Here is a 144,179-nt window from a genome sequence, read left to right on the forward strand (position 1 = left end):
CCAATTATTTCTGTTATTCTTTACTAAATCTAATCCCCTAAATCCAACATGGCTGCTATGTAGGCCTATATAAAACTTTTTCTTTTAAAAAGAAACAAACTATGTTACCACACAAACAGTAAAACACAGTCGCTATTGGTGAACACCTTTATACTAATGCTTGACCCTTGTTCTGCTAACTGTGATAAGCAAGGGAGGGAGGAGTAAGTATAACAGCAAGAAAAATCGATCAGAAATTCAGCTTTGGTTAATTTAACTTTGATGCCTTTTACACAAGGAAGTTTGAACTTATAAATAACTGATCTTGGCCACCCAAGATATTCCCCTGGTGGCTTTTCCACTACATTTTCACAACCAAAGCTCTGCAGTGAATCACAGCGATCAATGCAATCCATTGCCATTTGCATCAAACACTGAATGTTGCCGTGTATTTTTTAAAATCATTTTCTGAATCTTTAAAACAAATTTGAAGTTACCATGTCTGTGTCAGAACTTAAAAGACAGCTTGTTGTTCAGAATGTTGGTTTGTGAATAATAATGGGTCCCACTTTAAAAAGCTCTTGGAATCCAACAGACTACAACAGTTCTTGATCTGTTGTTTGGTTGCAATCACTAAACATCCATGAAGCCAACGTTTGGGCAGAATGCAATACCCAGCATTTACTTAGAAGTAAAGAAGAAAAAAAAATTGTCTTTCATTCTGTTAACCTGTAGATCTGTTTGTACCACTTTTGCTTTTCATCATAGATTCTTAAGCACTGCCTTAAAAAATCTTTATAAAGATAAAGATTACCCTTTGACAAATGATTGATGTTTCTCACATCAGTGCTACTCTGAAACGTGGATAACGTGGATAAAACGTGGATGTAAATGTACTAAAATCACACTTAAGATAAGCCCCCCCCCCCAAAAAAAAAAAAAACACACATAAAAACATGGAGTTTTTAGTATGTTATGGATATGTAGGAGTAAATAGTTAAGTGTTGAACAGCAGGAATAATTTTGTCTTTTTAAACATCAGTTTGTACTTTTTTACAGCAAGACCTTTGTAGATCACAGGACTAAAAATCCTGTACATGCATCCATAATCATTTTTAATACAATTTCTGTTGGCTATTTATTGCTGCAATTTTTGATCTTGGTATATGTTTTAGCAAAATACTCAAGCCCACATAGATTGATTGGATATTGTTCTCTAACATATTTCCTTACAAGGGTTCATTCAAACCTGCCTGATGAATTCTCCAACATGAAATTATTGCTACTGTTCTCCTGTGTCCCACATCTCCCCTTCCCCAAAAATTCTGAATTTTATGTTTTACTGCCATGTTTTCCTAAATGTTATTTAAAAACTTTTTACTTTTAGCATTGCGTAAAAATGAACTATTTAAAAGAGGCAGGATTTCTGAAGCAGATGGCTAACTGCAGCTTTGGTTTATGCAGTTCCTTTAGTTTTGTTTGCTTCTTCAATAAGAGTCCCTCTTGCCTAGTACACTATATTGCCAAAAGTATTTGCTCACCTGCCTTGACTCACATATGAGCTTAAGTGACATCCCGTTCCTAATCCATAGGGTTCAATATGACGTCGGTCCACCCTTTGCAGCTAGAACAGCTTCAACTCTTCTGGGAAGGCTGTCCACAAGGTTTAGGAGTGTGTTTATGGGAATTTTTGACCATTCTTCCAGAAGCGCATTTGTGAGGTCGCACACTGATGTTGGACGAGAAGGCCTGGCTCTCAGTCTCCGCTCTAATTCATCCCAAAGGTGTTCTATCGGGTTGAGGTCAGGACTCTGTGCAGGCCAGTCAAGTTCATCCACACCAGACTCTGTCATCCATGTCTTTATGGACCTTGCTTTGTGCACTGGTGCACAGTCATGTTGGAAGAGGAAGGGGCCAGCTCCAAACTGTTCCCACAAAGTTGGGAGCATGGAATTGTCCAAAATGTCTTGGTATGCTGAAGCATTCAGAGTTCCTTTCACTGGAACTAAGGGGCCAAGCCCAGCTCCTGAAAAACAACCCCACACCATAATCCCCCCTCCACCAAACTTTACACTTGGCACAATGCAGTCAGACAAGTACCGTTCTCCTGGCAACCGCCAAACCCAGACCCGTCCATCAGATTGCCAGATGGAGAAGCGCGATTCGTCACTCCAGAGAACGCGTCTCCACTGCTCTAGAGTCCAGTGGCGGCGTGCTTTACACCACCGCATCCGACGCTTTGCATTGCACTTGGTGATGTATGGCTTGGATGCAGCTGCTCGACCATGGAAACCCATTCCATGAAGCTCTCTGCGCACTGTTCTTGAGCTAATCTGAAGGCCACATGAAGTTTGGAGGTCTGTAGTGATTGACTCTGCAGAAAGTTGGCGACCTCTTCGCACTATGCGCGTCAGCATCCGCTGACCCCGCTCCGTCAGTTTACGTGGCCTACCACTTCGTGGCTGAGTTGCTGTCGTTCCCAAACACTTCCATTTTCTTATAATACAGCTGACAGTTGACTGTGGAATATTTAGGAGCGAGGAAATTTCACGACTGGATTTGTTGCACAGGTGGCATCCTATCACAGTTCCACGCTGGAATTCACTGAGCTCCTGAGAGCGACCCATTCTTTCACAAATGTTTGTAAAAACAGTCTGCATGCCTAGGTGCTTGAATTTATACACCTGTGGCCATGGAAGTGATTGGAACACCTGATTCCAATAATTTGGATGGGTGAGCAAATACTTTTGGCAATATAGTGTATTTTAGTTAAGATGGAAATTATTCTATTTAACTAACCATAGGGGATCTTATTTCAGGGTTAAAATTAAAAAGGTGGAAGATAAAAACAGCATGCAATATTTTTAATTTTTATTTGTAACCATTTATAAAACCCAGTTTGCTTCTCAAATAAATTATGTCTCATCCCCTACTTTGTGTTGTTCAATCAGATAAAACCCAAATAAATAAAGTTTGAGGCTGTAACATGACAAAATAGGAAAGATTTAAAGTGGTAAGAATGTTTTTGAAAGTTACTGTAAAACTGTTCTTAAATCAATATCAACACCTGAATTCATAAATAAAACACCATAAAAAATTAGGAGATGCAATAAAGAGAGCAATAAATCAAACTTTTTATTTCTTTATATAGAAAAAAATTAAGTTAAATAGTGAAACAGACCATCAAAAAAGTGGCATCTTGTTTTCAACCGATGGTCCTTAATACATTAAGCTTTGTCCCCAAAAAAAAAAAAACAATCCAACAAAGTGTAAATACTATGTTCACAGTAATAAATATTCAAAACAAAATCTTTTATATATAGACATAATATATATTTGTGTAAATATACACTATATTGCCAAAAGTATTTGCTCACCTGCCTTGACTCACATATGAGCTTAAGTGACATCCCGTTCCTAATCCATAGGGTTCAATATGACGTCGGTCCACCCTTTGCAGCTAGAACAGCTTCAACTCTTCTGGGAAGGCTGTCCACAAGGTTTAGGAGTGTGTTTATGGGAATTTTTGACCATTCTTCCAGAAGCGCATTTGTGAGGTCGCACACTGATGTTGGACGAGAAGGCCTGGCTCTCAGTCTCCGCTCTAATTCATCCCAAAGGTGTTCTATCGGGTTGAGGTCAGGACTCTGTGCAGGCCAGTCAAGTTCATCCACACCAGACTCTGTCATCCATGTCTTTATGGACCTTGCTTTGTGCACTGGTGCACAGTCATGTTGGAAGAGGAAGGGGCCAGCTCCAAACTGTTCCCACAAAGTTGGGAGCATGGAATTGTCCAAAATGTCTTGGTATGCTGAAGCATTCAGAGTTCCTTTCACTGGAACTAAGGGGCCAAGCCCAGCTCCTGAAAAACAACCCCACACCATAATCCCCCCTCCACCAAACTTTACACTTGGCACAATGCAGTCAGACAAGTACCGTTCTCCTGGCAACCGCCAAACCCAGACCCGTCCATCAGATTGCCAGATGGAGAAGCGCGATTCGTCACTCCAGAGAACGCGTCTCCACTGCTCTAGAGTCCAGTGGCGGCGTGCTTTACACCACCGCATCCGACGCTTTGCATTGCACTTGGTGATGTATGGCTTGGATGCAGCTGCTCGCCCATGGAAACCCATTCCATGAAGCTCTCTGCGCACTGTTCTTGAGCTACATGAAGTTTGGAGGTCTGTAGTGATTGACTCTGCAGAAAGTTGGCGACCTCTTCGCACTATGCGCGTCAGCATCCGCTGACCCCGCTCCGTCAGTTTACGTGGCCTACCACTTCGTGGCTGAGTTGCTGTCGTTCCCAAACACTTCCATTTTCTTATAATACAGCTGACAGTTGACTGTGGAATATTTAGGAGCGAGGAAATTTCACGACTGGATTTGTTGCACAGGTGGCATCCTATCACAGTTCCACGCTGGAATTCACTGAGCTCCTGAGAGCGACCCATTCTTTCACAAATGTTTGTAAAAACAGTCTGCATGCCTAGGTGCTTGAATTTATACACCTGTGGCCATGGAAGTGATTGGAACACCTGATTCCAATAATTTGGATGGGTGAGCAAATACTTTTGGCAATATAGTGTATATATGTATAGATAAATTCATATACAGTAAAAAGTTATATTCAAGTTTATCAAACAGAAAAAAATTGAAATAAAAATGTCAGAAAACAGAATAATGATTGCATTTTGTCATTCCCCAAGGCATCGGTAACCATGGTCATTCAGAGTCAAATAAAAAGTGATCTAAAGATTGTAGTGCATCACTGTAAAAAAGGAACAAAACAAAGGAAAGTAGTGCAAGTTTTCTTTTCTTTAGGCAGCTTAATCTTGCAAAAAAAAAAAATAAAAAATCAAAATAATCCACAAAAAAGGAATGACAACAATCAAACTGAGTTGGTTGGGAACGGCGCTCTTTTCTCCGTTCTACATGACAACAATCTGCAGGCTTGGCAGCCAAAAAAAAAAAAAAGTACAAGAAAGCTTTCAGTTGTATAAAACCATGGCAAACAATAAACAAAAGAATTATTTGGCAAATTCTTAAAGGATTTACATAACAGAAGAAAATAAATCTCAAGCGTCTTGCAGTTTGTCGTAAATCTGAGAAAACTGGATGCAATGCATAGAAATCAATCACCAGTAGCAAATAATAACCGTCGGCGGGTTGTTGACCGTCAGGCAGCATCTCTGAGATGCAGCTCAAGGCAGATAGTGTGGATGTATGTTGAAGCAGTAAAGCATGGTAGATAAATGTAGACTCTGCCCATGCTTGCACTTTTCCCAGGCTTCCTTTTCCCCTTTAGCGCTAAGGAATGGGAGCGAGGGGGGAGGCTCCCGTTTTCCCGTTAAATGCGGCTTTTTTGCACCCTGCTGAAAGCCATGGGAGTGGGTCTGGCTGTCACTAGGACATGTGTGCAGCTGCGTGTGCTTTCCATATAGTCTCAAACCTCAGCACCCAACTCAATGACCCCAGTCTCAATAATGGGCACTAGCTTATCTTCCACCTGTACCAGCAGGATGGTTTTGTTGATATGGGAGCGACTGGCTGGGTCTCGGCTACAAGGCACCCACCGGTGAATCACCTGCGGGGACAACACAGGAGGCGGGTCAGTGAGAAAAAGCAGCCTAGTAAATTCATTTTTTTCAGTGCTTTAATCCAACTGGAGATGTAAAGTTTACTTGAAGGCTACATAAAAAAAGATAATGAATTATGCCACATATGTATTTTAAGATATAAAAAGCAAACTAAACAATTTCTCAGTCTGGGTTGAGCATAAGCAACAAACCATTGACATCAGGGTAATCCTAGCATGATTAGCCTGTTTAGAAATGATCAGACATCTACTCACAAAAATCTAGTAATATTAAAGCTATAGTGTGTAATTTTAAGCGACATCTAACGTCCAGACTGCAGACCGCAGCAACATGAACATCCCCCCCCCCACCGCTTCTCCCCCCCAACAGTACGGCAAGCGTTACGGGAAAAAATGTCTTCCACAACGTCCGCATCACCTACCTTCTCAAGTGATGAGGTTTGTTTACATAGATAATTTTACAGATAGTATTCTCAGGCATAATACTGCCATCTACTGTTCAGTACCGTCTCAGTTCATCTCTCTCAACTTGCCGTAGTTACTTTCGAGCGTAATGGCCGATCTCGCAATCGCTAGTTTGTTGCCTCTGCGCTGCCGTAGCGCAAAGATGTTTGCCTCCATGGCTGCGAGACCCGCTCCTATGTAATTATAAATAACAAATTCTAAGGCAACGCAAATATTAAGGTTAAGAGGCTGAGCTCGTAGATGATGATAAATAACATAGTTATGTATAATATATTACATTTCTGACTGTATATCCCTGTAATTATTACACACTGTAGCTTTAAATAGTAACTAATATTTGGTAACAAACTATAGTAACTAATATAAACTAATATTTGGGCAAAAAGTTTAGTATTGTTGCTTTAAAAGGGAATGTGGAAGTGGAATAGATCTTTAGGGATGGTGTTGAGTTTTTCAAAACAGCAACAACAGGCTGCAAAGTGGTAATAAATGTGGAAAAAGGGCAAAGGTGATTCTCAAACCTTCCCTCCTGGTGTGAGACACACTTACATGACCTTCCATGCCCTCTAGAGGGCTCCAGTCCCTCCAGCAGGTCCGTCCTGCTCTCAGTCTCATGCTCTCGTCTGGCCACAGCAACTCCTTCCGCTTCGGTAGGTTGATATTCTCGAGCACCTGAGTCACGTCCACTATCTAAGAAGCACCAGGCAGCAGGAGACATGACTTAATGAGCGCCAACAGGGCTGGAACAGCTACCTCCTAAATAATCCACAAACCTGCACTCTGTATGAGATGTCATCTCGCCGTACTGTGGAGACCATGGGGTGGTGCTGCTGTGGATGGTGATGATGGTTATGAAGCTGGCTGAGAGGATCTGTCACAGCGCTGCATACGCCATCGTTTCCTAGGAGCCCGACCAGTGTGTGCCGTTTGCAAGGAGGGATGCTTTGGCTGGAGAGGGAGGATGATGGGCCGGCGGGGTCGGATGTGGAGCCCAGGCGGAGCTGCAGGGATGTGGGGAGTGCGCGCAGGGACAGCTGGCTGGTGGAGGAACGGCGGCAGGGCTCCAGGCCTGTAGCAGAGGTGCGCAGGGAGGAATGTCGGCTGCTGCCATAGCGGTAGGATGAGTATTGGCTGGCCATGGAGGCACGGGCTGGGGACTGACGTACTAAACTGGACTGAACAGACTGAGAGCTCTGGCTAGTACCTGGACACAGGAGAAAATACAGTCAGAAATTCCACTCGCAGTTGGAAAAGCAGCACTGCTCATATTAAAGCACAGAAAATCACCCAGAAAGTCTATCAAGGACGTGTGGAAGCAAGGAATAACTTCTGTGTAGGAAGGGACAGAGAAGCTGGTCAGAGCTGATGGGAAGTATGGTAGAGCTAATACAGAGCAATGGTGTAACAAAATGTGTTAGAGGCTAAAGAAATGTCAAGAATTTCTCATCTTATAGCAGAACCCCAAATATACAGCTGGAGATTGTATCAGTGGGGTTGTTAAAGCTGTCTGAGCCTGGGCCGTTTTCAAGCAAAGAATAAAAAAATTATTTGGAGATGTATTATTGAAAAATAACCAGAAAGATGCCTGAATAAATATGCTCGGCTAACTTTAGTGGGCTATAAAATTAAATCCAATCTAAATAGCCCAGAACCTGAGGTTTAAACAGGACGGTGTGGATATGAACAGGAAGGACAGTTCTCACCCAGAGAGTGAGGCTGGTATGAGTGCGGTAGAGCAGGTCCAGTGGATCCGCCATGCGACACAGAGCTCTGGTGAGAGTCTCCGCCCGTCCCGTTTCCGCTTCCAGACGACAAACCGCCAGCATCTGAATCCTCTATGTTCCCTCCACTGTTGCAGCCGGCACCGCAGCCTTTCCTTAACCTGCAAAAAAAAAATAATAATAATTTTTTAGTCTCTTCTTTGCTCAAAACATTTAAGCACACCTGTGATCAGAACGTCATCAAATCATGTAAGTGTGGAAAGATTTGCAAGCTAGTTTCCATAACCGTCCAATACCTGTGCCAGGTGCTGACAACGAAGTTGCGGATGTTTGCGAGGCTGATGGGTCCCCCTAGGATGTGCCCAAGCTGGTGGTGTGTGTTGCAGTAGGAGTTGGTCAGCGGGGACACGTAGATGGGATACCCAATGGGCTGGTCGCAGGACGAGTTGATCATGTTACGTAGGGCCTGCTTGGCGTTCTGGATGCTGCCCCGCTCTGGGTTTCTGTTTCTCAGGAACACCAGCTCCTGTTGCTGCCCAGCCCAGAGGCCGCGGACACATTCTTTGTTCACCTGCGACACAATCACGATGTTCTCATTAACCGACTCACAGATAGAGGGGAGCTCCCTGAATGGGTCGAACTGGTCCCACCTTGATGACGCGGAAGCTGAGGTATCTACGATTGAGCATGATGATCTTGTAATCGTTCGTGCCTTCGTCCAGTACATGGCGAAGGGCGAGGAGGGAGGGAGCATTGGACAGCACAGCACTCCTCCAGGCAGGGTCGCCCTCATGAGCAATGACCAGGTTCTGCTGGTGGGAGGAGATGGCCTCATAGAGAATCGCCGGCTCATCGTACTCATCAGGGGACGTAAAGTGGTCCTAAAGAGGAAAAAGAAACCAAAAAAATGAAGCGTCGGAAAATGAGATGGTGTTTAATTGAGGCCCCTATTAACAAACCTCAATTAGGAAAGAGTCACAGCTTTTTCTCACCTGGTGTAATTTAAGAGACATTCGGATACCAGGCACCACGACCTTCCTGAGCAGTTCCATGTCGGCGAAGATCCACTCGTCTCGCACTGACGAGATGCGGAAGTCTCCTTTAAACAATGCATGCAGTCCGTAGAGAAAAGACTCCAGGTTGCTGGGAGGGAAATCAGAAAAAGAAGAGATGGAAGTTTTAACCCCTTAGCTTCCACCGCCCAGCCCTGGCTCATTTTGACATCACATTTTAGTTCCGCATCTAACAGCTAGCTTATTTGTAAACAAAACCCAACATGTTGTACCTCTTAGAATCAGGCAATCCTAAGGAAAATGACCATCAACTCAATTGTAAAGCCAGCAGCTGTCAATCAGTGCAGAGATGATCTGTGGTGCTTCTTTAAATAACAGCTTCTATCTGACATTTATAAAATCTTTGATCATAATGAGGAAATCACAGAAACATTTATCCCTCAGTGAGCGCTCTACTGTAGGAGCGCTGTCATTGAATCAGCGGCTCTGCACCATCGTCTCTCTTCTGTGTTCACGTTGAATTTGCATGCACTTAGATGTGCACATTGCTATCACGTGCGCTTACACCAGGAAACTGTAGCCCTTTATTTATAAATGTTAAGTAAAGAATCTGTTTAAAGCATAGTAATGACCTTTACAAACTAATTAGTTACAGTTACTGGAAAGGATGGAAAAGGTGGTTGCATACTCTTAAATAGGAAGGCGCTCTGAATGCAGCTTATTTTATAATTTCATTATGGACTATTGTAGTAAATGAGGGTCTGGATACAAATTAAACCCACATTTTTAGATTTATAATTGAGTAAACTTTGTGTAGGTCTGTCACATAAAACTCTGACACTGCTGATTGGTTTATATAAGCACAACAGGCGCAGCTTTTATAGATCATTCACTTGGCAAGGTGAAGATTTATAGATAACCTGGACATGTGATGAGCTGCAATTCCCAGGGCTCTCCTTCCCAGAACGCAAAGGCCGAAGCAGAGCAGCACGAGCGACGAGTCTTTATCGCTGTTAAGTGGCTACAGGACAGAACAGACACACAGGAAACCTCTGTTATGCTTAAATGAAGGCTTTGGTTTGGAAATATCATTTCCTTCCATCAGCATCAGATTCTACTGCACTATGGTACTGGAAACATTTTCATTTGATAAAACATTTTTTAAAGGTATACCTTAGCCCTTTGAGTGTTACAATACTGGATCCAACTCAGGTAGACGCCACAAAAACTGTCTCTGGAGATGCCTGCAAGCCGGTGGTCATAATCCTCATCGATGTTGGGATTAAAGGTGGGATCCAGGTCCACATAGTTCCTCTCTCCACATCCTCGCAGGCCCTCTTTCATGGTCTCATTAGCCAGCCACTCTTCAAGCTTAGGAGAAGCGATGACGTAGTAGATGATACCCTGAACCCAGAGAGAGCCCAGAAGCTCAGATCTTTTCAGAATGTCTCCTGTTCAGAGATGTTCCTCAACATCATGAGGGGAGAACAAACCTTGACGTAGTAAGTGGTGAGGATGCGCCTCAGGTCAAACACCTGGAGCATAGAGGCGGCGCTGTTGTCAGTGATACTGTAGCCCTCTAGAACATATTTGGTGACCAGCACCTCCCAGGCCAGCCAGCGCTGACTGAAGGCGGCGTTGAAGGACAGGATGTGAGGGAGATGGCCGGGCTCGCAGCAGCAGCAGCCCTCGTCTTCTTCAACTCCTTCGGTGATGGCCTCAACCTCCCTCTGTTGGCAGTAAGTTCCTGAAGAATGCGGACAAAAAAAGAATCCATGAGTGATGCTGCATTAGTGATTTGGAAGGACAATGATGATTTCTGCCTGCCTTTTCTACAATGACACGCTATAACAAAATTAAACCCTGGTAAAAAAAACAAAAAAAAAACAGAGCAGATATGATCTGATATTTCTGCCCAATATGTCTTTAAAAGAATTAAATGATGATTAAAAAAGTCAGACAATTTTATTTCTATTGACCAGACTAGATTCTATTTCCACAAAGGACCTGTTAAAACATCTTCCTGTGAAAAACAAAAACATGTCAGGTTTACAGATTTAAGATATATGACAAGCTGGTGACTCGGTCACATGCTGTCTGCACTGATCGTGTTTCAGCAGGTTTATAAATGCAGCAGAAACCCTGGAGGGGAATGACTCAAAGTCACGCTGCCAAACGGCCAGGTGTGTTTTCCAATGCAATAAAGCATTACTTTTTATTTATCTTGTTTTGACCTAAATCTGCAGGGGAATTCATTAGCTATACTTTATTCTTCAATATTTAGAAATGGGAAGACGAGGACAGGAACATCAAATAATTTGTAGACACTTAACACAGCTGGAAAATTAACCCCGCAGTCAGATTGTGCAATCCTCAGATAAAGGCCATTGTTAGCAAGATGAATGTTAAAAGTCATGGCAGACAATCAGCAATAGACTAAATATTTGTATGGTTCGAAAAGGATGCCAGTAAAAGGCCTTGTTCATTCTTGACTTATGGTAGCACAGCTAACGCTTTTACAACGTCAATGAATAACACTGGTTCTCCCAGAAATATCCTTTGGACAAAGTAGAGATATTTGGTCTAATTAAACCTGTAAGTGGAGCTAAAAACTGTGCACAGCATGTCAGGACAAACACCACATAAAGTACCAGCCAAGGTAGGGGTGATGATATGGGCTTGTTTTAAAGCAACATGACACAAACCTTTCCGTGTGTTGAAACAAAGTCAAATGTGAGGCAAAACAAAATTTAGGCTCAAACTGGGCAAAAAAACAGAACTCTAAACTCAGAAACAGATCATTAAAATGATCAACTGTGTCAATGGTTCTGCAACCTAATGAATCATAGGGTGAACTTAAGTTTTACCTGAATACATTCTCTCTATTTTAGCTTTGTCTTTGTTTGGGAAATAGTCCGTAATTTGAGTTAAAACCCAAATAACATCAGAAAACTGTAAAAATGGGATAATTCTGATCACATTCTGATTTATAAAGCTCTAAAACCGAAATGCAGCTGTCATTGTTTTCTTTATAAGATGTTTATGTGAAAAACTGACGTGGAGGAAAACTAAGTATACTGACCTGGACCAATTAATCCATTTGCATGTGTCCATCTGGAGGGAAGACATTTATACTAAAAGGAGTTTTTAGGGGGAAAAAGAGCGTCTCCTGGGAACTACAGCCCTGATGTGACGTAGGAAGTTAAATATCCAATACTTTTGAAATAGCAGTACAAACTAATCAATTATATATTTATTAATTATTTGCTGCTTCTTCACTAAAGTAGAGCCAACATTTTTCCCGTCAGCAGTGGATGCAGACACTATAGGACTTTCTCTGGCTGATAAGTATTTTAACAATGATAGATGTAACACAAAGTATCCTCATTTATTAACCACATATTTTGCTCTAACTGCTATTTGATCATAAAATGGACCACAACTTCTGATTATACAATGAGATAAAATGGACAAAAACTTTTGAATATATAATGAGAAGGACCGCAAATATTTTCATAGCAAACAGGTCAACAAACATCCAGTGAATTTACTCTGAATTTAAATCGAACTAATGTCTGAGGCCTATTATTTGTTTCAGCTTCATGTTTTGGCCTACGAGAATACAGGTTTGGACACTGCTGGAGAAAAAGGTAACAGTAAAAAAAATGTTCCTCCTTAAAATAAGTGAAGAAATGAGGAGCTTTAATTTTTTTTAAAACACTAGTACTTCTTTCCTTTACATGTGAAAGACTCTACATACAAACTTAACCTTTAACTTCATAAAAATACAATAAATGCCTCCTTAGTTATTAAAAATGACCCTAATATTCTTCACTACAGATTTCATACCAGATATTTATCTGCTGGCCACAACACCATAAACTAAATGTCCAGGCTGACCTCTGAACTCCAGCCCTCGGAGCTGAAAGGTGACCAGGCCGTTGCCAATCTCGATGAGATGCACCAGAGCATTTAGGTAGTCAGATGCTAGGATGAAGCAGTCCCCAGTGCTGAAGTTGCCCCAGCGGCCCAGGAGGAGGTCCCCACACAGGCTGTGCTGCAGGGAGCGGGTCAGATGCTCGTAGAAGATCGAGTTCAAGTTGTTATCATCAGAGCCTGAAAAAAGGCAAAGCTCCCATTTTAGAGGCAGCAACATCAAACATGGAGGAGCAACATTTTGCTACCTTGATTACATTTATGTAGTGAGAAATTATTCCAATAAAACAATTTCAATACACTAAAATGTGTTGGCTCATTGTTAAAGCTCATCTTTGTAAAAATGAAGTTTAAAATCTGTAAATATTTTTATTCTTCTAACAGGTTTCTTCTGACTGGAAGTAATATTATCATTTAGCTGTGATCCAAGAGACCTGACTTGATTCTCATTGAAAACATATAGAGGGAGCTAAAGATTAGGGTGATGGAGATGAGGTTCTGAACCCTTAAAGAAAATAATTGATCAAATTATTTTGAGTGGAAACTTCAGCAATTATCAGGAGGGCTTGGTTGGTCTAATAACATTTAGATTTTTTCCACGATTATTAAGAAGAAGACAAATAATAGACTTACCCCTTTTTATTAAAATGTAAATAAACAGAAAATTAGTTTTTGAAAATGTTCTAATTTCATATTAGAAACAAACTTTTCTGTTGAAAAAAAAAACTATTTTTAATCTCCATTTGCTGGGTTTAAAATTGACAGACTATTGTTATGGATCAAAACTACAACTTCCCTGTTCCAAACTACAAATCCCATACAAGAGCATCAAATTTAAAATGTTTTGTGACACAGCCAGTACCCCTGACATCACATCCTGAACCGTTTCTTTAAAAAAACGTCTTTTTTAAATCCACAGAGACATCCCATCCATTTCCTCTCTCTTCTTCTGAACCTCAGTCTGGATGCAACGGAGAGACCTGAAATTCCAGCTGGACACCAGGTTACACGTGGTGCAATCTCTGGAACCGCAGTTAATTTGTACTGGCAAATAGCACTACATCCCTCTTCAAAAGAGCCCTGAGCTGAAAATCCAGCACAGCCCTGCTGGGGTGCCTATTCTGATACAACAGAGGATGAGTTTTTTTTATAAATCTCCGCCTGTCAATAGACCAAGATAGCATCCGATTTTATGTCCTGGCCAGACATCCTTTATCCCTATGGACCGTGAGTGGTTCTGACACACAAACCGCTGAGTCACTGCCTGCCTTCCTGAGCTGTGGAGTGTAGCAACAACCCCGCTGGGCTGAGGGCGTCGTGAGTGACTCTCTTAAAAACCATGTAAGTACCCAAAAGTTAAGATCCTACAAATACCACCTTTGCTGTATATGGACTGACTCCGAGTTTCCCAGAGTGACCAAGGCAGACATGACACTGATCCGCTAGAATGGATCTGCCGCCAAAAACAGCTGCTAAAAACAGGACCGGACCAAAGCCCATCCTCTCTCCTCTCATGGGGCAGCAACAAGTTAAGGATCTATATTATTTATTGGGTACCTTGCCTGGGCGATTGGAATTGGATGCAGATTGGTTTACTAAAAGGATCTCCTGAACTATTTTTGCTCAGGTTTATGACAAACATTGAAATTGTGTGTTTAGTTGTGTTGTCATCTTCTTGGGTGTGTTTTGTGATTGACACTAGAGTTTCTAAGATCAGCTGCAAAGGACAGGTGGAGTCATACTGTGCCGCTTCCACATCCAGTTGGACAAAAGGGGCAAGAAACCTTGTTGGAGGGAAAAACCAGGGCCAATAAAATAGCAAAACAGGCGATTAATGGGTCCTTCAGCTGCATAATGACCCAAAACGCATATATTTACTTGCAATCTCAGAATTTAGACCTATAGAAATGGATAGGGTGAGCTGAACAGAATTGGGAATGAAAGAACAGCCTCAGTCTGGTTTAGAGATTGCACAAAGCTGAATGATCAAACAGTGCCACCTCTGCATGCTCCAACCTTGTACGAGGTTGAAGCTTAAAGCTAACTAATATTTTATCCCTAAAAAAGGCTGTAAAGTTTTGACAACAAGGGATTAGTAATCAGAACAAAAGTAGTCAAGTATGTTAGATTTTTTTTCCCCACTAACACAAATGTACTGAAATACTGTCGATCTAGGTGTCTGTACCAGATGAACACAACTCACCTGGATTTCTGTCCAGCTGAGACGCTAGCCGAGTATTTGAGTGATCAACTCTCTTAGTGCTGGAAACACATAAAATCAACAATTTTAGAAACACTTGGATGGATATAAGCAATCATTCACAGACAGAATGTAGTCTTCTAGTGTTGCATACTTGTAGTCTCGTTCCCAGAATTTCACGGGTCGAACATAGGAGGTGATAAAGATGGCGCTGCCAAGGAAGGGGTTGAGGGGAGTGGAGAAGACTGCAGACACTACAGCCTGGACGAACAACATGGCGGAATCTGGAAGCTCTAGTTAAAGTTATTAGGTAACAGCATGTGATGTGCATAAGAGATTAGCTTGATTAGAATAGACTTCATGTTTGAGATATGTGGCAAAAAGATACGAGGCACTGCAAAGGGCTGAGCAAAGGCATGGAAGGCTGAGCCCCATGTGATCTGCCACGGGGCAATATAGGTGTAAACAAAGTGTAGCTTGTAAAACAGCTCCCACAACTGTAAACAAAACAAAACAAAATCAGAGAGACAAAAAGGAGGAGAAAGAAATGCTGTAAACTTCAACTGCATTAAAAACCACATTTAACCATTTCTGCACAGACTTCTACAGTCAGAGCGTGTCATATGGTAGAATACTCTCACCTTGCTGAAAACAATGGACATGAGGAAGAGGTCCAGCAGCAGCGTCTCGGACAGATGGCGGTAATCGAAGGTGAAAAACAGGACAGTGAAGAGAATGGTCACATACTGGTAGGTGGGGCTGCTGTAGCAGGAGCGAAGCAGCTTCAGGCCGGCTATCGTAATCATCAGAGCGCCGACCCTGGGATGGCAGAAATTATTTAAGAGCCTTGAGTTATTTCATTTTTTCAATAGCAAAAAAACTTTTAACTAGATTAAACTTATTTATCTGGGGAGAGAAATCTGCTGCTTTAGACACATAATCGTTCTAAACTGTACCTGCCGTATATTGCCATCAGTAATGTGATGGGTATGTTACTTTAACTTGACATAAACTCCTATCATTTCGATACTAATTCAACTGACCATCTGAAATGAGGTTTTTCTCCTCTGACTGCTTTAAAGGGCTTAGTCAATTAATAGTCGATTTAATGAGACAGTAAGGGATGCTATCAATTCTTCTTTTAAGTTTTAAGCATTTACCATTCTGAGGTGAGTCAAACACTGAAATATTTGGTGAGAGATTAAGTCCTTAGAGGTTCATTGGAGTAATATTTGCATCAGTTTGGTATATACATTTAAGAACAGCACTCATTTGGGGACAGAAGGGGAATTTTGTGGCATCACTTCCGAAAAAACAAATGGTCTATTTCTATAGTGTCCAAATTGCTATGGAGGACCAGCACTTGTCAGGCTGAACCCAAGGTGAAACTTTTTAGACATCTTGAATGGGTGAGAAGATAAATATGGGTCCTAATCCAGCTGACGGGCCATTGGCTAAAATATACCAGTTTCAGTTACATGTCATATTTTGATGCCAGGAACAGGAAGTCGTGACCTTTCATCAAATGGAAAGAGAGAATAATTTGATATTTGTTTTGCTTTCTATGTACTCATGTGTCCTCTACCAACTCAATTAAACTCTTATTCTTGTGATTTGATGCTACTCCAATGAATCTTTGATCATTTCATCAATCTTTACTCATATTGCCAATTCCAGTAGAAATAGTTTGGTCATAGCGAACACAGACGAAAGTAAAGATAAAAGGACATTAATAAAATGCAGCCTGCTCACTCAGTGTCAAGTTTTTTTGGACTGGCAAGTTCCCTGGCGCTTCCACTCAGCTCATTAAGGATGACCAAAGGATAGAGAACATTTTTCTCTACAAACAGCAGCCAAACGTGGAGCTTCTCGAACCACATAACATGAGCTGCATCTAAGGAGAGAGGACAGGTTTAGAGTTTAGTCGAGCTGGACGTCAGGGAGACCTAAAATGCTGCATTCAATGAGCCAACTGACGGCGGACATCAGTACTACATGTCATATTTAAACTTCAAACCTCAATATGTTTTATTTTGATTTTATAACCACAAAGTGGCAAAAAAAATAGCAAATAGGAAGGAAAATGGTACATTTAAAATGCCTCTCCAGGATAAAAAGACCCACCATTGCATACTCTCATTAATTGACATATCATGGATTATAGTGATTAACAGACTTGGATGATAAATTATGTTAATTCAATAAAGAGGTCTGTTTTTCATATTTTAACCATTTTTAAAAATAGTAATAGCCAGTTTTTAAGAAAATTATTTGACAAACATTTTAAAATTTGAAAAAGAATGTTTAAAACTATTTACACCCATGAAAATAATCTTGGCTTTGTTGCAATAACGTTTTTCCAAGAGGTTTTCCTTTTTTATTGTTCATTTGGAGAACTAACTTGTGTGAGGAGGTCAAAGTTTATCTCCCTACATGATTCTCCATCACATTTAGGACTCTGCTTCAATTATGATTAAATGTTAACATTAACATTTGCTGAACATAGATCCCATATACCTAGTGGATTGATTACTAGAAAAAAAAAAAAACATTTCCATCTGCATCTGCCATTTGGCAGAGTAATTCTTGTTAGTTTTAGGAAGACTCCCCAGGAGGTTTGACCTCCTTACACCAAGCATAGTACCGGCATAGAGATCTTTATGCAGAGTCCTTCTATAATCAGCAGCCCAGTTGTTGCAGTCCAAGCAGTTATTTGATAAATTAATACTGTATACAGTGCATACATTGCAAGTTCTTGATTAATGATATTATCCACTAATCATTAATTGATAAGCAGCCTTTTCCTTCAAAACCACAATGTATTGTGCCAGTGGATTTAAACATTAACTGCATGTTTTCTTTCACATAAACATTTTTATAAGGTAAAACAAAACAGGAACCGATTAGGTTATTGAATACATATAGAGAAACTCTTATTATTTCCAATGCACAAAGATACACAAATATAATAAAAAAAGGATGATATTTAATGAGTTTATCTAGTGTTTATATTTACAGATGGAACACATTAAGTTAATTCTCCTGAAAACACCTGAGGCCACCTCAGAATGAACAGCGGCCCCCTCTAGTGGATGTCAGTAACACTACATTCCTTTTAACTGGACATTATTAATTGGTCAGATGGAATACATTTTTTTCTAGTAAACCACTAAATCAACATTTGATTCTAAGTCAGTTCTTTGGATTATTTTAATATTAATCTATTTGGAATGTAAACAAACTGCAACTCAAATTTAAACCATTTCATTGAAGCTTTAAGCATGTCTGTAAGTTTTTTTGTAGTAAGGAAAGGTGAAAAATCAGCCCATGTCTAAACTAACAGATATTTTTCTCATTAAAGCTTCATAGCAGCTTCCCTTCCCAGTCTCTGCTGAGGAAAAGCCTCCCCACACGATGATGCCACCCCACCTACGCTATAACAGGTGTGAGACCTCGAGAAGAGAATCCTGTATAAACAAATGATTAAGAATAATAAAAATTAGCCATTTAAAAGCAACTGGTTGTGTTGGATTTTATTTAAGGGTCATCGGAACAAAAAAGCTCTGATTAAAAAAAAGCAGCCCACTTTTCGGATTCTTATCCATAAGCAATTTTATAAAACATGTATAATCTTTTAATTCGTTTTACAATATTTGCTACTTTGTGATGGGGATTCACATCAAAGTGCTATACACCTCACTTAAATGTATAATATGATAAACAGAAAAAAAGGGTTAGGGCTGGGCAATTTGTCTTTAAAATCAAAAAAAGTATTAAAAGAAAGAAACTGAATCAAATCTTAGTCCAGCTAAGTACAGCTGTGAATGAAAATGAGATGATTCATAAAAGTAGAGTTATATTCCAGCATAACCCATCTTGACTAATCTTCTATCTCCTCTGAAGTCTTGATATTCTTAATCCTGCCCAGCCCTAGCATGAGTTAGGATGGATTGTGTGTTTACCTCTGACTTCAAACTGATAGTACTCCTTTGTTTTGAGCAACGGGTGAGAGAAGCAGTACCAGGGCAACTGCTTACGGACTTGTGGGAGCAGGTAGTGGGTCAGCAGTCCCACCGTCCCCAGCAGAGCGTACAGAACATAACTGAGAAAAGGCTATAAAAACAAAGACAACACAAGGCAATTTTTAAATCAAACAGTAACATTTCTGAAGCTAAAAACCTCTTCAGAAAAGGACGTTTGCTTTTTTTCCTCTTATAGGTTCTCCTAACACAAACAGAATCCTATTAAATCATTAACTCTGGCATAATAATTGACTTTGCAGGCATTTGTAGTTGTAAGAGCTAATATTATTACTGTACCTGTAGTGCTATGAACACTGTGCTGACATGTATGGCAAAGTAAAGGACAGCAATGACCACACAGACAATCAGGTCCGACTGCAGGCGCTCATTCTACACATTTGAAAAGAAACATCCGGCATGAGATGAGAAATCGGTATTAACAGATGTCATGCAGCTGATGTAAACCTAATAGGTTAAAAGACAGGATGCTTAACTCACCACCGAAGCCCTCAGCTTGTCAGGCAGAGGGTCCTGCACCTCAGAAAGGGGATCCTCTGGGTTCTTGTCTCTTAAATTTGGTAAAATCTTGGACTGTATCAGTGAGCTGTGAAGTTAGAAGAATAAACACCCTGTTTAAACACCATAGTGATCTGAAGCTTGATTATTAAATAAAGTTTTCTCCAAGATAATCTTTTTAACTGATCTGTAAAAAAACACAAAAATCCAACGTAAAGATTCTACTTAAGTCTAAATGGAGCAGATAAACTCCAAAGACGTTTTTTTCTCTTGCAGAAATCCATCAAATATAGCTTCCATGAAAGCCTTTTTATTGCATCAAAATCTCACAAATATCTTTGCTTCAATTCCCACATATTTTTCGCTTACAAATATCCTACTAATTGGACTTTAAAATATCCCTAGCAATATAAATAAAGTCATTTACATACAAGTTTATAGACATAAAATCTGAAGCAGTAGTTTGTTGAAATTCACAGCAATGCTTATCATGTTAACTGTTCTTTTTTTTGTTTTGATTTGTTTATTTGTCTGCAGATAAAATAAACAGAATAGGTTGTTATCCATTTGCCATTTTCTCCATTTCTTACCCTCATAATCCAGTAATTTTAGAGAAAACATTTTCAGGCGCTAAACAGGGAATTTTATGACCATTATTTTTAATCTGAAATAATAAAGTTCACATTTTTTGTGAGGTTTTTGCTTAATTACTGCTCTAAATAGATGTTCCTTCAGCAAAAAGATATATTTTAGAGTCTATACTCTATTACCAAAAATAGTTGATGATTATTTTTATAATCCATTAATAACTTTTATTCTGATTAATCTTTTCAGCTTGACAACACAATCATACTTTGGCTTTATTATAAAAAAGTCTTAGTAAAGACAAAAATACACATATTATTAAACTGCTTCCTTAGCCTGATGAAATAATGTAAGTGGTCTTGTGTTTTAGTTCTCATTTTGGTTGATGCAAAACCTAACTGCCCAGCAGGCTGACTTCTAGTATTATAGCAATGAAAGAAGCCAGATGTTTTAAAATAAAATAAAAAAAAACATAGTTGATGTGAGAATAGGGCTTACATGAGGACAGAAGGGTCGCTGCTTTGCCTGCTCAGGTGGTAAGAAACCGCCACCAAGAGCCCACAGAAGACAGAAAACAACACAGGGATATGATGCGGCTCCCAGGTCTCCTGCAGCAAAACAAGATTTGAATTTGTATCAACACAAAGCTTCAAAACAAAACATCTTCCTGGATGGTGAACTAATTTAAGAAAGAAAGGAAACCAGCCAACACGCGACTATGTTTTCACTGTCGTATTCAGCTCTTACCTTAAGAGCTCCATAGCAGAAGCCGTAAAGCAGAGCAACAGTGACAACACTGCGCAGGATGCTGTACAGCGCCGACAGGAGACTCGTACAGGCTGCAGAAAAAGAAGACGGGCCGCAGTGAGACGATCTGAACAGACAGGAACTGTGTCGGAGCGCTGAGATATTACAGTGTCATAAAGTGTGTGAGGACGTTTGCCATCATCCTGCAGAGGTCAAAGACTTATCTACTGCTGCTCACCATTGCCCCCGAACACATGGATGTCCAGCTGCTCAAAGAAGTACATGACGAATGTGTTGACTTGTGGCAGTAGCCCCACGAAGAACACGATGGGAAAACACAGAGTGAAGACTGCAGGGAGACGCATACAAGGTGACTTTGACTTTTAACACATCTTTAAGAAGAGAAAATGTTGAATAGCAAAAAAGCTGATTTCCTATCTTATGAAGGATTGCATTTTACATCAACACTGAATACAATCCCCAGAAGGAAGTGCACCTACATATAACAAGGTCTCTGGCGGACGCCAGCAGTAGTGAGCTGGTGAGAGCGACTCCATACAGGGTGAAGCGGGGTGAGGTGATCCTCAGACTGCCGTGGTGCAGCAGCCAAATGAGGCCGCAGCACAGGCAGAAGTAGACAGGCCGGCTGTACGCTATGATACGATTGTGACCCTGCAGACACGAGGAGGCAATGACATTCTTAGACCATAACAGATTTCAAACTATAGTTAAGTAAACTGGCTTCTCAGAGCCATGCATAACTGTTCCCTAATTCTGTCATGTTTTTTATTAGAAAATTTAAGATAAGTGCAGAACTGTAAAGTACAAAAAATTATTTCACACGTTTCAGTATTATATCTACTAAATGTTACCTTCCTTTTTTATTCTGCTCCCTTTAAGCTAATGCCCTTAAATAAAAAACAAACATTATTTACCAACCAGCATTGTTGGTAAATAAAGTGCAGTGTTGTAATAGTGTTGATCTGTTCCCTATAAATACAGTTAAATGTTAATGACTACCTATACAATTAATCCAAAGGAAAAAAAAGGTGACCTCTGAGGAATCGGAGCCCCTTAGACCTGTCCCAAGGGATAAAAAGCAGCAGCATTGGGTGTAATGTTTCACTGTGGATGAAGTAGGCCGGCTGTGCAAGCCTCCATCGGACGTTATGACCTGCTCTGCTTTCTACCAGTTCCAAAAGAATGTGTTCATTTTCTACAGTATCTATTCACTTTCTGTTATCATTAAAGGGGGAACATCCAAAGTCCTGAATGTGAGCCCAGGGAAAACAAACGGGGACAACACCAGCGGGTAAAGGGAGAGAAAGTAAGATACAGAAAAAAAAAGAGAGCCTAAACTCTCAGCAGCTATTTAAAGCTTGTGCCTGCAGCTGAGTAAGAGCTGCATTAATAAAAGACGGTGTTTCAGAGCAGCCTACTGACGCAAAGGGGCAGGGGGAGGGGGGGACTCGGAGGAAAAGCGGCATCATTTTCCAGAGGCCAAAACTGTACTGAAAGATAACTTCATATTGCAGAAATGATAAACGGGGTTGTTTTTAATTCTTCATGGTAACTGATTCATTTTAGAGAGCTCGGGAAATGAGCCTAATTCATGAATTCATCCCCAGAGTCTTAAGTAGTGGAAAATAAATGGGTAATAATTACGTACATGTCTGGGAGAGGAGGAGTCTGGCTGAACACTCTGCAAAAGAAAGAAGGAGGAGTGTTAAATCTAGAGGAATGTTGATGCATTGTGAGCAAACATGTATTTTTTGGTATTTCTAAACAGTTCTGACAGAGGAAGAAAAGACAACACTTCTGAGCAACGCAGACGCTCCCTAAGGGAATGCTGTGCTTTCATGTTTTTCCCCGTGCGTCAAAGCGAATGAGAGCAACGTTTGAACTGCTTACTTCAAAAAGTGGCTCTCTGTTTCACGTTTTAAGGTCAGGTCGATGTTACGCTGCCGTGTGGAGCGCTCACCTTCAGCAGGGAATACTGGCAACTTGCAATGACGAGGCAGAACTGAAAGACCCAGATGTCAGTGAAGAAACCGTGGACGAGCAGCACAGAGCCCAGGAAGGCCACAAGGACGGCCAGGACCACGGCAAGCACGTTTTCTAAGACTTCGCGATTCCTGAAGGAGCAACAGATATGTACAGTTTTCTATTTTAAAAAAAGTTAGTATGTTAGAGAAAACGGAACAAAACAAGGAAAACAGCAAACATAAAATCATGGATCAGTGAGCTGAAAGAGGTAAAAAGTCTGAGTTTAAGCTGCCAACCATGAAAATGTCATTCAACTGACATTATGAAGAAAAAGGATACTTGTTGGAACACAACTAGAAGCAATAATGGTGCTTTGAAAATATTTTATTATATGCTTAATAAAAAAAAGTCATAAACATTAAATAACAGGAAAAGCCAAGTAGATAAAAAAGCTGCATCTAATTTCAGAATTATTATGTTCTCCCTCGAATGCATCGAATGCTGCCCTCTGGGAAGAGGCTACGCAGCATTCGATGCAGAAACAGCATATTCTGAAACGGCTTCTTCCCTGCTGCCATCAGACAGCTGAACTGTTGAAAAAACTCATGTCACAGACTCTGCATCACACTGACAACACCAAACCAAAAACCCACATAATTGCACCATATATATTTAATGCTTTTTTTTTTTGCACCATTTTTTCTCCCCTACTGTTTACATTTGATGACTGCTGCGCTTTAAAAAAATGGAAATGTCATGAGTGCTGGACAAAACGAAATCTAGTTTTGTCTAAACTCTGCGTATGCAAAATGTTTTCTAAGTCTAAGACTGAGGAGGATGGGTGTAATGGAGTGTGGTTTGAATCAGAGAGCTGTTAGCTAACTCAGCTGCTGTCCAGCTTGAAACTGTTTCATCACAGCTTTCCTGTTAATGTTCTTCCTTCAGAAAACAGCATAGGTTATTTCACATTCCATCTCGCCAAGCAGTGGGCATTGAAATAAAATAAGAGATGTTAGGTTTCCACTTTTTAAATCACTCCACAGAAACCTAGCAGGCTAACAACTAGCTTTCATCCAAAAGCTAAGCTTATAGATAACCTTATATTGACCATCTGGCGGACTGTGTCTTCGAAGAGTTTTCAAGCATTGGATGCTGAGCGTTTTGACCTTTAAATCGTTAATACCCATTCAAAGCGCCGAATTATAAGATCTGAAATTTTGCAGCTTGAAGCAGTGCGAGAGCCAATCACAGAAGCTGATTTGGGAGCTGGCAAGAAGACAGACACTGCATCCAAGCTGTGATTTCTGTTCCTGCAGAGCTGTCAGCATAAAACAAGTCAAAAATATATAAAACTAGCACACACTGGATTTACAGAAAAGGCCATGAGAATGTATATTTTTATGCACAAAGTAAAGAAAGTGTACTCTGATGACTCCACTATCATATTTTGTAACTGAATTATGGTGAAACAGTTTATATATATCTACATTCATTTAAAATCTCAAAACAATTTTTTTTAACCTTTATTTAAAAGTAGGATCAAAATCCTGATGAGCTAACTGTTTTTTTCTCCCTTAAAAGCATCTTAAAACTATTCTTTTGTCAAACTTATCAGAGCAAATAAATCAAAGCTACTCTCTCCATTGCACACTCAGATGGGTCTGAGCAGGTCTCAGCATGAGACCTCGCTGAGGTCGTCAAAAAACTTTGAGGTTGTGCATCCATTTTCAATGTGCACATGGGTGCTGGACGCCTTTTTGAAGCATTCAAAATCCGCTTGATGTGAACAAATAATAACATAAAATAGATTATACTTCACAGATATCCTCTAGGTAAGGGAAACAGTTCAAATTCACATAGGGCATATATCTTACCTGCCTTTACTGATGTATTGAAAAAAGTATATCTATAATTTTTTTCCCAGCACACCCCTTTCATCAGATCCCACATTCTGAGAACCAATATGCTGGTTCCTGTTTATTAAAAATTGATGTACAGATATGGTTTTTATCCATTTTCATTTCCAGACTTTATTCAGTGACGTTCTCCTGTAATTTTGTGAGTCTAACCAAGCCAACTAATATTGGCCCAGAGATTAAAATCTGAATCAGGCAACCTACATGGCAATAAAGGCAAATGATTAACATCCAATACAGACCAGTGGGGGGTTTTATCCGAAAATAAATAAAATAAGCCTCCATCTCATTTTTAACATCATTAAACAGGACTATGTCACCCTCAGATAAAGGTTTGCAACTTTTACTTTACAGATAGGCAAAGACTTTAAAAACCCATTGTAAAGCATAAGAAGAAAAAGATGACAGTGTAATCTTTTCTGGCTTACCTGTCGAACAGCGCCAGCAGGGTAAGCCGGTCAAAATGAAGCCCTACCCACAAGTAAGGGAGAAGCCACAGGCGGTAGTACTGTTTAGCTTTGCCAGCAGGAGCAGAGGGTGCAGCGTTCTCTTGTCCCAACGGAGCATCTTGCAGCTCTGGGCTTAGGTCTCCGTCTTGCTGCTCCAATAGCTCTGGGTCCATCGTCAGCAGGCGATTTAGACGGATCTGACGGAGGAAGAACTGTCTTATATTCAGTTAAACTTCCCTATGGCAAAATCTGACCAATAAAACAAACTCAGGGAGGACTCCTTCCTTCCCTTCATGTTAGACCATCCAAAGATGAGGTAGAGAAAGCTATGAAACCAACAACTTCCACCGGTGAATTATGGTAAATTGTTTTGGTCTCACATAACCAGGAAATCTCTTAGGTTGGTAACTCACCAGGTCATGAGGGTAGAAGCGAACTGAGGTAGAACTGGAGAGGTGGGAGTCCGTTTCCCTGCACAGCATTAAGACCAAAACACCAAATGAAGAAACGCATCTGTGCACTGATTCAAATCCTAATCTTGTGAAAACATCAAACTAAGGAGGCAGTCACTGGATGCTCTTGGAAAGCACAACTAATTAAAATTAAAAAGTCTCAGTTAGATACCAACCACATATTGTTGGAGGCTCGTCTGGTTGCAGGTTCAAAATTGACCAAGGACATGTCACATCCGCCAGCCTCATATAGGGAGGGAGTGAGCTTTCCTAAGGAGACACAACAGAAGAACACAGTCAGTCCGTGGGACACTGAAGCAGAACACAATAATAAACAAATTATTTTGTTAAGCTCTTTGTTTACATGCAGAAAATTAAATGGCTTTGGAAACATTCTGCAATGTGGACATCGGAGCTAACAAGGCCACAGAGATGGAGCTTCTCCTCCCTAAGAAGCTGTCATTGCTAAGGCGTCTTGAGAGGCATTAGACTGCCCTCAATATATGCTCCTTTCTTAGTTCATCTTCAACCGGGACAAAGAGGAATTAGAACAATATCATTTTATTGCGTGCAGAAAAGGGGTCCCAATAACTGGAAGGAGATCATTGCATCATGTCCTCTTCTTGGAATCGAAATCCTCATTTTATATTCCCTTTTAACAGTTTCCAACAACTGTAACATTTACAGAAATGTGAAATACAGCAGTCCAAGAGGAACACAAAATGCTGCCATGGTAACACTATCCAGTTTGTGTTAATATTTGCTTCGACTTCAAGTGCTGAGTGTGATGTAAATGTCATGAAGTGATTTGCAAAACCAAAGCAAAAAAAAAACATGTCAATAAACAGTTGCCCTGGAGTCAGAACTCTTTAGAGGCTTGTCTGACTTTAAACAAAGCAAAAGCACATTTTCCTCTGTTCGACTCATCCTGCGTTTGTTTTTAGAAACCATCTTTGAGACATTTTTTAAGCCTAGAATGTATGTCCTGTTTATCTAGGGTAATCTGATCAGGTTATGACCTGCTGTGCAGAAGATACAAATGTTGAGATAACCTCAGGAAAAATGTTTTCTCAACCCTGTTCAAGCAGCTGGCCTTCATTTCTCCCTGAAGTAAAAAACCTAGTTTCCTTGTAATCATGTGGAAAGTCAGCCACAGGCAGAGGAGCTGAATAACACGAAGGTTTGATCCATCAAAAAGAGAACAAGAGAAAGAAAGACAAAAAGAAAGACAGAAAGAAAGAAAGAAAGACGCAATAGATGGGACATGAGGTTAAAGGTTTAAGGATACAAGTATTGGAGATAGGACCCATATAGTAAAGAAAGAAGTACCCAGTATGCAGCCTTTTTATTTAAAACATTTGGGTTCCCTGACTTCCTCTGATTATCTCCATTTGTTTCTCCACGGTGAAGAAACCACAATCAGTGTTCAGCATATCTGCAGAAAAAATATCAATGTGTTCAGCTGTGATCAAAGCTTAAAATCAACACTGGAGTGGGGACAAGTATCAGCTTCAGTCATAACCAACCACAATAAATGGAGCATGCATAATGCCAATGGGCTTTAACTGATTACGACAGCCCACCAACCGTGAATAATAGGTGCTCTCCTATGATGGACTGAGACAGCCATGACCGTGACCAGGTCCCTCTCAAACCCACTTTGAAATGCATCAGACAAAACACCTAAAAATCACAGTGACAAAGCCTAAACACAGGACACAAGGCAAAATGCTTACATTACTGCATAAAAATATTCCCACCCCTAGATCCTGTCATTTCAACAAATAGCTTCAACCTTTTTTAATTAAGATATAAAGTGATAAAACAACAATGGGCTGCTATTCCTTAGTAGCTTCTTTCTGCATTCTTAGGGTTTTTTCTTGCTGGAAGGTGAACCTCTGTCTCAAACCTTCTTCAACCTCTGACTGCTTCTTTTAAGGATCACTGAGTATTTACCTTCATCCATCTTACCGCGAACGATGACCCGCTTCGCATCACAGGATGATACTGCTGCCATGAGAGTATATTATGCTCCATGGGCGCATTGGGGTCCCCTATTTTCATTACCGCTTCATATACTGTGATTTTATTTTTTAGATCATTTCTCTCACAGTGGACATGCACCCATGATGACAATTTCAGACCCCTCCGTGATTTCTAAGTGAGAGAACTTGCAAAATAGCTCACTGTATATGTAAACCTATTCCACCCACTCATACACACTTTTTTATTCACTGCTCTTAATTTGCTTCTTACCAAAGTCATCTTGTAAGCTGGTGGCGCCCACAGTAGAGGCCTTGTCCTGAGAACCCTCCAAATGCGTGCTTCCGTTCCTGGCCAGCAGGGACACACTTGCGCTCAGCACTGTCACCTGGGACGGGGTTCTGGATGGCTGAGTTTTCACCAGGGAGGAAGAAGGCTGGGAGGCCTGGCTGAGAGCCTCCTGAAGACTGTTGGAGGACAGGGTAGAGGGGGATGAAATAAGTGGTGGGATTATTTCTACAACAGAGAAACACTGAGGGACAAAACTGTATTTTAGCGACATGATTGGAGCTGAACGGATAAATATGAAAGCAGCATTACACACAAAAAAAGGTATTGATCTGATAACATTTTAACAATTACCCAACTTCCAGGTCAAGTGTGACCCACTGACTCAAAATTGGTGTAAAATTGTTCTACTAGACTTAACAGAATAATCACATTCAATTTTATTCCATTTTAAGCTTTCTTATTGATCCATCGACCAACACAGATTTTGGTTCAGTGGGTCTCGTAAGCTGGAAGCTATTGAAAAAAATACTTCATTTTGATTAAAAACCTGTTAAAATATGAAAAAGACTTTGGATTAAATTAAAATGGGTTTGCCTCATTTATTTAATGGAGTAGCACAATTTACCACTGGTTCTGTTTCCGTTAGGTTCCTTGTCTTGTGACTATCTAGGATTCTCAAGAGTGTTTGGTTTGGAAATGTATTGACGGTCCTGCACCACTGCACGTGAGAAGAGGGAGCAACAGAGAGTGGCAGGCCATAGTCTGACTTCCTGAACTGGTGTTACAACAGAAACTATGATCAGTCATATTCTGTGACTCTTAACGCCTGCTACGATGGAGTCTCCTCACCCGTCTGCTATCTACTAGTACTAACCCCAACTTAACAGGATTATATGTTAATCTAATGTCATAAAATGAATACCTAAACCTAAAGTCACAAGACTAATACCTAAACCAAAAAAAGTCTGTTGTGAATTACATGTACTGCCCCCTTGGGTCGCAATATCTGATTCTTCATTTGTCTCAGATTAACTGCTTATTTCCTAGCCACCTAGTGGCCATTTCTTTAACCCAATTATTATTTTTGTACAGCTCACAAATACACGTAAATAGACAGCTATAGGATAATAAAAGGTAGATCTAGATGTATGCGTTATAACTAAGGGATGCTGAGCTACACCATTTTCCACAGAAAATTGTCTTTTCCAGTTCTGCACAAGTATAGATTGAAATAATCTCAGTGGTAGAAGAGAGCTAGACTCAAATGACCCACCTTTTCACCAGCATTTGAAGGCAGCAGATACACAGAAACATGGATCTCTCTGAAAGCGTGAAATGTGTCTCAAAAAACTTTGTGTACTCGTAATCTGACTTGTGTGTGACTGTCTGATGCCTGTGTTTCATATGGTTAGTGTACATGAATTCAATGATTTGTATGCTAAGGAACATTTTTGAATTTGGAAATATCAGATTAGTATTTTTATTTTGTATTCATAATTTCATTGTATTGGTTTTTTGATATACATTTACAAGTACCTGAAGTTATGCACAAAATGCTAATTACAAAAAATTAACAATCGAGCATAACAGAAACAATCTATTTTGAAACACAATTCTTTCCATAGAATTAGACCAGAATCTACTTGATGGCCAAAAAACTAATTACGGTAAATGCTTCTTTTTTTTTTTGTATATGATGTTTTTTTTAAACTTAAAAACATTTCAAAGTCCACAATTGAATAAACACCACATGCATGTTAACAGTGTATGTCTGCCAACTCTGACCAGCCTTGCACAAAGTTGAGAAATTCTGCTGATAAATTTAGAACACATAATCAAATGAGAAAACGCCTAAGAAAGTCAAAGCATAGGCAGTGAGGGACTGTGGAAGAAAGAGTCCTTTTGCAAGTTTATTGACCCCTGGCAGGCTGCTAACTTGTTTATCCTGCTTGACATTTTTGAAGTTTCGGCAAGTAGAAATAGGAGCTAAGGAGACAGCAACAAGAGAAAATAGATCGTCTGCAAAGGGGGAATCGTTGGCAGACAGACTACAGAACTGTCCATGTTCTCCATGTGGATTAAAAATGTGGATGTTTTCTGATTTAAACTGTAAAGGTGCTATTGGCTGTCAGCAGGATACAACATCCAGTTAAGACAGGGTGTCCATAATTAGGAAGCGTACATAAAAGTTGAAAGGGGAACTATAGTTACAAAAGATTTCAGGATGAGTGGAAATAAGATGCTTAAAACACCATGGCATCACTGTACTGGTGACCTTTCCAGAGATCATTAGGGCTATAATAATGCAATGCTAAACATGCATTACCATTTAAAAAATGAATTAAAGTAGACGTGTAAACACGCAGAATGCATCTTCTGATATTAATTGGGTTAGTCAGGCAGTCTGTTCAGGTAGACTGCCTGACTAAGCTCAGCTGCTTAACCCTCATGTTGATTCCAATCAGCTGTTGTATGTGTTTTGTGATTAGAATGAGACAAAGTTGCTTGTCCTGTAAGAGAGGGTAAAGTTTTTTCTTTTTCCCCCAATTTTTTAAAGCCAGCAAACCAATTTTTGCACAGCAACATATAGCTTAATCTGGCATCCTAAAACATCCTAAAAATGGTTTGGGATCTGTACCATTATAAACTATGTGTGTACCTTGGTAATGACAAATAGTTTCATGTCTAATTGACAGAAAAAAAAAAAAAATATACGTACAAATATGCAACAGGCTGGTTGATAAATAGGAAATAATTAGGGGAAAAAAATAAATGAAAAAAAGAGAGAATTTTATGTACAACTTATTTACTTGTAAAAAATGCACATTTGGTGTTCATTTAAAATCTTTGCATTTAGGGGGACCTTGTGTGTTTTATTTGAATAGTTTACTGTGAAATATGATTATTTTAAAAAGCATGTTTTACATCTTGAATTTCTTTGCCCTTTAAATTAAGGTCACCTCCTAGGAGGGGGGATTGAAATAAAAGTGATGCATTTCATTTTATCACTTTTATTATGAAATTCACGGTAGAGAAAAAAAAGAATCAGGTTTGATGGGAAAAACAACAGATTTTTAAGACATATTGCCCTAATTTCTGTTTAACTTAACTGTTCAATTGTATGCTAATTTAATCTAACAGAGATGTTTTCCTTTAAAACTATAAAGAAAGCAGCAGGAGCTTCGAGTTTGTGAAATAAACAACAATAGACACTGGCATCAGGTTGGGGAATCAAACCTTTAGTTTTGAAGGATTTCACCCTTTGATGGTTGAAATACAGACATTAAAACATAAAATGGAAAATAACAGGGAGGTAAAGAAGGGCTGTTGGGAAAATAGGGCAAGGAACACAGTGCACGCTCAGTAATGAGGTCATGTTTTGTTTGAAGTCATAGACAGTGCACGATGCACAATGTTGATGTGAGGAGAAGGAAAGAGAACGACTTAGTGAGATGCTCAGACCAACAGAGATACCCCCACAACTGCTACATGCACATCATACCTGAGAGGAGAGCCAATGAGCGAGCTGGGAGGGGTGGGGTTACTTCCTGCGTTGTGCCGCCGCCTCACAGCCTGCCGACGAAACGTGCTGCGTTCTCGACGGAAGACGATCGTCTCCTCACTTCCTGGTGCTGCCATGGTGAGAGATGCCACTGGTAGGTTAGCTTAGATGTGTTTCATTTTCCAGACACATTCATGAAGATTCTTGAAAATTCTGTTGGCCTTTGCCATTTTTTAGAGGTTTTTACAGCACTAGTGGAATGTTTTTTTGTATAGTGGGCTAACAGGGGGAGAGACATACGGCAAAGGACCCAAACCTGGGTTGGCCACGTAGAGGACTAATGCCTCGTAAATAGGTAATGCACGCTAACCAATGGGCCACCGAAACACGCTGTCATTCAGGAGATTTTGACTAGCAATGCTATATAACCAAGAAACTAAACTGATACAATTTAAATGACTTCCTCATAGGTAAAACCTTCTATATTACTTAATTCTAGCAGAACAGTCCAAACCATTAACAAATTGGGGAATCCAGTAAATTTAATGCATGTTAATGTTATAGTATGTTTCTAACATAGTGGTAACTGGGTCATGTTAAAAATAAATAAATTTATAAAATAAACCAATTCCCAGTAAATCTGGTAATGTTTAGATATCCAAACTTCTCATCCGACCTTGAATGTATCACCTCATTGGTGAATCACTCAAAGTTATAAAAAAGTTTTGTAAGTCATAACCACAGGAAAGCTGAACTGTGCGCCAAATTTGACTGACCCATCCGCTGCTTGCTGGTGATATGAGAACACGCAATGACTAGTTTGTATAAATAGGGTTCCATTACTTGACTTGTGCAGGTAATGTACCGGTAGATAAAAAAAAACATTTTCTACCCATTTTGTAATGCGTAATGTTAGAATAGGCCTTGATTAAGTGATATTACTCAACAATAGTTGATAACAGGCATGAGAACAACCTACCCTGTAATACTAAACAATGGGTTACATAAACTTTAACCAGAAGCAGATAGAAGGAGTGTTTCTATCAGCGTGTTTGCATAAGAGATTTTAATCAAGACAGATACAGATATTCTGATTAAGGATGTAAACAAATAATCAGTGTACAATTAATTGTCTATTAATGACTGAGTAGATAAAAATCTGTTCCATCCAATTATCTGATGACATCGGCTTCAAAGGAATTTCACTGTTATGTTACTACCGTCCACCAGAGCTGTTGCTTAGTTTTAAACAGAGCCTTACATATATTTACAAGTGAAGAAAAATCAGAGTGGAGACATGCAAGAGCAGAGATAGGCCCCATTTAAACTACTTTCTGAAAACAGAGTTCAGACTGAGCTTGGATCAGTGATCCGTGCCGAGCTCGGTTCCTTACTACCGTTTACACATCATGGTAGCACGGCTCCTCGCCTCCTAGTGACGATCTACAGTACTACTGCGCTCTAGAGGTAAACAAGCAAATCAATGGCGGCGCCCATAACATTCAGAAAGTTTGGTTGTAAATGTGATATTTTGTTGTTTGTGGAGAGCCAGGCGAAGAGGGCAGCCTTTGGTGATTTTGCTTCACAGTGTTCGCTTTTGGGAAGTGGATACGACAAACGATAGTCTAATTACAAAAAACGAAACAACGACAGACGTTGAGGTACATAAATCATCACTTGAAATCGTGTGGCACGGTAGGGAAGCTAGTATTTTTATGACTGTCTGAAATTTTATGATTACGGAGGCTAACTGTAAGGTGATGATGCAGTCTGTTCATATCCTCTTTGTTATCTGAGAACTGAGCCAGAACTGAACCTCGCCGAGCCCTACTGATGAACTAGTAACAGTTTGGCGCGGTTCAGTTGTGTTTGGCACGTTCCAGTTCAGTTTTGCGTGCCATTTACATTAACTGGTTATCTCGGATACCGTGTTTGGACCGATCTGGGCACGGTTTCAAAAGGGCAGTGTAAATGGGGCTATAGAATTAAGCCAGAGTCCAGTTTACAATTATTTAGTCATACTGGCGACAAAGATACCGAATACAGTTTATGGGCTTCTGTTTGTAAATATAAACACTCGATAAACTCCTTATCTTATAACCTAAATGGCGCCCATCTTGTGAGGTGAGGATATGATAGAAAAAAAAATAACTAGTAGAGGAAAACATGCTAGCAATAAGCATAGTAGATTTGAAAGGCTTTTGTGATTTAAGATTCCTCTGAAAGCAACCAGAACCAATTGTTCAAAACCCCTAGTAACAGCAGTCATTCTCACCAGATTGTTGGATTACAGTACAAAACAAAAAGCTATCTCACAGTTAGAATCCACTTCATTAAAAAAAATAAATAAATAAATAGTCTGACAGTATTTCAGAGCAACAGGAAAGATTTATATCTCTGGACATTGGAAATAATTAGTCTTTCACATCATTTATTAATCTTTTGTTTTAATCCTGTAATTTTACCTGTTCTGTTATGTCTTATCAATTTAGTAATCTGTAAAAAAACATGTTTTTCTCTAGTCAGTCCGTATTTTATACATCTGGAACAATATAAAGTTAAAATATAATGATATTTTTTTTTTACTCAGCATACTGTAAAAATAAAAGCCCTTCATATTATGGGTAAGATTCTCTTGATACATCACAAAAACACTTAGCAATTAAACTGTAGTGGATCAATAAGATCAATCAAGTTAAGATTAATAAATCAAATTAATTTACTAATTGATTTTGGCTGATATTTGACCAATTTCTAATATCAACATCAGACCTTGACATCCCTACACACTATATCATCAACAAAAAAATCTATGCTGTTAATTTTTGGTTAGAAAACAACACAGTGAAGAGTTTAAACATTTTTTAAATTGGTGAAGCAGTTTCAGGGCTACTGCTGAATATGATGTGGTGATGTTTTAAAAGCTGAAAAGTCAGCGTCCTTTCCCATTTCAAGTCTAATAAAGCCATAAAACAAGAAGAAAATATCGTTCTAAGACCAGAGGAAAACTGTAATAACAGCTCACAAGCTTGAAGACACAGGAAGGGAATAGCACTAATTCTCAACACAACCATGCTAATAAGACGGCATCTGTTTGCTTCACCTCAACAAAGCACACACTGTGCTGTCATACTAATAGTGATCTGCACAGGGAACACTTTGCTTGGGTCAGAATTGCGACTCCATGGAAACTCACCATGGTTACGCTGAATGTGGAAGACCGACAACATTTGCAACGTTTGCAATCACTAGCAGGAGCCACTCTGAAACCCTCCCAGTGTCTGGAGGGCCTCACTCAAAACAAGATCAAGTTCATGAACTCTATATTCACGCTCATGTTAATAAACTTAAATAGCAAAAGTTGACCCAAAGTTTCAACAGGAAGCGCGCTCCCAAAATAGGGACTAACAATCTTCAAGTATCAGGACATTTGAACTTTAAGAGCTTCTAAGTGAACAAGACATGGAACAATATTCAAAAGAGATTATAACCTGATAAACAAAAGTATAGTTATAGATAATATTTAAAAGTATCTAGGACGACCTGTTAATAGAGCATTTAAATAAGAATAAGATCCAAGCTGTTTGGTACAGACCTCGAAACGAAGCTGAGGTTGCATCCTGAGGCTCGGCGAAAGCTGTCTGGTTGGGCAGGCTGTTTCTGGAGCGGGTCACGGATTCCAGCTGGGAGGCCCTACCCAGCAGAGACGCGGCATCAAGGACTTCCCCTTCTTTGGCTTCCAAATCCGACTTGGAGGTGGTGAGGGGCCGAGGCCCAGACGGAGCTCCTAAGCGGTTGGGATCGTTAAGGCAAGCGGCGGTGCCACTGTCCAAACTCAATACTCTGGCGTGCGTTCTGGCACTGCCTGTGCTGGGCATACGGCGGGAAGCACGGCGTTTCCCTCTGGGTCGCACCTCCGCCTCACAACCTCCTGGATCCTTTACTGTGGATGGGGATGGGGAGGTGACACCAGCATGCTTGGATTTCACGGCCTTGAGGTGGCTCTCTGGTGAGAGGCAGGAGGTGCTGGATGAGCTATCTGTACTTAGTTGGTTGTTGGAGTGGAGACTGGAGGCACAGCTGAGTTCACTTTGATCACTATAATCGTCTTCTCCTCCTCCAGTAAACACAGCACTACAGGGTTTAGCCATTCCACGCAAGGACATGTGATCCCGACGACGGCTGGAATCAAAACTGCTTGCTCTTTTCTTTCCTCCATGCCGCCGTCCTCTGCGCCCGGCTGACAGAGAGGAAGTCCTTTGAACGCTGGTTTCGGGTTTAAGCTGACCCTCGTCTTTTGCTTTATCCTGCTGTGTCCCAGCTACACCCGATGAGCCATCAGCCCTGGTCCTGATACCAGGTTCCAATGTGCTTTGGCCAGGTTCCACTTGCTCCTGGGTTGTAGAAGTAGCAGTAGCAGTCTGCTTTGCTGTTAGCTCATTAGCATGTGGGTTTTTATTGGCCTCTCGAGAGGGAACACTGCAGAGACCTCTAGAGCCAACACTGCCGAGGCTAGAGGTCGGTCCCTCTACAGGAGAGGGTACGGCCTCCCTGTCCCGTCCATGCTCATCCCCTGAAAGTGAGAGCAGGCTCTCCACGTGCGTAGAACTGGTTTGTTCACTATGAAAGCTGCTGACCGTGCTGTTGGTGTCCCTGTCTGTCCCACTGCAATAGCTCTCAGTGGAACCACTGCTGCGGGTACTCAAACTCGTCAAGCTATCAGCACTTCGCTCTCCTGCGCGAGATTTCCCAACCCCAATTGAGCCTTTCCTTCCTGCTCCCACGTCTCCCTGGTAGAGCCCTGAGCTGCCTTCTCCCGCCTCTCTGGAGGCAGAGCGAGCCACTTTGTGCAATTCTTTGTGCCTGCAGCACTCCTGCCCCGAGGTGGAGGGCACAGCTTGATCCTGCTGGTAAAGCTGCTCTCTGTCACACAGGGCTGGTCTTTGAGGTCTTGCGGCCTCCAGCTCACAAACAGTGTCGAGGCCACCTCTCCTTGGTGGAGGGTACAGGGCAAAGTCTGGGAGACAAGGGTCGGGAAAAGCAGAGCCCGATGAGCTCGAAGTCCGAGGCAGACCCCGAGAGCGGAGCTCCTTTCTGAAGGCCTGAGACTGCATGGATGTGTGAGAGGCCACCTCTGTGTCACAAGACGAATGCGACAGGCTGAAATGATAAGCAGCAGAGTTACACGTGTCACCGGCCTCCCTCGACAGCTCTGAAGGACACAAGGAGGTGGATGGCTGCAATGAGGCAAAGGAGTCATTGGGAACATAGCAGTACATCTTTGTTTCTGACAGCAGGTCTATAAAGGAAACACAAGAACCAAAACCATCAGATGAGATTCAAAAGTGTCATTTGAAAGCTCTGCTTCTTTTAGCTTATTACCATGATCATGGCTGCAACTCTCAATGAGAGTCAAACTGATGTCATCTGAGGTCTTTCCCACATCACCTGCAGTGACAGAAATAAAGCAATGAGAATACAGATTTATGAATTTATTCCACCACCACTAGAAATGCACAAAAACAAAAAAAATCAGCTGAACAGGCTAGAAATAGATATCAACTTTTTTTTTTCACCATTAAGTGAACGCATCATGGTTCGTTCTACGCTCTTCAGTGTAGATGCTATTACTGAGAAAAAAAGACTTAATGTTACTTCTATATAATCAGCAAGGCTTTTTAAAATGAAATCTAAAGGATGCATAGAGATGAAAAAACTACAAGTTTTTTAGTCAAATGTTTAGACATTCAAAATTATTTCAAGTTTTTTTACAGAGTACTTTTAGTATACTTTTAGTCTGTCATTATACAACACAAATTGAAGGATAAAACTCAATATTTTCCAGGAAATATGCAGAAAGAGTTATATTTCTGTTGGATTACCATATTAGCTGCTAATAAAAAGTCATATATTAATTTGTATTTCATATTAAAATATTAGTAATGCTGTTTTTTTTTTACATCAATTTCTCCTTCTCTCATACGCACACACATTGTGATGCTGTCTCTGCTCTGCATATAAATAATAATAAGCCAATAACCATAGCAGGCTAATAAAATATTTACAATAGTATCCCTACATCTATTATAATTGTTTTTTAATTTCAGTAGGTCAGAGCTTTGCAAAATCCAGACAGTATATATTCAGGATCAACGTGACCCGAGCATCCTTAACAGCCACTAGTTCTTGGATTTAACATGGGCAAAAGGTTGTTATATTAGTGCTTAACTATTTTGCCAAAAGATTATATTTGGGATTTTGATTAGATTTTCTTCACTTATCAAAAGCCTCAGATGTGTCACACCAGTGATTTATTGTTTTCATGACTTTGAAAGCATGCTTGTCCACATTCCATTGCCTCAGAATTTACCTTTACTGTAACATGGAAAACTGCTTACTCCTACTGGAATGCATGGATCTACAGGCTAGCTGCAATTGTCTCTTTCCTTTTGTGGGGCAGTAAACCCAATTCTACTGTATTACTGCCACTGAAAGGACTGGAGTTTGGAAGGTAGTGCGTTAATCTTACTAAATGAGATGCAACCTTGATTTAACTCCTCTGAGATTTGAAACTGTTGTACAATTGTGATTAGTTTTCAAATACAATTCTTAGCTGTATTCTAAATAAAATATGAATCATAAATAAAACACCAAATAGTGCCACAAACTCAGAACAAGCTGCTCTAGTTTTGCTTGTGCAAGAATCAAATAAATTGAAGCAACAAGCTGCTCTGTAGTGTTTTAATCAAGATCACACCAACCGAGACCACGACAGCACCGAGACCAGGGAGTACAGGGACCAGGACAAAGCCAAGACATTTAGAGGTTGAGACTAAGACAAGACCAAGACATTTAGAGGTTGAGACCAAGACAAGACCAAGACATTTAGAGGTTGAGACCAAGACAAGACCAAGACATTTAGAGGTCGAGACCATGACAAGAGCAAGACATTTAGAGGTCGAGACCAAGACAAAACCAAGACATTTAGAGGTCAAGACCATGACAAAACCAAGACATTTAGAGGTCGAGACCAAGACAAAACCAAGACATTTAGAGGTCGAGACCAAGACAAGACCAAGACATTTAGAGGTCGAGACAAAGACAAATCAAGACATTTAGAGGTCGAGACCAAGACAAGACCAAGACATTTAGAGGTCGAGACCAAGACAAGAGCAAGACATTTAGAGGTCGAGACCAAGACAAGACCAAGACATTTAGAGGTCGAGACCAAGACAAGACCAAGACATTTAGAGGTCGAGACCAAGACAAATCAAGAAATTTAGAGGTTGAGACCAAGACAAGACCAAGACATTTAGAGGTCGAGACCATGACAAGAGCAAGACATTTAGAGGTCGAGACCAAGACAAAACCAAGACATTTAGAGGTCAAGACCAAGACAAAACCAAGACATTTAGAGGTCAAGACCAAGACAAAACCAAGACATTTAGAGGTCGAGACCAAGACAAGAGCAAGACATTTAGAGGTCGAGACAAAGACAAATCAAGACATTTAGAGGTCGAGACCAAGACAAGACCAAGACATTTAGAGGTCGAGACCAAGACAAGAGCAAGACATTTAGAGGTCGAGACCAAGACAAGACCAAGACATTTAGAGGTCGAGACCAAGACAAGACCAAGACATTTAGAGGTCGAGACCAAGACAAATCAAGAAATTTAGAGGTCACACCAGGATAAGACCAAAACATTTAGAGGTCAAGACCAAGACAAATCAAGACATTTAGAGGTCAAGACCAAGAAAAATCAAGACATTTAGAGGTCAAGACCAAGACATTTAGAGGTCAAGACTAAGATATTTAGAGGTCAAGACCAAGACAAGACTAAGACATTTGACTCACCAGTTCAATTTTATTAAAATTGAACTGGTGAGTCACAATAAACTTTCAATTCAGAGAGAGATAATGGATAAAGTAAACAGTCAGTGCCAGATAAATTAACACTACAAGTCCCTGGGACTGTGAATGTAAAGCTGATCAATGTGACCCTGTATCAAATACAATTTAGATTAAAAATAATAAAAAACTAAATCTGATCAAAGCGTTTCATGTGCCTGATCCTCCCCAGAAACAAATAACCCAGAAACAAAGCAGAGACCTGACCGTGACCAGACATGCGCATCAATTTGAAGTGACTTATGAACAGTACTTTTTGTAATAGTAAATAGGGCAGATTGCTGCACATTTAATATTTATCTGGATATTATATTTATCCATCTACCCAACTATCTGTTTAGTTCTATTACTAAAGCAATAACAGCGTAAAGATGTGGTAAAATGGTCTTGTTCAAAAATCCAGAGACTGCCCTGTTCAAGATAAAGCCAGAGTAAAAATACTGTTGAGAAGATAAGGACTAACTGAAAGATGCAGACAACCACTTCATCCAGACAATATAAAGGTGTCAGAGCAAAGCTAAAACTCCATTCACTTCCTACACTGGATTCTAATACAGACTCACCAGTTAAAGCCTCCCATACTGAGTAATACAGCTCAACCTTGTTTGACCTTTGAGGTCCAAGCAATGCTGACCCTCAGTACTTTTAAAATCAGACAACGAATTGCTCTTCACTCTTACTTCTACATAGGCCATTCTTTCCTGTTCCCATGTTTGGAGGTACAGAGGCACATTACCTGCATTTATTTTCTACTTTAGGAAAGATGTGCAAGATGTCTTTAAAGACTTAGAATCAGTTCAGTTGTTAGTATGGTGGCACAAGGAAGGAAGGAAGGAAGGAAGGAAGGAAGGAAGGAAGGAATAGATGGGAGGACATAAAAAAACAAAGGAAAGAAGGATATAGGATACAAAGGAAGCATTGAGAATAAACTCTAGAATTACATGATGTATTTTTGAAAAATTCATTCTCATAAAATCAGCAGCCCCTAACCTTTTTTAAGTTCAGACAATATTTTCAGGGACCAGTCTGTAGCTACAGTATCCTGTGGTTGCTTTTGTAACGTTAAACACCAGATAAACAAAGTGCATCAAACACCATTCAGACTCAGTCGAATATAATGGAAGTTATGCTTTTTTTTGTGCTGCCCAGTACCTAATGACACACGGACCAACACCAGGCCACTGCTTTAAATCATACTTATCAAAACCTGAAAAACACTGATCTTAATATCCAGTTTTGCAGGAAATCTAAAATCGTCTGTTGGCCTGTAAACTGAACACAATAAACTATCCCTGATTCCTTCAACGAGATAATGATCCAACACAGAAAAGCCTAAAATTAATCTTTGAATTACAAGCATGCTGCTCCCACAATAAAAGAATAAAACTGCATTTCACAGACATTATCAGGGATGCCAGTAAAGGTAGTTTGAGCCAAAGCATAATTCAGAAGGTGGAGTGTTGTTCCATTTACCTTTGACCCCTGCTGCTCTATGTGCTGATGTAATCTGAAAAAACAAAACAAAACAAACACGAGACAAGCTGATTAGATCAAAAAACTGAATGATCAGCAAAAGACGAGTCATTTGGCACTGTTAATTGTTTATACATATCCTAACTAGTAGTATGACATAGATGGGGAAGAAGAACACCACTGAACAACGCAGATTATGCAAGCGCTATGCTGCTTTGAATACAGGAGGAGATAAGTGCTGAGAGCAGGCTATGCAGGGATCTCCCCCGCTTCAAAACAACAGGAAGACTTCACATAGCAACACTGTTGAGTCCTGCTGCAATAAAAACTGCTCACTTATTCTGTATTACTAAATTATTCCCACAGCTACATGGTTGCTAACAGAAGCTAAACAATGAGAGTTTAACGGATTACATCAACATTCAGTTACAACAGCGGTTCAGTCGACGGGCAGCCATGTTGGATTTTGAGACCAGAAGAGATAAACTAAAGCCTCTTCAGCAGGTTCTTTCCGCCTGGGGAACTTCAAATCCTAATATATGGTTCTAATAAAAGGCCGGTCTCAGAAACATCAAAACTATCGCGTTCACGCCGCTACGGAAGCCGGCAGACCAAACCAGATGAAAGTGCGCATTCAGCGTCTGCTCTGCCAATAATGCAAGCGTAGAAGAAGAAATGTACTGTTTACCTGTGCAAAGAAAGAAACAACGAAAGAAAAATGTCTGAGGACTTCAGTGTTGAGGAAGAGCATGAGTTCTTTGCCGAGCTGAATGCGCTGGTTTGGTCTGCCGGCTTCCGTAGCGTCGTGAACGCGCATGTGCGCGCTTTCAGGAAGTCCTATACACTACTGTTTATGCTCTAAAAACATTCTAAATGACTTCGTTTCGAGTAAATTCTGGATGCTACCCACTCAGGACACTTGGAATACATTGGACGAGCAGTATGGAGGAATATTGACACGTTTTTTGTGGACTTTTATGGACCTTTCTGTCTCGGGCACCATAGACCTCCATTATTTGAATGTCAGCAGACAGCAAGAAGCCTCCCAGATCTCCAGATGCATTTGAGATATCAAAAAAGTACTCCAGAGTGTTGTTCAGCATGGGGGTGAGTAGAAAATGAAGGCTAATCATGTTTTGGGTGTACTATTCCTTTAACATCAAACTAATTCTTCCCAGCTTTTATTTTTACCTGGTTTGAGCTCCAGCTTATTTTGGATCTTGAAGAAGAAAAACATTTAATGCTGATGTTATAACACAGAGGAGTCCTAATTCACTCATGAAGGCAAATAATGCACACTTGGTACATTGATACCATAATTTACTGAGATCATTTTAAAAACCCATATGGAAAAGATTGCTTGCTAAGCTATGCTGGTTAAAAGCATGACTCTTCTACTAATGAAGGTGTATTCATTCAAAAATGGTGGTGCTGCAAGTTTTTAGGGCAAAAGTCTACGTTAAGACTTAAACTTAAATAAACGATTTGAGTTTGCCATCTCTACAAAGTGGAACTAGATAGTTTGAATCTTCTTTTAGTCATGTAAACAAGAGACCTGCTGTTTTCCTTACCGGATTAGTTTCCATCCCAATATAGGAGTTCCTCGAACTGCAGTCCACTGGCGGAGTCTCTTGTCGGATAAAATCTGCCATTTCTATACCCCCTCCAGGGTCCCTTTAGCAGAACATAAATAAAAAAACAAAACATGAATTGAGAACATGTGGATAAGGCACCCTTTTCTTTGAAGACCCTGAGGTTATACTTAGCATTTTTTTCCTTTATGTCCACTAGAATCACCAAGTTTAGAGGAAAACACTTTTTGCAGTGAAATGTGTTAATCAGAGCTTCATTCTGAAGGTTTTATTTAGATTCAGAAACTAAAAAATGAAAAAAAAAAAAAATACATTCATGCAGATTTTCACCAGGTTTATATTTAGCTCAGACATGCTTGTTTAACCAGCTGGTATGTTGAAAGAGAAAAAAATCCCACCAAGATTGTTAATCATTTCCATATGCCAAAAAAAGAAAAAAAAAATCTCCTTAACGGGTCAGACCAGAGGAAAAAAAAAAGTCAAGCTCAGGCAAGTTGCCAAAAAACAACCTTAATGGAAATCAGCTCTGATTGGTAGATTTAAGCTGAACTAAAACCAGCTGGACCTTTGCTGCAGATGTGCAGGGAAGGCAGTGACTGTAACCGTCTCTGCGGCTGAGAGCCCTCATTCATCTTGTTGCTTTTCTCCCAGTCTCCCACTGACCTAAAACCGCTCTATCTGGAATGGGAATATGAGTCCTTTCTGCAATTCATGGGCAGTGAAAAAAACCTTATATGCTGTTTTTTTTGTTTCATTCCACCAGAGTTACATTAATCATCTCCATTAAATAACTAAACCTGTCATGTAGATCAAGGCTTTACGGTTAAAGCCAAGCTCCTCACTGAGCAGCTCATTGTAGAAACAATGCATATAATTACTTAAATGACTTATATATGAGCTTTTTCTAAAATCCAATACATTGCCTTGGGAAAATCATCCATAAACTAAAAACTTTTCAACATTTTGTCACTAACAGATAAAGTGTGATGAATTTGTCAAGGCAGAAGCCACACCAAGTCAATGAACATATTGACTGAGTCTCTGCCTTCGTCATGTGATAAACCAGAGCAAAATAAAGCTTCATTTTAAAGCAGAAGAAATCTGATGCAGTTTCAACCTCCATTTTCAAAAAGAAATATGCAAAGTCTGGATTGATAATGTATGAATATGTAAATAAATACAACAGCTATTGACATTTGGGAAATTAAACCATTTTTAATTCTCTATACAAAAAATACAATAAACAGCTCAAGCTCAGTCCCCACAGGATGCTGTTGCCACTACCATGCAGCGTTAGCTCCCGCACCTACACAGTAACGAACTGTATTCCACTACAAACATACATGCTTCTTTAGTGCAGGTTGGTGCATTTTAAATGGTCATTTGGGAAAAAAACTAAAAATCATGTGTGGTGCTGTTTTAGAGATATTAAAGATTATTTTTAGTTCACCCAGAAGTCAACTATCCCCCCATTAAGCTCCAAATTGAATTCAGATTAACAAGCCTATTTTTTTAGTGCTACTTTATTTATGCAGATAAAACTGTCATTTGTGCTGATTTGGTTTTTAAGATACAATAATTTTTTATTTCAGCCGATGGCGTTGCTATCCCATCAGATGCTAGTGCTGCACTCGTTTTCTAATATAAAGTTATTGCATAACATCACATGTCCTTCTGTGCTGGCATTGAATAGAACAGAGGGCATGTTTACCTTATTTAGTGGCTGAAATGATTGTTTAATATTTAGTAAATAACCAGCCTCCCAGACCCTTCGCTTTTGACCTGCTGTTACCCCTAGCAACCCCGTGTCACTTCTGGTCAAGGTCTCGCTTTTGGCATTTCACAATAAAAGCGCAGGTGAAACTTAACATCATGGACTGCTGCTAAATTGTTCCTTATTTAAAAAAAGCTTTGAATCGTCTGGAGAACATCATTATTTGGAAAAGCTCCAACAGCACTGAAAAAACAAACAAAAACAAAACGAAAAGTCCATTTTGGTTCATCCAGACACTGCTTTGATTCGGATTCAGCCGTATCTCCTTGTAAATCTAACCCCTCAGAAAGCACCAATGTTGGGCTGTGTGCACTGACAGACAGGGCTCTGTGCTGGAGGTAAAAGAGGATGATCAACAGTCCTTCAAGCACTAAATTAAAGCGGCTTTTTTTAAAGCTACCTAAAGAGCTCTTGAGAGCATTCGTTATTTCAACCATTGTTAATATTGTTTATCTCTGTATTCCATTTCAGCCGTGTCGCAATTTCATAGAAAGGTTAAGCTCGTTTCAACTTCTCTGATCCCTGCTCCGCTCTCTCCATGTGGTGCTGCTGTTTGACAACACCTTTGCTCTGTCTAGTAGCACGAGGTGGGGGAGGAACAGTGAACGCTCTCACCGCATGGAATTCACTTCACTGCCTTTCCCCACAGGGTTTGGGATTCTAATTGAGTCCACCGCTGTCAGCGTTGCCACCACCTCCAGTGTGAACGCACCATTAAAAAGGACAGGAAAATGCAAATTAGACGCATTTCCATTCATTTGAGCAAGTTCACAAGGCGGTACAAAGCATAATGTCATAAGTTGAAAAACTAGCATGGATCATAGATCAGAGATGGAGCAAGGTTTTAATGAACTTGTTGCAATCAGTACTGAATTTATCTTGTCAGCTAAAATTGGTAATTTGACGTCGAGAGAGAAACGAGGTTCTAATGGAAGTCGGCAGCTGATCAGACATGCGAAGTAAATATTCTATAAATCTGTTTCCATCTCTTCTTATGGGTATTTACTTTTTCAAACCCCACCCAAAAACAGCTACCTTAGCCAGCACAAAACCTCGTTTAGCTAATTCTAGTAATTTGATTTTGAATTTTCCTGTTTCCATCAAACTCATTTTTATGCGATACTTCAAAATGCGAATAAAAAAAAAAACTATTTTTCCCCAATGTTGGTTGCATTTGCTGCATCTTTCCCACAGTTTTGCACTACTTTAATTGGTCAATTAAAAAAAAAGTATGAGAAATGGGTAAAGGGTAGGATAACTTTTGTGAGGAACTTTTTCAGCAACAAAAACATTTTACTCATGAATGCATCTCAGTCTTAAACTGATTAGAGCGCTATTAAATGCCACATTTCCTGCTTAAATGTTGCACACAGAACAACTATTATATATTTGTATTTATAAGGTCGTGTATTTTTTTATTCCATTAAAGGTTTGCCCTTTTATGTGGCAGTCATAAGATCAAAAAAAGAAAAAACGACCTGCTGCTTCCGTTCAAGCGGTCTGAGTGTCTACACCTCACCACAAGAGAAGCAGACCACTGACCTCAGTCCCATTAGTCAGCTCCAGATTACATCTCCCTTGATCGGCCGGCTCCTGACCCACCCACACTCTCCGCTGCATGTGATCCTTTGCTATCATCGATCAGAAAACATGGCTACCGCGTGCTTGATGCTCTGACACAGCCTTTGAAGAAGAGTTACTCATCCGCTTTCTCATACTGTAACTGGTGAGCTCACCCCGGGCCGTTGCTGTCCTCCCGACGAGTAGCGCCACCGTCATTAGACCCCTCTGTGCCTCCTCTGCGGCTCTGGTTCTCCTTGGCCTGGTGCTCCACGACCTCGCCCTCGTCCAGGGCATGGTGGAGACGGTAGTTCACCATCTTCAGCAGCAGGAACATGGCAGCAATCACACCACAGTAGATCCCAACTATCACCATGGTTGGTGGCAGAGCCTGAGGCACAAGAGGGGAAGGGATATTTATTCTGCATGATTTATGTTAGAAGAACTTCAGTTTCAGATCATAATCACAAATACAACAGTTTCATGCTATCAGTACAGTACAGCATACACTGGTTATTCATAAGTAGTTTGCAGGAAGAACAAAGGAGCAGAAACTGTTCAGGAAGCATCACATAAAAGCATAAAACAGGCATTTTTGAATCCAACGTTGCTTTTTCTTTCTCCCTTTTTTTGATGTCCGTGATTAAATTGGTACAATGATAATAAACGTTACACAAAACTGATTTTAAACAAAAAAAGAGAGACTAACAAAAATCTGAACTTTAACAAAACATAGCAAATGGAAAGAAGTGATGCACGGCACGGCTGGTAAATAGAATAACACAGCTTTTAGCTTATAGCTACCCTGCAACAAACCAGTCATTTCCTTCCTAATATAAAAACCAAACACTTTTTTCTGATGCAGATAAGCATAAAAACAAAAATATCCCCTCCTCTTCTTTATTACAAACATAGTTATATGATTTGATGCAAACCCTAAAAATGATCCGTTAAGCTGCTGAATCAATATTATATGAAGTTTGATTCTGAATAGAACAATTTTTGAAATACCACTGCATGCAATAAGCTTATCTGGAAGAACTGTCCGACTGTAATAAGTTTGTGCCAGTTGTTGGAGTACAAAGGAGTCATCAAAATAAATCTGAGCAGGTATCGATTTCCGATATCAATACTGCTGCAAAGCCTGATAAATATTTACTGACATTATTGAAGCACTACGTATATATCGCTACCGTTTAAATAATAAATGACCACACCGCTGACATTGCTCCAGCTGAACACCGATCCAACAGATACTGATAAATTTAATAACAAAAGGCTAGCATTGACTGAGGCTGAGGTTAAAGCAGATAAATTGTGTTTCCCTGAAATAATCAGGAAACTCCAACCATGTTTCTTTATTGCTTAAACAGCACAAACTGAACACGTTATGCTTTCCTTATTAAAATCTCATCGAGAATAACAGACAGAAAACTATCTGAGGTTTCATAGTTAGACTACTGAACTCCAGCTTAACTCAGCCTCATCCATTTCTCTTTCTTAAATATTTAGCTTATTTCTCTGGAACCAAATTTCATACAACACACAAACATGAACTGGTACGGCGGTGAAAAATTCTTGTATCCTTAAATCAGCCATGAATCTTAAACCCCTTTTATCCCCTCTAAATCGTTCAGCTTTAACAATAACACAGTGAAAATAGTAATGTTTTGCCTTATTAATTTCTCCTTCTTACAGGAAAGGTAAAACTGAAGTACCAGTCTTTCAGCAAGATGGGCAGCAGTGCACAGCTTTGCTACAGTCTGTGCTCACTGTAGTTTATTAATAGGGATAAAATGACGCATTTTGAAAGAGAAATAAAAATTAAGGAGTCAGTATTGAGCCAAAATTCAGTTATTACTCAATAACTTCACAGATGCTGGGGTGCAGAAATTGAAAGTCCACCAGAGCCAGTCTGAGCTCCAGCCGCCGTCTTCGGCTCTCTGAAGCCATCTTTGTGCCTTCTTTCTACAAGCCATCATAAACTACAGCAGAACTATATAAAACACAGCGCTGACCAACACATTTCCCATCCAAGAATAGAACTGAAACTGCAAACCGTTTGGAAAAGCAGCTTCAGAGGTCAGTAGGTCATTCCCCTGACCTGGGAGGAGCTAAGGATTGGCATCCAAAACCAACAAAAATTCAATCTACCACATAGACTTTTATTTTTGCCACAAATATGGATTAGAAAATACATTACTTTGTTTTTTTCTCTTTTTTTTGCTGGTTTTAGTCGTTTATTGGCATAAGTGGTAAATAATTTATCGATTGCTCTAAAATAACAAAACCTTTAAAATTTAGAAACAATTTTCATCACTTTTGATCAGTATGATAAAAAAAACTATTAACAAATGAGTGCGTTCGACAAAGGAGCTATAAAAGAAAACACCTCACAGCAACACAGATCCTCCATCCGACTAAACGGAGCAGGAAGGGCTTTTCCACATATTCTGTGTCTGCGAGCTGTACATGCAGACTCAGACGTCCTTGGAAGATGGTGTCTAATTTCTATGTTAATTTGGCCGCATGTTTCAGAACGGAAACCCGTCCTCAGCATGATAGATCCTCTACCGTACTCAACACTGGAAAGGAGGAGCCTTTCAAAAATGATCATCCTTTGTTTTAATTTTAAAAAGCCCAATCTCAATCTCCTCTGACCAAATAAAACGGGTTCAGTTAAAGTCAAAGCGTAGTCATCATGTGTCTGATTGTAAAAGGGGGGACAGAAATGACCATACTATTACTAAGGAATAGTAGGAAACTAAATAGCATCAATTCTAAAAAGAAAAATAGTCTAAATTTGATCAAATAAATTAAGATATTAGTTTGTATAAAACAATTGATCCCCCCCCCTGAAAGAAATTGTACATATCCCCCAAATTTCTGTTTTTATTTTTTAATAGATTTTCTTTGTAAGCATGGGAATTAAATTCAGTGATTACAGACAGTAAAGGAGCAATAAACTCTTGTTTTTGTATTTTTTTTCTTCTTAAACAACCTTTAACTCCAAATTTAAACAAAAGAGCTTCTTGACCTGATCATGGACAGTACATTTATAGGAGAGACAATAAATATATATATATTGTTAGTTTTCCTCGCTACTTGCTGATGATCATTTTGTCCGGTTGTTTCTTAAAGAGCAGCGTTTTTAAGAGCAGTGACGTAAAATCGGTATAAAAGGTTACATTGTCCCCCCGCTCCAGATAATAGACAGAGAGCCAGCTAACCTAACGGACACTTAGCTCGGTAACTTGCGACCACAATTGTACTGAAAAATAGGATCCACATAAACCTAAACACTGATAAAACTACTCACCATGTACAAAGTGAAGGGGAAACATAGCAGGAACAGCCAGATGTAGAGATGTAAAGCGTTGACGAACGTGTTCTGATTGGGGTCGTAGTACCATCCGCCTGTGACTGAAGCCCAGACCCCCTGCCTCAGGATCTGGAGAGTCTGCGACCCCATGTTGCTCGATTCTTCCCCTCCAAAATAATTCAGACGGAACCGAACTACGGGACAACCGGCCTGACACGCTGGCTACTCTTCGCTCAACATGACAAACGGTGCTCTGTTTTCAGCCAGTGGCCTGAAAAATCCCTTCTGCAGCCATCTTCTCTGATGCTAGCCCAGTTCGGCCAGCTGGGGGCACTGTTTCGATCCTCCACGCCCTGCGGGATAAGCTCTTCTTCGTGCCATCAACACGCAGTCGCCGTGGAAGCTCCTTTGGAAAGACAGGAGCGTAGACGCCGAATCTGTATTCATACGTCAGTGAAGCTGCCATATTGGAAGGGTTGCCCGAATAAAGGAAGATATTATATGGGGAGATAATTTTATTTTGATTATTCTTATACCATACATATTGATGTATTTCCACACTAGGCAGTGGTATTGAAAGCCACATTGAGAACAAAATAAAAATGGTCGGCCATTTAAAATAAAGTTAAGGGTTGATGCAATGACATTAAATTTTGGTTGCAGAATTAAAATAGCAAAAAATATTACTAATGATAAAAATAGATTTAATTAGTATATTGTACATATTAAGTTGCGTGTAACCTACAAACCTTTAGTGGAAAGAAAAGCCACTCCCAATATGGTCGCCTTTGAAGCTCAAGTGATGTGTTTCTTGCATTTTTATGCAAGTAATGAGTCATCTTGGGAAAATGTACAAAAAAAATAAATAAAAAATAACCAGTTTTCCTTATTTTGTTTTTCCAGAAATAAGCAACTCTATTTTAATGTCTGAAAAGAACACAATTCAATAGCAAAGCGACAGGATACGCAAAAATAGTGACACCTAGCGTTGATCTTTATATTTGCAAATCAAAATATTTTCTTTAAAGTTTCATTTTCAAATTAAGTAAACATTCAATTTTTTTTAAGCAAATGTAGCCACATGTTGAAAGACAAGAGGATGCAAAATATTCCCCCTTTTTCATCGTTCCTGTGGGCTGCACAGATTATTACCGGTAAATGAATTTAAATACCGTCCTGTTATCTTTTGGCATGGAGTTTGCATGTTTTATGCGGTCATACCAAGCTTCCTCTCCCATTCCAAAAGCATTAGTTTTAGGTTATTTAGTGTCTAGGTACACTTACTGAGAAAATGACACAAACAGTTGTCCTAACATCCCTTCTACATTTTATAAACAACTTCTGTCAGAACCCCCCCCCCCCCAATGTCACATACCCTAAAATCCAGTTGAGAGGAAAGCGATAAAGTATCGGCTTTCATTGCAACAGGTATACAACTGATCAAGAAAGACTCAAAAATTATCAAATGATTAAGAAAAAATAAAATTTATTAGAACAAAAACCATACAAGGATTTTTTTTTACAAACTACTAAAAGTGAGTACTCAGGTTGAAGTTTCATGTTTCATTTAACTAACAACATGCTTTAAAAAAAAAACCCTCTTGAAAGCATCCTTAAAACTGTTGTTTGAAATCAACAAAAGAAAAAAAGGGGTGCTGATATGAAAATCAAAGGAGGGATGAAACTGCTGCTGCTGAGCTCTGAAAAAAACGTAATCATTATTAAAGTTCCTGCTAATATCAGTAAGGCAGCCCATGTTTTAGTTCAATTGCCTGAGATGTTAAGCTCTTCCAAGTATATATGACCACAAAAAGGGATGGACAACCTTTCGACCAGTTCGAATAAAGCAGATGAGTTTGCACTGTTTGGGGAGGAAACAAGACTCCAAGAAGGCAGCTTTCAGAAACAGCATTTCTCCATTTCCTCAAGGTTGTTACTGAAGCCTCGCCCTTTTCTCAGGCGGTGGTTTACTGGCTGGAGCCGGGGCGGAGGACTTAGCGGCCGGCTCCCTTTCGTCTTGTTTCACAGCTTCTGCTGGAGCTTCAGGTTCCTTTTTTACTTCAACTGCAAGACAGCCAAATACACACACAAAAAAAACCCACATACATGCACACGTTTATACAAAGTATTTATTTCATCTACACATTTCAGAATCAAATGTTAGTATTACTCAAGGATCTCAACAAAATCAAACAGAATATCCTACCTGGAATTGGCTTTTCCCCTGGCTTAGGCTGAATTAATGATAGAAAAGAAGTTATAGATTTTGTTCAAAGTATAAAAACATTAGCATTAACGATGATGCAGAAACACTTGAAATAAACCTGATAGAAGGTCGGTGGAAACTTTGATCTGAGGTCTAAAAGCAGTGTGTCGACACGGTGCCTCTGAAACAGAGAACTGGGCTCCTCTTTCTTTTTGGTTTTAGGCTTAGCTTTTTCTGCGACAAAATAAAACATTAGTCAATGAAACCTCTTAAAAGAAATGAAGTTCAGTTGAAAAACAAAATGTTCTATTCTTTGAAATTGCCCAGTTAAGTTCTGAGTGGTACTGTGTTTTAAAAAAGTATTCATACCTAGAGAATTTTTTCTTATTGATCATGTTATACTGATTTTTGGATTCAAGATACATTTTTTTTTATATTTTTCTGACAGTAAAGACACATTTACAAATCTCAATGAAAGGTTTGTGTGAATAAACCCCTCAACAACCACTATTTTATAGCTTGTGCACAAACATATTGCATACCAAAAATGCCCTTGGCCAATAAATTATTATAAATCCCACATGCTTGTGGGATTTATAATATCTTTTATTTGAAAGCTAAGACCTTCTAGTTTCTGGAAATATGTGTACAGACTGTGTAGGTTTTACAGAACCAGAGCTGTGTGACTTTAAACATGTCCAAAAAAAAGTTTTCCCCCTCTAATAAAAAAAACAATTTTTTTTTTTTTATTATGTTTCATTTTATCTATAATTCATAATTGACCTCTTCCACTTCTTCCATTTGTTCTTCATGTTGTGGAAAACTGTATCAAAGTTCAGATCTCTATTCATAAGCATTGTGAAACTATGACCATTTTTATATGTAAAAGGTCTGTTTGGCATAAGTGTGCCATATTTGGAACAAATGTTCCAAACAGATTTATTTGAATTTTATGACCAATTTGACCCCAAAAAGCAAATTTCTTTTTTTTTTTTTTTAACAATATCTCCAGTTTTGAAGCGTGAAAGTCCACTCCGTGAGCATCAGCTAGGATCTCCTCTCCTGTCAGTCCTTAAGCAGATAAATAAATCCTATATTTTCAGCTTCAGTCTTTGGTCACAATACTGTACAGCAGCAGCTGAACAGAACTTGTTGATGCATGCACATGGGGAGGGCCGTTTTTTTACGAAGAGGAAGTTTCAATAGCTTTGTGGATTACTTAAAATGTAAGTCACACTTGATGTATATAGTAAATAGGTGGGTCAATACGTCCACACAACGTAGATGATGTAAAATGGCAGACAAGTATCATTACGGAGATGGATTAAACATTTTCATCCTTATGTTTTTACTTTTTTATGGCAAAAAAATATATTATGACACTTAAGTTTATTTTCTGGGAAAGACAACTGTATACTAATTTTCTGTGGAGTGTCATGGAGAAAATGAGCCCTTTTTTGCCATCATCTTTTTTTTTTTCTTTTCTTTCTGTTCGCCAGAAAAGAAAACAAGATAGGATCTGATAATTATGAATTCTGAGCTGATAATGAAATTAGTTTTTGTAGTGTATGGTTGGCTTACATTTGAGTTAGTCATTTTCCTTAGGAATGCCTGATTCTAAAGAGGTATAATGTGCTGGGTTTCACTTTGATATGAGCATGATATTTGATGCAGAAAGAAATGTGATGTAAAGTATCAAGGTGTTACTCTATTGTATCTCTTATACTATATCCGTTGATTGTGCTGTTCTTTTTACATCTCTTTGCAGGTGATGAAGCAGACTGAAAATGTTTTATCGCTATGTCCATTTTATCTCCTTTCTTTCATCGCCCCCCGAAAGCCTCCTCCTGCTTTCTACAGGAATTCTCGGACCTGCTGGCTTCGGTCTGCCCCATGTCCCCAGCTACTCTCATACTGGGTGACTTTAACATCCATGTAGACTCCAGCAGCTGTTCCTTCGCTGTGGATTTTCTCTCATTGTTGGACTGTTTTGACATTAAACAACATGTACAGGGCCCTACACATGCCAAGGGGCACACCCTGGACCTGGTGTGCTGTGTTGGCTTAAGCCCCTTCAATCTCTGCTGCACGGACCTGGCAGTTTCCGACCACCAAGCCATTCTGTTCTCTGTCCCACTGTCCCTCCCTAAGCAGCCTAAAAAAAGGTTGATCACATACAGGAACATAAAGCGTGTGTGCATACCTACACTGGCTAACATCCTAGCTGCCAACCTCGCCATCCACCCCTCTAACCGCACTGTTGACGGCTTGGTGGAACACTATAACAGCGCCCTCGCCCTCAGCCTGGACTCTGTTGCTCCACTCATCACCAAACTGGTCTCCTACACCCGCCCCGCTCCCTGGTTTACCCCAGAGCTGCGGAGGCTTAAGTCCATGGGGCGCCGGCTTGAGAGGCTTTACAAAAGATCCGGCCTGACTGTCCACCTCGAAGCCTACAGAGACCACGTCAAGTGCTACAAAGAGGCTCTCACACAGGCAAAAACACTCCACTACTCCACACTTATAAATAGCCAACAAAAGCATCCCAAATTGCTTTTTTCCACCATCAATCGTCTTCTTGACCCCCCCGATGCGCCGCAACCTTCTGATGCCGCTGATCTCTGCTCCAGATTCCTGGACTTTTTCCAACAGAAAGTGGCCACCATCCACCAGCAGCTCCAGGCATCTACACCTCCCCCGCCGGCCACACTATCTCGGCAGGACATGTACTATCCTTCTGCCTGCCCACCACAGCACTGCCTCCCTACCTTCTCTCTGTTGGATGCTGATCAAGTCCTCGCCCTTCTGACCAAAGCTGGGACCTCATCCTGCAGCCTGGATCCACTACTCACGACCCTTGTGAAGGCCTGTCTCCCCACCATCTGCCCCCTGGTGGCTGACATCATCAACGCCTCACTTGGCTCTGGTGTGGTACCCTCCAGCTTCAAGCTGGCGGCCGTGACTCCAACACTTAAAAAGCCAGGCCTGGACCCAGATGACCCCAACAACTACCGTCCGATCTCTAACCTTCCGTTCCTGAGCAAGATCTTGGAAAGAGCAGTGGCTGCTCAGCTACAACATCACATGTCCCACCATGAGCTCTTTGAACCTTTCCAATCGGGCTTTAGACCCCATCACAGCACCGAAACCGCCCTCATTAAAATAACAAACGACCTCCTGATTGCTGCAGATGACGGCCTTGTCTCCGTCCTCATCCTCCTTGACCTATCTGCTGCCTTTGACACTATTTCCCACTCGATCCTCCTCTCCCGTCTCTCAGACCTCATCGGCCTCACCGACATCACTCTCTCTTGGTTTCAGTCTTACCTCTCCAACCGTAAACAATATACAGGTGCTGGTCATAAAATTAGAATATCATGAAAAAGTAGATTGATTTCAGTAATTCCATTTAAAAAGTGAAACTTGTATATTATATTCATACATTACATACAAACTCATATATTTCAGATGTTTATTTTGTTTAATTTTGATGATTACAAATGACAACAAATGAAAATCTCAAATTCATCATATCAGAAAATTAGAATATTACTGAAGACCAATAAAAACAAAGGATTTATAGAAATGTTGGCCAACTGAAAAGTATGAACATGAAAAGTATGAGCATGTACAGCACTCAGTAATTAGTTGGGCCTCCTTTGGCCTGTATTACTGCAGCAATGCGGCGTGGCATGGAGTCGATCAGTCTGTGGCACTGCTCAGGTGTTATGATAGCCCAGGTTGCTCTAATAGTGGCTTTTAGCTCTTCTGAATTGTTGGGTCTGGTGTATTGCATCTTCTTCTTCACAATACCCCATAGATTTTCTATGGGGTTAAGGTCAGGAGAGTTTGCTGGCCAATTAAGAACAGGGATACCATGGTCCTTCAACCAGGTACTGGTAGCTTTGGCACTGTGTGCAGGTGCCAAGTCCTGTTGGAAAATGAAATCTGCATCTCCAAAAAGTTGGTCAGCTGCAGGAAGCATGAAGTGCTCTAAAACTTCCTGGTATGTGGCTGCGTTGACCCTGGACCTCAGAAAACACAATGGACCAACACCAGCAGATGACATGGCACCCCAAACCATCACTGACTGTGGAAACTTTACACTGGACTTCAAGCAACGTGGATGAAGTGCCTCTCTTCTTTTCCTCCAGACTCTGGGACCTTGATTTCCAAAGGAAATGCAAAATTTACTTTCATCAGAGAACATGACTTTGGACCACTCACCAGCAGTCCAGTCCTGTTTCTCTTTAGCCCAGGCAAGACGCTTCTGACGCTGTCTGTGGTTCAAGAGTGGCTTGACACAAGGAATGCGACAGCAGAAACCCATGTCTTTCATACGTCTGTGTGTGGTGGTTCTTGAAGCACTCACTCCAGCTGCAGTCCACTCTTTGTGAATCTCCCCCACATTTTTGAATGGGTTTTGTTTCACAATCCTCTCCAGGGTGCGGTTATCTCTCTTGCTTGTACACTTTTTTCGACCACATCTTTTCCTTCCCTTCGCCTCTCTATTAATGTGCTTGGACACTGAGCTCTGTGAACAGCCAGCCTCTTTAGCGATGACCTTTTGTGTCTTGCCCTCCTTGTGCAAGGTGTCGATGGTCGTCTTTTGGACAACTGTCAAGTCAGCAGTCTTCCCCATGATTGTGTAGCCTATAGAACTAGACTGAAAGACCATTTAAAGGCTTTTGCAGGTGGTTTGAGTTAATTAGCTGATTAGAGTGTGGCACCAGGGGCCATCAATTTTGAACCTTTTCACAATATTCTAATTTTCTGATATGATGAATTTGAGATTTTCATTTGTTGTCATTTGTAATCATCAAAATTAAACAAAATAAACATCTGAAATATATGAGTTTGTATGTAATGTATGAATATAATATACAAGTTTCACTTTTTAAATGGAATTACTGAAATCAATCTACTTTTTCATGATATTCTAATTTTATGACCAGCACCTGTATCACTCTACAAGGCTCCAACTCATCAACTGCAACAGTTAACCATGGCGTTCCTCAGGGATCTGTCCTTGGTCCCCTGCTGTTTACCATCTACTTGCTCCCCCTCGGTCAGATCATCCGCAACCACGGACTCAGTTTCCACTGTTACGCAAACGACACCCAACTGTATGTCAGCACTACGCCCTCCTCACAACTCCCACAAATACAACTTAACAACTGTCTCCTTGATATCAAAACCTGGATGACCAACAACCTTCTGAAACTCAACACCCACAAAACCGAGCTTATGGTGGTGGCCCCAGCACCGCTGCTCAGGAAGGTTGGAGACCTCACCTTGGTCATTGATGGCTGTTCCACCTCCCCATCGCCCAAAGTGCGGAACCTGGGTGTCATTTTGGACTCCACACTCTCACTCAGTTTCCACATCCAGAGCATCACTAAATCTGCCTTCTTTCATCTCCGTAACATCTCAAGACTCCGGCCGTCACTTACCGACTCAGTCACCGAAACTCTCATTCATTCATATGTCACCTCCCGTCTGGACTACTGCAATGGTGTCCTGTCTGGGCTGCCCAACAAAGCCCTAGACAGATTGCAGTACGTCCAGAACTCAGTTGCCAGGGTGTTAACCCACACCAAGCCCTGGCAGCACATCACCCCCATCCTCAAGAAACTCCATTGGCTGCCAATCAAACAACGCATAAGCTACAAAATCCTCCTCCTCACTTACAAAGCACTTCATTCTCTGGCACCCAAGTACATCACTGACCTTCTTCACCTGCTCACTCAGTCACGGTCCCTGCGCTCCACCAGCAAGAACTTACTTTCCATCCCCCGTACCAGACTCAAGACCTTTGGCGACAGGGCTTTCTATGCAGTGGCCCCGGCTCTTTGGAATGCCCTCCCCCCTCCTATCCGTTCCGCAACTTCCCTGACACAGTTCCAAAAGCACCTTAAAACACACCTTTTCTCTCTTGCCTACCCTTCCTAACCCCCTCCCTGTCCCTACCCCCCCTTACTTCACCTCTTGTAAAGCGACCTTGGGTGTCCTGAAAGGCGCTATATAAATCAAAGTTATTATTATTATTATTATTATCGTTTCTGCTTTTTTTCCCTTTCCTGTTTTAGTTACATTGCAGTGTCCATATAATCTGTAAACCTTCCTGCATGAATTATAATAAAGCTATTTATATGCATAAATCAAACGAAACACTATGGCAATAGCCGTACTGCTCCACTTGTGAAAACAAAATCTGTTGGGCTCTTTTTGGCATTCAGACAATTATTCTTACGGTCACATTGATAGACAGGACACTGTTTAAAAAAAAAAAAAAGAAAAAAAAAGAAATGTGATGAATAGACTTAACGATTTTGGGAGGTGGAAGTTAAGTATATAACTGTGTATTTAAAGATTTTCATTTTTTTCTGTATGCTGTGATAGCTGCAGTACCAACTATAGGTTTTAAACATAATCCAACCTCTCTCCTCCTGATCCTTGAAATGCCAGCAGTAGCCCTTGGATGGGTGATAGCGGCAGTAGGACATGGCCTCATCAAAAGCCGACTGGATTCCATGGACTGCAGAAAGCTAAATCAACCAACAATTAAACATTAGGAGAAATAATATCCTGCAACATCATACACTGAAACATTAACATTGTTTATAATTGAAATGATTTACCACTCTAGAGTTGATAACCGTCCCGAGGTCTGGAGCCTGATACACCACTCCTGCTATGATGTAATAGTCCGCCAAAGGAATCACTAGATAACCATTAAGTTTGGAGGCAAATTAAAATGTATTCAAAGCCATACAAAGGAATAACCAACTTCATTCCCATTATTTAAATATAACGGCGCCAATCTAGATTTGCTGCCTTGAAAAAAACTCCACAGCAAACACAGCTATGATGAGACGATGCCCTGCTCACCTTGTGCTGGCGACTGACGCTGCTGCTTCCGAATGATATAAAGAATTGGTTCCTGAGCGTGAAGAAGGATGTATTCCACTCCCACCATCTGACTGAAGATAAAACAGGAATCCAAGCTATTAGCTCATCAGGTAGGCAGGGCTAGTACTTTTAGTATCATCCAGGCTTTAAGAGGAAAATTAGTATTATAATATTTGTGGACCACAAAGATATTGGACAGAGGCAAATTACTAGTTAAGAGATGGGGCTTTCTCCTACTAAACAGGGCTTATAGAACAGAAAATCAGTGAATTGGGCTACACCTTAGGGCCAAAGCTAAGAAAACTAAAGGATTTTGGGATTCTGTAAAAGCAGTAAATGAGGCAAGATCCCTTCTGTACAGTCTGTCCCCTACTGACATTAATTGAATTGAATATCAGCAGGGGATCAGAAACTTATCTTCTAACTGAAATTGCTTAGCAGAGCAGCAATTGTTTGTTTTTTGTATTTGTGTTTATTGAGCTGGAAAATGTTAGATAACAAGGAAAAAGAAGCCAGATCCTGGATGAAAAAATTCTAAGGTCAGAAAGGATTTTTACTGTCCAAATAAAAACAGATTTTTAAGTAGATTTTTTGCAGAAATAAAAGAGGAAAGTCTTTGTGTATGTTGGTGACTGAGTCTGTAGTCACATTTTGTATTCTGATATGCAGAAGAAATGCATCTCTAATACATTCTGTAACAGTTAAAAACAATCCACTGGACTTGGTTTCCAAGGTTTGAAGACGTTTTGCTTCCCCTCCAGGAAGCTTTCTCAATTCAAATGTCTGGATCCACAGTGAGTTTGAGGCTTCATATAGCATGACTATGACCTGGATGACTGATAATCTACATCAGCATATCTCTTATACACCAGGTTCCACTTTTATGCAATGATTTTAGGCTCACTTGTACATTACAAAACAAGAGAAATAATGACACAACATCATTCCATCCCAGGTTTCATAAACTTACTTCAGGTGCTCCAGGGTAAGCCGCTGCATCTTCACTATCTCGTTATTGCAGGTTCGGTCATAGAACGGGTTGCTTCTTTCAGAGAAGTAATCCAGAACATTCCCAGGATTGAGAATCGGCACCCAGCCGCTGTCCACCCATGATATGCCAAGAAGGTTGTCTGTAAAGTTACCAAGCAAATACTTTAATAGCTAAACAAACAAGTTTTACTAAGAAGTTTACAATAAACAGCCCTGTCAATATGAGAATTTCCAACCAGTTTATGTTTAAAAATTCTACATTTCTAGAGTCTAATTAATCAGAGAGTTTTAAAAGTCTGGGCAAACAATTATTTTAAAGATAGTTTTAATCCCACAGATTGTGATATAGGAAAACACTGAGATCTTCTCCTAATTTAGGATTTACGACTACTTGGATTGTAGCCTTGAGGAACATGTTTTGATATTTAATATCTTTATTCTGTTCCCAAAAATAGAAAATAGCAATGTACTGTTTTCTAGGTAACCCTTCCTATTCCCTGCCCAGTTAAAGGGCCATGTATATAAAAAAAGAAAATAGCATTAAAGCACAAAAGAAAAGTAGAAAAAGTATTCTTTTTGTTTTTCAAATATTGTTTACTTGTGAATTTCATACGAAAATAATAATAATACAAAAAAACTAATACTGGTATTTGAATCAAGTATCTTTCATCTTATTGCTGAATCTCTTAGCGATTGATTCATCCATTATTCGGCTACAGAGGAGAACTCCCCTGTTGTCTCTTAACTGTCTCTGATCTGCAATTTTTATTTAAAACCTCCACTGTTTTTAAGTCAGCAAACTAACAGCCCTTTCTTTGAAATTAGTTTTAGGTGTTTAAGGTCAATCAAAGCATTAAATACTGAAGATCTTGTAATTCCATTTTTGGTTTTTATATTTATTTATTCATTCACAGCAACCACCTCTATAAGAAAACCTGCAGCCCATGTTTTTTTTTTTTTTATCAAATGATGCAGCGCTGACCTGTCCCCACCTGATGCTGCAAAATGCCAAACAAGATGCTGAAGTTTGTTCCTACAAAATTCATAAAAAGAAAAAAAAAATGCTTTTATTTAGAAACATGGTGTGTCACTGTGTAGAAACTTAGGAGATATTCAAAAACCTGCAAATAATACAATACATATGATAATATTAAACCTACGTTATAATTTTGTAGTATGGGTTTTTGCTTTTATGTTTGAAGTAAACCAGGTATTTACAGGGAGAGAATTCTAAAACCCAGTTGACAGGATATGAGATTTATTTTTAGTTTGTTTAATATGAGCGGCATGCAGATCCTTTTATTTTTATTCATTCATTTTTACAGCACATGACGAACTACTGAAATTATTTGCAGATATCATAAATAGATTAACAAATTCCGTCAGGGGAAAGGAATGGCTTTAAGGTTAAGATTCACTCGGTGAAAAAAACCTACTGAGCCTACTGGCAAATCTGAAGCCATTTTATGGGACTGACAACCACTAATAATGATGATTTGTAAACCAGTGACCAGTGGTACTTTGTAATGTAATTTATGATTGTTTATGGACCAGAAATACTTTGGCGAAACATGTGCTGTGCATGTGTGAACCTTGCATGCTTACGTGAATCATGCTGTGTGTCTGTGGAGCTTGTACTGTGCATGTATGAATCACATATGTGTATTTGTCAAAATTGAGAATGATTTGGCTCCATAGGTAACAGGATAGATCAAAACTCTACTCTCCTATATATTGTACTGGCTCATCCTTACGTTTATTGAAAACATGAATCAGAGCCAAAAGAAAAAAAAAAAAACAACAACAAAAATATTTTTAGGAACTGAAATTTCAATCCTTTAGTTAGTGATTTCATAAGGCTAAACGTTCTGTTATAAACCAAGTAGGAACCAGCAGACTTCCCTTTATAGGATTTTTAATTAAATCTCATACAACCACATCATGCCTGCCTGTAAAGACTGAAAAATAAGTTTTGTCCTCGGGTTTTTTAAAATAACAGTGAGCAATAATTTGAAATAATCATCATACAATTAAGAGCAGGTAGTTTTGGAATCCAAATGTGAATATATGCCTATTCCAAAAAAGTAAAAAAAAAAAAACAATCCACTGGATTTTGATTCCAAGTTTGAAGACCTTTTGCTTCCCATCCAGGAAGCTTTTTCAATTCAAATTGTGAAGAATAGTGTTGAGTTCGAGGTTTTGTACAGAAGCCCTTCAAAACCTTGTTTTTGTTTGGAAAACATGCAAACTGAAACGGGTGAACGGGTCCACCCTTTGGAATGACGGTTGTTTGGCTTCTTTTGTTAGCCTGCAATGCCCCATACCTCTCTATGTCTCTGAAAGGAGGTTGTTAAAGGGAATTGTTGGCCTGGCTGAAAATGCAAGGTCTTCTGCTCTCCTGTACAGGGGTTGGGGTTGTGATGATAGCAGGAAGGGATCAACTCAATTTCTGCATTGTAGTTTCTTAAAAAGCTGAAACCTGAGTCCACCACATATGCTAAATTGGTTTTTCCTTCTTAACCTAGATGGCTTCCTTCATGCCCCTCTGAAACCACCTATTTTCTTTGCCCAAAATGTGAACATTCTGGTCCTCAAAAGAATGTCCTTTGTCCATAAGGTGTAGATGTACCACAGAGTTTTTTCCTCGAGGAGGTCTCCCTCTTGTGTTGGGCCATGTGTCTGTGGAGAGGTTGTTTAGTTTCGCCAATATAATGATCAGAGCATTCCTCACTGCATGGAACGGCTCATACTACTCCGCTCATCCCAGGTTTGGGGCTTTTGTCTTTAGGATGCACTAGTCTCTTTTTAAGGGTCTGGTTTGGTTTGAAATGTCCTGGGATTTTATGTTTGGAGAAAATCCTCTTGATATTTTCAGAGCCTCCAGCAACATATTGGATAGCAATGTTTTGGGGTTTAATCTTTAATCTGCTGCATATCTTTTGGATTTCCTCGTTGATTTGACAAATGCCCAGTTTGGGTATCCACAGGTTTGAAGAGCATCTTTGATGACTTTCTGTTCTCTCTGCTTTCCTTCTGTTTTTGCAGGGAAAGACTTAGCCCGGTGTTCTGGTTCTGATGGTTCTGATGACTGAAAGTTTGTGTTCCAGTGCCCGACAAAACCTTGAATAAAACCTCGAACTAAACTCTATTCCCGATATTTTGAATGGGAAACAAAGTCCAGTGGATTGTTTTTTTTTTTTTTTTTACTTTTTTGGAATGACTATGACCTGGATGACTGTGAATCTTCACCAGAATATATGCCTATTATATCCATTTATCCCAGCGTGTGACCACAAGAGGCAGCAACCATATACTTTCACCAGTGTGTACAACGCAACAAAACAGCATGGGTTGGTTTTAAAACACGTATAACACTGTCTACGTGTAAGAAAACACAAAACCCATGATTGCCAAAGTTAGCTGACGGGCTAACGTTACCTTACCTTTCAAACGTAACAACTACGACTCTAAACCTAGGATGTATCTCATCGTCTTATATTCACAGTAAATTTTTTTAAGGTTATTAAATCTAAAATATTTTGAAAGAAGCATTTCAACTTAAAATAGCACAAAATTACCTCTGAAATCGGCCGACGCCATGTTGATAAACAAAATATACCTTGTCCCTTAAAATTTGCGTTTCGCTGTCCGTCGCGTCGCAGCTTGATGACGTATCACAGCAAAACTTAGCAAGTCGCTAACTTATTTTGTTATATATATATATATATCTATATGTATCTCGGAAAGTGTTCTGAACGAAAATTCTGAGCAGGGTGTCTCAAGGGTTATATATATAGAACAGGGCAGACCAGTCTGACTATGCATGTCAGCATTCTTTATGTTTAGAACAAACGTTTTAGCAAAAAAAAGTACTTTTCTTGTGATATTATAATGTAAATTTATATATATATATATATATATATATATATATATATATATATATATATATATATATATATATATATATATATATATATATATATATATATATATATATATATATATAAATGATTTTAGTTTTGATTAAATACTTTACATTATAAATGTTTTTAAATTGACAAACTAATTTTAAGTTATTTTTGTTTTTATAAGAGTTCCCTTAAAATGTATTGGAGAAATAAAAGATTTCAGAAATATATATAAATAATGATACTAAAAACGAACAAAATACTACACCCTTGCTAAAAGACCAAAACAATACTTTGTTTAATTACCTTTGGATCTAATTTCACCTTTAAAATTCTCTCTCTCTTAAACCCTATATTACATTTACTTATCCATAATGTTCCAGAATCAACAAAAATTTATGTTCTTGTCAACTCATACTTAGCTGTGTTAGCTGTGATAATCCTTTTACGAATGGCGATGCTGAGAACTTTAGGGTCCATACAGCTTTTGGTATTCTGAACCTTTCACAGTTCAACCCTTCTCTTTTAGTCATTTTGAGGTTATCCCATTTAGAAAAGGGTACTAACCTACAATTAAGGAGATATGTAAATTTTTGTGTAGCTATATAAATACACCTTCCCATCTACAAATGTAGCTTGAACTTCAGGATGTAAATAAGCAAATGTCTAGAAAACTCATTTGAGGATTTTTAAAATCTGATTCAGTATTTAAGTAACATAATAAGTTCATTTTTTTATCTGATAGCTAGCTTTCCTAAAAACTGTGTTGGATTATATCTAAACCATGTTTTGAGATTATTTATCAATGTCTTAATATTTAAATACAAAAAGAAGGGTATTTTTGACTTCTCGCAGCTCATAAAGCTTAGAAATTTCATTTAATATCAACAAATGAATTTATTAAAATTATTAGTTGGGAGACAGAGATTTTGAAAATAACATCTATTCTGTTTATGGGCATTTTAAGTCAAAATGCTTAGGTTTCGGACTTTCGGACAATTAGTTTGGGAATTCATCAGGTCAAGCTTAATTATAGTAGGCATGTAACTTTAATTTGAAATGAGTCCAATTCATGATATTCAGTCCACACATCTCATGCATGAAAGAAGCTGATAGATAAAAGAAGGTGGAATTTTCTAAATGCATGATAATCCTTCCTTGGGTGAAACCAAAGTGTTCACTGGCAGAATCAAAATGATTTCTTAATTGATAGACCAATAGGCTCGTTTGAACTGAAAACAAGGCAGCCGATTACAACAGAGGAGCGCGCGTCGCACGGTTGCGCACAGAGAGGACGTAGCTGCGACACAGGCGAGGCGAAAGATGTGGTAAAAAAAAAATCCACTCCACACCAGCCTTTTTTATTTTATTTTGCTACAAAGCAGACTAAATCAATAGCTAAAAATGTCCAAGATGAGTGCGATCCAGGCTGGAAGCGAAGGGAGGGTGGAGAGCGGCAGAGGCAGCCTGACCACCAGCAGCGGCTGCGGCTCCCCGAGGCTCCAGCAGCGCGCTCACCCCCCCAACAGCGGCAGCCGGAGCAAAGAAAGCAGAAATCAGCAGCAGCAGCTTCAGCTGCAGAGGCATCATGGTGGGGCGATGCTCAAACAACCATCTCACAACGAGCCAGCTGACGTCGTGAGGCGGGCGCTCGACTTTAAGAGCCAAGGCACCCAGTGTTACAAGGATAAGAAATACAGAGAGGCGATCGGCAAGTACCACCGCGCTCTGCTGGAGATCAAAGGGCTGTGCAGGGTGCTGGGGGACCCGGACCCCAGCTCCAAGTCCACCTCCACTCTCCTTCCCACCATCAGCAAGTCCAGCACGCTGACAGATGAGCAGAAGGGGGCGATGGAGAATGCAGAGCTGGAGTGTTACAACAGCCTGGCTGGTAAGAGATGCTTTATTTACACATTCCAATGCTTACTGTTGCTTTACACAAAGGGATTATGAAAAAAATCATTAATGACTCATAACCCCTTTTCTTTTCTTTTTTTTTTTTTTTACATGACTGCCTTATTTGTTTTCTCAAATTATTAACAAAATAACTGGTGATAATTTCGGCCTTGCAGGAATTTACCTGCAAAAGACACAAATAATTAAATGCAATTGTGATCGTTTAATGTCTTTAATGTCTCATTCTAGCTTGTCTTTTGCAAATGGAGCTGGTGAACTATGAACGAGTGAAGGAATACTGTCTGAAAGTTCTTCTCAAGGAAGGGAAGAACTTCAAAGCCCTCTACCGATCAGGAGTGGCCTACTACCACCTAGGAGACTACCAGAAGGCTCTGTACTATCTGAAGGAGTCACACAAGCAGGAGCCATCAGGTCAGCAGCCAGAATCCCACACAGCAGCTGCAATGGCAGTTTTTATATGTGCCCTAGGTCTCACCCCCCAGGGCAGCAGAGCATAGGGTCACCTTTGTTAGAAAATCTTCAAATATCTGTTGCCCAGTCGGGAATTGGCCCCACTATATTTATTAAAATCCATATTTATTTGTCTATTTAACATTGGGCTTTGTCAGGGAAATGGCAGCAGGTTTAAGTGTGAATAGGGTGACAATGAGTAGGTTACCTTACATATCTGATAAAAAAAAAACGAACAAAAAAACATCTTAAAAAAGCATCTTAAAAAATTAAGCCATAAGATTTCTGATCTGAAATAAAAAGTGTACAAATTCCTTAATGAAAATACTGCTATAATATTTTCATGGAAATCATGATTCTCCATTGATTATATCAGAATTCAGTTATCTCCCTAATGTATTTTTCTGAAAGGATTATGTTGGGTTTTTTTTATAGCAAGTAGTGTCCTGCAAAAATGCTTTATATGTTTGACATACAAGGCACAAGAGGGTAAATACTTTACATTCAAGGATGAAACACAGGAGAACATTCCATGAAACGGAGGGAAAACCATACTAGGACCAGCTGTTAAAGGGAAGAGAAATCACCATTAAAGATGTGATATAGAACTTTTTATAGAAAATCTGGCTCTGTTATAATTCATCCTAACTATTTGGGTTGTTCTTGGCAAGTTATTCCTCACCAGCTTCCTAAAAAGTCACATTTGAAAGATTACATTTCAGGCCTCGTAGGTTTTAAACACATCCAGATTTTCCGTAGTACTCACATGGATAAAATTGTTGGTACCTCTAGTTTGATCAAATAAAACCTCACAATGGCCACATGAATAACTTGAATCTGCCAAAAATAATAATACATTGAAAATATATGAATATAAACAAATGAAATCCAAACAATACTTTTCAACAAGGCTTAAACAGAATGATTCAAATGTTTATACCTGTGAAACAAGGCTGAGCTGCGAGGGGCATCCCAGGCCACTTGCAGCTTTATTACTTTATCTTGTATAACTGTATCCCAGAGGGAAGCTCAAGATTAGCATACATAGAAATAAATCAAATACCTTTACACCTATGGACCGGGCCCATTATCTTGGATACTTGAGTTGGCATTTTTTGTCAATATCTGGACTGATACCGATATAGATATCAGATTGTGCATCTCCGGTTTGCCTTAATCCATCCTGAGTACCTGATATGAAACACACTTTCTACTATTAAGGAGGCCCTGATGTTTTCTTTCTATCTATCTATCTATCTATCTATCTATCTATCTATCTATCTATCTATCTATCTATCTATCTATCTATCTATCTATCTATCTATCTATCTATCTATCTATCTATCTATCTATCTATCTATCTATCTATCTATCTATCTATCTATCTATCTATCTATCTATCTATCTATCTATCTATCTATCTATCTATCTATCTATCTATCTATCTATCTATCTATCTATCTGTAATATTCTAATCACAAGTAACCATGAATACATTACTTGATGCAGGTATACATAGATATGAATATATATAGATTGATATTAACAACTCATTTATTAAAACCCCTTAAGCCTGGTGGGCCTGGTACCAGGTCCATCTGACACCTGCTCATGTCGATCTATCTATAGAAACGGCCAAAACACAGTCAGATCGTGTTTCATCCACATGCTTTTGAAAATGGTGCTTTAATTTTAAATTCAAATGTAACTTTAGATTTCTAAAAAATGTTAAAAATTATTTTTTCACAAATATTTTTTTTTCTTTTATAGCTGTGTAAACAAATAAAATGAGACTTAAAATTCCACCTGACATGTCTGACTCTGCGGGAGTAATGCAACAGCAGGTATTCATCTTTAGCCACACCCCCCAATGGCCAGTATCATTGGAAACTAGAGGCTCAGACCTTTCCAAGGAGGGGTCAGAGGTCATTTTGCTCCCATTTCAGGTGATGTAACTGGCATGCATTACAAAAGCTTGCTCTGTTATTCTTATTTTCTTTTCAGTTTGGTGATATTATTGGTAGATTTCAATGAAACAATGGCTAAATATTAAGAGCAAAGGCATTGCCTTATGCAGAAGGTCTCCAAAAATGTAAATCGGCATATTTGTCAGGCCAGATTCTCTTATATGAGTGGAAAAATGCATTTGGCCACTTTTGGCTGCCCACTAAAACCTTAGTGGAACAAACATGCTTCAAATTATTCAGTCCAAATTTCAAATGGGGTTCAATGGTGTTTTGCAATGTTTATTTTGAAAAAAATGTTGGCAAATCTTGTTGGCAAATAAAAATCTTTCGTTTTTCCTTGGTTTTATGACGTATAATTAAGACATTAAGACATTTTCCAAAATGGCGTCCCCACAGCTAGTGTAACCAACAGTTCATGAGGCGTCTATTATGTCTATGGTCTGTGACTTTACTTAGCACGAAACAATAGGGACTCATCTTACATTTGACTCCTTAATCCTGCCCTGGATGTTAATGTCCTTTGCATTCAAAATTCATTGAATTCAACCAAAAAAGAGGGTGACAAAATTTATAGATTCCTAACCAACGAGCTCTAAGATGTGCAAAAAAATTTGTTTTGCAAATAACCTTCACTTTGCATGAAAAAGTGAGTAGTTTTAATAAAAAAAGTTTTTTTTTGATCTATCTAGCTCCCTAGCTTTCTACTTGTAGACAGAAATCTGGTTTCAAAACTTCATTGTGGTTTACATTTTTTTATGAACCTGTATGAACCTGCATTAAACAGTTATCTACACAGAAACCTGTTAGACAGACTGTTTCAGTAGAGAATAAAGTAAAGGTAGGAATCAGAACGGCAATAATAATGAACCTTTGTTTTTTCTTTTTTGTAAAGCTAAAGAGCTGTAGAAACATAAAGCAGTTTAAGTGAGCTCTATTTTACTGATTTTTACTCTGTTTTACTCTTCTGTTACATCGCTTCTGTTACCAACAACACTCATTAAGGTTGCAGCTGTTAAATATTTGAGTAACTATTGAATAGTCCTCCTTGTAATCAGATATAGATCACTTTTGGGTGTGTAAAGAGATTTCCCAAAGAAGTCTGAAGTGTTTAAGCCATTTTGGGCTTTGGTCCATCTTCAAAAATTACAAATTTTTTCTGACAGCTGATCGGTCAGGCTGTGTATGTGTGATTGTTTCATTAGAATTTTTTATTTATTATAGGAAATTTCTTTTTAATTGAGTGTTTTCAGGAACAATTTCAGCCCAAAGCTTTTTATGTTCTTGTTTATCAGCAAGATCTTAGGTGGTGCACCACCTCAGGTCCTCCTTAAAGCTACAGTGTGTAACTTTTAGCGTAATCTAGCGGTCAGACTGCAGCAACATGAACATCTCCCCCCCACCACTTCTCCCCCCCAACAGTACGGCGAGTGTTACGGGACAAAATGTCTTCCACGACGTCCGCATCACCTACCCTCTCAAGTGATGAGGTTTGTTTACATAGATAATTTTAAAGATAGTATTTCATTAGTCTGTATACGGTATAGATTTCATGTAGACTTAAGATAATAAATATACCCGTTATTTTTTCTACATCGTTGTGACATTTTGGCGATCTCGCAATCACTAGTTTGTTGGCTCTGCACTGCCGTAGCGCAAAGATGTCTGCCTCCATGGCTGTGAGACCCGCTCCTATGTAATTATAAATAACGAATTCTAAGGCAACGCAAATATTAAGGTTAAGAGGCTGAGCTCGTAGATGATGATAAAATAACATAGTTATGTATAATATATTACATTTCTGACTGTATATCCCTGTAATTATTACACACTGTAGCTTTAAATACCTTTTTTTCCCCCCAAGTACTTTCACTTTTTTAGATTTATAAATAGTTTGTCTAAATCTCTATCATGATTTTGAGATTGAAGATGGAAAAATCATCCTATATTTTGACTCTTCTCAGGCAAGCTATATTAAGGCTCCAGGACCAGTTAATCTGGTAAAAAAAACAAACAAAAAAAATCCCCCAGAAAATCTACAACAACTAAATATCTTTTCAGATTTATCATCATATGTCCTTTATAATACAATTTTATAATGAGTATAACGGATTGACTGCCTGCCTCTGTGCAAGGTACGATGAGGTGTGACTAAAACGCATGTCTAAAGAAACTCCCCAGATGTTTTTTATTTAAGGTTTCAACCGTTTTGTTAACTTCTTTCCAGATCTGCTTTTAATGGCGTGACATGAAGGAGATTTTATCTGCTTAGCGTAGTAAGAAGTTTAATTCAAGGGAACTGTTTTGAATCCCATCTTAACAAGAAATAAATCAATGTTTTCCTGTGATTGTTTTACAGACACGAACGCTATCCGCTACATCCAGCTGACAGAGATGAAGATACGCAGAAATGCCCAAAAGGAAAAGAAAGAGGCAACCTAAGTGCTTGCTCCATAAGGCAGCTCACTTGTCATGAGTTGCAGCCTCACTGTGTGCCACTCAGACCTTAAACACCACCTGTCACAGGTCTTTGAGTGAATTCATATTTGTTTAGCTTTTGCTTTGCCTAGCATAACGTTTTAAGTTTACGAACTCTGTTGTGTAGACCATTTTTTGGGGGTTTATATTTTCTTCTGCAAAAGAAATCTTACCAAAACAGACAAATCTATTTGACTACTCATTATGCTTCAGCTCTTTTTAAACCGATGCACTGCCAGTCCAAACGTTGCACATGCAGGCTGACGCCTGTGACCAGAGACTGGAGCGACAAGTTCCACTGTGCTGCATGTCTGCAGGCGAGCGTCACTGTAAGACAGCACCTGCACTCGCACAACAAGCGTGGTTAAATGCCTTTTTATGAGTGGTAACAACCACCTTCACTTTTTTCCCCTTTTTATTTGATGATCTAGAAAAAAAATTACAGAGTTTGTCTACCTGATAATAGCTGATGTTAAGGTGCTGTAAAACACAAGAGCATCAAAAGCACATTGCCATTAGTTGTGCTATGATACAAGATACATATCACAAGATGTAAATAGCCTTCTGTGCAAAATCTCATAAAAAAAAGAACTGCGTGTCTCTATTAATGCCAAAACAAAGCACTTCATTCACAGCATTTAATGTATTTGAAAAATTCCTGATGTGTATGGTAACAGTATATGTGTAATAAACTTGCTTAATTATTGAAACACTACTGTGTTCTCTTTTAGTTTTTATCATTTTCTATCTTATCATTATATATATATATATATATATATATATATACTAGCTATATTACTATATATCTTATTATTTATAGTTGTCCAATTAAGCCTTGATACTGTATAATACATCGATCATGAACATCAACTCTTTCTTTTGCTTAGATAAAATGAAGTGTTGATGATGGTCATCTGCCCAAAAATTGTTGCAAATGTGTATTGAGTTGGATATATAAATAGATCAATGTATAGTAATGGTTTAATAAGTCCTAGAAAGTAAAGGGAGTGCTTTAAACTGACGCATCTATGTTTGAGACTTTTATTTTGTAGTAAGAAAGGAAGAAGTTCTTGTACTAACCTGGTTGAGTAACTAAATACATGGAACAGCTCCAATCTCTGGTAAATAGTTTGAATGAGAGTATCTCCTTATCACATTTATAAGAACTATAGGTTTAACTGACTGCTAGCTCCTGATGACGCTTAAATTTGAATATGATCCACAGCTTCTGGTTTAGGCCAAAAGGCTATTTCAATAGATCGGTTAAGGATCTTGTCTAGTGGTTCCAAATCTGAAACACCTTTACTAAATATTATGGTTGGCTAAATTTTCTAACATGATGGGAACATTTTTGTGCGTTTATTGTTGAAAACAAAGAGCCAATTTTGTAAATGGAAACAAAAAAATAACAGGTTTTGTGAGTTAAAATTGGAAAAAAATGCAGTCCAAAAAAAAAAGTTTTTATCAAAAAAGTTTTTAATTAAGGCAATTTTGCTTTGTTTTTTCAGATTTTTTTGCTTTTAGTTCATTTTTTTTAATTTTTTTTCTCATATTTTATTTCTTCTTTTTAAATTTTTTTTCTCATATTTTATTTCTTCTTTTTAAACTTTTAATGTTTTATTTTTACAGCTTTATATTTTAGACTTTTATTTTCTCAAATATTTTGTACAGACTTAATATTTTAAATTTTCTGTATATTTTTGTTTAAATTATGTTTCACAGATCTCATTGTCTTTACTTCACTCTGGACGTGCACATTGACCAATATGATGTTGTTACTAACGTCCATGCAGACCAATAGAAATGCCTCTCTACTCATCACTACAGAAGAAAGCCCGCCCACAGAAGTAAAGAGAATGGGATCTGTGAAACACAACTTCAAAAGAATGCAATTCGTAAAACTCATCTATTTATTAACATGTTCTAGATTAAATGATCTAGAGCTGATAACATTCATTCTATGTCTCCTAAAACAGAGTAATTTTCTTTTAATTGAGTACCAAATTTGGAGTATTGATGGCCTACTAACTTTGGCACTATTAGTTAACTTTGCGAATGGCAATTCCATGATGGCTGAAAAAATCAATAATCATTACTCTTTTTCCTCAAAGTACTAGTTCTGCTCTCTTGACCTTGTTGCTCTATCTTCCATATAAACTGCTGATAACTAATTTTTTTCTTTAGCTGAAACATTTGGTATAATCCCTCACAGTTCACATCTAAATTGAAATAAGAAAGCAAAGAAATTGTTTTCTTGTTTTTCTTATGATTTTACTCAAGTCAGTGTGTTCCAGTGCAAATACAAGTCACTCAATAGCAGTAATGGTCACCCCCCCCCCCACAAACAATATTAGTAAACAGTATTTTCAGCTTATTTGTGCTCACATTTCATCCAAGAGCTTAGCATCATTTCACCTGTAGATCAAACATATATGGATGGTGCTTCAGACATTATCTATTTTTTCACAGTTCTGAAAGGGGAGGGGGTCAGGTTTAGTTTCAGACATGAGTAAGAATTCATTCATTTGCTTCATTTAGACACATAAGAAACATTACAACGGAAAAATAGGAACTGTTTCAGCTCTCTTTTATAACATTTGTGTTGCATGTCATAAATAAATAATTAAATAAATAAACAATAAAATAAAAATTGAAGTGTATACAAAAATAAATAATAAACCCACGCTTCCCTTTTTTTAAAACTTAAATGCATCGGTGCTTTTAGTATTTTTAAATCCAGTGTTTTATTTAAACCGAACAAAAGTGAAATAGATGTTCATGAGATGCCCCATAAAATGACTGGATTCTTTACAAGTTAACACCACTTAAACAAGAGAAACTGTGTTGTGATAAGTGCTCACTGAGCAGCTACATTTCTTGGAAAAGACACTGTAAAAAATAATTTTATTTTATTTTATATCCAATAAATTCAAACTGAATTATTTCTTATGGTTTTAAAAAAATCAAAGAGCTCTTCAGCTACTCTCCCTTAAAAATGATTCAGAGGTTGTCAAGCCCCAGGTAATGGACAATAAAAAAAACTTAAATTAAGAAAGTGCAGCTTAAAATCAAACGACACTGCTCTGTGCAAAGGCTGAAAATTCCGGAAACATTCAGATAAAGCAATTGTGTAAAAATCAAGGCAGACAGGATAAAAAAATAAGACACCAAATAAATAAAAAACAACATTAAGATGATAAAAAAAAAATCCCATACATCATCTGGGACCTATGTGGGTGTCCCCCCCCCCCCAGCCAAAAAACTAAACATTTCCTTTTGTCTCCTTCCAACAATTATAACTTCCATAGTAATTTCTCAATGTCTTTTACAGGATCATTAATAAATAAAAAAGTAAAAATTACAACTGAGGAGATTTCCTGTGGTTTCTGTAGTTGCAAACTTGGAAAAACATTGGAAAAACAAGCAGACTCATATCAAACAGCAGCAATTCTGTCTGTGGCTTACGAAGGGACCAGTGAGGAAGGGAACTTGGTGCAAAACAGGAACCCATCCACTGCCAGAGCACGAGTGGGAAACAGATGGAGCCGAGAGGCTCAAGTGGAGTTACTGTTTACTTTCTGACCATAAAAAATGTTTTACATTCATGAGAATTTTTAAAAGTGCACTTTAATGCACAATCCAAACGCAAGCTAGAGATAGGTGTGTAAAGCTTTGTGATAACATCAGAGATTTTCTGAAGAAAATAACAAGAATCTAGAGCTGATGATGGTTCTGAATTAATATCTTTCTTTAAAGCCAGACCTGGTTCAGATCTTTTTTTTTTAATGCAGATTTTGGTTACTATTTAGAAAAAATAATGAATAGAAGAAAGAAAAGACGTCATTGAAATTTTGTTCCAATGATGTAGATTGGAGAATGTGTACTATTTTGATTAAAACTAACATAGATTGGTGAGAGTTTTACAGCTAACAGCAGGTCCACCCTGTTCATGTGTTGGACTGAGTCAGGACCAGAACTCTGGATTATAAGGTGAGTCTTTGGGAAGGCTGCTGTCTGGTCTGCAAAGGGGGACTGTTCCATCCCGACTCTGACCCTCATCCCACTTATCCAACAGGTTTGCATTCCTGCTGGGAGTGAAGGGAGTTGGAGCCTCCATTGGAGTTGGCTGATCTGTGGAGTCTCTACCAAACTCTACAGTGGGCGGTGTCTCTGTACTGGAGGTGTAAGCGGGGGACTCGCCACTGCCCAGGGTGTGTCCATTGCCCCTAAGCCGAGAGTCTCCCCAGAACACATCGCACCGTGGCCGTGGTGAAGGGCGAGGCCGGGCCACAACGTCCAAGGTTTTAGGGCGTTCTGGAGCACAGCGACGGCGAGGGGTGGGGGGGAATACCACGTTGGGGTCAGGAAGCCGCGGAACCTCTTGATTTTCTTCTTTTAAACCCCTGAAGCCACCTGCTACAAATAAACAGGAAAAAGAAGCTGAGAATAATTACTGACCATGTATAAAGAAAAACTGATTTTGAGACATATCTCGTGACTTTATTACCTGCTTCAGCGTTAACATTATAAATGTGAAAAAGTAAACTTTTTATTTATGACATGTAATATATCAGAATATTTCCAGTTCAGAAAAACAATAAAATCAGGATATGAAGCCTTTACCTGTGTTCTCTAAAGCTTTCTTCTCTGGCAAAGTCTCCAGTGAGCTGGGAGGACCGTTCTTCTTGATGGCTCCATCTGATGGGGTTCTACGGAGCCCCCGAGAGGAAGGTGGGATACAGGGGACATGTGTGGGTGTTAGCGACTGGCGGGGGTTCCGCTTGAAGCTCTCCACGTGAATGTTGACTAGTGAATTCACTGGGGTCTGGACCGTCTTGCGCTGTGAGACCGGAGGTGGCACAGGAGGCCGGGATGATCCCGACGAAGGACGGCAGATCAACAGTTCGTCGCTGTCGGAGCGCAGCAATGAATGGGTGGAGTTAGAGTCAGAAATAGACGATAAGGACAGGAGCGTATATGAGGAGGGTAAACCTCGCTCAGGTAAGGAGGGGGCCAAAGTCTTCAATGGACTTTCCCTCTGGAACAGTCTGCGAGTCGGGGAGCTAGTGCTACGCCTTTGGCCAGCTGTTCTGTGAAAGAAACCCTCCCATCTGGATTTGATGCTCTCCTCAGGCTGGGCCAAAGTTAGCAGGTTGCATCCCAGTCCAACAGCTGCCAACAGAGCTCCACATCCCAGCAGGACCAGCTCAGAACGCCGACCTCCTACTGGACTCTTTCTGCATGGCGGGGTGCCGGGGGCCTGGCTGCGGAGGCAGTACTCATCCCCCTCAGTTTCAATGGAAGACGCTCCGTGGGTGTCTTTTTGGAAGGGAATGCAGAGGTAGGACTGACCAGGAGCTGCACCCGGCTCCGTAGTGAAGCAGCAGTCTTCATTTTCTGAAAAATAGCATCACAGAGGCATTGATATCCCTTAAACTGTGAAAAATCAAACATGTAACATTACATGTTGGGATTTTATGAGATTGTCCAACATTGCGTATTACATTATTCAGGAGCACAGAAGAAAAAAAAAAACATGTAACATTACATGTTGGGATTTTATGAGATTGTCCAACATTGCGTATTACATTATTCAGGAGCACAGAAGAAAAAAAAACATGTTTTTCAACATTTTTTTCAAAAAGAAATTTGAAACATGATGTACATATGTATTCACCGCTGCACTCTTGATTCAGAGTATTTTAGTAAGTTATTATTGGTAACCAATAAACTAAATAACCAGCGTAGTTGGAAAATCAACATCTGGCATACTTGAACCCGCCCCCCCCCCACTTACTACTATATTTCAAGGAAGCTTGTCATTACTCGTTCCTTTTGGCCCAGCTTAGCTGTTTACTCCTCTGTTCCTATATTTCTTTCTTGAATTGGCCACACTATGGCTATATTCAAACATCTGCCCTAATCACCATATAGTGATTACACCATTTTAAATGAGTGTCCGAATGTCTAGAGGATGAAACAGTAGTGGACTTAAAATTTCCTACGATCCACCTTGAAAAATAGTGATCATCCATGGTCACTAGATGAGCAGATATATCCCGGAATGCTTTGCGAGAGCTCTCCTCGCAAAGCATAATAGGATTTGTTGTCACAGCGGCTTGCTGTCTGTTGTGTGAGCGGCCACTATTTAGTGATCGGTTAGTGATTGACGGATTTAGGGGTTAGGGTGGATGTTTGCACACAGCCAAAGTTCAAAGTACATCCTTAAGAATAGGTATTCTGGATGTTCTAGTTGTCCGTCTCTCTTTTTTAACACACTTGGGCCAAATGGTAACTCATTAGCAGCCATATGCAGAACTTTGACATGCTAAGGAGGAAGTAGCTACCTCCAGGAAGAAGAACTAAAACATGTAAGATAGCAGCCCTTGAGGACTGATTTTGGGCATCACTCTTTTACAGATCTGCAAGAATCAGGGCAGATATAATTGTTAGCTGTGGCGTTAGTTGTTGCAATGTGGCCAAGTTCAGTAGGATGAGTTCTCAAAGCAAGCTGTAGTTTCTTTATGGTAATAGATTCAATCGTAAACCTTTAGTCAAAGTGTGAGGAGAATCAAGACTCTCCTGTTTTCTTTTTGGTGTGTTTTTAAATAAAAATAATAATCAAATCATTTGTCCTTTTTTTTTGTTGCCCCATCTAAAATGGTCGAGCTCACCTGTCTCCAGTAGGCTTGGTACTCCAGGCACTGCTGGACTGTGCCTTGGGGATCTGCGGAGGTTCGGAGCGCTGCAGGACCGCTGCCTGCTGCCCTCATGGGGAGGTTTCACACTGAAGAATGAGGAAATCTTTTTTTTTCACAGCTTTTTTTTTTTATTTCATCATTATAACTCAGCCATTGGGTTATCAAATAAAACACACATTTTATATTTCCACACAGACCATATTAAACTGACTTTAAAATCTCTCACCATGCATCTGCACTGTGCTCCCTGTATATTCCATTCCCACGGGAACGACCCTTCTTCCTTGACCCCTTTCTCTCGATCTCTGTGCGGTCCTTTCCTGGAGTAACTGAAACATGGATCTTTTCTAAATATATGTTCAGAGATCATTAAAAAGCCAAATAAAACTGTGAGTCAAGAAAAAAACAAAACAAAATATGCTTAAAAAATGAGACTTGTGCCTACGCTGGATGGCTCGAAGGCGAGGCAGCATGAGTGGGCTGGTTGGCGGGCTGGAACCACTGCTGAGGAGATTCCTTCGATGATCATGGGATGGAGATGCCAACACTGTGATTTTGTGCTGAAAATCTATAAGGTAATCAATGGAAAAAAGCCTTAGCTGGTTGCCAGAATATGATTGTGAAGAAAGGTGAAAAGTTCAAGCAGTATGAATTCTTTTAAAGACACTAAAACTGTGTAATCAGGTCTAAACACTTCTGTATTAGCAACATTTCAAATATCACTTTTAGCTTTTGTATAAGAAATAGTGCATTAATTAAAGAGTGTGTTTAATTAATGCACTATGCACATCTACCTAAAAATACAATCTCCATAGCACAACATAGCAGTAGCATTATTATGCTGTGGGGAAACTTCTCGTTTGGTAAAACACAATTTAAAACACACTGAAGTTAGTAGATGAAACATGAAAAAACTTATAATCCACTTCTATTTCATGTAATCCTTTTAAAAAAACAACATCTATTTTTGCAGGTGTTTGTTTTTATTTATTTATTTTATTTTTTTCGTTTCCTTTGTACATTGGTGGTTGACAGCCATTCATACCTGAGGGTAGGCTGATCCTGTTCCCATCTTTAAGTTTAAGGCGGTTGCGGCGGAACTTGCCCTGCCTGCTCTCCACATGTGGCTTCTCCTGGTAGAGCTGATGGATGATGATGTTTAGCTCCCGCTCAACAATGTGAATCTCTCTTTCCGCGAGCTCCTGCTCGCGCTTCCTTAATGCCTCCTCTTGGCACTTCTGCTGCAGGGCGGCTTGAGTAAGCTCTTCCTCCCATGATCGCAGCTCCTGATAGATGCCAGACGAGGAGGGAATTCAAAATATGTTAATTCTATTAATCACACCAGGATTAGAGATATAGTCAGTTTATCAGCTATGGATTTTATTTGTGAAAACTTTATCATATCAAAATCCAATAGCCTGCTCTATTAGGTCCCACAAGGCTCTGCCCTGGGACCTATTCTTATTTCTAATATACACTATATTGCCAAAAGTATTTGCTCACCCATCCAAATTATTGGAATCAGGTGTTCCAATCAATTCCATGGCCACAGGTGTATAAATTCAAGCACCTAGGCATGCAGACTGTTTTTACAAACATTTGTGAAAGAATGGGTCGCTCTCAGGAGCTCAGTGAATTCCAGCGTGGAACTGTGATAGGATGCCACCTGTGCAACAAATCCAGTCGTGAAATTTCCTCGCTCCTAAATATTCCACAGTCAACTGTCAGCTGTATTATAAGAAAATGGAAGTGTTTGGGAACGACAGCAACTCAGCCACGAAGTGGTAGGCCACGTAAACTGACGGAGCGGGGTCAGCGGATGCTGACGCGCATAGTGCGAAGAGGTCGCCAACTTTCTGCAGAGTCAATCACTACAGACCTCCAAACTTCATGTGGCCTTCAGATTAGCTCAAGAACAGTGCGCAGAGAGCTTCATGGAATGGGTTTCCATGGTCGAGCAGCTGCATCCAAGCCATACATCACCAAGTGCAATGCAAAGCGTCGGATGCGGTGGTGTAAAGCACGCCGCCACTGGACTCTAGAGCAGTGGAGACGCGTTCTCTGGAGTGACGAATCGCGCTTCTCCATCTGGCAATCTGATGGACGGGTCTGGGTTTGGCGGTTGCCAGGAGAACGGTACTTGTCTGACTGCATTGTGCCAAGTGTAAAGTTTGGTGGAGGGGGGATTATGGTGTGAGGTTGTTTTTCAGGAGCTGGGCTTGGCCCCTTAGTTCCAGTGAAAGGAACTCTGAATGCTTCAGCATACCAAGACATTTTGGACAATTCCATGCTCCCAACTTTGTGGGAACAGTTTGGAGCTGGCCCCTTCCTCTTCCAACATGACTGTGCACCAGTGCACAAAGCAAGGTCCATAAAGACATGGATGACAGAGTCTGGTGTGGATGAACTTGACTGGCCTGCACAGAGTCCTGACCTCAACCCGATAGAACACCTTTGGGATGAATTAGAGCGGAGACTGAGAGCCAGGCCTTCTCGTCCAACATCAGTGTGCGACCTCACAAATGCGCTTCTGGAAGAATGGTCAAAAATTCCCATAAACACACTCCTAAACCTTGTGGACAGCCTTCCCAGAAGAGTTGAAGCTGTTCTAGCTGCAAAGGGTGGACCGACGTCATATTGAACCCTATGGATTAGGAACGGGATGTCACTTAAGCTCATATGTGAGTCAAGGCAGGTGAGCAAATACTTTTGGCAATATAGTGTATTTCACCCCTGGGCAAAATAATCAGGCAGACTTTTGATTTATTTTATGTCTATGCTGATGATATGTAGCTGTACTGATTTGAAAAGTCTGATTTGAAAGTCACCTACAAGTTCACCTGCACCTACAGGCAGGTGAACTTTGATTAGACAGATAACCTAGTTATTAGATATACTCAGAACAAACAACTGAAACCTAGCAATATGTTGCTGGACTAATCTATCCAACCTAACAGTTCTTTTTTCTTTTGATTATGCATGTCATTGTATATTCATATTTGTGGATCCAATAGAAACAGATGATCATAAAGGCTTTTCAGTTATTATATACATATGTATTCAGTTTTTATATAAGATGGATCATGTTGGGACATAATGCTGCTGCATTACTAACCACCACACAAGACTTCTCAAGTATTAACCACTTTCTATTGGCTATTGGCTCCTTCCCAAAGCTTTTATTGATTCCAAAAACATATTTTAATATTAGAGGGGACTAATTCCTTAAGGGCTGAAACCTCTGGATTGTTGAAAGCCTTGCCTCCATCATCCTGATTCCTTTGATTCTTTAAATAAACATCTGGAGACTCATTTATTCAAATTGGCTTTTAACTATTGTTGAGCTGCATGATGTTTTATTTCCATTTTTTTCCCCTTTTATGTCAAATCGACAGTGTTTTGACCTGTTTTTAGTTTGACCCATGAATAGAATTTTAGAAATGGCATAGAAGTTTTTTTTTTTATCTATCTCTACAATCTTCACCTTCTCCTTGGTCCGAAGCTGATCGAACATTTCCTGTATCTCCAATTTCCAGTCATTCTGCAGGGAATGGAAGGACTCTGCAGGCATTTCAAAAAAGCCAGATTCTTCAATAGCAGTGAGCTGGTCCAGGATGGTTGTGAACAGTGGCCGCGAGTGAGGATCTGGGCTCCAGCAATCTGGGGCAAAAAGATAGACAAAAAGAACAATTTAGAATATACAGGATTAATAAGTCAACAGTTGGTGAAACAAAGTATTCTGATTGCTTTATTTCATGCTTTTAAAATGCACTTCAGGGGCCACTACTGGATAGTTAGAAAGTATTTTTTTTTCTCCACTTACTCTCCATTATACGTGCAAAAGGCTCAGGGCAAGTGGAGGGAATGGGCAAAGCCAGTTTGTTCATTGCCACTCCATAGGCTACAGCAAGAGCATCAATATTTCGAAAAGGAACCTCTCCGGTCAGCAGCTCCCATAACAGCACGCCATAACTGAAATCAAAGGAGAAGAAAAAACATAGGCAATCAGTACACCTACACATGCACAGATAATTTTTAAATGCTATGAAAATTGTAGTTATATAATATGTTGCTGGGGGAAAGGGCTTTAATCAGTATATCTGGTATTCTAATAGTATCGATCCAATAAATGTCAAAATAGGATCGGATGGGCAATATTCTGCACCCTACTCCTGTTAATACCAAAGGTCAGGATTAAATATGTTAAGATCTGAGAACATACAAAGCAGTGCATTTTCTTTACAGTTAAAATAGCTTACTATCTCATCAAACATATTTGCAAGAAATGAAAAATCAGCACTTATTGAGTCAAAAACATGAACGCCCTGCTAATAAAACATATTTAAATGCTCTCAATTATTAATAGTGGTACATTTCACACATAGAAAATTGGGTGACCATTTAGTAGAAGAGTTACAGTAGAAGTATTAGCAAACCTACACCCAAACCTATTTGATGTAAGCTATAAGACTTGAAACAGATTAAAATAGGTTATTTAAAACAAAAAGAAGAAAAATAAAAAACATCCATCACATTAAACTTTGACCAAGAAATATTTATCTTTTAAGTCTTGATATAAAAAGCAAAGATGCATAAGAATAAGAACAGAACAATCACTGGAACCCCCTACCATTTAATATCCATTGGTCTCATGCCCTACAAGCACACTTTCCCCAGCAATAAACATGGTGGTGGCTGCATCATGCTGGAGGATTACTCTGTTTTTAGGTAATCTATTTGAACTTCTAATTTAGTAGTTATCCATTTGTTATTTTTTTATAAAGAATTAGACAACACTTGGTCAGAGTAAGAGGTGTGATCACATTAGTAGTTATACAACAACATCAGCAGGACTGTACCTAAAAACATTAAAGATATATTTGTAGTTGCAAGTGTTGGGGGAAAAAAAGTCATTTTGGAGAGGTTACTCTTTAGACAGATGGAAGCTGCACTTAAAAGGATACAGTAGATAATAGGTGCACTGACTAAAGGAATGGCCTATTACAGTTTATTCTCTTATAATCTTATCACAACCCTTCTCTAAATGCTTGCATCATAAGGTATAAAATACACATTTACCTTTTGTTTGAGTCAAATTAGAAACTGTAAAGTTTAGGGTATTAAAAGAGTGGTCCATGAACTATTAGGCCACATTCATACTGCTGGTCTAAATTCTGAATTCAGATTTTTTTTTTTTATCTGATTTATTTACATAGTCATTTACATTTCTAAATATATGGAACCTGTATGTGATCTCCTGTGTAAACTGCTTTCACACAACCGAAGTTTCCTGCATGCACAATAGAGGACACAATATCACAAGCGAGCGTACTCTGTGATTACTGAAGTATACATCGATGGAATTGCTGGAGCACATCTTGCAATCTTTCATTTCTCTCCCATCCTCAGCCAGTGCATTAACAAAAAAATATTTTCCAAAGGTTGAAAATACAACTGCTTTCCTTGTGATTGTCCACCGTGGTTGTTGTTTTTCTTCCCGCATCTGCATAGCAGGAAGCTGAATATTGACCTATTTTGAGTATTAATGGCATACAAATCAGATGAATGTGACCTGGCCATTCAGAGCAGGTCACCTTTGAAAAAAATCAAATATGTATCTGAATTAGGACCACAAAACCAAGTGGCTTGGTCGCATTTGAAACGATCGGTTTAACCACAAAAATGTAAAAAATATGTAAAATTTATAATGTTTGTCTTTTCAACCTTCGCAAATGTGAGAATTTATTTTTAACTAAAATAATACATTTTATTTGTCTCATTAGAATATTGCATTTTTTTTAAATATATGTTTATTAGAAAATTGCATGTTTTTGATACCTCTGGTATAAAAGGGCTTTAGAATAGTAAGGCTAAAGTAGAAAAGTGTACTGTGTATACATGTGTAATAAGGTCAAATGTAATTTTAGAAGTGTGAATTCAAAATATAATTTCAGATTCTTTTTTTCAGTGTTTACTGTTCATTATTAAAAGCTCTCTGCAGCTTGTTTCTCTGCAGAGCTGCCCCTTCCTCCGCCCACCTCCACACGTCGCTACCCTTGGAGAACGTGGATGAGCGGATGACCTCAGGAGCCATCCAGGCGTAGGTCCCAGCCGCGCTCATCTTGGTGGTGCGGTGCCACTCCCGAGCCAACCCAAAGTCGGTTATCTTCAGAGTCTTGTTGCTGAGGTCCTCCATATCCACCCTCTCAAGGATCAGGACTGAGGCAACAATGAAGCAATGTAGGGGTGGGGGTTTGAGTTGGAGAAATGGGGTGAGGTTGGAGGTTGTGGGAAGGAGGGGATGCGTGCAGATTGGTGGAAGGGGAGGCAGATAAGGTGGAAGGTTTCAGGCGATGACCAATCAGATTTTCAGATGTTGGGAGAGGGGGCGGCATGAGTCCCATGATTCAGCACAATGCAAGTGGAAACGCAAAAGAAAAAAGAGGGGCAAACAAAAAGGGTGTGGTTGGTGGGAGGCCAGGATGAAAGGATTAGAAGAATAAAAGAAGAGAAGAGAAGAAGAAAGAGTAAAAAACAAGCAACTATAAGCTAAAACAACAAAGCAGTCAATGCAGAGTTGAAAACCATCCCCTTGATCAATGCTAATATATTCAGCTCTGGCTTTTACAGCCTGAACTCTCACACAAAACGGCAATTGTACAGTTTGCTGTATAGGCAGTGGAAAGCAACCCCCTATTCCTGGTGTGATCAGCTAAAGCATGGCTCCTTCTAAACACATGCTTGCAGGTCTCTTCTTGGATGAAAAAAGCCAGGCCATTTGCTCTGGCTGCCCCAAATGGAGACTGGAGCATGAGGGCATCAAGCACCTCTTCATCTAGTGATCATGTGGCTGTGATGCTGTATTTGGGGTTTTCTGGGTTGTTGTATTTAGGCCTCACTTTTAAATGTTTTGATCTTGTTTAATCCGATATTGAGATCTCTACTTTTGGAGATTTATCTGTGTATTTTCCTAAACAATCTAGAAACTTAAATTTTTGGTTAATTGTTTTTTTTAAACTGCCCTTAGGCATGAGTGAGTGTTTGTGGACTGTGTGTTTCTGTGTCATGTGTGTATGCTTGGCAGCCTTTCCTGCATTGTTCCAACACATGAACTAAGATAGATGGATAGATAGATAGAAAAAGAATAAAGGTATGGACAGAAAGAAAGACAGACAGACAGAGAAGCGGGAGCTCTCGGGGTATACCCTGCCTCTTGCCTGTTGAGGGTTCATAACAAACTCATTCTCCAATGGTTCATATGAGAGATTTAGGAGAAAATGCTGCATTTACCTTTTTTCTTCTATCTATAATTTTTTCTCAGGCACAAACATATTTTACGAATGCTCCAGACTTGATGTAGGAGTGCACCAGAGTGTCATCCATACCTATTTTTTCACTAAATTACTACATTTATTGTACTTGTCATGGGTTTTTTCATTCGTTTCATTTCCATTTTATGTTTATCTAGTCGTTCTGGTTGTATTCTTTTAGTTCTTATGTATTTCTTGTTTACCCTCTGTTGCCCCCTTGTGTCAGTCTCCTTCGCCTAGCTCCCCTTCTAGATGCCTCCATCCAGACCTGCTTCTTGAGAGCTCATTAGCCCAGTCTTTGTTCTCTCTCTCATATATACCCTCCCTGTGGAGTTCCTCAGTGCTGGTTTCTCATTTATTCTTGATCCTCATGTGTGTTTTCCCTGACGTCTTCTGGTTTTTGGTTTTCTGTATTTTGTTATTTTTGGATTTTTGTGTCAGTTGTCAGCTCTTTGAATGATTACATCTGCAAGAAACACTTCAGCTTCAGTCTCTGCATTTGGGTCCTCCAAAATCTCCACTCAACCTGACAGGACTTAAAGGAATTTTTTATTTTATTAGGCTACATTATTGTGTATTATGCAACTCTGTATTTTTTAAATGACATTTTTATTCGTTGATGAACCTCCTGCCACTAAAGGGTGGCACTGCTGTTATTGGTGAGACGTATCATGTTCACTTCCTGTTTTTACTGCTGAGCTGCATGGCTGCTCAGGGTATCTTTTTTTCTGTGATATCTCTGTATCTAAGTAATTCTAACTGTCCTCTCCTCTCTCCATGTCAGATTTTCAGTTATTCCTCTGCCTCCTTTAGAGATAATGGTATGTGTAATAAGTGTAGAATTTTTTTTTTAGCTTTGGAGGCGGGGATGTCAGAGTTAGAATCCAGGCTTCAGGCTGTTGAACATCCAGGGGTTAAAGTAGGCCCCCCACGTAGTTGTCCTTCAAAAGTGCTAGAGCAGCCAGGTATTGGGTAAAGGTAAGCAGAAAGCAAAGTCGTGGATCTCTGCCCACAGGTCACCACCAACCCATCCACGTTTCTAATCGATTTTCCCCGCTCAGTGATGCACCCACTGAGAAGCTAACTCTGGTAATTGGCAGCTCTATAATCAGAAATGTGGCATTAGAGACACCAGGGACCATAATCAAATGTTTGCCGGGGACCAGAATGGGCTACATCAAATCCTACCTGAAACTTCTGGCTAACGATAAGGTTAACTACAGTGAGATTTTTATTCTAGCTGGATGTAATGACACCCGGTTATCGGAGGTCACTATAATTAGTGTTGCTTCAGCGTGTAAGTTTGCCAAAACAATGTTGGACTCCGTAATTCTGCTCATCTCCCTGATCTGACCAGCGATGACATGTTTAGCTGCATGTCGTCACTCAACTGCTGGTTGTCTAGGTGGGCTACATTAATAATTGGCAATCCTTTTGGGGAAAGCCTGATCTGATTCGGAGAGACAGCATCCATCCCACTTTGGATGGTGCAGCTCTTCTTTCTAGGAACCTGGCCAGATTTGTTGGTCCTCCAAAACCCTGACAACCCAGGGTGCAGACCCCGAAGCCACGAGTCGTAGTTAGCTCTGCAGCTTCTCTACTGTTGCCCACTCATTATTCTATCCAGGTAGTCTTGCTCACGACCAAAATCTAATAAATTAGAAAAGATTCCCAAAGGAGTAAATCATAATAATCTAATAAAAATAAAAATATCTGAGATTGGGGAAAAAGATAAAACGATTAAATGTGGTTTATTTAATCTAACATAAGATATTTCTTCAAAAAGTCTGCTAGTTAATGACTTGATTTGTATTAATTACATTGATTTATGTTGCCTTACAGAAACTTGGCTGCAGCAAGAGGATTGTGTGAGCATAAATGAGGCAACTCCTTATAGTTACATTTTCACATACCCAGAAATTCTGGGCAAAGAGGAGGAGTAGCAACAATCTTTCAGTCTGACTTACTGATTATTACTCCAAAGGCAGTTCATTTGTAAAACTCTTTTGAACATTTAACCCTTAGTTTCCCTCATCCAAATGTTAAATCTAAAATACAATTGAAAATCCTCCTTCTCACATATAAAGCCTTAAATGACCAAGCTCCATCATATCAGAGATCTGATTGTTCCTTATGTTCCTAACAGAGCACTTCGCTCTCAATCTGCAGGTTTACTAGTGGTTCCTAGAATTTCTAAAAGTAAATGGGGGGCAGATCTGTTAGCTATCAGGCGCCTCTCCTGTGGAACCAACTACCAGTTTTAGTCCGTGAGGCAGACACCCTGTCTACTTTAAAGGGTTGGCTTAAAACTTTCCTTTTTGATAAAACTTATAGTTAGAGTGACTAAGGTTATCCTGAGCTATCTCTATAGTTATGCTGCTATAGGCTTAGACTTCTGGAGGACATAGGGACCCCTATTTCATCATTCTGCTTCATTCTATCTCTATTCTCCGACTGCAGAATCTGTTAGTTTAATATTTAACGTCATGCTCTCTCTGCTTTTTCTCATAATAGCTTTGCCTTGTCTGTTCCTGTTTGGCTGTGACACCAATTGGAGAGAAATATTAGCTGTGCTGCTTCCATCAACACCTTTATTTATAGATGTTGGAGATCAGCCTTTTTTTCAAATGTAGTCCTGTTTCTCTGACTCAGACTGGCTGGATGTACTGTCTGGATGAGCTCGTCTGCCAGGCTGTGTGTTTCCTGGAATGGGGCCGTTTTTTTTACAGTTTTCTTTTGTATCTCTGCTTCTTTCTGTATGACTGCCTCTATCTCCTTGAACCCCAGTCTGCCTTGGCAGATGGCTGCTCACACTGAGCCTGGTTCAGCTGGAGGTTTCTTCCTGTTAAAAGGGATTTTTTTTCCTCTCCACTGTCACTACAAGCATGCTTAGTGTGAGGGATTGCATTCGAGTCAATGAGTCGATGCAATCAACTGGTGTGGTGAACTGTAAAGTGCCTTAAGGCGACGTGTTGTGAATTGGAGCTATATAAATAAAGTGAAATTAATTTAATTAAATTGAGCTACACCTGCAGCTGGCATGTTATTATCCAGGGAATACTGGTTTTATTTGTTGTCATTTAGTCACAAGAAATAACTTCTATGTAAGATCGAGCTACTATTAAAGTAATATCTTGAACAGACAATGGATAGAAAGTTCAGAAGAGTTCTAATGGTAAGGCACTAACTTCCCTCCATTGCAACTCCTCAGATTTTTATTACACAATATGTGGAATGACAGATGTGGTCTGGAGATAAACAGTACAGGTGTGTGTGTGTATTAAAAGAAAATTAAGCTGACTATTGTGATGTGTTGGTTGATGGCGAACACATATCAAGCATTTACATAATCTGTTTCACTTCTTGCCTCCAACAGTAGTTTTCATTGACTGTCATGCTTTTGCTAGACATGCTTTGACACCATTTTCAAATCAAATATTTTTTAAATTTTTACTTCTGTAACAGTACAACTACGTCATTTAAAGCTCTTGTGATTTATTCCACTGCTCGGTTTTTACTGGTTCTTTAATTCTGCTGCTCAGCTCTCAGTCAGCAGAACCTCAATCTCTTTTTAAGACTTTTCAAAGATTTAAGAACTCATAGATCATAGAGCAGACTGACAGAAGCAATGCAAATGGCTAGTTTCTTAATCCAGTCAGCAGAATGAAAGGGGTTCATTACCTGAAAGTGTAACATTTCTTTAAGCTTGTTCAGCATGTATTTTTTATATCATTAAAATTATTCACCCATAAATTAATCTGTGGAATTAATGGCTTTAACATTTTTGTATGTATGGATTACCTGGCTTAATAGGTTGGAATACAAACAACTTTACATAAAATTGAGAGTAATTTAGACCCTAGAACAGCTGAACAAATTGAACTGATTCAACTAATACCCATTTAAGACACAGCTAAGAACTACATGCAGTTTCTAACTGGTTTTGCCAATATTCATTAAGTGAGTGAATCCAACTGGTTCAGGCCAGCTTGGAACATGTTTCTATTGATCATATAGGGGCCACAGAGGACCAACATGCTGCTTCCCATGAAGATAGGAAGAGGAATGGTGTTGTTGATTTTAATAAAATAATAAATTGACTAAAGAACAGAATTTAAAAAAGGGAAGGCAGTGATGACTGACAACCAACTGAATGCTTTAATAATGGAGAAAAATGGGGCAAGCAATAGGCAAAATGAGGAGAAACAGGTGAACATAATCTACTGATTAGATGATTGCTCTGGCTGAGGGAAAATGAAAACTGAGTCGAAAAGGGAGAAACACAGGGAGAACCAAACAACCTATCCAATAAATAGGAAAGAATAACTAGGAAAGCAACAGCATGACTGGTAATGGGAAATCAACAGAAATATGCATAATAAGCATAAAGAACAAATATGGAAACCCCTAAATGTAAAAAAATACCAGCATTTGGTAAACATATATAAAATGATAAAACAGAGAAAGTGATCAAAACCATGAACACAAAATAAAAACCATAACGTTAGAGCCAACATGACAGTCTGGGGCAGTCACCCTAATATTTAAATAAACCAAGGATCCCTCACGAGTTTTTTCCCAGGCCTGGTCCTAAAAAAGCATTTAGAACCTAAAAGTAATTCCTAAGGCATGGCAGACCTAAAAGGAAAAGGAAAACAATGAAAGAGGTAAGCCTGACCGCCTACTTCCATGAGGTCAGTAAGGTTTGGGGCTTTCCCCACAAAGGTCAGATATGACATTAAGGCAGAGTAACTTTGGAAGTGAAGCTGCTGAGTTGATCACCATAGAATCAACCAATTACAGCTAGGAGCCTTGTTTTACTCGTTGCATGAGCAACCAATGTGGAGGCTGGGGCAGGGCACTGGGTAATTCCTCAGTAATAGGCTTGAGACTTAGACAATCCAACTGGGCAAAATGCAAGATTACATCAACTCCACATGTAAGCATGCAACGCCTTTTTCCTGCTGATTTGAGTTCTGAGACACATACCTCATAAAACCATCCTCAAGCAAAACAATAATATTAAAAGCATTATTGTGTCATTTTTTTAGATTTATATTGTACTTTCAAAGTACATTATTAGAATTGTTTTACTTTCAAATGATGAGGATACAGACCAGAGAGAAAATTAAGATATAACTGCCTGATGCTTTATAGATGTTTCTTTAATCATTTATTCTATAATAATAAAAATACAGAGTAGTGTCTAAACAAAAAAAATAATTGGTTATTTTCACTGTTCCCATGCATTTCTTCAAACATTTTAACAAAGAGACTTTAATGAAAGCACAAAATGATAGAAATCTTACTGTTGCTGGACTTGAGGTCCCTGTGTATAATGGGGACGATAGCCTGGTCATGGAGGTAATGCATTCCTTGTGCAATCTGCACAGCCCAGTTTACCAACGTACAAGGGGGGATGCGTTTCCCAGCAAGAGCTCGGTTCAAAGGCCCTCCTCTAGCATACTCCATGATCAGGCACAGGTTGGGCTCCTGCAGGCATACCCCCAGAAGGCCCATGATGTTTGGATGATTGAGCATGGCAAAGAGCTTTGCTTCCTGTCGCACGCTCTCCAGAGTCTGCGCCGCATCCTCATCGGGGTCCCGTCGGGCTGCCTTCACGGCCACCTCAGAACCCCGCCACACCGCACGGTAGACTTTTCCAAAACCACCGACTCCGATGATCTCCTCAAGGGTGAGCTCCGAGAAATCGATCTCCAAGACTGCTTTGCAGAAAAGACAGATACGACACTGATTTATGTTGGGAAAACAAGTCAGTCATGAGCATCTGATATGCTAGCTTATCCTGAAAACTATCTGGAAACATACAATCTAGACCTGAAGAGGGAATATTGAAAAAAAAAAAACTTTATAGTTTTTGGAACAAATTAAATTCAAGTTTACACCTAAGCAGATTGGCTTGTCAATTTAAAATTTCAGTAATGATTGATTTAGAATGACTCTATTTTGGTTAAAAAGAAAAAAAAAACTCACAATGCATTGATAAAAAGTGACATGTATAGAAAAGAGTAAAGCAATTTCAAAAAACATATGTTGCGGAAAAAAACTGAAAAACAACCTTTCAAAACCAAAGAATGTATGTTAAAATTGTATTGATTAAATTACGCCAATAATTGGTGCACAAGGGTAACCAGCAAGAGCCAAGGTCTAAAATTACATTTGTGTTGTAATTTACTTAGTGAAAATAAAGTAAAAATATATACAAATAATCGGTGCAAAAGGCAGCCGTGGATTTTATTTTTTTCCATAAGAAGAAAAACAAAAACGCATCCGTTTCAATATTTTGTGTTTTCAGCATTTTAATTTTAACCCTTAAAAGGTATGGCTGTTTACTCTAATTTCAACCCTTCTCAAAATGTATTTTTCCCCCAACATTTATAATTAAATGAGAAACAAATGGACTTTAACATTTATCATCTGTTCAACATTATCTTTAATGCAGTTTTTTTTTTAAACATTCAATACATTTTAGGTGTTGAATGAGCTGTGGTTGAAACTGCTTCTGTGTTGGAGCAACAGTTTACATCTTTGTCCAGAAAATCTTTGTCCAACTTTACCCACATTGTAATGCCAAAATCAAAATAGCAGGCTGAACTGATAAAGTCAATGCTAAAATGCAAAATATCTTAGCTATAAGTTTAAATCCCACAAATATAGATATTTTCCAATTAGTTTATTATTTCAGAAACATTCAGTGGCTTAGTATAACTCAGCTCTAATATAGTTGTTTATTCTGACATACAGTAAATACAAACCAGACAAGTAAATGTTTTTGCTTTCATCAAAAACATCACTTAAATATCATTACACATGTATTTCAGCTTAGATTAAAGTACAAAGTGTAATGAAAGCTTTCCTCTATATCAAGAGCTGATGCCGCCTTATAAGACTGACCTTGATGAATATTTCAGGTGTGTAAAAGTAGGCCACCTGTCTCCAAGTGAATAACTGGCTGAGATAGAGTGATCCACCCAAACAGAATATGTTCATCTAGATCTCATTTATTTTGAAATGTTTATGCTGACATAGCATGTGAACGTGCCAATGAGTAAAAATTGCCTCAGCACCTTTAATATATTTTTAGCAAGCATGTGTTCCAAAATGTTCAAAAGACTGTTAGATTGGGATGCTAAAAAACTCAGGACTGGTATAGGGCTTCTGTTAGATTTAGGAAAACAGGGGATGGGATATCTGTCTGGTTATGATCAATCACAAATTATGAAAGTTTTTTTTTTTTTTTTTTTTTTTGCATTCAGCACCAAGAGCAGGGGAAAGCAATGACTGGCCATTGTCTGCCAATTGTTCAATTGCACATGTATTGCAAAACCACCATGGCTATGCAAAACAATTACACTGTAAACCAACCGAATATTGCATGTAAAGAATGATCTCTTGGGTTTTCCAGGGGATGCTACTGAGGGGGGATGCTTTGAATAATGGTCCTGAAGCTGAGGATGCTTACCCAGCCTGTTTCTAGGCCAACCGGAGTGACACAGCACTCTCAGTGTTAGCTTCCTCCTCCTACTGCCAGATAATAAATAACAAAAAAACACTCTACCTATGATCTGTGTTTTAGATGCACAGTGGTTCACTTTCTGAATGATTGACATTAGGACACTCACGGTGCAGAGGAGGCACTGGGTGCTCCGAGCTGTCCCGCAGGCCTGCCTCTTCCTCTGTCCTGTTCCTTTTGCTGACATAATTGGAAGGAAAAATGCCAACCCGGTCTGCTATCATGCCGGTCCACCAGCCCTCGTCTCCTGACACCAAGGAGTCCTTGGACAGGACCTCCACCAGGTCCCCCCTGCGCAGGCTGAGCTCATCGTCCGCAGTGGCCTCATAGTCGAACACGGCTGTCCAGACGCCTGGCGGAGGCGCGGCGCGCTCCTCATCCTGCGCCGGCTCGATTTCCGCTGTGCTGGACCAGCGAAAGGCATCCGACTCTGCTTCTTCAGATAATGACGCCCTGGGACTCAAACTGTTCTCCAAAGCTGGTTTGAAGACATCCATGGACGCGATCCATAGGGGCGAATAGGACCACTGCAGTGCATCAACCTCTGAGCGCCCTGCGGCCGCACACTGACTGAGTAGCACCTAATCTCACAGAAAAACACTGGAAATGACTAGAGCTCTATGCTGCTACTGCAGTATTGTCCCCATTGGAGCCCCTGCTGGACCCCATAAAGCGCATCTCTGCTGCAGCTTGATGGTTCCTCAGCCTCAATTCCGCATCCAATCATCGCTGGGACTTCCCGGACGCAGTGGTATTTTTGATCCAAACCAACCGTCCAACGTGTAAATATTCTCTGTCATCCTATTGGTGCATGGATACGTCAGCAGTTGTTTGGGTCCAACCCATCCCCCCACCCTCCTCCTCTCAACACAGGCCGGCTCAGTGGCGCTTCTTCCATGAATGGTGCCCTGGGCAAGCCCCTCCAATCAAATACACATGACCTCTCCAAAATGGAGGACCAACTCTGCCATATTTACATTATGACATCATGTGGGAATGATTTATCAGTTAATCTTAGAAACAGTTGAGTACTATGTAAGTCAATTTAAAACTCGAACTTTGATAACTTACAAGTTTTGCTCTGGAATATGGAGGACCAACTCTGCCATATTTAAAAATAAATACAGAAATAAGTAAATGCTCTATAAATAAATAAGAATTCAATTAATTGCCCCCAAAAATACAATAAAAAATAAATGTGGGTAGAAATTTAATTAGCTTCTTTATTCATTCGCCTTTTGCAATAATTACCTTATTCATTTATTGTCCATTATAATCTTCAACTTTATTTATATATTAATTATTTTTTTAAGAAGTAATTTATGTGCATGATATGATAGTTTTGTTTGTTTTATTCTTCCTTTGTATTTTTTTACCCTCTTTATTTCTTCAACACTATTTATTTCTGCCTGTCGTATTTACATTTTTGTATGCATTTCTGCCTCATTATGTAAATGAGGCAAGATAATTAAAAAATAAATATACTTTTTATGTCTTACCACATAATTTAATATCTACCTACATTTATTTGTTTATTTTATTTTGGGGGGAAATTAAATGTATGCTGATTTATTTATTGAGCATTTATTTATTTCTGTATTTATTTTTGAATATGCAGAATTGGTCCTCCATACTCCAAGGGCAAAACTTGCTTGAAAAAAAAAAGTAACTCTGTAATCAAACTTTGAGTTTTAATTTAACTTACATAGTACTTTTTTTGCAAATATTTTTTTTAGATCAAATAAGAAGTCCAAATATTGTCCATTTTTGTGCACCCTGGAACCCAGCAATAAGCTTGGTGACACCAGGGGCCATGTGAAAGGTGCAGTGCAGTCTCAGGGTGGCTGCTCACTGCCACCCTGATTATTGAGATATTGTTTTGCAACCTTAATATGCTTTAAGCTTTACAACTTTCTCTTTGACTTCTCTTCTGTGTTCCTTGGTCTCTGATTATGTTACTTGGCCAATATTCTATAACAAACCAAGTAATAAAACTCCTGAATATAACTGCTTGAAAGGTAGAAATCCATGTCTCTTTTTCTTGTTTCTTTGTGTTACAGATGACTTTATTCATATGAGCTGCAGTTCCACAGGAAAGTTAAAAGTTTTAATCCCTCTTAATGTAAGGAAGAATGAAAATGTTCATTAAATTAATACTTGGTTCTATTAATGCAATCAGGGAGTACCCATTTTCGACCTCAATCAGGTAGCAGAAAAAAACAACTAATATATTATTGTGAAGGGTGTTCTAACTTAATCTAAGTAGAAAACAGTAGTCTGGCTGTATCAGTCCAATCCTTTTCCATGGTACACCAAAAGTGACTTACTGCAGTGTTTTACCCAAGCTCTTAAGTGCACAACTAGTATATTTCAAATCATTCTAATTTGGTAAGAGGTTGTTGCTACCACATCCAGAAAATAGTGGTCTTTGTTGACTCTGTGTACATTTGATTTTCCACCATCAACCTAATAAAATCTTTGGATATCACTTAAGAGCTTAATTGAGTTGCTTATACAGAAATAAATGTCAAAAAACCGAACTTATGCTTTTGTTTTGTATTTTGCTAAACTGTAAGACTCATTTGACAAATGTTCTTCGACTTTTGAAAATGAAATTTCCGTTTCAAGGAATATGCCAGACTAAAGGAGGAAACCTGTAAAAAACAAAATAAGTCTCAATTAAAAATTACAAAAATAAAACATGTACAGTACATAAATGAACAGTTGTATTGAATGTCTCGAAGTAAATGCTGTTTGTAGATATCTATAGGCAGAAAACAATTCTAAACAATATTTAAATCAATACATTGATAATCTAGTCAATTCACGTATAAACCTGTTTTTCGGGGGGTAATCTCAATTTGAGGGAAGGAACTAATTTGAATTCCAACTTCCAATTCTGTTTTATTACAAATAATATTACGTAGATCTTTATAACTTAAATTTAAATGCAGAAAAACTGATCTGTTTGTAATATTTTAAATAAAAAAAAAAATAACACCAAGAACACTGAAATGATTTATTTTTGTAGTTAAAATTATTTCTCTCAGAAAGGGCTGTTTTGTACCCCATCTGTCCTCCCATGAAGATTTCGTCCAGTTGTGCTGCCTTTTTCGCCATCTGTTAGTCATATTACGGACTCCACCATCTTCACATAATGTTCCAAAATTCCTTGTCTCAGATTTATTTTACTGTCAACATGTCTGGTTTAAGCTATACTTTAACTATTTTAATGCGTAATCTCTTAAAACAGCAAATCTCAAAATGGTGGCTATCACCTACCCACCACTTTAAGCAGATGAGATTCCCCATGATAAAAGCCTGATACACCTTCCATTCTGTGTCTTTGAACGGCTTCCGCATCACTGTTTTCCACTACCAGAGTTGCTGCCATCACCACTGGTGCTTTTTTTCCTTATATCCTCTGATGTGGAATACCAGAGGGGGTCTAGACCTGCCACAGACTGCTGCAATTGATCTCCTGACTGAAGGGAGCAGCAAAATGTAAAAAAACGTCCCTTTTATTGAAAACACTGAGAACTTGTTAGAGGTAGGTGTAATGTGTTCTCAGTTTGCTTAACCCGTTGGGTGTTTCATATGACTGATTGCCTGAGTTAATTTCCTTGTGTGGATGATTGCTGGGTGTTTGAGTGCTGATCCTACTTGAGGCTGATCACAGTTCACCACATGTTCCTTGCTGACTAAATTTTCCTTTCCTGTTTGTTTCATGGGCTTATTTGAATTAAGTCCCCTCCCCCTTTTTGTTGGGATCCTCAGGCTTGCCCACCAGAGGGCGCCGAGGATCCTTTTCTGCTCTCTTTGTTTTTCCCTTAGGGTTGGAGTTACTGTGGGGATCTGGAGATTACCCTCTGTCTCCAGCAGGATGCGCTGTGGGTCTTCTGGAGCTGGAACCTTCCTGCACACCTGTTCCTAATCCTCTTATCAGAAGACCTCTCCTTTATAAGCTCCTGCCTGTCCTTGATTCCAGGCCGCAGTGTTGATCTTAGTTGGTTAGCTTCCTGAGCCTCTGTTACAGAAGAATCTTTGTTATTTCTCATGCGAGATCAGATTCTAATTCTTCCTTGTCTCTGCCTCACAGGAATCCTGTCTCTTCGTGAAAGCTCTGGATGAGCTTAACCTCCTGTCTCCTCGTGAAAGCTCTGGATGAGCTTAACCTCCTGTCTCCTCGTGAAGCTTTGGAAGAACTGTCTCTCTGGCAACCTGTCTCTGGCCTGCAGCTCTGGGAGAGTTGCATCACAGGGAACCAGTTTCAAGCCTAAAGCTCTAGGAGAGCTAGCCAGCTAATCAGCCCTGGTGAGCCACCCGAGGACCCCTACGTGGTTTAACCTGAAGACTTCTTCGTGGAGTTCCCTAGAGGTTCCCATGTAGATTATCTCCTGTTTTTCTCAGTCATCCAGCCATCCCCTGCTCCCTGCACAGACTCCAGTGAACCAGCCCCAGACCCATTCTAGTCCCAGTGTTTTTCTGTGTGTATTTGGACTTTATTAAACATTTTGAACTTTTCCCCTGCCTCCTCCGTGTGTGTTCTGCATCTTGGGCTTAACACTAAGAAAACCCATCATGACACTTTTTATGCAATGAGGATTAGACACCTGGATCAGATATCGGCTCAGATATTGACCAATTAGCTGGATGGAATATTGGTGATCTGATATTGGACATCAGATGTTCAATCAAGTGAACTTTACTTGGAACTGTTATTTCTCAAATAATGTAAATTATATTTATGTACAGTATGTGTTGTTACCGTTTTTAAACAATGTTTATGTCAGATATATGGTTCATTTATTCAACAGTTGAATCGCATCGGTATGGGATGATATATTCAGCCCAGGTATCTGTATCGGATTGGATCGGAAAAAACTGAACCAGGACATGTTCAATGAGGATTGGTTGTTTCATTTAACTGGTCAGAACTGGCCGTCGCTCCTCCTTTTTCAACCTACTGAGTCTAGTGGGTAGCTGATTGGTTCAGTCGGTTTGGTTGTCGCTCCCTCTTCCAGCCTTCTAAGGTAACTGGGCTAGCTGGGGTAATGTGACCCATCCATCAGGGGGCATTGTAACCCTCAGAGAGTTCATGACTTACAGTTGTATATGTAAAAACAAGTGTTCATGTAGCCACAGAAGAATAAAAAAAGCAGGCTTGCAGCTCAAGAGAAGCTGGCAGCACAAAAAGTAAATGAGTGCTTTAATTCTTAAAAATAGAAGACAAAACATTACAGTTGTTAGGCACATTTCTCTGGTCTGTCTCCTACAACCGGGGGCCTACTGGGATTTACAACTTATTTCATAATTACGAAATAAGTTGTCATAATTATGAGATAATGTGTCATAATATGTCATACTTAGGAGATCAGGAAGGACAGTCAATGCTGACCTACGCTACATGAAACGTGAACAATGATCGGGTTGTCGGATTTAATATGCTTTTATTTCCTTTAAGGTATGTGACACCGGGGAATACTGAGTTTCCTCAATGTGGATGTAAATAGTTTTGCTCTTTCAGCATTACACAGTAAGTCCTTAGAATTGCTAAGGCGAAAGAGCCCACTCTGACTCCTATCTCGTAATTATGAGAAAAAAATCTAATAATTACAAGATACTGATCTCGTAATTATAAGATAAGTGTTCTTATTTTTCTTTTCTTTGGTGAACGCAATATGCTTCCGAACATTGCTGTTTGAGTCAGGATGATTGTTTTTTACCAAATCTGCAAGTTCCCCAACGTTCTGCTCATCCTTACTGGCTACCATGGCCCCATAGTCAGCCTATCACCCTGCTCCATCATTAAGTCCAAGCTTTAGGTAATACTTTCTTTCTCTTTCTTTAGTCATCCTTAACTTCTCTTTGTAGCACTGGCCCTAAAAACTTGTGACACCACGTGTTAGAGTGGCCCTTAGCAGACTCTCTGCCTCAGCAGGAGTCTTGAGGCAGGTGATTATTTACATTGGTGGAATGGCGGCCTAGTGGTTAGGGGATTGCACTTGGAAGCCAGAGTTTCTGAATTCAAGCCCCACTCCAAGGGATTGCCACTCAGCAAGACCCTTAACCCCCACACTGCTCCCCGGGCGCCGCACAATGGCAGCCCACTGCTTCCCAAGGGGATGGGTTAAATGCAGAGGTAAATTTCTCCAGTGTGAGATCATAAAATTCAATCATAATTATTATTACATTAACAATCCCGTTCAGCAGATCAGATGAGGTCTCAATTGCAAAAACTCTTAATAGGCTAATTGATGGCACTGGAAAAACATTTAATCTAAAACGAATTAAATATCAGAAATAATTTCTTGTTTGACAAGTTAAATCACTTAAGTAATGTTCATTCTAACCGTGGTTCATTTTATGATGATTTGCAATTACTGAGTTTTATTCTTTAAGTTTTATTGTTTTATAATCATTTATTGTTTCATAATGATTTATTAACATTGTCCACTAGCTTGATTGTAGGTATACATTTTTTATTCTCTTTATTAATACTTATTCACAATTTTAGTTTATTCTTTATATATATTGACTAATTTTCCTTTTTAAATTATCTATTAAACAAGTATAATTTCCTTCAATCAAATGGGCGAAACCGTTGTCGGAAAAATTTAGATTTCTATTCATTTATTCTTTCATATATTGATATATGCTATTTACTCTCTAAAAATGTCTTTGACTCAGTCTGTTTCACCTGCAAGGCCACAAAATGTTTGAGTGTGGGTGGTTATAGACAAGACATATTTTTTCCCTTAACAAAACCAGATACTTTCTCAAGGTCTATTCATAACAGGTTACTGTTTAACCAAAGTGTCTGTAATTGTCACAGTCTGTAACAAAGACAGAACAGGCAGACCATCATGCAGTGAATGTTAATGTCTTGTTCCTATTTACTTTGCAAAGTAAATAAAGTACCAGCTGAGTAAAATCCATTGATCTCCATTTATTTAACTGGACTGTATAGCTCTTTTTTCACACCACAAGAGGCTGCCTTTAAAGGCTACTTCTCTCTCTGCAAATAACAGACCTACCATTAATTAAAACAGGGAACACAGATATATTTGCACTAACAATCATCAATAAAGAGGCAAAACATTGAAATATTTAGCTTAATAAATAATAATAAACCAGTAAAACAAATCACTTCAGTCTGTTCAAGATAGGCTCTGTGTTTGCACCTTAACGCTCCATCTCTCTGGTTCTTTTCCCTAAAAGAGATCACTCAGGACAAACTCTTTAAATAACTCCTAATAACTTATATGTATTAGATAACCAGGAGACATGACAACAGATTCTGATAGAAATTGTAATCTTACTCAGATCAGAGAAATTGCTTAGAATATACAGAAGGCAGCTTCTCACCTCTGGGTTCACCTGTCAGGAAGTGGCCCCGATTAACAGAAAAAAGGCATTTTATACATCTCCAGTCTGCCACATCATCTTATTTTACATCATACATGTTAGCAGATAATTAGACATCCATGGCTCCAGCCTTATCAAGCTATTACACTTTGTTCTTAGCTGAAGGACACCGCTCTCATTCCATTTCCAAATCTTTGCCACGTACAGAATAAAGATTATAACTGTATATCCAGACAGAGGAACCGTCCTAATTAGATTAAAACATCAGTTCTGACACGCAACAGGCAGGCCACACCAGGTAAATGGCCTGTACTTATATAGCACTTTTTTTAAGTCAGGAAACTTGACCAAAGCGCTTTACACTACATTCAGTCATTCACCCATTCACGCACACACTCATACACTTATTACACACCAGGGTGTAATAAACTCACACATCTTCAAGGATAATTATCCTAACAATTCTCTAAGTGAAACTTTGCCATTTAAGCTAATCAGTATTTCTGTGTAAATGTAAGTAGGCTAATAAAGACCTTCATTACAATGTTTATGACCGTATCCTTTGTTTAAATGGTATTTGACTTGAGGTGGATTTCATCACAACACTTTGCAAAGAACAAGCATGATGAGTGTCTTCTTACAGAACACTGAAGAATGTACTCTGCAGATTTAATATAGATTATAGAGTGAATTTACAATATTTTCCTTCACATGGGAAAAATTGTAAGGTCTTGGTTGGGTGTTAGTCTTTATTAGTTAAGTGGAAACCTGAAGTATCATATCGTTGTATCTTTTCTTTCACCAGGTGGCAGCAAAAGACCACAGTAAGATGGTTTCAGCAATTACAGCTGAACTAGTGAATAAAGAGGTATGCAGTCCCTCCATCACCCCTAAAAAACAGTTTTGTGCACAGTTATCAACCACCAAGACGTTTTTCTGACGGAGGATTCATTTGGAAACTTTTTCCGCAGCTGTCCATCTGTTGTTTTCCCAGCCTTCATTATCCCAGTTGACTTGAAAGACCTGTTTCACCCATCAAGCAGCCGCTCTCTGCGCGCAAACATGCCTCCTGTTGCCTGGCAACCTGACGGTCCGCTTTTCAGATTGTCCCCTTACAGCAAAGCATCAAGACTGCACTATGTTGGCTCTCATTTCTCAACAAAACACTATTTAAAGTACTTTATTGAACCACACAGAGAGAGGAAAAATGCTTTGCTGTAATCATTAACCTGTGCCTTGAGTTCCCACCCCCCTGCTAGTGGTCCAGGAATTTGTCACAAAACTCTTGAAGAAAGAAGCTGATTAGCAGGAAGAGGAAGTTTCTTTCAGCTTTGTATCAGGGCTATGTGGATGATGCTGCTGCACAGGGTTTATTATCAGTTCAACATAGGAGCCTAAGAGGAAGCTTCCCTTCCTGTGAGCTGAATCACAGTTTGCTCAAAAGTATATTCAGTTGACAAAAGTTAACAGACTATAAGAAATAAAATTATGTAGGCTATAAGAAATTGCTTCAATTTGATATCATGTCATTGTGAAATAAAGCCACCTAATATTGCAATATTTAGGAATAAACAAGTGTCCTTTATAAATCCATAAACATTAAATAAAACAAAATAAATATTAAATAAATAAATAAATAAATAAATAAATAAATAAATAAATAATTGTTTTCCTATTTCTTTAGATAAAAAAGAGAGAGATGGTTTTATAAAAGTGGATTTAATTGAGACCGAAGCCTGTAGCTTTTCGTCTAAAAGCCACATCTGCTTTTTTTTTTTTTTTTTTTTTACAGAAAAGTGCTTATAGTACAGTAGCTGGATTCTTCCTTGTTATTCCAGCATAAGTAATCTTAAAAAAACAAACCATTAGATTTATTACCTGTATTGTGTATTATCTTAAAGTCTGAAGCTTAAAAATAACCAGAATGCTGGTTTTACAGAAAACCTTATAGTTTATATAAAATCATTTTTCTTTGTGCTGTCTCCATACATCCATTGGTTTTATAAAGCTGTGAATCCATCTGCTGGGTTGGCTAACCATCTGTAAGACCATTGAATCGATTTACCATCTGTGTGGTCGTCCAACTGGCCTTCAGTCCGTTGGTTTGTCCTGTTGGCTGTTTATCTGGGACATCTGTGCATTGGGTTTGCCGACCATCCATCAGTACAGGACATACTTGGTTCTGTGAGCCTTTTGGGTCCTCGGTCCATCCATTGCCTAATTCATCTGTTCATTCGTTCAGTATCATTTTGATCCATTGTTCCAGTGTTCCAGTCTCCCATCATTCTTCAACTTTCTATTTTTAAGAATCAATTTTTTTGTGGTTGTTCTTTCAGCTATCTTATTGTTCGAGTTTTCTGTCAATCCTTCAAATACATCAATCTGATAATTTCTTCAGAAGCTAGGCTTGGACATGTGTCTGTCTATTTAGCTAACCATCCATTGGCTAATCCTTTGAGAATGGACAGTAGTTGTATATGTCATACTTAAATATCTGCTCTAATTTAAAGTATCATATTCTATTTGTTTAACAAGTAGGCCAAATATAAAAAGTTAATTCTTGAAGTTTTATTCTGTAAGATTATACAGGCGCCACCTGAGTCTGTCAAACCTTTTCATTTTGTTTGAATGACAAACTACTTATAGTCTTCCACTTTTACAGAGACCAGTGCAGCATTGACTCCTAGACTTCTCCCTCCCCAGACATCCCCTCCAGCTCCAGGACAGTCAAGAGACATAGTCCCTCTGGTGTTTCCTGGACCTCCTATCAGTGGACTGACTCTCAGTGGGACCTGCATGGGACACCTCTTAAGGGAGGGGTCCAGAGAGTATCTGAAACGGACATCCGAGCCACCTCAGCTGACTCCTCTTGATGCGGAGGAGAAGTGGCTCCATGCAAACCCAGGCAAAGGGCTTGTCTTTTTTTTTTGTTTTTTTTGTTGAGCTACTTTGTTTAGACAATTTTGTGGACTGAAATCTGTCAGTATCCACACCGTTTTGGGCAAGTGGAGTTATGGAGTGCATTCAGCTGGCTGTTATATTTCAAGTTGCCTCCAAAGATAAGCACTTTTTGTCTTGTGCCTGTGCCGAAAAGCAGTGGAAAATTTCACAGCCTTCTTATAACTATTTCCTCATAACCATTTGTGTGCAGTAATCTCGCTGCAAAGGCATTTGTTAGTACAGTCAAGAAGATAGGAACTTGTATTTAACATGCTAATGTATTATTTAACAAGTTGAACAGCCTCACGGCAGCAAATGCACACATCTAAAGAGAGTGAAATCACCTTAATGCTACTTTTTATATATTGCATTGGATGTGGCCGTAACAAGATTTTCTAAAAGCATGGAGCCCGATCACATGAGTACTTTCATAAACGAATGAAAAATTTAAATACAAACAGTGAGTCCCAAATCCCCTCTATCTTTCCAGATGAGAGGGATGGCTTGTCTCCAGACATGGGATGAAAGCCCTTCAGCTTGTTCACTTTCCTTTGTTTGCCCCTTTTGCAGTGATCTGACAAAGTCCAGGTCTCTGTTGATGAAGCTCTCATGAGACCCTGATGCAAGTTGGACAGATTTTTCACAAGACTTTCCTTATCAAATATTAAGACGGGGATCCTGACAGAAGAACAGAAACAAAACAAAAAACAAGAGGACTTGGTATGTGGAGATGCATGTAAAAAATAAATAATTTTAATGATCTGTTAGTATCCGAAAGAGTAATATACTTTGGATATCAAAAAACGAGAGGACCTTCAACTTCAACCAAACAATCTGTTGCAATAAAAAAAGTTGATTGAAGCTGAAGTTAAAAGCTGGAACCTGTCAACAGCAGAGTCCAAAGCCTCTGAGGATGGAGAGACAGGTGGGCCATGCAAGGCAAGTTTCAACAACAAAAAAGCCACCAACCCTAAAATCCTTAAAGAACAGGATAATCTGAATTATAGCTCCTCAATGGTGGGACTAAGAACTGGTGGTAGAGTCACAGTGAGTCAGGGGGAACTCTGAAATTACTCTTTTTTAATTCAACAGTTAGGTGACAGGCAAGGATCCAAACAAAAAGGACAGAGTCAGGTTTACAAACCAACAACTTGGCAAATCTCAGAGGTCAATGAGGCAGAGTTTGGCTCAGAACCATAAAGGCTGGTTTGAGCAGGAAGATCCATGAGCTGGGCTAGAGACAGGAATCATGGGGCAGAAGCAAGGCTGACAACATAATGGCAGGAGTCAGTGAGGTTTCCAACAATGGCAAAGGAAAGGCAGAGAGAGCATCTTGGAGATGCTAGACATCAAAAAATCGCAGGATAACAGCTGACCTTTTCCGTTTCACAATGAAAAAAGCCTCCAGAATATTTGTTGTATTGCAGTTTAGTCTCTGTGAGATTTACTTAAACAATCTGACTTTTAACTAACAAGTTAGATTGGCTGAGTCTTTTATCCCAAATAGTAATGAACAAAGACAGTGTGTCAAAATGGGCCTTTGCTTTTTCTGCAGCCTTATGAAGACATAAGGTAGCAAAAAACAATGATTATTTCTGCATTGATTTGCAGGTCTTTCATTTTAGTACATAAGCTTGTTTTATGAGTAATACAAAAAACCTAAAATGCAGCAAAATAAATCATTTTATTCATAAAAAACCCTTAAAGCATAAAAACATCTTAAAGGATAACATAGGGTGCATTCAGATTTCAGAGGCTGTATCCTCCAAAATGTATTTGAATAAATAACATATTAAATAACATTTGCCAGCCCCACTGGACATTAAATATAGTGATTTCATATCATGCATCTTAAGTGTAAAAGCAACCGCTAAAAACTCTGCTTTGCTCTTCCCAATATTTTTAAACTGCAGCCTAAAATGCCTTTTAAATAAAAAAACATACATTTTCTTGTAGAGTTATGGCTTAATTACTGTTTTGAGTATATTGTGCTTACGGTGTACATCATTTTTTAAAAGTCTGTATAATCCACTGAAGTATCAAGTATTAGATTATTCAATTAGTTGATGATTATTCCAATAATCCCTTAATCAAGTAGCTTAAGCTCTGAATGGTTGGTTGCATTTGACTGACTTAATGCCCATGCTTATTTAAAGATATGTATACAATATTCTTAACTTGAAATCATATACAGCTGATGCTTTGGAACCCTATAAACACGTTATGTCATAAATACAAAGCAATTAAGTTTGAGAACCCTACAGTTCAGAAATAAATTATTCCCTTCCCTTGTGAGAAAATCTCAATATCCCTACTTTACTAGATGTTTGCAATTTAAACACTATTGATCCTATTGCAACTGGTTGGTTTCTTTCCAGTAATTAAATATTTTCACTGAAATGGGAAATGCTTTAAACAAATTTAACTATGCTACTACTTTAAATCAGACTGTGCTGCTCTAAACCTCTTCAACACAATGAAGGCAACATTTGGTAAGTATACAGTTTTATAAAGGTATTGTTTATATGACACGTAACTTGATCTTATTTTAAAGTATGTCATGTTTTATATATATATATATATATATATATATATATATATATATATATATATATATATATATATATATATATATATATATATATATATATATATATGTCATATATATATGTTACTTCATCCACCCATCCAACCTTGTTTGCCATCCATCAGCCAACCAATCTTTAAAACCATGCAGCTGTTTGTTCTTCAATCAAATCACTCAACCATACATCCAGCCAGAATTCTTTCACTTACTCAGTCCATCCATTCATGCATGTATCCATCCATGTATTCTCCATCCATTCATGATTATGAATCTATGCATCAACAGTTTGCTGGTGTACACAGCTGAGTAATATGAGGGGCTTTTGTTTACCTGTCAGCATCTGAAGAGGTGCAGAGTATGATAATTTGTCATAGTATATTACCCTTTAGGTATTATAATACCACTGTAGTTATTTTAAAATTATTTTTGGACCTTCTGGAACCTATTTATGCTTGAATATCTGTGTTAGCTTGTGAAAATCACTCAAGTTTTTTTTCCTCCTGATTTCTTTCTTTTTTGATGTTTATGAGTATTTGTCATAAGATTAAATAAGGAAGTTGAAACATGGTTGCTCTTTGAGCTGGGCGGGGTTGAATAATTTTTCTAATGTTTAATAATTTTTCTCTTTCCTACTCCTTTTTAGGCCTTTTCTACACATAATTGTGCATAGAGCATCTTATGTTAGGAACTATCAGTGAGTTGGATTTATTCTCATTTGTATCTTTAGTTGCTGCTCAAAATAGATGGATACTATATATATATAAATATAATATTATATTATATAAGATGCTCTTAAATGGTTTTGTTACATTTAAGAGCATCCAACAAACAAAACAAAATGTCCATATCATTTGTTTCCCTCAAAGATATCAATCCTGATGTTACAGACTAGCCAAATTTAAATCTATAATTTACTGTCAGAATAAAGTTTGTGTTAATCAGGTTTAACAAATTCTGACATCAAGCCTAGAAAAGATGCATTTCAGCTGCAGAGTCAGAATAGAGGGCTATTTGTTTGCTGTATGTTAAAATTGCGGATTAGCAATCAGGAAGGTAGGTCTAAATAGAGAGGTTTTGGCAATATGCTGCTCTGAAAAAGGTAGGAGTTAGAGAACAAAGACAGCTGCAATTAGAAAATGAATTGTTGCTGCACATCAACCTGGGAAAAGTTATAAAATCCAGGTCTATATTTGTGCAGAAAGATAATTCTTAAAATAAAAACATTCAAATCAGCTGTCAATGCTTCATTATTTCTAGACCTTCCAGCAAATTCAAATCAAGGCCAGAGGTTTTCAGTGATTGCAAAGAATACCAAGATCACCAGCAGATCTCAGACTCTACTGACCTCGGTTAATTAGAGAATGATTAGAAATAGCTGCTGACACCCACTACTTGTTAGTAAAGGCTAAAAAGAAATCATCAAAATAAGTGGTCGTCCTAATCGTCAATCATTCTGGTGGTGTGTTTACGTAAGGGTGTCCTAAATGCTCGTCCCGTTTGCCATCTTTTCTTTGGGCATGCACACTTTCAGGCGTATATGTGTGGTGAGGTACGGTTTCAGACAGTCATTGAAGCTCACCTTTCCATAAGATAAAAAGTGTCTAAGAAGTGTATGAGAAGAAGAGAAAGGCCTCAGAAGAGAGAAACAAGACCTGATACGATGGCTTACACTGAAATCTTAGGTTGGGCTTCCAAGTGATGCCTTGCTTGCAAAGTTTCTATTTAAAGAAATCCCTTTCACATCACTGCTAGTAAAACCTATCTACCTCTATATTGTAACTTTCCAGGGAAGATAAGGTTATTAATTTGACTCATACATGCTCTCACACACATTTATTAGGCGTTCCCTCTCGGGAACGGATACAGGGTTGTGCATGTGGTATTTTTTTTTTAAAGTGGAGAGGGCAGGTCTTTTCAATAATTTGTGAAATACTCCACTATAACTATAACATTTATGTGCCAAACGAGCTACAATGTGAAAAAGTAATGAGTTCAAACAGAGAATCTCTATTTCCAGTTATTGCTGTTTATTATGGTTCCACACACCAAAGGGGCTGGATACATTTTTTGTTCAATGACTGTCTACTATATATGTCCATCTTCTCAGCTGAGGAGAAACTCATATTCTAAATCTGCTGCATATCTTCTTCTGCTGGTACACTCAATACACCCACGCCAGGGTCAAATCCTGAGGGTGGATTGAACCGAACTACTGAGTTGTTTAGTTTGGAAGATTATTTTAGAGGCCTGATTATTATCCAATCTGGACTGACGAATGTGCCTATGTGCAGCTTTTTTTTTTCTTATGGCGGTCCTCAATTTGTGTGGCATATTGCAATTTGGAACGGCTGTTCTGAAAGAGAGATTTTTCTTGTATTTTCTTTAAAATTTCTGTAAAGTTGATTTAGAGGACTCTAGAGGAAATAAAAGAAAATCTGTGAATTCCAATTATTTTTACCTCTCTGTAGATTATTTTTTTTACTGCGGTCACACCAGCCAGTTTTTCAGTATTTCTGCAATAATTTTGTTTATCTAATCAGATAGGAAATTTCTGTGTACAATTTGCAAATTTGCAACTGGATATAGGTCTGGACTTTAACTTGTCTTTTCAGGCATATAGATATGGTTCAGTCTAGAATATTCTGTTGCAGGTTGGAAGGTAAAATTCTACCCCACACTGCAAAAACGACCTCAAAATTAGTAAAAATGTCTTAAATTAATAGTATTTACCCTTAATTTGAGCAGGTAAATAAGATGATTTGCCAATGGAATTAGTATTTTTACTCTTAAAATAAGGTATCTAGATATTATGCACTTGAAATAAGACAATGCAATTGTTTTTTTCTTATTTAAAGTGTAAATTGTCTTGTTCCATTGGCAAAGCGTCTCACTTAAATACTTAATTCAAGAAAAAATGCACTTGTTTTAAGAAAAAATGACTTATTTAGATTAAATTTTTTTGCAGTGCAGTCTTAACTCCTAATTTTCCTAAAGGATTATCCCTTATTTAGTTAATTTCAGCTTCCCTTTAAATCTGACCAGCTTCCTTGTCTTTGCAAAATAAAAGCATCCCCACAGCATAATGCCGCCAGCACTATGTTTTAACAATGTTATGTTCAAAGTGATGTATAGAGTTAATATTTGAACAGAATGTAGTCCAGAATGTTTGGTCTGTATCTTCTTTATCTTGTTTGCTATGGGCCCTAAATGCCTTGCAGCAAACACCAAACAAGGTTTCTCATGGTTTCCTTTAAACAACATCCTTACGTTCTTCTTGACACTCTTTTGTAAAGGCCATACTTATGAAGTGAACATTTATAGCTCTCCTCTCAACAGGTTCTTCCAGCTGAGATACTTATTGTTTCATAAACTCATTCTTTTTAAATCTGTCCTCATATTCCATTCTGTCTTGTATGATATGTTACTTGATCTTTATGAAACTGTTTGCTCACAAATTTTCTCAAACATCATAGAGAGATTAAATCACACACAAGTTGACTCTACTTACTAATTTCTGGTGACTTCAGAAGACTGTTGGCCACTCTCGATTTCTTTTGAGGATGTCAAGAATCAAGCAGACAAGGTGTATTTTTGTGAATTTCTTTTTGCTGAAAATTTTTGAAAAACCACATTTAACTTCTTTTAACTTAAAAGAAAATGATGTGCTGCTTTGTGGAGAACCCTATCTCCCATACGCATACTTTGAGAAATTTCAGCTGGTAGGAATCCCTTGGTAAAGAACTTTAACTTTCAGTTATCTTTATGCTTTCTCTTTCTTATGATTTGTTTTTCATGTATTTTAAATTCATATAACGGAAATAAAGATGTGGGTTGAAAAATGACAAAGGCAAAATATGCACATGTGATCTTAAAGCTGCATAGTCTTAAATTTCTATACATAAGAAGAACTAAACTATACAAGAACTAAACACCATTTGAGAATGATAGAATAAGGTTATATACACCAAGCATTGACCCTGAAAGTGTTGTGATAGTCATTTTGAGCCTAAATAAAATTCCAGCACCAGGAGAGTGATGAGCTGATATAAACGGATGTTTGCAACATCTGCTCATATTACTGCAGAACTATAAGTTAGATGGGGATAATTGAGTCAAAGACCAACTGATATTAATAAAAAAAAATTGACTTACAGTAATTTCAAGTTCTAGTAAATCCTTCCAGGAACCCTTCTGTCAGAACATCAAGGAAAAGGAAAATTCCCGTTGCCAACAAACACAAATAGGGACATGGCATGACTGCAAGAAATGTTACCGCATTGCTATCACTAGTATCAGCATTAATAAGGATGTTTACTCACCATGCATCAAGTCTGCTAGCCTGGGTGCCAGTCAGAACTTAGTCCCGCCCACAAGGTTTGAGTTCGGGGAAGTTCGGTCTGGCTCTGCTCCATAGTAGCGCGAGTATTATCGCCCACTGTCAGGCGATCCAATCAAATTGTCAGGGCGGACTTTATACGATGATGGACAGATGATCAAGAGTAACGTAATCAACCACGTGACCAAAGCGCGCTAGGGTGACAACAATAATGGCTGCCGCTGGAGAGTTTGGGTGAGAAGATTCTGCTATTAGGTCTGTTCTAGAAGATATCGACAGCAAATTAATTTTAAAAGAGGAACAGAGAAACGCGATCAAGTCTCATCTTCTTATTCTAGGCGTGAAACTACACGCTTTGATTTTTGTGGACAACAACTATGCCTCGCTTAACATACGTCATGCACTCCGTTGCTCTTATTGGTTGTAGATCTATCCAATTGAGTGCAGAGGCATTTTTTTTCCTGGTTCGTTCGAAACACGCCCCATAATCACAGCTCTATGGAGCAGTATCAGACTCATATTCTGACTAGAATTGAGTCGGACTACGTCAGGCTACAAGTCTGCAGCAATGTTTAAATGCCTTAAGTCCTATTTCTCTTGGGATCAAATATTCTTTTTGTGTTTTTTTCACACTCGGATCTTGAACGTTTCACAATTTTTTTTTACAACATGCTTAGTATCGTACCTCTGGTTTTTTTATGTAAATATACATGAAGGGACTGAAGGAACACTCACAAATTGAGCAAAAATAACAAAACAAAAAAATAAATATTTTATCAGAAAGATGTGGCAATCTTCTTAGAAAACGTTGTATGCAACCAGAGTGAGTTACTGGTGACTATGCAGCTTTTAAAATGTCATTAATAAAATAAAGAGCACTGAGCTTTATTTGCTCATCTGTTCTTCAAAAGTTTTGTTTACCCAATTTCCAAGTATTTATTTTATTTTTAACCTATTTTTCACCTTTCAAATTTAGTGTATTTATCAATCCATGAGTCATGTTCATCGTAATTTGCTCTCTTTTGCTCAATAAAGCAAGAGTCCACCTGCAGTGCCCTCAGCGACCCCACTTCCACTGTGTAAAGGCAATCATTTGACCAGAGCACAAATAAAAATAGGAATTATACAGCATTACATCTACAGGCCAGTAGTTGAGCTCTCTGTCCTTTGGCCTAAGGGGTTCTTAAAGAAAAGCTGGATCTGCCCGGTCTTTTCATTATAGCTCTCCGGAGAATTGTCCTCCAGTCGTGCAATTGACACCACTTCATAAGAGGGTGGATAATCCGGAGAGGAGGAGTTGGCTCATTAACAGAGTATTTGGCTGAACTGCAGTTAGATGAGTTCAGCTGAGGGCAGAGAGGAAAAAACAGACTGTCCTTTCCCCAATGATTAGTGATAGCTGGTTAGCCAGAGCCCCCGGTAGTAACGGTTAACCATTCATGGACTAAAACATCATTGTTCCACTGAAGCTTTAATTGTATGAATGAACACCTGGCTTTCTGCAACACTGAATAATACATTTATGGGTGTGCTTTAAAAATGAATGCGATGCATAATTCACAGCTACATTAGTTCAAGCTCTCTAACAGTGAAAAACCCTTTATGGTGCACTGTTGCAAAGATGCAGGCTGGAGCAAAGGCAAAGAAACAAACATACTTATGATGGCAGCGACGACATGTAGGCTTTTTAAATGTTCAGTGAGAAAGCATCCAGGTCTGCCATGATGATGGTTAGCAACTTGTTTTGACAATCCAGCTTTGGACCTGAGTGTTCACATAGAAGAACACATACTTAATTCAAAACTATGCAGTTAACAAAGAAATACGTGTGACTATATCCCAAACTGAAATAGATTTCAGAGGAAGCATGCTTTTCGGGAAAAACAGAAATAAGAATTCATGAGGTCACTGCCTTATAATTAAAGCATGAGTTGATCCTATGATTGTGTGACTATTTATTAAATCAGAGTCTGCATGTGGATTTTCTACGACAGAAATTTTGATCTCAGGTTGATCTCAACTGCAGAGTTGGCTGCTTTAATTCATCTTTCCTACTAAGTAAATGCCACTGGCTGGTTTGTTGTAGTTCATTTCCTGTCACGCAGGCTGATGAATGAAATGATTTGAAATAATCATATGATCCTTATGATGCAGGTGCAAATGTATGGACGAACATAACCTGATGTGATTTGATCATAACTACACACTGAGAGAAACTTTTGAAGTCTAAAAGAAATACAGTCAGTTATTTTAAAATATTTAAAAGTTTGTGCAGGTTGTTTTTTATATAGTAGCATTCTCCAAACAAACATCTCTCTCTTAAAAAATCCTTCATAACTCTTGTGCGAGCTAATCAGCAATCAAATAGATGCTCTGGTTCTGACCTGGGGCAGCTCAGTGGTGCAGTGGGTATCTTTGTTGCCTTGCAGCAAGAGGGTTCCAGGTTCGATCTCTGCATGGAGATTGCATGTTCTCCCTGCATTAGTTCTCTCCGGGTAATCCGGCTTACTCCCACATTTCAAAAACATGACTGGTATGTTAATTGGCTTCTCTCAAGTCTCCTCAGGTGTGAGTGTGCATGTTTGTTTGTCCTGTTTGTCTCTGTGTTGCTCTGCAATAGACTGGGGACCTGTACAGGGTGTACCTTACCTCTAGGGATAAAGGGTGACAATAATGGACAAAATAATTCATACACCAGTGTTAACCCTCTGAACCACCAATATAGGATGATTTAAGCATAGACAGAACTCCAAGAGGCCTTGTAGGGGTAGATAGTTACATATTGTAAAACACAATATGTAACTTAAATGTGGTTGTAGTGAAAATATCAAGGGTAATGTGGCTAAGGGATTTGGCTTCACTTATGTAAGCATAATTTTTTAACTTAGATCTCACAAATGATATTTCACAACCCATAGCAGTGACGTGACCCCTGGTTTAGGAGCCACTAGTCCGAAAAAACAGATGGGGATTGGGATTAAACTCTGACTATTATTTTAGCTTCATCAACATAGACATAGTTTTGCTTTATTTATCCCCTAAACGGTTGAGAAGGGAGATCCTCAGCTCAAGATTAAAATTTTTCTGCTGCTTTGGGTAAGAGGATTTTTGGCTCATAGATATTTGTTTTTGTTTGTGGCTTCCTTTTTTGTTTTCATTCCCAACCCTTAAGACAACTGAGGTGCAACAACTGTACAATGCATCTGGAAAGCGTTCACAGTGCCGCTAAGCTTGTTACATCCATTTAGAAAGATTTTAGGCCTTCATTCAACAAAGTATCAACAAAGTATCATGCAAACGCTGTGAATGCCTTTGTAATTATAAACAATCAGTTTTATTTGTATTTAATTATACGTGTACAATTATACGTGACAAGTAGCTATCTGATACAGTTTGAAAGATGAGAAAAGAAAAAGAAAATCTCTAAATTTAAAGTAGAAAACAGGACAAGGAAGGGATGATTATATGTTTCAGTTTATATATATATATATATAAAGCCTCTTCCTCACCCCTCTTTTTCCTTCAAGCTCGGGTCTTTGGTGTTCCAGGAACTGCACCTTTCTGAACCTGGATGTCTGATGTAGTGGGTATTTCCCACTTTGACCTTGGAGTTTCCAGCCCATATTCTGCACAGATGTTCCTGTTCAATATTACAGACACTTGCTTATGGCGCTCCATGTAAGCTTTTCCTGCTAGCATCTTACACCCTGCAGTTATGTGCTGGATTGTCTCAGAGGTGCACAGTCTGCACCTGGGGTCTTGTCTGGTGTCTGATCTGGGCCTAGATTGCTCTGGTGCTCAGGGCCTGCTCCTGTGCAGCCAAGTGTCTCTGTGATGTCCTTCAGTCTGCCTTTGTGTAGCCATTGGTAGAATTTCCTGATATCCGCCACTTCGGTTATGTGTCGGTGGCACATCCCGTGTAGGGGCTTATCTTCCCATGACTTCCCATGACTCTAGCACCTCATCTTCTGTTCCCCATTGTCTGAGACATTCAATGAGCACATTGTCTGTTGGATCTTTATCCTTGATGTACTTATGGATCTTGGATGTTTAATCCTGATAGTGGCTCTCACGCTCACTAGACAATTCCTTCCTTTTGGCTAGCGTGTAGTCTCAGGATGCTGGATTTTGGGGTGGTACCATCTGTGCATGGTTAGGACAAGAAAACTTTCGTGTCATAACATCTTTCGCCTGTATCTCATCCTTTGGACAGTTTATTATTCCTGCAGGGTATTTGATTACTGGTAGAGTGCAGCAATTTATTGCCCGATACTTATTCTTGCCATTGAGCAGGATTCTTAGGACCTGCCTCACTTATTTTAGGTATTTCGCCATAGCCATTTTCCTTGTCACCTCTTTGAGGTTGCCATTTGCTTGTGGGACTCTGAGTTACTTCTAACTGTTCTCAAGGTCTGCTATTGTTCCTTCTGGGAGTAAAGACTGTAAAGACTAACTCATCTCTGTTAGTCACCATCCAACCACACTTCTTTTGTCCAAATGACATCCCGATGTCTGTGCTGTAGATCAGTGAGTCCATATCTTGCTCATTCTTAGCGTACAGCTTGATGTCATCCATGTAGAGGAGGTGACTTATGGTGTATCATGGTAGACTTAGACTTAGACTTAGACTTAGACTTCTTTATTTGTCATTTTGTATGCACAGGGTGCATACAGAACGAAATTGCGTTACATACAGCTTATGAACGTTGCATTGATATTTCACAATGGCACGAGTTATAGAAAAATACAAAAAGTGCAGCAGTGGTCAAAGTGTGAACAGTGCAGAGGATAAGAGACAGTGTGCAAGTTGCAGTGGTTCAGTGCAAAATGGCATTTGTGCAAAAAATGCGTTATTGAAAAATACAATGAGATGAACAATTTAAAGGGCTAAAAGTTAAAAGTTCAGCAGCATTTGATGCCCGATAATGTGCAATAGGTGCAGAGTTCGGATTGTGGATCAAAGGTTCAACAGTCTGATGGCAGTGGGGAAGAAGCTGTTGCACAACCTGGTGGATCTGCAGCGGATGCTGCGGAACCTCTTTCCAGAGGGCAGCAGGGAGAACAGTCCATGGTGGGGGTGTGAGGGGTCTTTGATGATATTACGGGCTCGGGACACACAGCGCTGTGATGAAATGTCCTTAATGGAGGGAAGAGGAGCCCCAATGATTCCTTCCGCTGTCCTCACCACCCTCCTCACATTCTTCCAGTCAGAAGCTCTGCAGCCTCCACACCACAGAGAGAGACAGCTGGTCAGAACGCTCTCTATGGTGCTTCTGTAGAAGGTTGTGAGGATGGGCGGGGGCAGGCGGTGGTATATGCCACATTTGATAGAGAGTCGTGCCATTGGCCTCAAGGGTGGTTTTCCACAACCTCATTGAGTTTGCAGTGAAGGCTCTTAGGGTCCTAATGATGTTGTATAGCTCCAAGCATTCAATGATCCAAGTATGTGGCATTGAGTCATAGGCTTTCTTGTAATCAATTCAGTGCTCAGGATAGTGTTTTGGGTTCTGCAGTCTTGACAGACTGTTCTGTATACCAGGAGCTGATGTTTGGCCCCTCTGGTATTTTTACCAATTCCTTTCTGAGCTGTGCTCATTTACTGATCCATGTGCACACTTATCTTAGCTGCTATTATCTCGGACATGGGCTTCCATATTGTGGAGAGTCAGGTTATTGGCTGGTAGTTGGATGGAACTGTACCCTTTGAGGGATCCTTCAGAATCGGTTTGCCATTCAGGGTGGTTTCCATCTCTCAGCAGCTAGTTTAGTTTTGCTGCTAAGCATTCATGGAGTGAGTGCCATGATTTTCTTAAGCCAGTAGGTGTGTATCATATCAGGGCCTGGTGCTGTCCAGTTCTTCATACCCGAGAGTCTTTCTTGGATGTCTGTCACTGTGATGGTAACTGGATTCTGTTCAGGAAGGTTGCAGAGGTCCTCTCTCAGAGCTACCAACCACTGTGCATCACTGTTGTATGCTGCCTATTTCTCCCATATGCTTTTCCAGTACTGTTCAGCTTCCAGCTTTGGTGGGACTGTTCTACTATTGCTCCCCTGCCACTGGGTGTACACTTTCACTGGTGGAGTTAGGAACAGCCGGTTTACCCGTCTGGCTTCATTGTCTTTCATGTACCTCTTCAGGCAGCTGGCCAAGGCTTGGAGCCTTTGTTTGGAGCCTTTCTTCAGTCATTTCTATTGATGTGTTTTTTTTCATTATGGACCCTTGTATTCTTTAGTCCTTTTAAAACATGAATTGATATTAACCACTTCATCATTTTACATCTTTCATCAGTTTATTTTACAAGATTGCGATATATAGCCGAATACGTCTTGATACAACTCTTCTTAGCCTCACCGCCTGTGCAATTTACCGCAGTATGATGTTCCCACCAACTTGTGGTCAAGGTGGAAGACAAGGCCACAAGACCTAGATTTAACATTTTGAATCTATATTCCTAATTTCACCCTTTTCCAACACTTATTTCCCTTCCCTATTAGTTTTTAACTAGAAGTTAATTCTCAAGCCTCTTTATGTCTTTGTTCTACTGGAATCAAGCCTTTATCTGTTTCTAAGACACTTTTAATCATCTTCAAAAGGTTTGCAATCATTCAGCACAATATTTAGGGCCATTCGCCTGGTAAGACCTTTGTTCTTTTAAGTTATTGTGCCTTCTTCATTGATAAGAAAAGAAACTCTGTGCTTGGATTTTTTTTTTACGCCCCCAGCTTAAAAGTTTGACTTTAGTTTAAAGGAAAAGTCTGGTCATAATAAGAATTCAAATTTCTTAAAGTAGTTTAAATGTAATATTATTACATACTGTTCAGTTGTTTTAATGAACAGTAATTTTCATTTGACTGTGCTTTATTGGAGGCATCCATGATCATCAAGGAACACTACTGCCACCTACCGGTTTGTGACGTCAAGGTGTGGTATCGGCTGTTGAGCTGTCCCAATGCTCTATCTTGTGTTTGTCACAATGCACTGTTATCCAAGTCATCTTGAAAATATTCTTCTTCGAAAGGTTGGCTACATATTACTTGTTTTTAATCTAAGTTCAATGGCAAATCCTCCCTCTTCAAGTTGACAATTCAACGACGAATTCATGGAAATCATAAATTCATGGCTGTCTTCTGAAGTCACCAAAATTCATGGAACATCCAACTGCCACGAACATGGGCATTGTCACTTTAACAATAGCTCTCCTGAATTTCAATAGTGAAGTCATCTCGAAATCTAAATTAATTGTTGTTGATTGCAGGCATGTCTAGTAGTTCCCATTGATTTGGCCTTCAGCTTACCGCACTGTGATGTCACTGCCGGAAGATGTCAGGAGTGAGGTATTACTATATTTTGGGATTCAGTGATTGCGATGAAAATTATTATTTAATTTTTTTTAATGATTCACACTAAGTTATTAAAACACCTTGAACATATTAGTTTTAGGTATATGTAGTGATCCATTGATTATTGCTTTAAAACTTTAAAACTACACATTTCTGTGACTGCTTCGGCTGTCATGATCTGGCCTGTTTGCTCCTCCTTAATTAGTAATTCCTTTCACCTGTTTTCCCTCCCTGCCTCAATTATAATTTATTCCTCTCACCTGTTTCCTCTGGTTTATATTCAGTTCAGCCTGAGCATTCAGTGCCAGATCATTACGTTTCTTTCTGTTACCTTGTCTGTAATTTTTATTTCATGGTTCATGTCCTGTATCCTGGCAGCCAGTGGAAAGAGGGTTTTTGTGTTTGTCTCGTCTCCTGATCGTACACTGTTCCTCCCCTGCGGAGTCCTCTGGGTTTTTGGCTCAATATGTGGGGAGGTTCAGTTTTTATCCAGTAAGCCTGGCTCCAGGGAGGAGACCAGTTTAAAGTCCTGCTTCAAGTTCCGGTTCTACGTCCTGTCTCGGCTACCCTCTTCCACTGAGCCTGCCTGTCTGCACCTGATCCTGTCTGCTCCTGTGCGTGACCACCTGGTCATGCTTCTGGTCCCAGTCAGACTCTGAACCCTCCTGGGAGCCTGTGGGTGCCTGGAAGTCTGGATCCTGCCACCTGTTTCTGTCCCTGCCTGATCTGGATTCTGCCTGTTCTGTCTGTTCCTGTCTGTTCTGCATCCCTGATCACGATCGGCTTCCCACAAATCCTCCGGAGCTGCAGAACTGGGGACACTCTGGTTGCGTCAGCTGTCAGCCCATCGGCTGGATGGCACCCCTCAAGGGGTGTGGACTGAACTGCTAAACCAGAGTGTCTGAGATTGGTCGGTGCCCCGTCCCCCCGCCTGCAGTGCCCGCGAGCCAAAGCTCCGCTTTTGTTTTGTTTTTATTTAATAAACGTTTTGAACTTTCCTACTGACTGTCTCTCCTTGAATATTGGGTCCATCTGTCCTCGGTTCATGACATCGGCGGCTCGAAGTTGGGTTAAAAAATATATTTTTGTAAGCTCGATTAAACAGAACGATTATTGACCTATGGCATGCAGTCTACCTCCTCCACTTCCACAAAGTAAAAAAAAAAAAAAAGTAGAATTATGCATACACTCCTTATGGAGGTTGATTAGGTCATTATTGATTATAACGTACAACGCAACACTAATTTATTTAATTCTAAATTATTGCAGCCTAATGCCAAGTCAAGATAACAAGGCAGGATGTATTTTTTCTGTTTCATGAATGTGGTGAAGGTTGCCCTTCATTTGGCTGATTGATTGATTGATTGATTGATTGATTGATTGATTGACTGATTTTACTGATCTCACAGTGGAAAAATGTACTCATCATATCAGCTTAAAAAGTCAAAGGAGAAGAATAAGGCGCCAAAGGAAGAAAAGAGTGCATGGGATATTTACAGTATATACAGTGCATCCACATTTTTTCCTTGAGCACCTGCCTTAAAAATGTTCTGTGCTCATGCTTTCCTTCTCTCATACAGTATGCATGCTCACAGCAAACCCTCTTAGGTTGCTAAGAAGCACGAGCTGACTCTCCCACCTGATAGGTGAATTATTGCAGCTCCTCCGGAGTCACCATTGAGTTGGAAGGCATTTTTATTTAACCATTGAACTTATCAAACAATTCTCTAAGCCCCTAAAAGCTCAGATTGTCTTCACAATTTCTCTATATATTATATATATATTCATGTATGTATCTTGGATGTCAGAGATCTCCCATTCTTTCTATCTGCCCTATTGAGCCATTTCCTGTTTCAACAGAACAGTCCAATGGGAGATCCTGGGTGCAAAGGATGCCTCTAGGCAATGGGAGGGACGTCAGTCCAGGAATAAAAAACAGTCTCTTGACTGAACTAACAAGTGGTTGAGCCAACTATTGTTGTTCCTCATGCCAACAGAGAATTATCCCCAATGTGAGTAAAAGCCATCCACCTAGGAAATGTCTTTCATCTAATGCTTGAGGGCATCTTGGCAGGAGTATCTTCCATATTTCATTATAAGTCAGGTAGTCCACTCAGAGCCAAAATCAGGAGTCATAAACAAATGGGTTGACATTGTTTACTTTCTGTTTGACATGTGGATTTTCTACTAATATTTATAACACAAAGTACAAGAAGAGAGCTGCTCAAATCCATTTTTATCTGTTTTTAAATAGCTTGAAATTGTTTTCTCTTTAAAAGTGATTTTATTTCGTACCCTTACTCAGACGCTTTGTTCTGTTAATTCTCTTAAGTCTGTCTCTCTCTCTCTCTTAAGTCTGGCCCTCAGTCTTTCAATGTTAAAATTTGAAGTAAAAATGGTCAATAAAAGATAATTTACGCTCCTCTAGGCACTGCAACTCATGATGGCTCTGCACTGTTTACAATATTATTCAGAGAAATGTTTGGAGAATCCAGAATCACAGCTTTAGAAACAGCTTTCACTACAGTCTTAATCCAAGATCTCTATGCTTTCTAAAAAGTTTGGATCATTATTTCAGCTGGCTGCTTTTTCACAACTATTTAGTCAAACACCAGGATATTCCCAGATCGTGTTGTCTTTTTTAATTTTACTCCCACCTGTGAAACACTCAGGCATAAACAATGAGGCCAGCCCTGGTTATTTTCATAAAGTGTGCTCTTAATCTGTCCTTTTCCTATTTCGCTGGCAACCTTGTCTTTTAGTTTGATGGCTTTCTTCTTGGCATCAGAGTGCATCAGAACTCTCTCAGTTTGAGCTTCACATGGGAGGCAATTCATAACATGATGACGATAGATCAAGAAGACAAACCCTCCAGACAAAAATAATTTAAATGGCTGGGAGCATCCCAAACTTTACAGTTCACGGTTCCATTGAGGTTATATGAAAAGGAAGGAAAAAAGTGACTTTCTCTTCTGGCTCAAAAAAGCAAAGATGGATAATCTTGGTCCAGGGAATAAAAAGCCAGTAAAGTGAGTGATTTCAGCTTTTTGCATTTCCAGCTCTACAAAAGATTTGGGGATAATCTCTTTCTTATGTCAACAGGATATAGACTTACAAGCTAACTTAATTCTAATCAGTTGTTTTGATTGTGCAGTCACTTTATGTAGTTTAAACAAGCAATATCTAGGATTTTTTACTATACATTTTTTTATTTGATAATAAAACATTAAAAGGATTTAATGTTAAGACCTAAGTAACAGGAGTTTTAGCTGTAGGCAGAGTTGCCCGTTTTAGATCAAGAGATGTAAACTGTGGACAGAGCACAGATGGTAAGAGATGCGTGTTGACTTCACAGAGCTTCAGATATTTTTGTGTTATATACCTTTAGGCTAATAGTAGAAAGCTATTATATTAACAGTGCTTTTTTGAAAAGCAGCTGGGAGCAGCCACCTTGTTGGTTTTTTAATGCTACTTTTAATCCTTTAGTCAGAGCTGTTTGACTGACAAAAATTATAAAACAGCTGGATGCCCAAACTGTGGCCCAGAGGCCATTCTCAGTCTATGGAATGATTTTGTGTGAACCCAAACAACATTAAAGAAGTGTACAAATGAGGCCCAAATGCACAGGAGTTTGGTGGATATGAACACTTCACTAACAAGGACCCCAATGAAACTTAATATTAGTTTAGTGATTTATTGACTGAATGGAGGATGAGGGGTGAAAGAATGAAAGATCTAAGGATGAGGGTATGGAAGGGTGAATAGATGAAGGAATGAAAGGAAGAGGGGATGAAGGCATGAGGGATAAATGGTTGAGGGAATGAAGTGATGATGGGAGGAAGGGGTGGAGGGATGAAAAGATGAGTGGAGGAAGGTGTGAAGGGATGAAGGGAGGATGGGATGAGGGGCTGAAGGATGCAGGAATGAGGAATGAAGGGGGGAAGGGAAGAGGATCTACGAGTGGGGGTATAATCTCCTAGAGAAGTCTGTTCTGGTTCATTTCTCTGAGCCTACACTGAACCCCCAAAAGGATCTGATTAAATAAGTCTGAGGCAAGTGTTGGTGGAACAGATCACAGAGGTTAATGAGGACATATAAACGTTATGTTTCAGATGACTGGCGAATTTGGATCTGAATGGTTTGATCTGAGATGTCATGAATGAAGGCTATGGTGGCGTCTTGTATACTGAAGAAAGGATGTGGCGAGAAATAGGCTTGTATGGGCTAAGGAATGAGTTGAGACAAAGAGATGAATCGGACGTGAGCTGGCTAACAGATCTGAGCATGGAGTAAGAACACTACAGCTGAAGATGTTTACCTTGAGTGAAAAACTATGGAGGGATCTGGGAGGTACTTTTTCTGAAGCATTGAAGGAGGATGTATACGTGAACATGAGAGATGGATAGGTGACTATTACCGATTATCGGATAGATGATTAAATTCAATTCAGTTTATTTGTCAGGAATCCAGTTTGTATGGTCTGTTTTTGTGTTTCCTTTCCTCCTTCACCAGGTGGTGCCCCGTCCTCATTGGGTCTCCCTGCACACCGGCAGCTCATTGCCTCATTACCTGTGGAGTGTTCTTAAGCTGCTGACTGCCACTACCTCGGCGCCAGAGTGTTTGCCTAAACAGGGTACTCTTGCAATGCTTAGTTAAGCAGAGTCTAACCTAAGTCTTTGTTTTGCCAATACTGGGCACTCTAGCCATGCTTAGTTTAGCAGAGGTTAACCTGAGTTTTTGGTTTGCCAGTTTTGGATTCTCTAGTCAAGCTGAGTTTTTCTGAGTCAAACTGAGTTTTGTCAACCTGAGTCTTAACTTTGTTTTTGTCTTTGCCTTTCGGCAGGAAGTCATCCTGCAAACTGGATTTGTTTGGTCCTTCTCTCTCTGGAAGGTTCAACTGAGCTTCTAACTGAGATGGGATTCAAAACAGGAAGTTTGGCCCCACTTTCCCCAAGAAGTACTGAGCTTCCAACTGAGCTGAGGTTCCAAAAAGGAAGTTTGGATCCACTTTCCCGAAGAGGTCGTTTGAGCTCCACATCAAGCAAAGGTTTCTTCAGCACCGCAGCCCATTCAAGTACCACAGGAAATCAGAGTGGCAGACTGCTTCCCTATTCATTTCAAACAGGAAGTTTGGATCAACTCTCCCCAAGTGGTCGTTTGAGCCTCTCGCCGAGCAAAGGTTTCTTCTGTACCACAGTCCGTTCAAGTACCGCAGGAAAACTGAGTGGCAGTCAACTTCTCCATTCACCATGGAACAACCACAGTCTGAGTAACCCAGTCCACCCATCACCCAACAAGACAATCTCAAGTACAATCCCCACAGTCTGGATTCCATGACGGACACCCTTTCCTGGAGAAGTGACTCTGCAACCTTTTCCTCCTATGCAAAACCAGAAATTCAAATTTCCCACTGAGCCTGAACTTACCGCAGTGTCTTCTCCTCACCTTTCAGTCCCTGTTGAGCAGTGCTCAGAGCAGCAGAGAATGATTCACCATTCTCAAATAAACCTGTTTAAACTTTTCCCTGGTCTCTCTGTTTGGTCTTCTGCATCTTGGGGTCAGACTTTAATAAAATCATGACATTATTTATATAATGCCAATAAGCAATGCATGTCATCTCAAGGCAATTAAAAGAGAGAAGTCAACCAGATCATTCAGTCAGATTGGTGGAAAGTTTTCTATCTAAGGAAATGATGCAAATAATGCATTTTTTGGGATGATCTTTACTGGGATGATCAAGTATGACTGAACTGAAGGAGACACTGGCTTGACAAGATATGAGAAAATATAGATTTACCCTGAGGAATGATGAGGCTTTAGATAACAGGGTTTAAATAGTTTAAAAGGATAGTTAGCAACTGTTGCTAGGAACACCTATTGGAGTAACGGCATGAGAGAAGGGGTTTGATCGATTCATTTTCTAGGGATAAAGGGATGAAAAGATGGAGGTATGAAGGGAAGGAGGGGTCAAAAGACTGAAGATGTATTAGAAGTATTGGGGCCAGGCTAGAGATTTTTTTTCCCCTTCTATTTCGAGAACAAAGTGGTAACATTACAAGAATAAAGTTGAAAAATTACGAGAACAAAGTCACAACACGAAAAGTAAAAAAATGATGAGAATAAAGTCGTATCATTACGAGAATAAAGTCGTAAAATTACGAGAATAAAGTTTTAACATTACTTGAATATATTCTTAAAATTACGAGAATTAAGTCGTCAAATTACGAGAAAATTACGAGAATAAAGTCTTATTAGAAGAAAAAAGTCATGACAATAGTCATAACATTACGATAATAAAGTTGTAATATTAAGAGAATAAAGTCCTAAAATTACGAGAAATGAATTGTATTTTATGACAACTCCTAAGAAGCACTTTCTTCCCTAAAATGAGGAATGTTGAGCATTATGTGAAGTTATATTTTGACTCTGGTTTGACACATAAGGAAATCTTTTAGTGCACCTGCATCAAATTGGGCAGAATGTCAAAGTGGACTCGGTTTGCTGTTTGGTGGTGCTGGTCGGCCTTCATATGCTGGTCGGAGCTTGAAGCTTTCTTACTGAAACGGGTTCTTGTATGATGACTTCATTCTCGTAATATTACAGCTTAATTTTCGTAATGTTACGACTTTATTCTCGAAATAGAAGAAAAAAAAATCTCTAGCCTAGCCCTATTTCTGTCATAGAAAACTATACTGCTCAAAAGGTTTTTCTAGGTAATCAAACTAATATTAAAATTGGAAATAGAAATACTGATTAAAAGAAATTAAGTTCTATATGCTTATAGTTGATGTGGATATTGGTGGTTGGCAACATGAAGCTGGTGATCCTGCTGTCAATCCTGTTCCTTATCTTGCTGCAGCATAAAGTGACCAGCATAATGGCAGCACTTATCCCCACAGGTAAGAAATAAAAACAGGTTTTTAGATCATGTAGCTGTGTTTCATTTATGAGGGAGAACACAATCAAATGGCTGCGATAAAAATGCGATAAAAACCAAAGAAAGTAGTAGAAGGTTACCTGGAGGAGAGCAATACAGTCCGGATTAAATTTTGTGGACACAGAGTCAGAACAATGGCTCCATGCACAATGAGTCTGAAAGCAGAGATAGAGGAAGTCAACCAAAAAATACATAAAAAACCAGGCATAACCAAAAAATGTTTGAAAACATTTCCTGTTTTGCACCTTTAGAGTGATAACCTTCATGTTTGATTAGGATTTTATATGACAGACATATAAACAGGCAATAAAAGAAAACAGAACATGCACATGCTTTAAAGCACCTTGTTTCTCTGGTTTTATGTTTAGTAGGTAGTATGTTTATTTCATTTATGTTGTATTTGATCATTTGAAACTTTTTTGTGACAAAAAAAAAGAGAGTAAATCTTCTTTTTTACTGTTAAATATTCTAGTGTAGTTTCATTTAGTTTCCAAGTTTGTATTTACTACTCTCTTTACATTAAGATAGTTTCATTATAATCATATTTAAGATAATCTATCATCAAGTTATTTTTAAGTTTCAAAAAAGACCATATGCTGTTACTAGTAGGTTACAGAGTAACCCTGATTTAAACTTGTTTGATTATGGAAAGGGAAAAACTAAAAAAGGTGCTAATAAACCCTAACAAACTGGCTTAGTCAATTAAAACTCAATATAGCGCCATGTCACATGTCAAGGCACTTTACAGAGACCATTTATCATTCTTCAGGCACAGCTTGACACTAGGACTGAGCAGTTGGCAAAGCCTGGTGGATTTATTTTTGGACAATCCAGTTAATCGTGGTTTGACAAGCAGAGCGTCAAAGCCAGGGAAACCAAGGTTGGGAGGTCAGGTTTAGACAGACAGTAAACTGGACAATAGAGAGAAAAAATGAAGCAGTTAGATCTAGCTAGACTTGGCCTGTTTAGTTAAATTGCCTGAATGTGTTACCACTTGGGGTGGACAACAATCTGATGCTGTGCAGGTGGAGGATTAATCCTTAAATGGCTGCAACTGCTGATTAGGGTGATGAATCCCAGGTGTGTAAGTCACAGCATAGGAGCTGGTGTGACACCATTTAAACAGAGTCAGAGATAAGTTAAACTGAAAGACTTTTATTTATGAAATTTCTATGAAGTATGTGGTTATCTTTAGGTTTGTCAATTTATTACACAGATAGTCTCTAAATTGCCATTTTTGTGTATTTGTCTATTTTTTTTCATCCTTTCATCCATCAGTATCACTTTCTATTTAGCCTGCATGTTAAAAAACACCCTTTCCTGCTCGCCAATCATAGACATGATAGGTGTATAACATCATTCAAATGAGGCCAGTTCTTGATCACAATATGACAAAGAAAACCTTCCTGTAGCAGAAAGCTATGAATTTGAACTAGATTAACTTAAATGCTAGTCAAGTTAACTAAAGTTAATTTAAAGATCAATTTGAGTGCCAGTATTTCCACAGCAACATTAGATTTCATATTAATATAGATAAAAATTATGAAATAAACATGTTCATTTTAATTTTATAGGGAAATTAAACTATGTATGTTTGGTTGACTGAAGGAGTTAACAAGAAAGACGCACAATTTTAATGACAGAAATTACTAGTATGTAAAAGAAGTGGGTAAAAAAATAACAGTTATGGAGGTATTAAGGAGCACTATGGACAAACATGGTTTGCTGCAGGGGTTCAAAGCTTCAAGACATCTGATGATCATTTTAAGGAGGAGCTGTCCGTCACCTTTCTGGCAGATGCACCAAGAAACATGTTTCGGGCTTTGATCCTCCCTTTTATTTTGAGCACTGGGATAATACTTGTACCAGTTAAGAGTCTTGTACAAAAGACTCTTAACTGGTAATCTTTACCTTTCCCTTTGGGAAGCATTGGGCTGCCACTGTGGGAGCAGTCTGGGGTTAAGGGTCTTGCTTAGGGACCCAGAGTACCAGTCCGTGGGAGTGTGTGGGACCTGAACTCAGACACTCTGAGACCAAAGCGTAATGCTCTTACCACTAAGCCACCACTCTCCCCGTCTTTTACATACCAGTCAAATCAGCCAGTCCCTTTATTCTGTAAAAAACAGCCATCTTGTTTTCTCTCCTCTCAAGCTTTAAATAGTGATCACTGTATATATTTAAACCTTGAAACAAGTTTTTAACAAAGAAGTTTCACAGTTCTCATTATATAGAAATAATTGAAATGTGATGTTGCCTTTGGAGGATGATGGTGAGGAACCTTCAACTTTCACCATCAAAAATTGGACTTTGGATGATGGTAAATTTGACTTTTTGGTTATATCAGAACATATTGCACAATTTTTGTACAGATTGTTGAACAATGACTACAATTTAGATGCTTTAAAAGCATGCCTGTATTGTGGAAACTGTCTCATGTTTCTTTCAAAACCAACACCCACTCATGTTTTACTGTGAGCTAGTCTGGTTCTCAATTATCTACATGAACTGTAATATTACTAATTAATGGTAAGACTGGGAATTATAAAACTATCAGCTGTACATGGTTCATTCTACATTGAAACCATTTTCTGGAGGTGGTCTCATCTGGTGTGCTATTAAATTGATGAAAAATACACATTTTCAGGGTGAAGTGTGTCGTGACTCTTTTGCTCTTCACTTTTTTATGTAGGTGGAGCTGCTATGATTTTGCCTGTTGCTGAACCCAGAGCAGCTGTACTTAATAGGAATTTTCTGCACCTGTTTAGGGCATACATCTGAAATACAACAACTGTGTACTGCAGAAAATAAATAATGCAACTTTAAATTGCATGCAACAAGCAAGTTAACCAAATTTACACCACTAGATGTCAATGTTGTTCAGTTTGCAAAATCTACTGTGTCATACTCTTCTTGGTTTAAATTAATCCTCATGCTCCACTATGTTACAGGCACAACACAATACCCAAAGCTTATTCCTCCAAACAGGACCAGCTGCCACATCAGAGAAGGTCAAGTTGCTGAGTGACCAGAATGAAAAGATCTTCTCCTTCAGTTTTGTGAGAGCAGCTCCAGCTATATGTCACTCCATTGAAGTGGATGTCGGTGTGAAGTGTGTCTTTTAGTGAATCTGTGTAGGCATCCACTGACCTTGCCAGCTTTCAGTTGGTTCTCTGTCATTGCCTTGAGACAAGGGCAATGGCCATCATTGCATGCTAAATCTGGTTGAGACTTCAGGCAGTGAGTGTCTTGCCTTTATGCTCTAATTTGGTTTCACTCAATTAAGGAAACTTACAGAGAAAAAAAAAAAAGCACAGATGAGCCAAAGCTTAACCATCCTGGGGGCTGTCTCTATGATGAATACACCAGTAATGGGATAATACTTAGTCCAAAAAGAATTGGAAAAATTAAACTGGCCATTTTACCTAAGTTTTAATAGCTTCAAGGAAAAAAAGTCAATATTTTACATGGCTTTCATATTTTAATTTGTGGGATTTTTAGATGAAATCGATGCTGGAATACATATGCAGCTAATTAAAGGAGATTTGAACCTTCTAGTTTGCAAGAATAATGGGTGGAATATTATTAAGATAAAAGAAGGTTCGGATTAATTGTTTCTATTTAACATTTATTTGTCTTTATACTGATTAATTTCATTCCATCCACAGTTATATTTAGCTCTAGGATATTTTCATTTTGAAAGACCAGAGAGATCAGTTTGAATTTTAAGAAAGCTACCACACCAGAAAATATATTGTTCAGTCATTACTTAGCAACTGTGAGCTGGTTTTGCAAACTGTATCCTTATCTAATCCAACTGCATAGTGAACCTAAATAGTGAAAAGACCCCGGCTATATTATGAAACTTTTTTGTGATGTAAAAAACTTTCATGTGGATCAAGCAAACATAAATGTGCATACATATTTCATATGCATTGCAATGTGTAAAATGCAACATATATTGCATATAATCCAATTTAAAAGCAAGCTCATTTATCAGAACACAATATAAAAAAACAGAAAGCTTAAATGTTGGGTTGCCTACATATTCACACCCTGAAACATACTGAAAAAAATTATCTTTATTATTCTCTAAAGGGTCTTACTAAATTCAGTTAATTTCTTTGTGCTCATTGTTGTTAAATTACCTTATTTTTTTGGTTTATTCTTTTGTCTTTGTCATGGTGTTAGGTATATGCCTTACCCTCATGCAGAACATAATATATATAAAGCCCTTCAAGTGTTTTAGGAACTGGTAAGATTTCAGGAGGTTTATTAGAAGAGAAATGAACAGGGGTGATTATGGAATCCCAGACTGGGAACCTGCTCGGTTGTCAGGGTCTTCTGGAGAGATCCTGATGGTTAGACGAGAAATATATTGTTAAGAAATTATAAACTTGGAAGGATATTGTCTCCAAGATGGAGTGGAGGGGTTGTGCCCGAGGGAAATTGATCCAGGTATTGTAAGTGAGTTTTGCCTGTGAGTTTGAGTTTTTTTTTTCTTCTGAGAGGAGTGAGGGGAGATTTCCGAAAGGGGAAAGATTGGTCAGTTCATGATTATCAAAGATGGTCGAGGAAGGAAAACAAGTAGCCTATCTGATTTAGTGTTAAACTGACAAGGTCATTATAGTGGGGGATTTTAACATCCCTGTCAACATTGAATGGTAAAGCTTAAATGCATCCTTTAATGCCATCTTAGACTTGAATGACTCTGTTCAAAAACTGAATAGTCCCACTCATTTTCATCTTCATACTTTGGACTGGTGCTGAAATATGATATTGAATTTGAAGAAATAGTATTTGTTTACTACTCAGTACTCTCTGACCACTTTTTTGCGACCTTCACAGAGTTCTCTTCCCCGGATTTTACTTTAGTAGATAATTATCAGATAACACAGTTTAAAGTGTCTTTTTATCTCCTCTGTATCACTGACCAATACTGTAGAGGGCCACCTCTTCATTTATTCCCCTGCACAAACTGATGATTTTGTTAATGGGGTTGCTAGTTCTCTGCGTACTACCTTAGACAACGTAGCCGTAAAGAAAAACGTATTACTACTTGGTTTAATACAGAGCTGTGCATTTTGTAGCTAAATGCAAGGACACTGTAGAGAAAATGGTGCTCCACATGTCTACAGGAATCCTACTTAGTCTGGAAAAACAATTTACTGCTGTATAAGATGACCCTTCATAAAGCAAATGTAGCATATTTCTCTAATTCAATAGAGAATAATAATGATCCTGGATTTCTTTGTAAAACAGCTGCCAAACTCACTCAGAGCCATTGCTCTGATTAACCTTGCATACTTCTTGCTCTTAGCAGTAATCATTTTATTGGATTCTTTATGATATAAGATTTATTCTATTGAAAATAAGATAATTCCTCCTCTAAATATAATTGTTTAATCTCTGGAAGGTAAGGCAGCATCTGAGGTAACTATAGAATCTCAGGGTTGTGTACCTCAGGCTTTTAAGGTAGCTGTATTTAAACCTTTACTTAAGAAATGGTCTCTTGATCCAGATGACTTTGTCAATTATAGACCTATATCTAATTTTCCTTTATTATTTAAAATTCTTTAAAAAATAGTTGTTAAACAAGTGTGTGAACACTTGTGTGAAAATGTTCAAGGGTTTGAATCAGGTTTTAAAACTCATCATTGAACCGAACAGCTCGGTTAAAGTCACTAATGATATTCTAATGGCCTCAGATAATGGACTTGTATCTGTCTATATACCCTAATGAACCTAACCCACTACATAGACTACAGTCATGTCTTGAAGAAATAAAAACCTGGATGACTTTTAATGTTCTGCTTCTGAATGCAGACAGAACAGAATCTATTGTTTTTGGACCACAGTCTCTGAAAAATAAGCTGATTAGTCAGTCCCTTTATTTTGAAGGGATTAAATTTATCTCAGATAATAAAGTAAAAAACTTTGCTATCTTTGATCACGACCTGTCATTTAAGCCCCATATCAAAGAGGTTTCTTTTAGAATTTCCATTTATCCAAATATTCTGTCCAGGGGTGATGTTAAGAATTTTTTACTTCAAGCCTGTACTATAGTGATTCTTTACTATCGGGAAGTTTACAAACCGTAGTCTAAAGCTTTAGTCAATCCAAATGCTGCAGCTAGAGTTCTGATGAATATTAAAAACAGAGATCATATTTCTCCTATCTTAGCTGAGGTAGATCCTTAATGCCTCCACCTGAGTTTTCTGGAGTTTCTGAAAAAATATGTCAGGCTGAACTGAGTTAACTGCACTGGAGAAACCAAAGAGCACGACCCTTCTGTCTGCCTTATCTAAATGACAGTGGGTTTGTTGAAGCAGGTGTATGACGGCATCTTCAACTCCCTGCTTCACAGAGGTATGCAAACTACAGGGAGACCTGATAGCTTATTATTTGTTTGCTGAGGTAAAGCAACAGAAATCTCTCTAAGACCATCATGATGTGGGATGTCAGGGAAACAGGTCTATCATGACTCTGGACTGTTGGCTGTGTATTTTTTGAGAGTGGAACAAGTCATGAGGTCTTGCATATCGCTGGAACTGTCTCTTGTGTCAGGCTGAAGTTAAAGAAGTTGTAAAATCCATCAGAGCTGCTGTGCACAGGCCTTCAGGACTCTGGCGTTGAGACATTCAGGACCTGGTGACTTATTATGATTCAGTCTCTACTGTTGCGTCTTTACTTGACTTCTAGAGAAAGTCAGGTGGAGGGACCAGCACCAACAGCATCTTCTGAATTGCCTGAGAACAAACTGCGGGGAAATACCATTGGCAGTATATTATACATTATTTGCTTTAAGTATTGTTTATTTTTAAAATTTGGTTGAAAACCCTTAGTTTGCTATTTTGTATTTTATATATTTTTGTATTTTACCTCATTATACTGGAGATGTGTATGCAGTTCAATGCAGTGAATAATGCTCTAATCTTTATATTGGAGAAACCAAACAACCTCTCCACAGACGCATGGCTCAACACAGACGGGCTACCTCCTCCGGACAAGACTCAATGGTACATCTGCATCTTAAGGACAGAGGATATTCTTTTGAGGACCAGAATGTTTACATTTTGGACAAAGAATACAGATGGTTTGAAAGGGGTTTAAAGGAAGCCATTTATGTTAAAAGAGAGACAAACCAACCTTAAACAGAGGGAGTGGTCTCAGGTTCCAGCTCTCCTACAATGTAGCAATAAATTAGATTCCTTCCCGCTATCATCTCAACCCTATCGCAACGCAGGGGACCATCTTACCAGCCAGGTGGTCAGCCAGGCCAACAATGACTCTAATGACTCCCTTTACAGAGGCATAGGCCGATTTCAGGTAAGGCAGGCCAACAATGACCTCAACGACTCTCCAATACTAAGGGGTGGACCTGTTCTTTCAGTTCAATTAGCATGTTTTCTAAGCCAAAACAAGGCTTTTTTGGGCTACTATAATGCTGGTAACTCAATGCTAGTCCAGACATTCTGAATTGAAAAATGTTCCTGGATGGGAAGTGAAACGTCTTCAAACTTGAAAAACAATGTCCAGTGTTTTTTTTGTTTGATTTTTTTTATCTTAGTTTTTTTTTTACTTTTTTTTTAAACTTCATTATACCAAATTTTGTAAATAACTATATTTCTGTCTATGTGAAATAATTATCTATTCAAACATTAATCAAATGTTATGATACTTACAACATGAGTAGCCTTTATAATAAATACTGTTTTACTTGAGTAAATTCTTGGTTAAATACTTTTTAATTCTGCTGCAATAAAACACAGGTTAAATTAATGCTATTCAACCCACCTCTGTTATTTAAAGAGAGCCACAAAATATACTCAGATTTTCTTTCAGTATAGTTTGATTGAGCTCTGCCTGTTTTTCAGTGTAGTCCCGTTTCTCTGACTGTGACTGGCTGGATGTGCTCTCTTTATCCTCTGACATGGGAGCCTGCTCAAAGCTTGTCTGCCTGGCTGTGCATTTCCTGGGCTGTCACCTGTTGACAGTCACCTTTTGTATCATTGCTTCTTTTTCTATGTCTGCTTCTGTCTCCTTATACCCCAGTCGGCCTCAGCAGATTGCCACTCACACTGAGCCTAGTTCTGCTGGACGTTTCTTCCTGTTAAAAGGGAGTTTTCCCTCTCCACTGTCTCTACAAGCCTTTTTGGTGTGAATGATTGCTCTCGAGTCAATGTAATCAACTGTTTTTTTGTTAGATAAAAAACTTCAAATCAATTTGACTGTATGATCTGGTTAATTGGCGCTATATAAATAAAACAACTTAAATTGAATTGATGTTTACTTTGGCTGCCACCTGCTGAAGAAGTATTTAATATTTTGCTCTGTTAGTACTTTTATGTGGTTAAAAAAAGATTTGTTTATGATGATGAAAACATTATCCTAGCACGAAGTAGGCCTCAGGCACTGTTAGATTTTCTTGGCACAACACACAACAGAATATCCTTTCTTTAGATTTTTCTGTGAGTATAAGAGTATAATTTGATTGAATTCCAGAACACAATTTTGCAAATGAAAAGAACTTTTGAGCCCCTTTACCATCCATTGTGATGATACAGTCAAACAATGATGGTGTCAGAGCAGATTAATTAAAATGGTTCCATGCAAATACACATTATGTATCAGTATTCACAATATTGGTGTTTCTGTGATATTGCATTATAAAACACATTCACAGGTCACTGATTCCATAAAGGAAAAATTGCAACCAAGTCAATATGAAATGAGATGCCAAGTTTTTTTTGTGTCTCCGAAGTTAGAAAAGAGGAACATGATGCGCATTTGGATTTTAATGCCCAAAACCAGAATGCTTGGCAGATTTGACAATGGAAATAAGAAACATCTGATAATGTATTCAAGCATGCAAATGCATATGAAAAGAGGATGCTGGAAGAAGATCTGCAGGCTCCTGGTGTCCCAAATGTGACATGGAGTACATGATGTTCCTTTTGCCTCTTGCAGGAAAGCAAAATCAACACACACAAGAGGTGTAAATAAGTTGCTCAAAAGCTAAATAAACCACATTATTCTTTGTGCATCTTAATGGAAAATGCACACAATGTCATGGTGCTCCTTAGTAGTGTTATCTGGGTTTGTTTATTGACAAACTGTTCTTTTGCAAAAAAAAAGGTTTATCTTAGGCGATTGCCATTAGGTAACACACACTGGTAATGGTATTGTTGACCACAAATGGCTGCAACAAAAAATATTTGATAATTGCTTTCTGGTCTCAGTCACAGATGAATTCTTTATGTAGTGTTGATAACCTAAATGCAAAAACAATATAAGAAAAAATATAAAGGATAAATGATCAAATCAATTACAAGGCAAGTCAGAATATTTCACAGTAATTACATTCATAATGGGATCTTTTATTCAGAAGAGCTGGAAAACCTGGAGATCTTAGCTGTATGTCTACCTTTTTTCTGTGTGCCAAATTCCAGCCTGATGACTGTCAAAGGTTGCTAATGACATAAAGCTTTTTAAAAAGTCTAAAGATTCTCTCCAAAGCAGTGGTGCAAAATAGTTTTAAAAAGACCTTGAATTCTCAGAGAACGTCGTGGATAAAAGCAGAAGGAAAAATATCCTTTTAAATTAAATAGACCCCTTAGAACCGTATTTACTGAGAAAATGCTGGTGTTTAATTTTTATTTTCTTTCTGTACACTTCTGTTTTACAGAATCCAACTGTAACTTTTACTTTATCTGTTCAAATGTTTACCTCTATGCACTTGACCCTCAATTATTTCCCCATTTCAGGTATAAACTGCATATGGATGTTTTTGAATACTGATATTCTTGTTTTGCATAATACAATGAGAAATAGAACATTTTTTTTGTTTGGAATCTGTTTGCATAAAAAGCTGTCATGTTGGTTTGTACTTTTTTGACCCACAAGCAGAGTCACATGGAGAACCAATGAGTTTTAATGTTTCATTTATAAACGCACAAAGAATCTGGAAACAGGAGAACTGTAGGAAGTCAGTTGAACTTTCCGGTTGGTCTGAGGGGATAAAGCAGACTGATCAGGAGGGTGTTGGTTGATGACAACTGAAGACTGATTGATTTGGTTACTTGATAGATGAAGGGGAGATAGCATGATTGGATCAGTACCCCAGAGTTCCAGTAGAATGTGAGTGAGATCTGAACGAGTTAGTCCTAGGAAGAGATGTCATGCTGGAGAGCAGGCAGGCATGTGATGAAGACTCAGAACTGCTGCACACAGTTAAGACCTTTTACATGAAGATTGGAGATTAACTGAGATTCCCTGGTTGTCTGGAGCAAAAACAGAGTCCACATTATAGAGATTCACAAGATGACACATTTCAATTTGTGATGTTATGAGATGAGGCTTCGAGGTGTGTGGCGAGTAATGGAGGGGGAGTTTTCGCAAAGCGTGTATCGAGGGTTGCTTCATTTACGGGAGGGGCCAAAGTCAGTGCTGCTAACGTCACACAACGTGACCGCTTCGAGAAGCGGTTCAGATCGCCTGCAAACTTCGACAGGCATTTAAGCAGCCTCAGTATTCAGTCAAGATGTTGGAGTTTGTAGGAGAGTTGCGGTCAGTTGGATAGAGTTTGATTATATTCTAAGAATAAATTGGTTGGAAAACAACCAATCTAGTTGGACAAAACAATTTGGTTAAAGAATATAATGATCAGAACCTGAGCAAGCCATGGGTTTCAGTTGTATTATTAGTACTTACTAGTATTGCTTTCTAAAGATGTGTTACTATTCTAGGTGGCATTGCTTGCGCGGGTGTAAGACCTTGCCTCTCAATCCAAGGGTTGTTTGTTCAATACCTGGCTTAAGATTTTGAAAGTTGCTGTACTACTTAACCAGTATTTTGGCCAAAGTGACAAATTTGTATTGGTTTGTGCTTTCACCCATATGGATTGGGTAGAAACACTGCCAAATAAAATTGGTTGATTTCACCAAATGATCTGTTGGAAACATCCGGCTTCCAACCAGATTAAAACCAAAAAATTTTGCTCATCATTGCCAAACAAACACCTTCACTGTCTGTTTGAGCTTATGTCACTAAAATAACATAAAAAAGATTTTTCTCTTCTTTGACATTTTACGCACAAAAAACCTTACAAAACATTTTATTATACACACCAATTTCAAAGAACTCAATGGGAAAAAAAGAAAAACAATCGCAAACATCACAGATTATATTGCTGTAGTTATCCACTCCACCAGTAGGTGGAGACATGTTCACATGAAACTTCATGAACTGTGGGGATCGTTAAAGCAATTTGCCCAAACCGTTCATTTTTGCCTCATCCAGCCGCTTGGGTTGTGTAGGATCAAAAAGGTATTCTCCAAAATATCTGTACGATTAAAATACCTTAAGATGACATGTATTGCGAATTAGCACTATATAAATAAACTAAATTAAACTGACTGAACTGCTTTTTATTTATTAAAAATTTATTAATAAAGTCACTAGAGTCCCATCAGTTTAAATTATCACAAATATATGTTTTGAAGAAACAAAAGTCTGAATGATCTTCTAATTACAATAATCTCTAGAAAGGCACTTTTATGCATTTGTGAATCTCATTATGTAGTCGCATACTCTATATGGCAATAATTTTGTACTGAGGTAGGACAAATTGGTGTTATCTTTGACCAGCACATTTCTTTTAAATCTGACATGCTGTGTGACCCAGAAGGGCTATATATTTACCCTATAAAAGGTATCTTCTGATTGGCTTTTTCATACCATCTTTATAAAAATAAAACACTATCTGAACCAACCCAGCCTTTTGTAAAAAGGTAAGAATATCCTAAACCTCATAACTGTTGTCCTAAACCTCATAACACTCCAGGAACTTAAAAATGCCCTCTGATCTCTTTGCACCAATGACCTGACTTTTAGGAGCTAACATTTATATAACTTGAGTAGCATAATCACACAACACTCACTGTCTCACTGTCTGCTGCATCTGATTTGTCACCATTTAACGCCTCCCTTGGTTGCTAACCATCCCTTCCTCTGCTAACATTTGCGAAACCATCTATCCATCTGTAAAAACCCATCTACTCCAGTACCAAAGGATCTGAGATGAAACCAAAGCCTCACTCAAACAAACATTGTTAGAAGAGAAGGTTGATTCTGATATTTTTGAAAAGTATATGGATAAAAGGAAGACTTTGCACTCATGTTTAAAAAAATGTACATAGTGAACCAACACTAACGTCAACTGTATTACAAGTATTTTAGAAAAATACACTGAGTTAAAAGCCTTTAGAGACCTATGCAAATAGTAGACTTAACCTGTAAGTTTATAATTAGATGGTTTTTAATAGGTCATGGCCATGCCATACCATACCAACTTTATTTATGAAGCTTCTTACACCAACAGGACCAAAAGTGTTGTGCACAATCATAAAATACAATGTAATTATAAAATAGAAAAGATCGAATATAAAATACATATTAATTTACAGATGCAATAAAACAAAGTGAAACCTCTTAGATTGTGCTGAAAGCCAAAGAAGAAAAGATGGCTCTTAAGAGGAGAAGAGACAAAAACAGTGAGATAAGAGGCCTGTCTTATGGAGCCTAGGCAGAAGTTCAACTGAAGAAACTCATTGCTCTCCTATATCCATCTGCGACACAACCAATCAGCTTTGAACCACACCTCCACAAAAGCCAATTGGCATCCAAAGTTCATCTTAAAAGGCCTCCGATCCGCACTGTCTGCTCCTGTGCGAAGGCTGTGGATGCGCTGCATGACTTCATTTAGATGACACCGTTTCAACCCACCTCCAGCCCCTCCTCCACCATCGTAGCTAAAGCTTCATCAGAATGTAATTCCTCCCGGACTCTTACTGCGTTCCCTGTCTCATCTCAAGCGGTCTGGCAGAAGCTCTAGTATCAGCTCACGCAGTCCACTGGATCTCCCCATAAAGCTCAGCATGCCGTCTCGCTAACCAGCAGTCTACAGACTGACCAGCTTTATCTGTCTCCACTCCACCACCAGTTTCAGGCCTGGGGGGAAACATGCATATGTATCATATGTATCAAAATTCAGCGCTATGTTTCCTGCCGAGGTCTGAGCGCCACAGACAAAGTAATTGTATCAATACATTTCTCCTAATTGTCTTTTCTCTTTGGGCGAGTTTTTCATATTAAAATGCCTAAAAAGGAAGATCATCCATAGCTTGGGAGCTGCCACCGAAAAAAACAAAACAAACAAAGTATAGAGCACAACTCACTCAAGAATCAGTGTGCAAAAACAAGGAAGTGCCAACTTATTTGTGACCACTACATATTAGAAATTTCTTTGGAAATAATTCATTCATTCAATTTTTACTTATATTATTTCTAATTATATTATTTCTAGGCACAGCCAAGAACCGGAGGGGGTCTGGTTCGGGGACCAGCGGATCTCGTCCCTGCTTTTTGCGGATGACGTAGTTCTGCTGGCTCCCTCCTGCCAAGACCTACAGCGTGCGCTGGGGCGGTTCGCAGCCGGGATGAGAATCAGCTCCTCCAAGTCCAAGGCCATGGTTCTTGACCGGAAAAAGGTGGCTTGTCCCCTTCAGGTTGGAGGAGAGTCCCTGCCTCAAGTGGAGGAGTTAAAGTATCTTGGGGTCCTGTTCACGAGTGAGGGAAGAATGGAGCGGGACATCGATAGACGGATCGGTGCGGCTGCTGCAACAATGCAGACGCTGCACCGGTCTGTCGTGGTGAAGAGAGAGCTGAGCGAAAAGGCAAAGCTCTCAATTTACCGTTGGGTCTACGTTCCTACCCTCACCTATGGTCATGAAACCTGGATCATGACCGAAAGAACGAGATCCTGGATACAAGTGGCTGAAATGAGCTTTCTCCGCAGGGTGGCTGAGCTCTCCCTTAGAGATAGGGTGAGGAGCTCGGTCATTCGGGAGAGGCTCAGAGTAGAGCCGGTTCTCCTCCACATCGAGAGGAGTCAGTTGAGGTGGCTCGGACATCTTCTTCGGATGCCCCCTGGACGCCTCCCTCGGGAGGTGTTCCAGGCACGTCCCACTGGGAGGAGGCCCAGGGGACGACCCAGGACACGCTGGAGAGACTATGTCTCTCGGCTGTCCTGGGAGCGCCTAGGGCTTCCCCCAACAGAGCTGGAGGAGGTGTCTGCGGAGAGGGAAGTCTGGGAGTCTCTGCTTAGTCTGCTGCCCCCGCGACCCGGTTCCGGATAAAGTGGGAGACGACGACGACGAATTTTTACTTACAAAAAAATAGCAACAGAGAAGAATAATCCTGAAAAGGAAGTGGTTCTGATGAAGTGAGCTTCCTGTCAAGGAGAGGATCTTTGCTGGTGGCTGATCCAGCCCTTGTTGTTGCACACCTGAGAACATTTCTCAATCAAGATTACTAGCCTGTGTGTATATAAGGAGATGAAGGAATATCTCTCTCTCTGCTGTATGATTACCCCTGATGGTATTCCAGCCAAAGACCTAAACCAGGAATATCCTTCTTGTTGATGTCAGGCCAGCCATTAGCAAACCATTAACCTTTGTGTGACTTCTGAACCCCAGTTGCTTCTATAATCAGCATCAAAGCCCAAGATTGAAGCAACATAGATTGAATCTGAGAAAAGAAAAGCAGTAAAAAACAATATTTGTCAGAGGGGAGCTTCTAGAATAGGGCAACACCTGAGCTCCTGTTAAGTGTAGTCAACCTACTTTTCCTATTGGTGCAGAATCATTGGTATCACATTCATAAATACATAGTTACAATCTGTATGGAGTTTACATGTTCTCCCTGAGCATGCGTGGGGTTTCTCCGGGTACTCCGGCTTCCTCCCACAGTCCAAAGACATGACTGTTAGGTTAATTGGCTTCTCTAAATTCTCCTTAGGTGTGTGTGGGTGAATGGTTGTTTGTCCTGTTTGTCTCTGTGTTGCCCTGCAATGGACTGGTGATGTCCAGGGTGTACCCCACCTCTCGCCCGTAGACAGTTGGAGATAGGGACCAGCACCCCTTGCAACCCCACTTGGAATTAAGCGTGTCAGAAAATGGATGGATTAATGGATCTTTAAGTCAAAACTGCATAGAAACACAACTTAAGAGGAAAACAACCTATTTTTCTGAAAATATGCTGTCTCCAGGTCTCCTCAAGTGTTATATCTTAGCATTGAATTGTTTTTGGCATTTTTTAGTAGTTATTATTTAGTAGCTATCATTTAAAGAATTATGCATTGGTATTTTCTTACATTTTTAGTTTTTCCTAGGTTAGAAAATGTTAGATTAATGATTTCAAAAGTGTAATTTTATGTAGAATTATATCAACTTGAACTTTATATTTGCTCAAACTCTGAACGGCTCTATGTCCTTTTCACTGAAGCATGGGTGTCAGTTTTATTGCCTCAGGATTGGAATTGTCACCTGAGGAACTGACAGGGCTTTTCTCACTGATACACACATGACTATTTCACTTTTTGATTTTGTTACATGAAATGACCAGTAAAGAAGCTTATCACTTTCCTGTGGTTCTGAAATGTAGTTTTAACCTCTAATACAGATTTAACAAAGTCCTGGACATTTCCTTTTTTTCCTCTAAGATGAGGCTGAAGGCTGGTGTGGCAAAGATAAGAACTGATACCCAGCTGCTGGCAGCAAGATATAGGAGCAGGTGATCAGATCTGATATAATAGGCAGCAGGCCAGCTTAGTTGTAAGGCTTTTTTTTAACAGTATAGCAAATAAAAGCCCCTTTAATGGGTACTTTGACGGAACAGGAATACAAAGAAGCAGGAAAATGGATGTAAAATTGGTTCTTGGAAAATTACTTATTTCAAAACAGCAATTGTACCCATTTTTGAGAGGGCCAAAGCTGATTTAAACATGAACACGGTTTTCCAGACAGATTTGTTTGTTAGAGATTGTGCTGCCCAACTGAGCTCTTCACTGATGGAACAACAATTTCTTTTGCATTGTGGAAAGTTTTTACTGTCCTTGCATTTGAATAAGACTCCCTTGACCCAAATATTACTATGCGGCCGTTAAAATAAGTAGTATAAAAGGATTTTCTTACTTCTATAGGCAGATCTTGTCAAGACATGTGCTGTGTACCTGTTTTGTATTGCATGAGATCTTTTTTTGACAGTGGAAATTCACACTGTCACAGTCTTGCATATCAACACTTGTCATTAGTCTTGATTTGCTGTCTTTCGGATAATTTCCTAATTCAGCATCAAAGATAAATATAAAGAAAAAAGCTGATGGGTCATTCAATCAATATATTAGTAAAACATTAAAAAAGTTAGACATTTTCCATTTTTGTTGTTAAAATAGTTTGTTGTTAAAACTAGTAAACACCATCAGAATACAAGAACATGTTGCGTTGTCCAAAAGAAAAATATTTTTCTTAGAGAAAGAAATTGCACATAATTATATTCTTTTTAAATTTAGACACGTCCAAAAAATATATAGATATTTACTACGGTTACATTGCCAGTGTCAGAACTAAAGGATTTTGAACCAATAGGAGCACTAAGTTAAAGTGACAAAAGATGGAGCTCAAACATTGCCAGCTTAGTAACAGGGCTGACAAATGGCTTCTTCTCAGAGTCACATTTCTCTGACTAAAGAAAACAAAAGACAAAAATTAAAGGTGAACATCTGAGGAGCTTTTGAGTGTTGGTACCGACTTAAGGGAGTAAAAAGTGCTCAGTGGATGTTGGTTACTGCTTTTCTTCTGGTCAGGTATTCTAAATGTTTGCTAATGCTTACCAGAGGTTTTAGAACAACCAGGTGCACTAGTGATTTATGTGTCTTAAGCAGAGGTCTCAAAAGTTTTTGTTTATTACTCTAGTAGAAGTACAAATCCTACTATTTCAAAACACTTTTGTGGAAGTTAACTAAATGTTTTTACTCAAGTAAATGGGTAAAAGTACCATTTTTAAAACTACTTAAAGTATAAAAGTAAAAGTTAACTTATCTTTTTAATGATTACTGTACTACACTATTAAAAAAAACCTTTTCTACAATTCAGGATGATAACTTTCTTAGAAGTTCTAGAAGGTTTTTGCTAGCCTTCTTTATCTATCCCAAAACCATCTTTAATGTGTTAAGGTATTTCTCTCTACTGTAAAATCCCAAGTTGAAAGTTTTTTTTTTCTTCCCCCCGTTTTAAAAATTGCGGAATAATAATCCGTCTTTTTTTTTACTTGATCTACTTTATGTATCCACGAGTACAACTGGCTCACTACACCCTCAGCACATATACCTCCTCCTTCATGCTTGATAGAAAGAGGTTCCTTAAAAGAAAAGCCTCATTTTAATTAACCATACATTCTAGGTGTTTAACAATATACAAATTAATATTATTATCATACTACATATATATATATATATATATATATATATATATATATATATATATATATATATATATATATATATACCCAGTATATAACCAGTACATAGTATATAACCATGTCTTCTATTGTCATGGTTATGTAAAAAATGTGTTAAGATGCACAAAATGTGTTGTTAAAGGCTGAAAGTGTTAGGGTCCTGTTTGTGGGGTTTGTTTTTTTGTTTTTCTTTTAGTTTCTCCTTCCACCTCTAGATGGTGCCCCTTCCCCGTTTTGGCCTGGAGGGTTGTTTCCGGTTTTCCTCCCATACCTGCGGCTCGTTGGGTCATCACCAGAGGAGTATTTGAGCAGCGGACTGTCACCACCTCGACGCCAGAGTGTTTGCTAGTATTGGGTACTCTAGCCAAACAGAGATTAGCTGAGTCTAACCATTGTAACCATTGTGCCGTTGTCTCTCTGAGTCTAAGTTTGCCTTTTTCTCCTCTGTGTTCTTGGGTAGGATAACCCTCCTGATCCGCTGGATAAGCCTGGTCCTCCTACCCCCTTGGAAGGAAATATTCGTGTCTCTGAGCAAGTGGAAACCTTCACCTGATCCGTTCTAGCCCTCCTCTGGAAAATCCTGTGACAGTCTGCTCCGTTGCTCCTCTGGACCCATCACTAGCCCTCCAACGAGTACAATCTTCTCTAGACAATACCCCCACAAACTTGACCCAAGGAACTTCCAAGAACTCCTCGAATTCATCAGCCTCAATCATCTTCCCTACGGCCCATGAACTCATCCTTGTGATTTCCCCCCTAGAGTTTCCGGTTCCGGTTCACCTGATCGCTGGATCTTCCTCTAAGAAAATCTGTTCAATCTATCTCTCTCTCTGAGCTTGTAACCTCTGCAATAAACCAGTTAACTTTTTCCCTTTGTCTCTCAGTGGTTATCTGCATGTGGGTTAGATCTCTAAAGCCCATCATGACAGAAAGTATTTGGTGTTCCAACATTATGCTGCCAGCTCATTCTTGAATGAGGTCTGAGTGGTTTCTGTATTGTTTTTTGTTTTATTTATTTCTTTTTTTTTTCAAGAGTGACAGTAATGGTCAGAAGGCTGAAACTTGCACATCCTATAAAAATATCGCCTTTAAATCAAGAAGGAGCCAAAACGACATTAATTTAAATAAGCTTTATCATTTCTAAAAAGATTATCAAATAACCAGTAAGAGTTCTGCATAAAACCTACACAACCTCCCCACAAAACGTTAGAATTAACAGAAAAAAGAAAAATGGCTTAAAGTAAAAGTTTGTCATTCATATCTGTATTTATAATTTAAAAACTGCTGCAGTCCAAAACAATATTTCCCCAGTAATTGTATTGAGAAAAGAATATCCTTTTTTTTTTTTTTTTTTTTTTTTTTACAAAGCTTAGTTTTAAGAGCCTTTATGAATACAATTACGATATACCAATTTTAACCCCCTGACTGCATTACAAGTTTAAATACATTTAACATAATTATTCATAAATGGCCAGAACATTTCTTAGCTTAGCTGAAATGTAAATTAAAAGTATAATTCAATTATTTTTCAAAAGACTGATATTTATTCACTGCTCATCACATTAATAGTAGTGCCGTGCAATGAAACAATGTCATAACTACTGATTACAATGACACCTTTCACAAGAGCAGGAGGGGAAGCATGTGCTGCCAGATTTCTAATCGTTCCGGGTGTACCCGCATGGGAACTGTTTGCTCCTGATGAAAATTGAGGTAAATCAATTTTCCATTTTCTTTCAGGACTTCACTTCAATCTGGTGTCAAGCTAATGACAGCATGAGCCACTGGGACAGGAGTCATTCATCAGAGACATTTAAAAGCAAACACATGGCTGGTTCCTTTCTTGCTGCTCATTAGTTGAAACAAAATTACCTCTGAGGAGAGATGCTTGCAGCTATCATGTTCTACTCTATGAGGTGGAGGTTTTTTTAAATTCTCCACAGGGGTTGAGGAGAATAAAATTGTAAAATTGCATTGAACTCATGAGGTTATACTGATGCCAGTTATCTATTATTTTAACTTTAGAAATAAATCAAGTACGACATTTTGTCTCTTAAACTGAATGTAGAGTCAAAATTATGCATTTAGCTTTTTAATTATTTTGATGGATGTTCAGTGGGTCAGACAGACAGATGGCTAAACAAATATATATTTGTCACACAAGATTAAGTAATGGACAAATAATAGATGAACAAATCGATCAATACATTAACAGCATAATGGGTTGGAAAAACGATAAGTAAATGAAAAGGTTTTATGTATGACAGATAAACAGATGTATAATGTGTCTGTACAGCGCTGCACTCGTTCCACATTTAGTTATGTTTCAGCGTTATTTTGAATCCAAATACATTAAACACTCTCCTTAAAATTATTCATGGAAATCCACTATAACTGATAGATTCTTGAGCTTGAAATGAACTGCAAAAAACGGGTGATACTGCCCAAAGATATGTGTGCCAACATTTGACATCAAATCCGAAATAATTTAAGGCTGCACTTGTTGCGAAACAAGAACTCACTTTGGTACAATTGTCAAATCAGGATGTAAAATCTCAAAAGTACTTGTTCATTGTTTCTTTTATGTGTCTCTTGTGCACCTAAAACAAATCAATATCTCATGCAAGTGCTATTATGTACAACTACCTGCTGTTACCAACATTAACAGATGCTTATGTCATGTTGATGAAAATGTAATGTTATATAATGTCTCTGTTGAATAGGCTCATAATCCACCACAGTTATGCAAATGTCTTTCCATGCAAAATGACTGAACCAGTTGTCATAATATGTAATGTATATATATATTTTTTTTATAAATTTCCATTAGACAAATCTGCCCTGCAATGGTAAATTGCATCCAATAAATTATGACTTTCTCTAAGAAAGGGAAATGTATAACGCATTGGATCAATCAGGTTTTCTGAATTAGCTAAAGGTTCATCATGAGCCAGCAACTGCTTTGTATTTAGCCAGAACGCAACACAAAGAAACAATGTTTGACAGTGGAAAGAAGACTAAGACAGGATTAACAGCCAGAGAGAAGAACAGGGAGGGCAGTGAAACTGTGTTGCAGAGGAGTTAGGGGGCGAAACAAGAGAGGACGCAGAAGAGGCTGCAGACAAATGCGAAGTCCTGATGTGAAAAGAGCTACACTTTAAGATCACTTTCTCAATCACAGGCTTATACTAGTGTGGGATGGTCAAAGGGTGCATAAAAATCTAAGGAGAACAAATGTGTCCTCCACTATTCAAACTTTTGATTGACATAACAGACACCTACATCACTTGATGTACCATTTCCTCTAAAGAAAGTATCCCATCTTCACATTTCGGCCTTTGTTTTCTTTTTTATACAGTAGTATGCTGTCTATTTATTTCTATGTTTCACTGACATGGTCTGTCAGCAAGCTACAGTACAAACAGGTCTCTTGCAATCTCTTGGTCTCTTGCAATCAAAAAACTGCTTATACTAAGGTTTTTCCAACAGATTTCACATCATCTGTCTGCCCTGCTCATATCTGCCTGATGGAACAACTTCATTGTTATGTTATGCTATGTTAACATTTCCACATTATTTGTGATTTTTCTGAACTTCACTCTCCATAGACTTGCTTTACAGTCAAAATACGAAACCCCCCACATTTTTGGGAGTGGCGACCTAGTGGTTAGGGCATTGTGCTTGGCTCCCAGAGGTTCTGAGTTCAAGCCCACTCCCACAGACTGCCATTCTGGGTCCCTGAGCAAGACCCTTAAACCCAGAGTGCTCCACTTTTGCCACACAATGGCAGACCTCTACTCCCCAAGGAGATGGGTCAAATGCAGAGGTTAATTTCTCCATCCATCCATTATCTGACACGCTTGTCCCGAGTGGGGTCACGAGGGGTGCTGGTGCATATCTCCAGTCAAAGGGCGAGAGGCGGGATACACCCTGGACAGGTCGCCGGTGCATCGCAG

The 144,179-nt window shown here is 39.0% G+C and overlaps 4 protein-coding genes across 6 annotated transcripts; 1 reads left to right on the forward strand and 3 right to left on the reverse strand.

The window, feature by feature from the left end:
- Positions 1-4,570: 4,570 nt before the first annotated feature.
- pcnx1 (pecanex 1) lies at positions 4,571-49,336 on the reverse strand. The gene is made up of 36 exons (XM_038274892.1): positions 48,987-49,336; positions 45,844-46,058; positions 42,313-42,415; positions 40,742-40,775; positions 36,742-36,807; positions 34,955-36,658; positions 31,360-31,489; positions 27,840-28,033; positions 25,760-25,853; positions 25,545-25,602; positions 25,111-25,328; positions 22,762-22,915; positions 22,450-22,482; positions 21,281-21,452; positions 21,019-21,129; positions 20,781-20,872; positions 20,532-20,641; positions 19,431-19,536; positions 19,230-19,322; positions 18,873-19,023; positions 16,663-16,804; positions 15,552-15,729; positions 15,299-15,407; positions 15,065-15,194; positions 14,914-14,972; positions 12,675-12,890; positions 10,268-10,521; positions 9,948-10,178; positions 9,695-9,795; positions 8,754-8,904; positions 8,412-8,642; positions 8,058-8,332; positions 7,744-7,922; positions 6,814-7,244; positions 6,590-6,730; positions 4,571-5,563 (listed from the first exon to the last, which is right to left on the reverse strand). Exons 1-36 carry the CDS (start codon positions 49,137-49,139, stop codon positions 5,423-5,425), a joined length of 6,960 nt encoding a protein of 2,319 aa, XP_038130820.1. The 5' UTR covers positions 49,140-49,336; the 3' UTR covers positions 4,571-5,422.
- Positions 49,337-50,455: 1,119 nt separating this feature from the next.
- Positions 50,456-62,796, reverse strand: med6 (mediator complex subunit 6). The gene is made up of 8 exons (XM_038274891.1): positions 62,676-62,796; positions 59,078-59,237; positions 58,087-58,178; positions 57,837-57,919; positions 57,635-57,743; positions 51,314-51,429; positions 51,196-51,223; positions 50,456-51,053 (listed from the first exon to the last, which is right to left on the reverse strand). The coding sequence occupies exons 1-8, from the start codon at positions 62,695-62,697 to the stop codon at positions 50,923-50,925; spliced, it is 741 nt and encodes a 246-aa protein (XP_038130819.1). The 5' UTR covers positions 62,698-62,796; the 3' UTR covers positions 50,456-50,922.
- Positions 62,797-64,250: 1,454 nt separating this feature from the next.
- Positions 64,251-70,524, forward strand: LOC119776487 (tetratricopeptide repeat protein 9A). The gene is made up of 3 exons (XM_038274894.1): positions 64,251-64,896; positions 65,151-65,333; positions 69,696-70,524. The coding sequence occupies exons 1-3, from the start codon at positions 64,410-64,412 to the stop codon at positions 69,776-69,778; spliced, it is 753 nt and encodes a 250-aa protein (XP_038130822.1). The 5' UTR covers positions 64,251-64,409; the 3' UTR covers positions 69,779-70,524.
- A 3,024-nt stretch (positions 70,525-73,548) lies between these two features.
- map3k9 (mitogen-activated protein kinase kinase kinase 9) lies at positions 73,549-92,147 on the reverse strand. 3 transcript variants are annotated; one of them, XM_038274900.1, is made up of 11 exons: positions 91,469-92,147; positions 89,135-89,551; positions 82,554-82,734; positions 80,339-80,487; positions 80,000-80,175; positions 77,561-77,801; positions 76,961-77,083; positions 76,742-76,844; positions 76,489-76,601; positions 74,438-75,211; positions 73,549-74,227 (listed from the first exon to the last, which is right to left on the reverse strand). In XM_038274900.1, the coding sequence occupies exons 1-11, from the start codon at positions 91,854-91,856 to the stop codon at positions 73,779-73,781; spliced, it is 3,114 nt and encodes a 1,037-aa protein (XP_038130828.1). In that variant the 5' UTR covers positions 91,857-92,147; the 3' UTR covers positions 73,549-73,778. The 3 variants fall into 3 exon arrangements, with proteins under 3 accessions (XP_038130828.1, XP_038130826.1, XP_038130827.1); XM_038274898.1 differs by having other exon boundaries at positions 73,549-74,230; XM_038274899.1 differs by having other exon boundaries at positions 73,549-74,230; positions 89,135-89,548; positions 91,469-92,146.
- Positions 92,148-144,179: the final 52,032 nt, after the last annotated feature.

Source organism: Cyprinodon tularosa, unplaced genomic scaffold (assembly GCF_016077235.1).
Source record: "Cyprinodon tularosa strain WSP-4 unplaced genomic scaffold, ASM1607723v1 ctg939, whole genome shotgun sequence".
NCBI classification, from domain to species: Eukaryota; Metazoa; Chordata; class Actinopteri; order Cyprinodontiformes; family Cyprinodontidae; genus Cyprinodon; species Cyprinodon tularosa.

Coding starts and splice junctions, on each gene's coding strand:
- LOC119776487 (XM_038274894.1), top strand. CDS start 64,410: ATGTCCAAGATGAGTGCGATCCAGGCTGGAAGCGAAGGGAGGGTGGAG. Junction 64,897..65,150: donor GTGTTACAACAGCCTGGCTG/GTAAGAGATGCT, acceptor GTCTCATTCTAG/CTTGTCTTTTGCAAATGGAG. Junction 65,334..69,695: donor ACACAAGCAGGAGCCATCAG/GTCAGCAGCCAG, acceptor ATTGTTTTACAG/ACACGAACGCTATCCGCTAC.
- pcnx1 (XM_038274892.1), bottom strand. CDS start 49,139: ATGGGGTCGCAGACTCTCCAGATCCTGAGGCAGGGGGTCTGGGCTTCA. Junction 25,854..27,839: donor CAGCTTACAAGATGACTTTG/GTAAGAAGCAAA, acceptor GTGTCTCCTTAG/GAAAGCTCACTCCCTCCCTA. Junction 5,564..6,589: donor TAGAGGGCATGGAAGGTCAT/GTAAGTGTGTCT, acceptor TTGTCCCCGCAG/GTGATTCACCGGTGGGTGCC.
- map3k9 (XM_038274898.1), bottom strand. CDS start 91,856: ATGGATGTCTTCAAACCAGCTTTGGAGAACAGTTTGAGTCCCAGGGCG. Junction 82,735..89,134: donor GGACCTCAAGTCCAGCAACA/GTAAGATTTCTA, acceptor TTGTTGCCTCAG/TCCTGATCCTTGAGAGGGTG. Junction 80,488..82,553: donor AAGGGTAGCGACGTGTGGAG/GTGGGCGGAGGA, acceptor CTTTGATTTCAG/TTATGGCGTGCTGTTATGGG.
- med6 (XM_038274891.1), bottom strand. CDS start 62,697: ATGGCGTCGGCCGATTTCAGAG. Junction 59,238..62,675: donor GGCGTCGGCCGATTTCAGAG/GTAATTTTGTGC, acceptor GTAACTTTACAG/ACAACCTTCTTGGCATATCA. Junction 57,920..58,086: donor GCGTCAGTCGCCAGCACAAG/GTGAGCAGGGCA, acceptor ATGGTTATCTAG/TGATTCCTTTGGCGGACTAT.